This window comes from Mus musculus, chromosome 3 (assembly GCF_000001635.26).
Source record: "Mus musculus strain C57BL/6J chromosome 3, GRCm38.p6 C57BL/6J".
NCBI lineage: Eukaryota > Metazoa > Chordata > Mammalia > Rodentia > Muridae > Mus > Mus musculus.
In genome coordinates, this window is record NC_000069.6 from 146,220,446 (window position 1) to 146,364,624 (window position 144,179).

Here is a 144,179-nt window from a genome sequence, read left to right on the forward strand (position 1 = left end):
CTCCCACGAGAAACTTAAGCAGGCTTTGTTCCCTCTTGTAACACAAAGGTGACCTGTTCTTGGCCTCTGGGGTTGCTTGAACTCTAGAGCAGCTTTGGGGTTCAGGCTTTAGGGTATCAGGTTTGGTCCTGGCTGAGAGCCTGCCTCCCGTAAGTAGTGTGGGGGTAGGGATATGCTTCCCAGCAGACACCTCAAATAGGTATCTTCCATCATAGAGAGAGTCAGAGGAATGAGTTTCAGTCTGGGCATCTTTCTGAGGTATGGCTCCCTGTGTAGGGCCTCTAGATGCTACTGTCCCCTTAGGGGACCTTAGGTAGTCTCTCAGAGCTGGCTGCCCCATAGGCACCAGGTCCCCAACCAAGGCAGAGCGCCTCCATGGACCGCTGGCCTTCTGCCGTGCCGATCCGAGCCTGGCCGGCGGGGGGCGCGCTCCCGTGGGAACTTGCAGAGGCACAGGCCGGGCGGGCTGGCGGGCGGGACCGGGCCGCCCTCCACCTCTCCACCCCCTCGTCCTAGCAAAGTTGCCCGGGACTCCCGGCGCGTCGCCGCGGACGCTGGAGAGCAGGCGCTTGGCTCTGCCTGCTCCGCGTCTTCCGCTGCTGGCTGGCCGGAGCCTGCTCGCCCCGTCGCGCTCCCCCGAGGGCATGCGACAGCGGCGGGACGCTCGGCTCCCGGGCTCGGCGGCGCGGGCGAGCGACAGCGGTGAGTGCGGTGCGCAGCGCGGGATGGGAGGTTCCCGGAGCCTCTGCGGGCCGGGGCTTTTTGGGGGGATTCTTTGGTTTCTAATCCATTTCTCCAAACTCCTGGGGCGGAACTTTCCTCGCGGTGTGTGGCGTACCCTGCGCTTTCCCACTTCGTGTTTTCCCTAGAGCAAAAAGCAATGCAGATGCAAAAGCCGGGCTGCTTCGGCTTCGGCTGGGGACTGACGGGCCGGGAGCAGGGGTGCCAGGCTCCATCGCGACGCGCTTTGCAGGGGCGCTTCTTTCCAAACTCTGGGAAGTTATATGGTGATGGGAAACGGGTTCTCCCCGGGATCCCTGGGAGGTGACATTTCCCACCTTGCAGTTAGTTTCACCGGTGTGGTGGTCTGTCTGTTGGTAAAATCTCGAGGCGAGTGCGTGCGTCTCAAGATTTGGGAAATAGTTACCATGACCAGCTCTGAACGCTATCAGGGTTGTGCGGGATGAGCCAAAGGTCTCCCATCTCCCACATCACGGGCCACAATAGTGCTTTGTTTTGTAGCAGTTTCTTCATTGCCTTCTCTGTGCAAGTTGCAGCTATCAGAAGCTGCTTAGAATTTTCTCAGGCTTGTGATTTAAGGACTGGCTGAATCTTGGAAACAATTTAGTTTTATTAATGGGATCATGGGCAGGGCCCTCCAAAGCACTTAGAGGTTAATTTGTAAATGGGATGATTTTCCCTAAATGTTTCATAATTTGCCCCTGCCATTGCACACTTTTCTCCTGCCCAACTCTTGGTCTTGGAATGTCACATTAGGCTCTTCAGGGCTCCTTCTTGTAATTTGTAAGTCTGAGGACAAAGTGAATGTTAGACCTAGACAGACTCCTTTTTGCAAGTGTGTGAAAGTTGAGTGCATGCCCAGCCTTCACTTAATGCCCCTCGATTGAATTGCTAAAGAGAGTTCTTGGGTTTGCTGTCTACCGATATTTGCTTATCCTGCTGCTAGTGAGGTTTGGGTCCAAAGATTTGAATCCAGTGGACAAGTGATTAGAATTTCCCTTCTTGCTCCCACCAGAAGGAACTCCATCAGAACAGCCTCGATACTGTTTGTTTAAGCAAACTGAGCCATTCTAAAAACCTCTAACCAACAAATACTGCCTGTTAGGTGGGATCTATACCTTGAGAACCTGTGACCCCGGACATCTAACCATGGGACAAAACTTACACCGCTTGTCACGACCACACAGCTAGTGAAATAGACCGCTTAGGAGGTCTTTTCCTATTATACTTTTTATTCTTTAGCATTATTCAAAACCTTGATTCTTCTCTTTGATTTAGAGACAGATACCACTCTTCTATATCTTGCTGAATGCATTCAGCAAGTGCAAGTCTTTGTATCAGACCAGTTCTAATTCGGTCTGGCTGTTCTTTAAGATGTTCAATAAAAGCTTATTTACATGATTCTCATTCATGAGAACATTAAATATGAGATGATTTTTTTTCAGGTAACTTCATCTGAACTGGGGATGTCGCAGTGTTAATTTCTGTCTGTCTGTCTGTCTGTCTGTCTGTCTGTCTCTGAAAGTCCAACACTCATGCCTAAGGGTGGCTGGCTGCTTCCCTAAGCTCTCCATCTTCCTCCTATGGATCAGCATCCATCATACCTAAGTCGTCCTCTGGGCCGGGACAAGGGGTAAAATCATCGTTAGAACTTGCGTGTGACTTGATATAACGCAGATGACGCGTTAGCCACTCGGCTCGGCATCTACATTCGTTCAGATGCTTCCTGGCTTGTGATGATGCCCAGCAAAGGGGTTAAGCTTCTAAATGGCTCAGATGAGGCTCACGCCGTTACTAATGTGGCATACGGGGGAGACCAAGGCTTTCCAGCCAGCCTGGCTTTGTGCTCCAAGGCTCGTTGTTTTACTTCCCTAAGCCTTAATTTGCTCATCTGTAAAACTGAAGATTACACTCAACTCCCAAGATTAAAAGAGAAGACCCGAGGGTCCTTCACATACAGAGAGTACCAAAATGGCGGGTGCCCTTTCCCCCTTCTAAACATTAAGGAGCTGACATTCACATGAACCCAGCCATGCTTGTCCATTGTTCGAGTTAGAGTCTGCAGAGAGTCCAATCCACAGGTGACTTAAGCATACACACTTTCCTCATGCTTGCCTGCCTTCCTGGACAAGAACCTTGGATTATTTCCCTTTTTCTTCACTGCTGGGACCACAGGCTAGACAGGAAGTTATGCAGGGAGATTTATGTTGTCTTACGATTTGAGATCATAGCCCAGTATGGTGATAGGATCAGGAACAGATCTGCTTGCTCACACTGGGGAATCGGGACACAGAGAAGGGGCAAGAAACACGACGATAAACCTCAAGGGTCCTCCCTCAGAAACCCACTTCCTCCAGTGAAGCCTTGTCCCCCACAGCCCCAGTACTTATGGGAGACATTTCATCTCTAACCTACAACAGGCCTGCTCCTATCTGGCTAGTGCTCTCTATAAGCACCAAGCCTTCTCCGTCCTGATGATGTATCATCCTTACTTCTCTTGGGTGAGAGGAGGTAGTGAAGATGGGGGATTATCTCCATAGCCACCTAACAATGCAGTTCTCAAGCTGTGTGTCACAATCCTGTTGGATGGTTGAACGAGCCTTTTACAGGGGTCACCTGAGACCATCTGCATATCAGATATTTACATTGCAATTTATAACAGTAGCAAGATCACAGTTATAAGGTAGCAATGAAAATAACTTTATGATTGGGGGGTCGCCCCAATGTGAGGAACTCTATTAAAGGGTTGCAGCACTAGGAAGGCTGAGAACCTCTGGTCTACAGCATGTGCTTTGTACGAGATGGGCCAGAGGTGTCTGGAATAGGAGAGCTCTGGGTTTTTATGGAAGCCCCATCGTCTCTGTGGGATCTATGATTTTAAATGTATGACTTGTCATTTTTTTAAGATGGCTTGATAATTTATATGGTGGTGGTTATAATTCCTTGTCCATTTACCTTCGTGAGTTAGTGTTAGGTCCTGTTATGTCTTCTTGTACTTGGGGAGGGACCTTGTACTAGGGAATTAAAGAGGCACGGCATCCAGATGTGGACCATCCCAGGCCGACTCACTCAGCCGCTGGATACGTGAGTATCACAATATTCCTGTGGGTGTCTTCAGGACCAAGTGGACATCATTGCCCTCTCTCCCCTGGCCTCTCTTCTGTTCTTTGAGGTCACATTAGACTTCAGGTTGGGAATTGTAAGCAGAGCTTAAGAAACTGCCCTGAATAGGAAGTTAATTGCTGAACCGAGATTACCTAACCACATGCAAGAGGAGGCACAGGGCAAAGTTCCAAGACTCTTTAAAGTGAAGGACCACGGTTCACCTCACCTTTCCTCTCAGTTCATTGTAGATGAACCCCAGGAGATAGCTACCCTCTTAAGGCCAGGAAGAGAATGGGAACAGACGTTTAGAGAGGGTAGACATGAAAACGGGCCCCTGATGCCTTGAGTTTTTAAGGCTCACTCTGCAAAGTGATAGCAGGACCAGAGCCTGGTCCTTGGCGATTTATGTCTTTCAGTCAGAAAGACTCCACAGAACCAGGAGTCATGAGAGTAGTTTTGCCTAAGGGAAAGGTTCCTACATCCTGGGTTGTAGCCACCTCCTCATCACGGTCCTCTTCCTTCTTTATTCCCTGTTCTGGTTTGGCTGTGTAACTCCTGCCCCCTAACTTGTCCTGTTTACCTACCCTCTGTCCCATTCTCACAGGTCTTATCTCCCCTCATCAGACATGACAGGCTGTATGCTACCCACCAGAACAGCCAGCCTTATTCTTCCCTGAGATTGTGAGGCGGGTTCTCTGTTTGCTCATCTGACAGTCTTATGTCCCTATTGTTCCTGAGACGCTAGGCTGGGTTCTTCTAGCCCTGGCTTTGACTCAGCCATTTGCTGACTTGTGGCGTTATAAAGGGATGTCTTGGCCAGTGGCAGGGAAATGGAATATGGATGTCATATAGTCTTGAAGAAGCATGCCGGGTTGCCCAAAGGCCTTCCAAGCAAATGTGTAGTCTTAGTAAAAGAAGTGAAAGTGCTTTATGAGTAAAACTTTAAGGCAATCCCTTGGCTTCGCTTCAAGACTCAAGTCTTGACAGCTAGTGAAAGTGTTGCAGAACAAAACTCCATTCTCAGACTCTTACAACAGAGGGTGCGTGCAGCCATCCTGTCTCATCTCTGGGCTTGTGACCTTGATCACCATTTTATTTTGTGTCTACTGGGTTGTCCCACCTTAAGCCAGCCTGTTTTCATTTCTGAGTTTATTACTGTTTATTGGGAAGGATTCTTGACTCTGTTCATGGGCTCTTCCTCACTGACCGTCCACATTGAGGGTTGTCTTGCACCTCTCAATGGCTTCTGCAGGAGTCATTCATGTCTGTGAGAGTTGCCAGGGGTGATTCATCCTTCCCACCACGCCTCCATGAGTAAGTTGGCATTCTCCTGTGAGGAGGAATGCCCCTTCTCAAGCCTGCACTCACTCACAGTAGGAAACACTCTGGAGACTCCTTTTGTATTCAGTTGAAATCTTACGTTTGTGTTTATCTTGATATTTATATTGAACTCACTGGAAATTCTGTGGTGCTTGGTTTTGCGTTTTTGTCATTTATTGAGCCTTCCTTCCTTCCTTCCTTCCTTCCTCCTTTCCTCCCTCCCTCCCTCCCTCCCTCCCTCCCTCCCTCCCTCCCTTCCTCCCTCCCTCCTTCCCTCCCTTTCTTTTTTTGCCAGTTCACCTTGTACTTTCTCTAAACTAGTATATCCTTTCTTTTAGTAGATGTTATTTTCTTCCTTTAAAACTGTGCATATTTAAGGTTTTGGTGTGACATTTTGTTATACTTATCTCAATACACATACGTACATCATAAAATAATGTCTATAGTTAAGCAAACATACTTTCATCTCATAGAGTTGTATATGCATGTGGGGTTATGTGTGTGTGCACATGTGTGTATTCAACGTGTGTGTGAAAAGCACCTAAAATCTGCCTTCTGGGCAAATTACCCCTACACATTACAATATTCCTGAGAATAGCCTTCAGCCATGCCCAATAGGTGGGAGGCCGTGGGGATGGGGACAGTACAAGGTTGCTGGATGACAAGGGAATGAGCCCAGTGATCCAGTGTGCAATGGGAGAAGAGTTGGAAGACATATGCCAAGCTTATGTGCCCCTTGTTGCCTGGCTTGTGATGGTTTCTCTAACTCTCACACACCTCTATAACACACACACCCCTCAATATTTGGCCGTGTGCTATAAAATGACAGTTGTTATGTAAGACCCAAGAAGAATCTTCCTTTTCCCTTTGTGCGTGTGTGGAGAGCTTCTCTGGCAATTGGAGAGTGGATCGCTGTTATCATGAATGTTTCTTCTTGTTTCCCTAGAGCAACCAGTCTCCCTGTCATGAAGGACCCTTCCCTGACTGACTTCTCTGTGTCCATCTCCCTCCCTGATTCCGTGGCTCTCAACTACAGACCATGCCTGTGTGCTGGCCTGCATGTGTTGTGTGCTGCGTGCATCCTAGTCATTCGGTGTCTCTAAATGTCTTGGAGTTTCTCTGGGAGGAGGTCAGAATTAGCCCTAGCCAAAGCCTACTGTGCTCTTATTACGGGCTTTCCGAGGGAATTTATAGTTTTATAAATGTCTTTGCATGGCCAGGGATGAGAGGAGTCACCCAGTGATCCCAGTGAGTGGCTGATCTCTAGGAGTCCTGGAACCTGCCCACCATACGCCCTCGGCTCTCCACGAGTTCAGATCCCAGCATCGACCAGAGGAAAGCCAAAGAAGGCAGAAAGTTACATTTCCACAGAGAGGCCCCAGGAGTTTTCTGGTTCATTTCTATTTTAATTTATCCTTGTCAGATAACTGAAGTCTCTTGCCTTGTAAAAGTTAATCATTTGTTGTACTGGACAGATGTAAACTCTCTTCCAAGCTTGCTCTGAAATAGGGACAGTAGCTAATTACTACTGTTTTCTGTAATGTGTTTAATTTCATTTTGACATTTCCATTTTGTCAAAAGAGCTTTTCCCTGAGAAACTCTGGACAAATTTTCAAAGAAAAGATGCACTTATATAAAACTAATCTTTTTTTTAATCACAAGCAGATCATATTTCTTCTGGAATCAGTAAAAAGCCCAAGGAAGGCAGTAATATCACTATAGAGAACAATTCTGTGTATTCTATTTCTTATATGAGGAGGAAATTGGCTAAAACAAAAGGCTTTGAAGGTTAGTACAGTGAAGAGAGTCAGAAAGTGGGGAGCCGGCCAGAGTGACTTAGCGCCCCATTTGTAGCCTGTCTCTTGGACCAGCATCTCCCAGTGTGTTCAGAGGGAAAGGGACAGGAACTCACTGAAAGCTCAAAGACAGTGCAATCTGATTAGCAGCTCCAGTGCTGTGACAGAAGGGGTCAGTAAAAGCTTGAATGTTGTGTCCCAATAGCCCTGCAGTAACTGGGAGTGTCAAGGGTTGAAATGCCTCTGATACACCCCACCCATCAAGCACCATCTCTTAGTGACACAGTAGACTGTGGAGCACAGATTTCACAGATAGCTAGAAGCCATGTGGACTGCCTGACTGTAGGAGAGGCCATCAGACTACATAGGTCTAGCCTAGGAAAAACGTCCAAATTCACAATTTCAAATTCACATTTGTTATGGGATGGGCATCACTTTGTACTATCATAAAGTTAAAAAAAAAATTCCTAAATTCACTCACTGTAATTTAGGGACTGTCTGCAGTTAGAGGGCTAAACACCAGGGATTCAGGCAGCCAGCAGCAAAGTCTCTTTCTTCTCGGTAGCCACCCAAAGCTTTATTTTTTTCACTGGTGATAACAAAGTATCAACAAGAATCAACCCAAGAATCAACAGGGCTCTGAACAAAGCAGGAAGGAGAGGAGGAGGCGGCTATTCTGGCCGCCAGCCCCTACCCCACCCAAGAGTCACAGTAAATTGATCCCTTTGTTTTTCCTTCCTCCCTGACACTTTTGGACCCACCCCTCACCTCCACCGCCAGCCTTGGGGACTCTGAATTTTTTAGACTTTGAAGGGAACAGGACTGTGCATCACTGTGACATTCACTTTATCCCCACAACAGCCTGTGCTCCATTTTGTCTCTCTTCACTAACCAAAACGCCGAGCCTCCAGAGGGACTATCTGTATTTAGACCCTGCTGATGATAGCAGCGACCAAGTCAATGGAGTGTGAGAATGTCTTAAACACATTGAATCTCCCAATAGCCTTAGGAAGAAGGATTTCTTATTGTCTCCATTTTGCAGATGGGCAAATAAAGGCACAAAGAAGCCTGGTGGCTTTCTAATTGATAAGCAAGGCTTCTAAGAGGCGGACTGGTTCCATAGGCCATGCTCACTGGTAATGTGAGTAGTGCTATTTGTCAACGAACTTTCCCCCACTTTATATTCTTGTTACATTCATCTAACCTCAGTTGACTGTTATGTAGACACTTATTTCTGGACTCCATTTTCTGTTCCATTGATCTTTATGTCTGTCTTTTGCCAGTACCGTAGTGTAGCTTTGTAATATAGTTTGAAATAAGGAAGTGTGGCTTTTCTAACGTTAATCTTTCCTAAGATCGTTTGAGCATTTAGCAATGTCATGTGAGTTTCAAAGGTTTGGTTTTGTTTCTGAATTGAATCTGCTAATCACTTTGAGTGGTCTGGAGCATTCTAACAAGTTTAAGTGTCTGACTCATGAATATGAGGGTTTGGTTTTTTTTTTTTTTCATCTCTTATCTGTGCCTTCTTTAATTTCTCCCAGTGGCGCTCTATTGTCTTCTGTGAACAAGCTTCTGTGTCCTTGGCTGCGCTTATTTCTTGGTGTTTGGCTCTGTTTTGATGATATTATGGATGTAATTGCTTTCCTAATCTTTGTTGTGATTGTGCGCTGTGAGTGTATGGAAATGAATGCTTTGTGTGGCTGACTTCTGCTTTGCTGCCTGACAAGTGTATTCATTTATCCATTCTGAGACGCACTGCTTCTGTAAAGCTCTCTACACAAAAGATCTTACCGGCTGAGAACCAAGACAGTTTTGCCTCCTCCTTGGAGATCCGTGTGCCGTTTGCCTTTCCGCACCAGTCTTCTTGAGGGTGTGCTTTTGTGCTGTGTTCCGGAAGTGTTGCTTTGATTTGGTCCTTTTGGTACCTTGTGTGCTTTTGAAAAGGATGCCAGTTTTTGAGAAAGAAGAAGGGGCCATGGATAGGTGAGCAGATGTTAGACAGAGCCATTTCTAGGAGGAGCCCACCTCTGATGCTGGGTCAGCAGACAGCTCTTCTCTATCCTGCCCCCTTGCGTTGTAAGGACTACCCAGCACTGACCACCCCATCTCTAATCTACTTCAAATACCAGTGCTTTCTTTCCTTGTACTGGGTGGTGAACTTGCCGTGCCATGGAGAAGAAACAAAAAGCCAAACAAAACAAACAAACAAACAAACAAACACAACCAGTTACAACTCACACCCAAGACACTTGGGGACAGTAGCAGCGACAGGGACCTACAAATGCTCAGCAGGCATCATGAGCTCCCCCAGCAGTAGAAAGAACTGTGAAGGTGGCTTTCCAGAGTCCAGACTCTGACCTTGATGCTCTCTGGCCACATCTAATATGAGTTGAAAACCATGTGGCCCGTGACAGGCATGATGAGCCTTACCTAGATGCAGCTGTGGCTTTCTTGCCAACACAGTTTCTTGTGTTTTGCTTTTGTTGTTTGTTTTGCTTCTAGTGAATTCTAGGTGATAGCTACCACATGTGAGTTCTGAACTGGATCCAGTTCTCGAGCATTCCTATTTTCTGGCTCGGATGCTTACGCTTACCCTATCTCTCCCATTCTCCCATCAGCATCCACTTTGAGGTTTTCTGAGATGTGGACATGGGAGGGAGGATTCACCCTGACTCTCATCCACTACAAGCCTTTCTCCCCCTGGTCCCACTGGAGCATCTAAAAGGCCTTGTAATGACCATGAGTGCTTCGTGAAAATTCCCACTTTTTGAGGTTAGAGAAGCAGCCATGTTTTCCAATACTCGGAGGCCCTCGGCTGCTAGATGCTTTCCATTCCTTTCTACCCTTGCTCACAGACATAGCTCACCTGAGCTCATCTCTCTCTGGTACTACATTACTAAGAGCCACAAGGAGCAGCCATGCCTTCAAGCTCTGGTTCTTTCTAACCCATCATCTGGAGCCTCAAGCAAGGATGTCTCAAGTGTGGTGACCTGAATACAAACAGAAGTTTTATCTTTCGTTCTGTTCAGAGCCATTCAGTACTGTTGCAAGTTCAAGCTTAAGGACATTGCTTATCAAATCTGTTTAAAAGGGGGAGGTGTGGCTAAATGGTAACAAGCTTGCCTAGCCTTTGCAAGGCACTGGGTTCAGTCCACGGCACCAAGAAAGAAACAACAAGAGAAAAGAAAAGAAAGCATTTCTGCTGAAGGTCAGTGAACTTTCAGAGACTCCACCTGCCCTGCATTTTTATTTTGTGACATCAAGTTGCTGTATTTTTAAGTATTTATTCTCAGCTTCTGTATTTGTTTCCTCTTCATGGACAGGAGTTCATGGTTGTATTCGTGTCATGGATGTCTCAGGCCTTTGCCTTTGCTTCTCTGTTCCATGCTGGGCCCAGGTGGGGAAGAAGATAGAGGAACTCATGCCAGCTTTGTGTTTCAGGGCTGGTTATGCAGAGCACAGTTCCCATATGATTCCCATGTGCTCACGTGGTCACCCAGCTACAAGGAGGCTAGGAGATCAAGACAGGTAGGGTCTGGGCTACAACTTTACAACTTTGCAAGAAACAAAAAACAAAACAAACAATAAGATGGCTGTGTTGGTAGAGAGATTGCCTTGCATTCCTTAAGAGCTGAGTTGGATCCCAGAACCTCTGTAAAAAGTGAGAGTCCCAAGAGGTTCCTGATTCTAGATTGTCTGCATGGACATGCAGATGAACATACCATGTTTCACTCACACACACACACACCCACACACCCACACACACACACGAAAGATAAAGCACAATTTGATAGTTGTGCTGCAGAGGCTAAAGCTAAACAATAATTCAGAGACAGGATTCAGAGTAACCTATAGTTAGGGGCAGAGGCATTAGAAATGACGGTTAGCTTAGTGTCCATCGTGCAGAATAGAGGGCTTCTTAGCAATGGAGAATGGGGTCCTGCTAGACCTTTCGAGCAACCTGATGGTCGGGTAGCACGTTGTGTAGTGAGGTTAATAATGAGGAGTTCAAGTGAGAGGCTGAGATCCATTCTTAGAGGAAATCCAGGAAACATATCCAGGAAGGGAACTAAGTTAGACTCCACAAGGTTATGCCAGAGTGCCCAGCAAGGGACGAGTCCAGACCCATAGAATACTGTAGTAGCCGGGACCCTCGTAGACCTGTCTGACTGTGTCTTACATGTGTACCATGTCTCAGTACACCATGTATGACACCCACAAATGTCAGAAGATGGCATCAGATCCCCTGGAACTGGAGTTAGAGATGGTTATGAGCCACCATGCCAGTGTTAACAATCAAGCCCAGGTCCTTTGGAAGTGCAGCCAGTGCTCTTGACCACTGAGCCATCTCTCCAGCCTGTAAAATAATCTTTTCGTGGAAGGAAGTCAAAGGCAAAAGAAGAGAGGGCTAAAAAACCAAGTCCAAGGCTATCTATATCTCAAGGCTGGTGGAAAAACGGAAGGCCAAATGTGGAGGAGAGTGTGGAAAATGCAGGAGAGTCCAGTCACAGGCCAAGCATGGAGGGTTCAAGTAGATGCTATCCACTGTCAGCTTTGGCCATGAAAGGAAGGCTGGAAACAGGAATTGGGAACTCTACAGACCAAATGCATTACAAAATCTGTGCCTATTCCTAAATAGATTTTGTGTTTGTGTTTCTACATGGGAGACAGGATACCAGCTCTGCTTACAGCAACCTTAGACATGGGGTCAGATGTGAATATTCAGTGGAGAATGTTGACAGCCTTGGTGGGGGCGGGGTCATGTTTTTCTCAGCCTGTCTGTCTGTTCTAAGAATGTGGTGCCCAGTCACCATCCACCACAGGACAGTTAGTCTCCATCTCACCGCCTTCCAACCAATGGACACTCAGAACGCAGCTAAAGATTTGTTGGACATCTACTACTCTACACGGTGCTGAGCATTAGGGGCACAAATGATGTCTGTGCCCCAAGACACTCAGGAGCTGATGGTGAAGGCAGACACGTAGGCGGGAAATGCTTACCCTGCATAGTTTTTAAAGAGTTCTTGTGGGTGGGCAGGGGAGTGGGGGTGGGTGGATATGGGGGACTTTTGGTATAGCATTGGAAATGTAAATGAGTTAAATACCTAATAAAAAATGGAAAAAAAAAAGAGTTCTTGACACACTGGTTAAGAGAGTCTAAAGCTAGAAACTAAAAGGAATCAGCAGCACTCTGGGCTGCAGAGGAGGTGCCATTGGAGGATGTGAGCGCGGCTCCAAGAGTCTGCATAAAAATACTGTGCATAGTGACATGACCTTGTAATCCCAGCACTGGCCCAGCACCAGGGCAGCAGACACTTGGGGCTCACAGCCCAGCTTAATTGTCAATCAGAGATCTTTCCTTAAAGGATGTGGATGGTGTATCTAAGTATGACACGGGAGGTTATCGTCAGCCTCCACCTGCACCAATGCACAGGAACGTGGTGGTAACAAAGTAGCAACTGGCAGGGGACTGACTCACCTGCAATTCACAAGAAGTGATAGGGCGTTCTGAGCCAGTAAGGAGCAGCTAACACCCAGGCAAGGTCATCCCATGACAGGGCTGCCGGGTAGAAAGTGAGCCAGCACATCGGCAGCAGGAGCTTCCTTGTCAGGGATGGGGATTTGTTTGGTGTTAAAAGTGCCCTCCCTGGGATCTCTGAAGCCTCAGACAGAACCGTTTGCTGCTGCAGCTGCATTGGTGCGAAGTCTTCCTTTCTATGCAGAGACTGCCGTTGAGCTTGGGTACGATTACCTGGGTGGACGAGCCTTCCAGAAGCCGGAAGGAATCACTGCAGACCACCCGTGACCTGACACTGGGCAACGTGGGATAAACCCCGAAGAACAAGGGACTCCTGAACGTCCTCAGGAGACTACATGAGGGAATGTGGCACACAGTTAGATGACAATAAAAAGTTTGGACCACAAATTTGCCTGTTGCAGACTTTACACTAAGAGGAAATACAACTTCCCTCTCATGGGAAATCATTGGTGTTAAGACTGCTACGTGAAAGTTTTGAAAATATCCTATATAGACAAAAAAACTTTGGTTATGAAATGTATTTCCTTCTGTATGACTGTGTACGCTTTTAATTTTATATTCTCAACTTCTTTGAACAGTGAAGCCACCGAAATGTGAATATATAGTGATCTAAAGATTGTCGTAGGAGTTACATATAAATAATACTAATTTGAAACATTTGACTAGCATTAAAAAGTGAGAGTCAGAGGTCAAAACCTATCTCTGCTAGCTTAATGAATTAGATACAGATTACAGTTTCATAATAAAGTAAACAATTAAAGATTTACATTACATTTGGATAAACAAAGTCAGGGAATTTGTTGATCATATAAAATCCACGTGTTTTTCTCTCTTTACTGTGTTTCTTCTGCTTCCTGTTTAGTCAAGGGCCTTAAGACAGTCCTCAGCCATCAGGAACATCTGGGGAACAATGGCTTTGATTACAGATGTTTATTAAACAAGTCTAAGGGCAGAAGCTGTGGTGTGTACCAAAGGCTGGAAGTCTGCCCACTCCCTAGGGAGAGACGGTGGTAGGTGAACTCCCTGACACATCTCACGCTACCCTCCCCGTCTAAAGGAATCTGCAGGCTATTCTGATTCCAAAACCTGTTTATTCTGCTTAGTCTGGCCTGCAGTTTGCCCTGGATGACACCATCTCTCAGTTAATGATGACTTGGGCATGTCAGCTTCTGAGAAAAAGGGGGCAAGGGGGGATGGAGACAGACAGACAGACAGATACACATACACATGGAGAGAGAGAGAGAGACAGACAGACAGGCAGACAGAGACAGACACAGAGAGAGACAGACAGAGGCAGACAGACAGAGGGAGAGGGAGTACACACAGGTTAAGTCAGAGGACAACCTCCAGTGTCATCCTTAGGATGTTCTCTACAGTTTTGGGAGGACATGGCCTCTCAGCCTGGAGATAACCAGTTAAGCCGGTGAGTCACAGGGATTTTCCTGTCTCCTCCTCCCCAGCTCTGGGATGGCAAGCATATACCACTTCACTGTATATGAGTCTTCCGTGAGTTCTGGGGGTCAAATCTACGTTTGCAAGCACTTGACTGAGTCACTCCCCTTAGCTGCAGTTTCTCATTTGATTGAGGATTTCCCCAATCACACCAGGTCGTCCTCTGTATGGCCACTCCCCTGAGACCTAACGGACTGTGCAGAAAGTGGGCGGAGACTGCTGCTGGTAAGGGGCACAGGTCTGCGCCAGAATAACTTTAGGTGTCCCAGTTGAAGATACAGTCTTAGTAACAGATGAGGGCTCAGGTGACTGGAGAGAAATGATGGGGTGTCTATGATGAAATGAGGAACTAGATCTGCGGCAGCCTTCCCTTTAGCAAGCACCCCTACGGTGAACACACTGGCATTATCTAAGATTATCAGGGTTAGCTACTATACCATTACAGACTCGATCGGCTCATGTGTAAGCTCTGACAAATTACTACTTCCCTGTTTATTTTACCGTGGCAGGGGTCAAGCAGGCGTTCTTGGCTTATTAAGAAGTTATGTAAATATAATGGAGTTGGTAGCCTCTCCCTTGTTTCTAAATTTTTAAAATATTTAGGAGCAACGCGTTTTAGATTTGCAGAAATGTTGAGCGCAGAGCGGGCTTCCTAGTCCATGTTCCCATACAGAGGACACAGTAGCTGCCATTGTTAAATCCTAAGTTCATGCGGGTACACTTGTTATAATTGCTGAACTGACACGGATACGTTATTGCTATTAAAATGATTATTTTATTCATATCTCCTTGGTCTTTAGGATACACATCCTGTTCAGCTGTTGGAGATTTTTCTGCCAGCCTGCTTGCCTTCCTGCCTGCCTGCCTGCCTGCCTGCCTGCCGTCCTTCCTTCCTTCCTTCCTTCCTTCCTTCCTTCCTTCCTTCCTTCCTTCCTTCCTTCCTTCCTCCCTCCTTCCCTCCCTCTCCTTCCCTCCCCCTCCCCCTTCCCTCCCTCTCCCTCCCTCCCTCCCCCTCCCCTTCCCCCTCCCCTCCCTCCCTCTTTCTTTCTTTCTTTCTTTCTTTCTTTCTTTCTTTCTTTCCTTTGCATGGTTAGCTGAGTGACGAGGTTGCTTCAGAAGGTCACGAAGGAGATGGCTATTTCTCACACACAGTTTCAAGAGTTTGACAATCAACAGAGCTTCAGACTGCTGACACTGAATTTAGTCATCTGACTGAACTATTTACCCTGTTTCTCAGCTGAAGAGTCACTGCTTTCTCTGTGTCCCTATTCAGACCGGGTGTCTGTTAGAGGAAGTCAATAGGTAGAGCCTTCAGGCCTGGACACCAAGCTTCCCCTCTTTACAGTAGTTTACCTGGGATTTATTAGGAATGTGTCCACGGGGGACATCTTTCTCTTCATTCCACCTGCTTATCCAGATCTGAGCCCTGGGTATGGATGGTTTACTTCAGGTTGTAAGTCCGCCTTTGCGTTGTGACTTGGATTGGTCCAGCTTGGATGATTGGCTAGCTTTCTCTTTTGAAGTTATGTTTAAAAGAGAACTCTCATTTCTGAGGTCTACACTCAAGGGAGCCTCTGTGGTGGGGTTGCTCTTCGGCCCACCCAGACTCTCTGCTCGTGTGAAGCCACATTCAGGGGCAGCAGACACCATCCTCTCACCTCTCTGCTGGCAGGCTTTGGTGCCAAGTCAAGCCAGAAAAATGAAAGACTCAGACTCAAATTAGAGGGCAGGCATATGGGAGAAGAGAGGAGGAGGGTCAGCTTGGTTAGAAGGTTAGAGTCACGAGGCATGGGTGGCTGTGGGGTCTCTTCCTTAAGTCTGTATTTAACAAACATTTACTGAGACCGTGTGTGTGCGTTGGGCATTCTTCCTGGGTCCAAGGGTGTGTCAAAACAACAGAAAATGCATGCCTTCCTAAATGTACCTTCTCGATGGAGAGAGCAGCCAGGGCCCCCAGCTAGATTGTCAGAAGGTGAGAGATGGTATAAATCAGAGGGTGGGGCAAATGGCTCGAGTGCAGCATCCAGCTGCTCCCGCTTAGAGAGCTGTGAGGGAGGGCTGTCTGATGAAGTGATCTTTGCACGGGAATGAGGTATGGATATGAGCCCCGTGGGCACGTGGGGAAAGAGGCGGCTGCAGAGATGGAGCAGCAAGTGTAGAGGCCTAGAAGGTAATGGCTTATGTGAGCCCCAGGGATTGCAGGTGCATTGAAATCATTCTTGCTGTCCCGATTTGCCATTAATTATTGAATTCACTAAACAAACATGATGCCCTATGTGGGCATTCCTCAGGTAGCAGCCAAACTAAGATTCGCATCCCACCTAGATGAGGTTTCTAATGAGGAGAGGGTTGTTCTATGTTTGTGGGCCACGGAGAGAGAAAATGCAGACAGCAACTCACCCCATCTTCTCTGTACCTCGTTTCCTTCTGGAAGAGGGGTGTGTTCCCAAAAAGCCAGACAACTACTTGTCTCTTAAGAAGTAGCTAGAAATAAAAGACTTGCGTGGTTTTCTGACAGCTTCATTTCCATAATTGTTTCCACATTCCAAGTTGCCTGGTTATCGTTGGTTTTTTTTGTTTTGTTTTGTTTTTTTTTTTACAAGTTGGGGAGAATCTAAATGAGAGCTTTGCCAGTGAAGTTTTCATTTGGATTCCGCATATAGACTTTCCAAACCACCATTTTATGAAGTCTTACATTACTGGAGTTTGAAGTTGTGGTCATTGCTCCAACGTTTGGTGTCTCCTGTGGGTCTGGGTCAGAAATTCTAAATCCTCTAACCCTTTGGTATAAAAACAAACGTAGCTGAGATGTCTTGGAAATAAAAGTTAGCGTTGTCGATGTGACCATATCGCTCCCACGTACTGTAAAAATCAAACACATATTTTTTTAAATGTCTTTTTTTCCCTCCATTCCAAGACTATTTTAAAAGAGGAGGGAACCAAAGGCTGAGACCATGTATGTGTGTGTGTGTGTGTGTGTGTGTGTGTGTATTGGACATTCTTCCAGGGCCCAGGGGTGTGTCAAAACAACAGAAAATGCATGCCTTCCTAAATGTACCTTCTTGATGGAGAGAGCAGCCAGGGCCCCCAGCTAGACTGTCAGAAGGTGAGAAATGGTATAAATCAGAGGGTGAGGCAAATGGCCCGAGTGCAGCATCCGGCTGCTCCCGCTTAGAGAGCTGTGCACATTTTAGAATGTCCGTCTGTGTTTTATACTGTGGGGCAGTCTTTGAACGCGAATTCATCATCTTTTTCAGTAACATAGTCATTACCATAAGGCTTAACTGGGATTTTTAGTTCTGTCTGGTGTTGCTTTTGGCCAAGGGGAGGAAGCCCAGCGCAGTGTGGACTTCTGGGAAAGCTGCCCAAGTAGAGATATCTGCTTCTCAGCCATGTGACCTCCAGCAGGTGATTGTGTTTCCTCTTCCGAAAAATGGCTGTGCATCCTGTTGGGAAGGTGAAGTGTAGCGACCCATGTGAAATGCTTAGTCTAGCGCTCTGCCCAGGGCACACACTTAATATTAGTAATTAAATTAGACCACGGTGCAGGTATTAACTCACTGAGAACATGCAGTTAATAAGTGATGGAGCTCCCTGGCTGAGCTTGGTGGCTGCTGTGTGAAGTGGTAAAGACACCTAACTCAGCCTTTTCAATTAAGGGGGGAGGACACAGCAGGTCACCCGTTCATTTGTCAAATCCACCGCTATCAGGCTGAGCATAATAGACAGATCCTTACTCCGTCAGAGCAGAGCAGACTGGGATGGGAGCTGGACACCAGTTCTCCCATTAACGTGGAAGAAAGTTCTAGGTATCGAATGGGCTCCAGGCTGTCTGTGTGGATGCCGAATCGTGGCCTTCACATTCTCAAGCCATGGCAAGTTGAATTATTCAGAGGTACCTTGCAGAGAGCACTTGAGGAGCAAAATGACTTACTCATATGTTTGGGATCACAGAATCGGGTTGTAAGGTCTGAGAGAGTTCAAGAAATGCTCAGTTGGCCGTTAGTTAGGAACTGACAAGGATTTTTGGTGATTTCCAGCTTAGAGAACATGATAATGCTTGGTTCATCTGCACTGGGAACCACCAGGAAACTTGGAAGCGAGTCTTACGGTGATTGAAAAACTCTCATTGAGCAGAGTTGGTGAAGGTCGGCTGAGACACAGGTTTCCCAGACTTTCCCTATAAACACTAAACTTATATTTCAGATGTACAACTGAAAGCAGAATGAACGCAACATTTGTGAACTCCTGTTTAAGTCTTTAAACATCCCTGGGTAGTAGTGGAGCGTGCTTTAATCCCAGAACCCAGGAGGGAGAGGCAGGCGGGATCTCTGAGTTGGAGGCCTGAGTTCCCCGACAGCCAGCGCTGCATGAAGAAATCCTGGGCATAGATAGATGGATGGGTGGATGGATGGATGAATGGATAGATAGATAAAATAAATAGAAAAAATAGAATTTTAAAAAATGACCCATAACTCCGCCTTTTAAATTAGCTGTTTAGATTTTAGAATTGTGTGTTTATGTTTGTATGCGTGTAATTGTTTACAATTAGAAGAACTGTGAGCTTTTTCTTGTCCTAACACAACTTTATGGCATGACCTTGTGCTTACTGCTTGATGGTTCATGTTGGTGGTTGTTGTTTTGTTTGTTTTGTTTTTGCTTTAATTCCCACTGTGAACTTTGTCTCCACCCCCCCCCCACCCTTTTCTCTCTCTCAGATATAGAATTTTGTGCAGCAAGCAAGTACCTCCTTGGAATAAGATGTGTTAATCATAGTTTTCCTGGGATAGCTCAACTTCTTCAAGACAAAAGAATTTCTTATTCTCATAACAATTATTCCATTAAAAATTCAGGAATCTGCAACTTAGTCTTTATGGGAGTTTCAAAACTTGGGTTTCCTCCTCTGCTTTCCCAGTTACACACACCTCATTTCCAAAGGCAGACAGCTCAACACTTAGGTCTGCTGAGCCTGTGGTTTTTCAGTGGATGGATCCCTGCCTTGGTTGGTTTTTGTTTGTTTGTTTTGTTTTGTTATTTTGTTTTGTTTTTATGAGGGTTCCCTTCCCTTCTGAAGTTAGAATCTTGGCCTTCAACTCCAATGGTTTTTGACGGGATCCTTCGTAGTTTTGACCACACGGAGCACAGACTGCTCTGAGGCGGAACACAGAGCACAGAGACATTGGCACCTGAGAGCCTTACCTTGTCTAGGCTCTCCTACCTTTGGGGTCCAAGAGGTCTTATGCTTAGAAGGCCCAGTGCCAGTCCTGTAAGCCTGGTACCACAGTTTGGTGTCCCCTCTTCACACAAGTCTCAAGCGCTTGCCTTCACTTAGCAAGGGTGTTGGGTTGGATATCTGCACAAACCCTAAACATCAGAGGCATCTGTCGAGGCCTTGTCCCCTATCACCTGTGGGTCAGAGAGTGTCCTGGGAGAGGAACTGAGTTGAAGGGATAAAAGTTCACATTGGTGCCATTTAGAAGAGGAGACCATGAGGAAGAAATGAAGGAGAAGATAAGGGAGGGGGAACTGAGACCAAAGTCTCCATTCCTGCACCGTATGCTTAATAAGTGGTTGTAACCGTAGCCCGAAACGAAATGCCAGTGATGGGATGATCAAGGCTGGAATTGGAGGGGTGGAATCAATCTCTTGGTAAAGGCATTTGGCCACGGATGAGAAATCCAACACCATTATCTTGGCAAGAATACGCCTGGCATACCTGCCTGCTCTTAATGACAGATCAGAACTCATAAATAAGAAATTTGGCCTGGATGCTACCAGCAGAAAACATTCATTAATGATTCCTGCTACACTGTTACTGTCACTGGTGCAGACTGGGAATCGTAAGACAGCACATTTGGTGTACCGGTGCTTCCTGGATCATCTGTCCGTTCTTTCACTAAGCCAGCTATTCAGTTACCTGTAGGGAGCGAGCAGAGCCTCTAGATCCTGGTGTGAGTTAAATAGACATAGTTCCTTCCCGGAACTTTCAGCCTACCTGGGGAAATGATTTGCATGCTGTGAGGTAGGAGGCCAGGAGTGAACTTACTGAAAGGAGTCACCTGGGGGAGGGGTGTCATAGAGGCAGTAGGTGGCTTAGCAAGTGACTTCGTCCAGAGTGATGATGCCAGTCTCCCTGTGTTCCTTTCTAGGAGGCACAGTTCTTGTCCACCATGAATGAGTGTCACTATGACAAGCGCATGGACTTTTTCTACAACAGGAGCAACACAGACACAGCGGACGAGTGGACAGGGACAAAGCTTGTGATCGTCCTGTGCGTGGGGACGTTCTTCTGCCTCTTTATATTTTTTTCTAACTCCCTGGTCATTGCTGCGGTGATCACAAACCGGAAGTTCCACTTTCCCTTCTACTACCTGCTGGCTAACTTAGCTGCTGCGGATTTCTTCGCCGGAATCGCTTACGTGTTCCTGATGTTTAACACTGGCCCGGTGTCGAAAACGTTGACCGTCAACCGCTGGTTCCTCCGCCAGGGGCTCCTAGACACCAGCCTGACTGCCTCCCTGGCCAATTTGCTGGTTATTGCTGTGGAAAGACACATGTCCATCATGAGGATGAGAGTCCACAGCAACTTGACCAAAAAGCGGGTGACGCTGCTCATTCTGCTGGTGTGGGCCATCGCCATCTTCATGGGGGCCGTCCCCACGCTGGGATGGAATTGCCTCTGCAACATCTCGGCCTGCTCTTCTCTGGCTCCCATTTACAGTAGGAGTTACCTCATTTTCTGGACTGTGTCCAACCTCCTGGCCTTCTTCATCATGGTGGCGGTATACGTACGCATCTACATGTATGTTAAAAGGAAAACCAACGTCTTATCTCCACACACCAGTGGCTCCATCAGCCGCCGGAGGGCTCCCATGAAGCTAATGAAGACAGTGATGACCGTCTTAGGTAAGCAGAGCCAAGTGAGCCATGGTTCCCATGTATGCAGCCAATCACATGGCAGACAGCAAATGTCCACTATGTGCCAGGCACTCACTGTGCAGTCAGAAGGCAGCAGTGAAGAGATCAGACATAATCCCCACTCACAGAGCTCACATTCTCATAGTTACGTGCTCTGATGGGAGTGACAATGCAGGCAGGACCTAGAAGATAAGTCTTGTGCTAAGAAATGTATCGAGCAGAAAGATGAGGTGCCACACAGTGTAGCTTGTGATTGCCAAAGGCATGTGATGTCACGCATGGCCTTGGGGAAGGGCTGTAACGTGCTATTGAAGGGACAGCCTGGATCTCCGAGATGTGTCAGCAGACAGAAGATGCAGAGGGAGGGAAGATAAGAGGCCAGTCAGCCATCAGACAGGGAAGCCCACTCAGGTTATGTAGGGCCATGCAACCTTAAGAACTTCGGTGTTTCTGGGTGAGGTGAGAAGCGACTAAAGGGTTTGGACCAGGGATTGACAACATCTGTCTCTACTGCTGCTTTGGGGAGATGCTGAGGCAAGAAAGCATAGGAGCACAAACTGTGTTAAGAGGGCATTCTGGGACTCGGGGAGTTCCCAAGAGCAAGAGTGCAGTTGGAGGAGACGTTAGATCCCCAGTGTGCTTTAAAGATGGGGTTGGAGGGACCTGCCCAGCTCAGGATTATAAACGTAGCACTTGGGTGGCCGCGGCAGGAGGATTATATAGAGTTCAAGTCTAGCTTGGGCAAAGAGTGATGATACCCTTTCTCCAAAAGGTGGCGTGAGCGTGAAGAAATGATAACATTTGCCTTGATAATGCTGAGAGGAGAGGGGAAGGTGGAGAATGTGATTAAAGAAATGACGAAGATGGGAGAGGAGGCGCTACGGGGTGTGTGCGTGTGCTGTGTGTTTGTGTGTGTGTGTGAGTGTGTGTGTGACAGAATGCTGTGTGTATGAATGCTGTGTGTGAGTGTGTGTGTGCTGTGTGTATGAGTGCTGTGTGTATGTGTGTGTGAAAATGTGTGTTTGTGAGTGTGTGTGTGTGAGTATATGCTGTGGGTATGAGTGCTGTGTGTGTGTATGTGTGTGTGAGAGAGTGTGTGTAAATGTGTGTTTGTGAGTGTATGCTGTGGGTATGAGTGCTGTGTGTGTGTGAGAGTGTGCGTGTAAATGTGTGTTTGTGAGTGTATGCTGTGGGTATGAGTGCTGTGTGTGTGTGAGAGTGTGTGTGTAAATGTGTTTGTGAGTGTGTGCATGTGCTGTGAATATGTGTGTGTTTGTGCGTGTGTGCTGTGAGTGTGTGTGTGTGCTGTATGTATGTGTACTATGTTTGTGTGTGTGTGTAAGAGTGTATGTGAGAATATGTGTGTGTGTGAGTGTATGCTGTGTGTATGAGTGCTGTGTGTGTGTGCTGTATGTATGTGTACTATGTTTGTGTGTGTGTGTAAGAGTGTATGTGAGAATGTGTGTGTGTGAGTGTATGCTGTGTGTATGAGTGCTGTGTGTGTGTGAGTGTATGTGTGTGAGAGTGTGTCAATGTGTGTTTGTGAGTGTGTGTATGTGCTGTGAGTGTGTGTGTGTATGCATTTGTGCATGTGTATGTGAGTGTGTGTTGTGTGTGTGTACTCGTGTGCTGTGTGTATGTGTGCTATGTTTGTGTGTGTGTGAGTGTGTATGTGTGGGGGTCAGGAGACTTGGTCAGGTTAAGATCCTTTCAGATGTCTACATGGAGTGCAGATCCTGGACTCAGGGGAAGAAGCTTGAATCGTGAATCCAGGCATTTGTCCTGTGCTTAGAAACCTTTGAGGGATTCTGCAGGGAGAAAATGGTACTGGACTCCAGCAGACCCCAGCCTCTCACTTTACCCCGGAAGTGAACACGAGTGTGATTGGCAGGAGGATCCATGGAGGAGCACAGGTGTAAGGCTTGGCCAGCAGAGGGACCTCAGAAAGGACCTGGGCAATGAAGGCAGCCTGGGAACCCAGAGTCAGCCACCAAGGAGAGGGAAGCAAGGTGGAGGCTCTTTGATCCAAAATACATAGCAACAGAGGATCCAGACTTCCTGTGGTTTGTGTGGAAAAAGAAAAGTATTGCAGATTTCAGAACATTTTGGCCATGTTGGCTACTCAGTGTATGTGGTGTGGATAGAAATTACCATTATGTTTCTAGGACTTGAAGGCAGAAGATACCCAGGAAGATGGTTTAAAACAAGGGTGTTAAATAAGTAAGTATTTATGTAGTGCTCGATATGTGCCCAGCATTGCCCTGAGTCACTTTTATGAGTATTAATCTATTTAATCCTCATGGTAACCTTGGGAGACTGGTGTTTTAATTATCCTGCCTCAGCCAGGTAGAGAAACCAGATTCAGGGCTTAAGCAATGTGCGCCATGTCATTTCCCTGTTGGTGGTCGGCTACGGCCTCAAGAATGTACATACTTGATGCTGCCACCTGTAACAGGCAGTTTTGATTTGTTGGAAGTGTGTGTGTGTTTGTGTGTGTGAATGCATGTGTCAGGTTTCTTCTGTGTGTCTGTGTGAGTGTGCAGGTGTACAGATCTCTGTTTCTCTGTCTCTGTCTGTCTGTCTGTCAGTCTCTCTCTCTCTCTCTCTCTGTGTGTGTGTGTGTGTGTGTGTGTGTGTGTGTGTGTGTCAGAGGCTAGCTTCAGATATTATTCTTCAGACACTGTTTTGTTTTGTGTGACAGTCTCTCGGGGGACTGGTGCTCACCAAGGAGGCTAAATTTCTGACCAGTAGGCTTTGGGAGTCCACCTATTTCTGTCTCCTGAGGACCAGGGTTACAGGTGGGCACCACCATGCTCTGCTTTTTAAATGTATATTCTTTGGCCCAGACTCAGGAACACAAGCTTGCAAGGCAAGTTTTACCAACAAAACGAACTCCCAAGCCCTACTCAAACCTGTTTGTGTGTTTGCCAATATCTTTTCTGACCAGCCCTCTCCTTTAACCACCTCACTCTCCCTTTCGCATGTTACAAGTATATGGAAGGACAAGTGTGAATTTATCATGACTTCCCGGGCACCACACAGGCTATTGACACTTCTGGTAAAGACAGAAGGTTAGCGTGAAGAGGTATGTCAGTGAGGTGAACTCGACTCGTCTCCTGCTCAGTTTGTAAGGCTCATTATTTGCTTGGCTATGAGTTCTGTGGAATTACCTGTCTGCTTGCAAGAACACCGGCACGTTGTCTATACCACACAGCAAGAGGTAGAAAGGGCTTCTGTCCCCAGGGGTCAGGGAGGGTCTACAACCAGCACAGGCTTCATTGTCGTGTGTGAGTTTGCTGGCAATTATGGAAGAGCTTAGAATAAAGGACTTATGTGGTTTCAACAGGTGTGGTGTTGGGTAAGAGAAAAAACAGAATAAACAGGGAAATTGCCAAGCATAGGAGAAGTTATGGGATTTCAGTGTAACAGGTTGGGGAATTGGTTAGTGACAAGGGGACAGTGGATGCTGAGGACCTGGGGAAGTTCCCCTGGTGGTGAGACAGAGGGATTTGGTGGAAGACAGGAAGTGAGGAAGAGGGAAATGAAACTGAAGAGCCAGGTAGTAACAGTTTAAGATTTCTAGCTTCTAATTTCTTTAATGGCAGATTTGGGGTTTCCAGAACTTTTGAAAGTTTTCTTTAAAGTGACCTAGAGCACACAATTTCATCTTTTGAGGGTGGTAAATTTCCTAATCTGATGTTGAATGGACGGCCTTTCAGTTCTTTCCAGGATGTAAGTAGCCAAAGAAAAGGGAAAGGGAAAGGTGTGTGTATGTGTGAATGTGTATGTGTGTGTATGTGTGGTGTGTGTGTACTTGTATATGTGTGTGGTACGTATTTGCATATGTGTGTGGTGTGTGTGTGTGTGGTGTGTATTTGTGTATGTGTGTGGTGTGTATATGTGTGTGGTAATTGGTATATATGTATGAGTATGTGTGTGTGTTTGTGTCTGTGTGTGTTACAGAGAGAAATGCAGAAACAATGAAAGGATGAGTGAATGAGGCTCCAATAGGACAGTAGCCGACACAGAATCCTGGATTAACTGTGCCTAATGTAGAGCTTTTTCCATGAGAGCATCTCATGGCATCCCAGTGAGGAAGCTCTCAGATGCTACTCTTGTAAGAATTCAGTTGTATAGCACAAGTGTCTCCCAAATGATGGATATTAGAAAAACCGTCAGTTCTGGGGTCTACAGTCATAGTCACTGCTTCTCAGGATGTGGAGCTGGGGCCCTTAAAACTGGCATCTCTAATAGTTGTGTGATTTAGGTACTTAAATGAAAAAAAAAAAGATAAACCTTAAGTAAGGAGTACTCATAGAGGATTAAGCCTCAAAGTCTCTAAGAAATGTTTTTGAAATATTAGAAAGTCAGTCTATAAGTATTCATAAACAGTTCTAAGAGGCAAGTGGTGGTGTTGTGTGTGTGTGTGATGTGTATTTGTTTATGTGTGTGGTGTGTATGTTATGGGTGTGTGTGTGTCTGCATGAATTCATGAGCATTGTCTCACTTCCAGAGAGGAAATCGAGGAGGAGGAGGAGGAGGAGGAGGAGGAGGAGGAGGAGGAGGAGGAGGGTCTTAGAAAGTCTGGGGTGTAGTCTGGAAGAAAAGGAAGAAATTGTGTGTGTGAGAGAAGATATCTTAAGTGTGAGAAACTGCAGGATCAAAAGTGATGGTAGAGGGCTGGAGAGATGCTCAGCGGTTAAGAGCACTTGTTCTTGCAGAGGACCAAGGTTCGATACCTGCTTCCCACATCGAGGCTCACAAGGATCCTGAACTCCAGGGGATCAGGTTCCCTCTTCTGAGCTCTACACTCACCAGATACAAACATGGTGTGCATAAATGCATGCATGCCAAACATTCGGCGCACATAACATTGAATAAATAAATCTAAACAGTAATTTGTAACAAGGTGATGGTAGAAATACCCAAAGCTGCTGCAGCACAGCAGGAAGGGCCCAGGACTGCAGATGCTTGCTATCCCGGTGGAGAAAGAGTCCAACAGTGAGCTGGAACGGTTGGCTGTACTCTCAGTCGGATAGGAAAGTGTACAGGTCAGGGTCAGTAGACTGACTGCTTCTTCAGGGTGGCGATGGTGGTGCTGCGAATATTGAATTGCCATGATTGGAAAGTCAGGGCAGCATCCTGTTCATAGCTCAGCAGCCCTGAGGCTGTGATGTACGCGGCTCCCTGCCCATGGAGGAAGTTGCTTACTGGTACTCAGTGAGAAGACAAGGGAGACATACGATCTCTCCTTCCGAAGAGCACCAAGCCCTGCTTGAGGTGTAGTTTTGAAATCCTACTTGTCAACAACCTGATCAGCTGCAATAACCAACATACACACAAAACTGTATTTATTGTCAAACAACATACCACGTGACCTTTGGGCACCGGGACCAGAAACCAGCTGGAATTTCTTCTGTGTTGCAATGTCTTACAAAACAAAACAAAACAAAAGGTGAAAGGCTTTGTGAACCTACGCTTTTAAAGTCTTCCAGGAGACTTCCTGTTCCGTAGGGTGATTCAACGTGTAGGCTGCAGTGCACTAATGTACTCCAAGATAGACAGCTTATACTAAGTAGTACCAAACCCTATACATGCCGGTGAACTTATTGTATAAATTAGATTAGCAACAGGAACTGTTCAGAGCTCATCAACGTCAACATATGGGTCTCTCTCCCCACCTCCATATTTAAAATAGTGCTTAATGGCTTCTCTTTGTCACACCTAGTTGCCAGCATAAGGACTCTTGCCCTTTGGAGTCAGTGCTAACTAATGTAAGGATTCCTCAGCTAGAGCCTCTGTGACAGCCTGACCATGAGTTTGACCCACAAGCTTTATGGTAACTAAAGGAAGAGCGATGTGCTGGACAGCTGTGTCCTGTAACGTTATGAGTTCTTTGCTTCTGGAATGTCCTGCTTCATATTTCCAGACCACAGTTGATTATCAGCCACTGAAGCTCAACAAAGAGGAGGTGGTGTGGCAAGACTGTAATCAGTACATTAAAAAAAAAACAATATCTAATAAAAAAGAAACACCTGCATGTATTGTACTTGATAGGTTTGAGCATCATGTGCTAATCCTCGTGTGTGTGTGTGTGTGTGTGTGTGTGTGTGTGTGTGTGTGTGTGTGTGTGTCTGTGTGTGTCTGTGTCTGTGTTTGTATGTTCTGGAGTCTGAGTCTGATCTGCAATGCGTCTATCCCATGGTTTACGAGCAGGAATATTTGAAAAGCCAGGTCACAAGGTCAAAGAGCTTGCTTTTCTCTCTTTGCCTCTTCTCTGTCTTTCTGCCAAAAAGCACATATGTGTGTATACAAATATATGTGTGTATATGTACATATATATGTGTATGCACACACATATATACATACATACACACACATACACACACACACACAATATAATTGCTTAGGGCTGTTGCAAAGGCCTGTGGTAACTACAACAAGAAGCTAGGTATTTTCTTCTTTCTTCTTCCCATCTCACATGGACTGGTTCGAGACACTCCTTTGGTCTCCTGGGACGTGCTACTTTAGACTTTGACAGAATTAATAAATGAGGAAACTGAGGTTTGGAGAAGTCCAGTGGTTTTTGAAAATCTGGACCTCAAAGAAGAGGAATCTAGGCTTGCTCACATGGTGCTTAGCCTCTAGTGGCTGTGGCCAAGGTGTGCCAGCAGAGTGGGCAGCGGCTAGAAGGAGTGTGCTGTCGGTGTTCTTGGTATAACCAAATACTTGAGGAAGGAAGAGACGGATCTGATTCATGACTTTGAGGGATGCAATCTGTGCTGAGGACAATGTGGTACAGAGTGGACAGAGTGCCCAGAGGCTGTTTCAGCCCAAGTGTCGGGCTGCTTGCCCTAAGGAGCAAGGACACGGACAGAAGACAGGAGGCAGAGCTAGGCTATAAGCCTCAAGGTCTTCCCCAGAGACGTGATTTCCTTCAGCAAGTCTGCACTTCCCAAGGGCTCCAAACCTCCTGAATTAGAGTCACCCGATGAAGCCCAAATGTTTAAACATATGAGCCCATGGAGGCCATGTTATAATCAACAACAAATGGGTACCCAATTTTCCGACATGAGGAAGAGGCTGAAGTCAAAGAGTAATCGGGGAGAGTCCTGCCCTGGGATGGAGGGAGGGGAGCAGCACCTTAGTTCTTCCTGCCATCAGGTCCCTGTGCTGTGAGCACTTCCGCTGCTGTTTCATGTGCTCTCCATAATTCGATGTAGATGCTCCAACAGACAAGCAAAACTGGAAGCAAGGTCACAATGGCTCTGACCCTCTTCTGCGAGCTAACTGATCCATAGTTCTCAAACCACATGCTCGCCAAAGTAGACAGTAAGAGAGAGGACTTGAGGCCGTGTGACCCTGGGCAGTTTAGCTAACCTCTCTGTAACTTGGAATTTCCATCTTCCGAGGAGACAGTACCTTTGCTATGGTAAGGGTTCAAAGACAGAGACACATGCTTATAGAACAACTCAGTCAGCATTGAGTGCATGGTAAGTACTAGGAAATGATTAGCACTTCGTCTTAGAACTTAGTTTCACTTGGGAGGGGTTCATGCTGTATTGAAGCAGATTGTCCTCTTAGCCCCAGAAATGTGCCAAGCACCCTAGAGACAGAGCCTGAGCCTTGCTGTTGGTGCCATGGTAGCGTGAGATTCTAGAGTATAGACAGGCAGTGATGAGGAGGCTGACAGAGTCACCTGAGAGCTGGTGAGTGGCATCCAAAGTCTCTGTCATTGGAGGTCTGGAGCGTCTTCTGTGTTCAACACAAATTGAAAAATCTCTACACTCACCTTGCTGATTTCTGCGAACTACTTTCTTCCTTCAGACCAAATTCTGTCAGTGACTCCTATCTCTGACACATGACGTTAGCATTCATGACTCATTTTTATAACATTTATGACTACACATTTGTGACATGCCATAATGACAGTCAGCCCAATAAGAGTCCTACAACACAGAGCCAGCATCCCATGTGTACAAAATGTTCCTCATGACACATTGTCTCCCTCATCTAGGGTCCCTTGTTTTCAAGGGTTCCTACTGCCATTCGTAGAATCGGGAGATCTCCTGGGTCTGAGAAGAACTGGGACCAGAACCCAAGCCTTTAACATTGTTCATATGCTCCGTCAGTGAAATGTCTTTGCTCCATTGGATATAAAGAAGAGAAGGTAGGGAGGTGAGAAAAAATAAAGGAGAGAGGAAGGGAAGGAGGATGGGTGCAGGCAAGCGTGTGAGTGCAGTGATGCCCATGAATAGACAAACACACATGCACATTCTCACATGTACACACATGCACACATACATGCATGTACACATACACAGTCACACATGCACACACATGCACATTCTCACGTGTACACACATGCACATTCTTACGTGTACACACATGTGCACACACATACAGTCTCACATATATAGACATGCACACATACACACATGTACACATATACATATGTGCACGCACACACACACATAACATGTACATACTTTAAAGCAAAAAGGCCAAAGAAGCAAACCAAGGTTATATGTTTTGTTCCAGCCCTTGTGGTCTCGCTTAGTGCTGATGCTCTGTGACTCAGGAGCCTGCGTGCAGTGTTTGCTAACCGTGTGCCCCAGCAATCAAATACTCAAAGAAGAAAAGCATGCCACAGCATTGTCCTGTGGAATGGCCAGCTTGCTGTCATTCATGACCTTTCCTCCAGTATCAGTGTGCAGGGGCAGGGACTCATATCAGATGGCACACGACAAAACCGATTCAGAGTGCAGCTAGCAAAGCACCAGGGTAGAACTGAGTTTGGGACATTTGTACTTTGTCTTGAGGTCATTGAGTAACTGTTGACCCGGATGCTTCCTGGTGCAATGGGACTCTGTGGGTTGGAGGAGACGTTTGTTCTCAGGCAGGCTGGGGACGAATGAGTGCAAAGACCCCTGAGCAGCTGCCCCAGCGATGTCACTGGGCTTGTCCCCTCCTGTATGTGTTCATTTCCCTATTAGTGTGATTAGACACCTAAAAGGTAACTAAGGAAGGAAGGATTTATCTTGCCCATGGTGGCAGGGGTGGAAGGGTGCTCACCCACATCTCAGAGGACCAGGAGGAGGGAAAGGAGACTGGCACTCGGGCAACTTTGGCCTTTCCTCTTTTGATTCAGTTCATGGGATGGTACTGACAGTATTCAGGAGAGGTCTTGCCTCTTAGGAGATTCTCACCCCTCTGTTGATCCTCCCTGGAAATGCCATATACACCCAAGGGTGACCCTCATTGGTTCCGTAAGCATTCCTTAATATAATAAAGATAGCAATTCAGATTAATCCTCCACACCCCCCTTCTTAGGGAGTGCTAGGCACCAAGAAGGCCACCATGTCTGCCCTGTATCTCTGTGTCCCACTCTCTTCGGTACCTTCTCCTCCACAGCTTTGTCAGGAGTCTGTCTTCTTTTGCTTCTCGCCATGAAGCCGTTTGTCGTCCTGTTCCTTCCTTCTGTTGGCATCTCAGTGTTTCAGATGCCTCTCTTGGCAGTTGGTTCAATGCTCATTCGTTCAAAGCATACCCTCCCTCCAGGCCCATCGCAGCCCAGCCATCTCCGTCTGTTTCTTCCCATACTGCCCCACGAGCACCCCTGTATTAAATACAGCCAGCATTGTAAATCCTCTTTCTTGCCCCTTCTTTGGATTTGCCTCTGACATCTTGTTCTAGAAACCCGAGAAGGCGTCAGCTCTGAGTAACCATTGGGTATTTCCTGTGTGCAAAGGATAGAAGCACGTTTTACATTTTACCTTCTGAGGACAAGGTTCTGGGAAAATGGCACAGAGTTGCAGAACTCTGTAGTCTCCTCTCTGGGGGCTTGATTTCTCTCAATATGGTTACTACTACCCACCACTCAAGAGCCCCGCCCTCTTCAGGCTAATTTAACAGGTAGGGTATTATAATGAACACATGCTGGCCTGAGGTAGAATTTTATCAAACTCACTTTAGCATTATAACATTTGGAAAATTCAATAGGGGACTGCTGTGTTCAGCAGGAAACTGGGCAAGAATGCTGGGCAGAATCAAGAACAAAGGATGTCTTCTGGAGTCACAGCCCATCACAGATTGAGAGACCAAGATGTCTCAAATAAAGGACAGGAGAACCAAGAAGTAATAACTAGGGACATCTCAAGTGAACCCTCTTCCTGCTCCCACCTTTTTTCCTTGATTTCCATACTGTTTCTGTGAGCTCTATAATGTGTCAGAAAAAAATTCCTATGGCTTTAAAGAATCTATAACTTTTAATCATGCCAGCTTAAATTCCACCTTGTAAATCATTGTAAATAAGTATTGTGGTCAGAGCTCAGGGCTTCCTGGTTCCTTCTTGCTACAGCAGGTCCCAACCTCATATCTTGAAGCAAGTTACCTGTCTCGGAGGCCAAGTAACATGGATGCACAGGAGTCTAGTAATAGGGCTTGCCAAATAATTGTGGGCCTTTTATCTTTTTCCCCTGTAACTTTTCTCAAAAAGAAGAAGAGTTCAGTATGCATCTTCATATTCTAAACATTTATCGACCGCCTCTGAAGACCCGGCCTCTCCCCCAAGGACACTCTGTGTGTGCCTTGTGCTAATGTTTTATGGTTGTCAGGGGAGGACGGAGGCTTATGACTCAACAGTGTGTCATATGAGAGGTCACGTTAAGTCAGAGCTATTCTGTGGGGCTATCCCATGCCTGACTCACAGGAACCCCAAATGATGAGTTTATCTGAGGAAACGTGATGCTGGCCCAGAAAACATAACTAAAAAAGATGAACCAAAGGGCCAAGCAAAAGGCCCCAAGCAGAAGAATACTGCAGACATGGATGGCTCCTGACAGAAGTGGGATATAAGTCAGTTCGCACTGGGAGAAGACAGGCGTATAGATACGCACTCGGCTAAGAAGCCACGCCAGGGCTGTGGGTGGGAAGGGAGCTGGGCAGACTGTTTACAGAATAATGTTCTAAACAGTAGTGGTGTTCTGTCTGTAAGGCGTCCTGCAGCCAGAGCACAGAAGGTCTTGCATCCTCAGCTGATGTGTTACTTGCCCATGTGCAGCAGAGATCAGGCAGGTAGTGGGAGCTGGGCCTGAGTGGGGTGTGATGATGTAGAGAGGGCATCTCCTGCGGCTCTCCTGGCAGACCATATGCTATGCAGTGACACGCAGATCCCCTTCTCTGCTTCCATCTCACCATAGGAGCTCTGCACTAATAATAGATACGTGCTACTACTATGTATGGCTTTACATCGTTTCTGGGGATTTGAACTCAGGTCCTCATGCTAAATGCAGCAAATTCTTTACCCATCGAGCCTCTTTCAGCCCCGACTGTTTTACTCCTAATACCAACTCGGTGCAAAGCAAACAACAAACAGACAGAACACAGAACTTTATTTAAATGAGTACCACACTGCACAGATCTTGTACAGCCCTGGAGAGAACACGTCGCTGCCTCCAATTTGAGAATGAAGACACAGTTTGAAAGAGGTGGAAAGCTGGGCGGTGGTGGCACATGCCTTTATTCCCAGCACTTGGGAGGCAGAGGCAGGCAGATTTCTGAGTTCAAGGCCAGCCAGGTCTACAAAGTGAGTTCCAGGACAGCCAGGGCTATACAGAGAAACCCTATCTCGAAAAACAAAAACAAAAACAAAAACAAAACAAGAAAGAGGTGGAAAACTGTCCTAGGTCACAAGCCAAAAGGGCCAAGAAGCATCCGTTTGAAGTCCACCCCCTCTGTCCCGATCTGTGCCCCGTCAGATTGTGCAAGCCCAGTGCCTACCTTCTGGGCCTAGAGTGTGCCTGACGAGCCAGTGGACGCTCTTTTGAGGTTCTTCTGCACGAGTCCTTTCCTCAGCCCCAGGCCCAATGCTGTGGGGTCTGGCTTGTGTCACTGGAGACCTGTCATGCTAATGCCATGACAGAATGGCTTTCCTTTCTGCTTCTCAGTCAGGATTCATCTCTGTCTCCGTGGAAGGACTTAACGTCTAGAACAGGATCTGACCTTTCTCACTGACCATAAGGCACGAAAGGAAATATTTTTGTTAGAGTTGTGCCTGGAGGTTGAAGGATCTCCAGGGCTCTGTGTCCTGGATCACGCGGTCCCCTCCTCAGGACAGCTTGTCCTGTGGACAGGGGTTACATCAGGGGAAGAGGAAGCCCAGAGGATGTTCTAGAAAGCATGAAGCCATTTCTTTTCTTTCCCTGCTTCCTTAGTTCACTCCCATGCCACACTGCCCCCTTATGAAGAACAAGTCAAGATAGAAACTGAAGATATTAAGGAAACCACAAGAGTGCTTTACGGCAAATGTTAAACCCTTTAAAGCATTGGTCCTAGTGACCAGCCCTTGGTGGCCTGGCCATGAGACTGATCTCTGAACCTTAGGTAGACAGGGCTAACCCTACCAGGAGCCAGGAGACTTAGAGCTCATTCAGTGTTCTTGCTGTGTGTGCTGGCTAGTGTTTAATCTCCTTGATTTTGTAGTCCTTTCTTTTCTCAGGGTGATATCTTTTTCCTTGTCTTCAAGCCGGAACACTGACAGCAAGACAGTGGTGCGGTGGGGCTGGGAACTCCCCATGTGATCCTGACAGCTCAGAGGAGTTCCTGGGATTCCCTTCCCACATTCCTGGCATTTCCAAGCTGGAATCACCAAGGAGTCAGGGCAGATCCTTCCTGTTTTGTTCTCAGCTTGCCTCCTGGGTCCAAGACAAGGCTAAGGAAAAGTTCTGATCAGCTCCCCTTATGACTGAGTTTGCCTTTAAGAGCCCCACACATGAGCCTTGGACCAAAGTTCAGAACTTTGTGTCCAGCTGGAGCAGTTCCTCCCTTGCAGGGTCAGGGTCTCCCTCCGCAGGAGAGAAATGCCTTGGGCTCCTTGTTCCTAGGGCTTCCTACAGTGTAGCCTGGTGTCCTTGCAAAATCTGAGCTTCAGAGCCACTGTGCTGGGTTTGTTTGTGAGGGTAAGCAGGCTGTTCTTCTGGGATTGTGAGACTGCTTACATCTGCCTGCCTGCTTCCCTCCCTTCCTTACTGAATTCCTTCTTCTTCCCTTTCTTCCTTCCTCCCTCCCTTCCTCCTTTCCTTTCTTTCTCCCCCTCCCTCCCTCCCTCCCTCCTTCCCTTCCTTCTTTCCTTCTTTCATTCCTTCCTCCCTCCCTCCCTCCCTCCCTCCTTCCCTCCCTCCCTCCCTTCCTTCTTCCCTCCCTCCCTCCCTCCCTCCCTCCCTCCCTCTTCCCCTCCCTTCCTTCTTTCCTTCCTAGGTTTGTGTATGTGTGTGTGTGTGTGTGTGTGTATTCATGTTTGTGTGGTTTTACGTGTACACTTGTGTACATCTCTATGGAGGTCAAAGATCAACCTCAGGTGTCATTTCTCAGAAGCCATCCATCTTGGTGGGGCTTTTGTGTTTTGAGATCAAGTCTCTGACTTTTCCCAGGGATTCACTGATCAGGCAAGGCTCTAGCTGTCTCTGTCCACCCAGGGCTTTCATGCCAGGGTAGGTGGATTTTTATGTGGGTTCTGGGAATTGAACTCAGGTCCCTGTGCTTACATGGAAAGCACTTTTCTGAAATGAGTCATCTTCCCAGTCCCCAAGGAGTGCTTTCTGCTGAGACTCGGCTGAATAGTGCGGGTTTGAGGTGACCCCAGCCCTGAGCTGCAACTCTTTGGGTCTGGACATTGCTCAGAAGATGATGATATCTTTTTGGTAGAATGGACTGATGGACTGATGGACTGATGGACTGATGGACTGATGGCTGATGGGCTGATGGCTGATGGCTGATGGGCTGATGGGCTGATGGGCTGATGGCTGATGGCTGATGGCTGATGGGCTGATGGCTGATGGGCTGATGGACTGATGGCTGATGGACTGATGGCTGATGGACTGATGGCTGATGGGCTGATGGGCTGATGGGCTGATGGGCTGATGGGCTGATGGGCTGATGGGCTGATGGACTGATGGACTGATGGCTGATGGACTGTCAGAGAACAGGGAGGGTCTAAGACAATCAGTGTTCATTTGTGGAGTACTGCCTGCGCCTTTGCCCGTGTGCATTGACTCGAAAGGGAAAGAAATATCTCTGTGCTTTAAGGCCGATCATGGGATCACACAGAGGCTCCTAGGTCTCTCAGTTTGTCCCCAGAACAGTGCCAGAAACCAACCATCGGGTTCTAAACTTCTGTCATGAAATCAGCAAGCTTTGGGTTGCAGCAAGGATAGTCTTAAGTGCTTAAGTTGAGGTTTTATGGCATTACTGCAGATTCAGACATGGGAGACAAGAGAGGAGGGTTCACTGCCGCCTGAGAGAGCCCCCTAGGCTGCCTTGGTGAGAACTGAGAGATGACAGAGAAGGGAGGGGTGCCGAACTGAGAGCTTCTTTAAGATATGGCTCTGTGGATCCCACAAACGCCTCAGAATGGACTCCGGAGGCATGGAGACTTGTACCAGCTTCAAAAAGCTCAGAGTTTTAGGACAAACAGCTGTGTTAGATGATGCAGAGACCGAACTAACAAGGTCTAGAGGTTCAGAGAACATGGAGGAACCAGGGTACTTGAGCAAAGATGGCCTCTGAAACGATGTAACAACAATGAATGGGAAAAAAAAAGAGGCCACAAATCTGAAGGCAAACAAAGAGAGTTTGGAAGGCAGAAAGGGAGGAAGGCAGTGATCATCTTATCATCTCAAAAAAGTAGAAGCTTTAAGTGAGAGTCTCATCAGTATATTGTGGAATGAATACAAATGAGAAACTTAATAGGCCAGGGTCTAATAGCTGTAGTAACAACACCAGGGGAGTAGGCTACACTTGAGTATTGTGTGAGAGAGACCTCGTTCTTGTACAGTCCTTGAGAGCATATCGAATATTCTAGATCTCCTGAATATAGCAGTTTGGGGAAGAGTAGACCATGACACCCTTTCATGAAGAAAAGTTGGATGCTAAGATCATAACATATATTTACTTCTCATAGTTGATAAAAGTCCACCAGTGTCTCTGGGCTCGATTGAGTTTCCTGGAGAGTTCCCTGACCATTTTCTCAAGATGGGTGCGTAGACACGGAGGGGAAACTGACTTCCTGGGCAGCTAGGGCATCTAACATGGAAGACCAGGAAAGGTCAGGAGGTAATAGCAAGGCCTGCACTCATTTGGTGGTGGTGGTGGTGGGAGTTCATCAAAAAGAGGCTGTGCACACCCAGGTGGACACTGTTGGCTCCCCCTGCTGTGGCTGTGTGTAAGCTCTGGAAAGGCTACGCTTGGGAGTAGACTGTGTTTGATCCAGTGAAGGTGAGGTGGCTGACTGGGCAGACATCTCAAGGCTTAGGCTGCTGTTCAAAGCGATGCAGGGAAGTCTACAGAGAGCACAGCATGAAACTGTAGCCCAGAGATGGTATGGCAGGAGAGTGTGGGCCCTCGAATGTGCTTCAGAAAGCAGAGGACAGCAATGCTGCTTCCTATGTGGCACTGGCTTAGGTGCACTCAGGGGTCAACGGTCAGGGTCAGGAAGAGTGGCTCCTTCCTCTAGAGAGCCAGTGAGTCCCAGAAAGGGGTCAGGACAGTCCCAGCCCCAGAGATCTTGGGGTAATAGTCAACTTGCTGTGAAAAACTTGATTAGTGATGCTGGCTGGCTTAGGCCGATGCCCAACTGAGGCCTGTGGGTCATCAGGTCTCTCCTGATCAATAGGTGACTTACTTCCTGTGCATGCTGGTGGGCTCTGATGGGTTTGGGTTTGGAGAGTTATTCAAGATAGACAATTCCCTGTAGAAATGTCGCTTTAGGAGGTAGTGTGGCCTTTGTCTCAAGAGGCATTTTTAGCTTATGCATGAGTTCTGTGTCATTTCCTGCATGCACACACACACACACACACACACACACACACACACACACACACAAAATGTATACATAGGCACCCACACATGTGTGAAAGCACACTAACAAAATAGTGGTTTAGAAACAGAGAAAGCGAAGTCCCCTCCTCCCTAGAGATCCATTCTTGTAGAACCCCAAGGAATACCCTCCAGCCCTGATCTCTAGAAGAATAAACTACAAGGCACCCACACACAATTTTCCAAATAGCTGATTGAAGTGGCTTTCACTTTAAAATATATTGCTTTCGCCTGTTATTAATTTTTTATAATATTTTGTCATTGTCTCACTCTTTTAGTTATTAGGAATAAATGGCTGTGTTAGGCTGAAATTAGCCAGTGTGAATTTGTACCCAGTCTCTTCTGCACCAACACAAACAACCCTTGTGCAGGTGATGAGTGCAGTTTAATGGTGTGGTCTGGAGGAGAAAGCAGCATTACTCAAGCTGTAAGTCCCGGGGGACTCCTCGATGACGTCATCCACTGACCCGCAACCCATACATCCTGTATTACTGCACTCCTGAGGCTGTGTGAAGGGAGACAGCCTGCAAACATCTGAGAGAATGGAGAAAGTCATAAAAGCAGAGATAACTTTGTAAACCAGAGGCAAGAAAGGCCTTCCAAAATTAACCCAGTGGCAGACTTTACTAGCTTTAAATGGCATGTCACCACATCCTGGATGTTTGAATTGGGAGAGGGAGCAACCACCACAGCATTAAAAAAAAAAAAAAAAGTCCGGTTGTGCAGTTCTGTGCGCTTCCGTGACCCTCGGTGGGGACTGGAGTGGTTGAGGAAATGCAAATGAGGCTGGGCATTTGTAATCTTTACTAAGAGAGCGTGACCCCGGTGGCAGGGGCATCTTTAAGACACCTTAGCTAATTCTTAGGACACTTTGGGGAGTCTCCTTGGCAATGTTAGAGACCTCCTATAATTTCTGTTTTATTAGCATTTTTAGTGGCACATAATAAGGTTCTGCTGTGACATTTTTGTACTCCCATGATGTATTTCAATCATATCCAGCCTACTTCACCACCATCATTGTCTGTGTCCCATGGACGCACATGTCTTTGGAATTTTATTGAACTGTTAATACCAGAGTAAAATGAACTGCCGAGCTGGAACTCACGGTGCCATTTAGACACAGGCTCCCTGGCTTTAGTGGGAGTAACTCTTTGGGGTGTGGTGTGTGAACTGGCTGAGCGTGTTCTCCAGTGCCTGCATTTATATACATTCCGTATGCAACAATAGCGCTGTGGTAACAACAATTTCAGACGCTCCCAGGCCTTTCACAGGTTGGTGAACTCAATACTCCCTAGGTTTCCTCTAATAAAGCGTGTTGTGTCAGGGCCTATGTTCTTCTTGTTTTAGTCTTCATGGTTGAGGAGAGGTTTTTGTAAACTGGTTTCTCACTTGGGGTGCCTACCAGCGTACTGGCAGCATTTATTTTAAATGATTGATTGCTCCTGGTACTAATGGCCAAACACCCTTTGCAATATAAGAAACATATATTTTCACTGTCATTGTTTGTTAATTTGTAAAGATTATTGCCCTCTGGCCTGTCACCTCCTGCTTTGCCAGCATAGCTCGTAGCCTCATCCCTCCATCCCTCCTGTCTTTGGCAGATTTGTGCTTCAGGGTGTGGTCATTTGCTCTCTGGATAGTATATGTAGTTGTTAGCATGCATGCTGCTGTGACCACATACCTGAGAAGAAGCAACGAGGAGGAAGGATGTATTTTGCATCATAGTGTGAAAGGACGCGGGCAGTCATCGCTCATGGCCTATAGCAGGCGCCAGGGGCAGCTGGCTACAATGTTTCAGCATTTGGATAGCAGAGAACTGAATGGCAAGTGGGGCCAAGCCATGAAACCTCCTGGTCTGCTCTCACTTATCCCACTCCTTCTGGCAAGGCTTCATCGTCTGAGCTTTCTCACCCTCCGAAAACTATACTGGCTACGTTCAAAATCAAGAGCCTAGGGCAGAAAGCCTGCACTTCCCAGGAAGAAATTTAGCTTTTATAACATTTCCCTCATAAAATCATAAAACGAAGAATGTGTTCTCGGGAGTAAATGAGAGGTAACAGTGCCAATAAGAAGTTTAAACAGCACACACAATGGCCATTTGTCCTTTAGTGACCTCAGAATGTTTCCTATCAATTTGGTTAAGTCACTCAGTAACCCTGAGTCCTGGATGGGACAAGTTCTTAGTAGCTTCTAAATAAAGGCTATAGAAGTGACAGAACTAAAAAAAAAAAAAGTGACAGAACTAGTTAATATAAATATATTAATACTCAGAACTTAAGTTTCATAACTAAATTGCATTGGCTCCAGGATTTATTTAGCATCTTCATAAAACCAATTTGCTTATTGTTGAAATGTATGTACATATTACAGAGTCTATGGCTTGCAAAGTAGAAATCCCCCCTGCCTCTCGCACACATTTCCATGTGTGTGTATCCGCGTGCGCCGTGTGTGTGTGTGTGTGTGTGTGTGTGTGTGTGTGTGTGTGTGAGATCTCCTCAATGACTCTAATATTACATTATATCCTACATAGAATCATTGATATTTAGTGAGCTTTTTTTCTAATATTCCATCATGAAAATAATGCTCACGTCACACTAAACATCTTCAAGCTAGTGTTGATAGGCTATGTAATTTGAAAATTTGTAGATTGAGGAAATACTTGTTCTAAAACCTTGTTAGATGCCCTCCAGCAGTCCGTAACCTTTTCTCCATCAACACCAGGTGTTTATACTTTGTAGACCTTTAAATGAAAGAAAAAAACAACAACAACAAAACAAAACAAAACAAAACAACTCTGTTTTGATACAAGATGTTTGAAAGAGCTCACACTGACCAAGGGACTGAGAGTCAGTGTCCACTCCCCCGTACTCATTCAAATGATGTTTGCAGATAATGGCAATCACTGGCCTCCTTAGAACCAAGGAGGAGTCCCTGCTTTCATGAGCTTGGATAGCAGCATGGGTGACCACAAACAAGTGCTCTAGAACACGCTATATGAACAAATAGAAAAACGGACAGATAGATGGGCAGTAGGGCTGGCGAGGACCGGATCCTGGAAGGTTTCCCTTCTACCTGACTAGAAGCCCAACTTCACAGAGGCTGAGCACGCTGGTTACCTGAGAAAGCAAATGTGTCTAGGTAGAGCTGACATCAGCAAGAGTAAAAGCCTGAGAGAGGAGCCAGCTGGGAAAGCTCCAGAGACAGCTCCAAAGCCGCCCTGACTTGCTTTGCCAGAAATGGAACAACATTGGGCAACTTCCTTTTTGTTTGGCGTGACCTTGTGAACTGTTCAAGTCTCTTTAGAAGGCGCTGCCGGAAGAGTGGACTTGTCTGCCGTTGACGCCCACCAGTGAATCCCTGCCACTTTCCCTCACTCTGTATAACTCCTGTCCCCAACAAAAGACCAGGGACTGTGAAGTTTAAAGAAGGATTTAAAAAAAAAAAAAAGCTCAGTGCACCTTCACCACTCCACCATAGAAAACGCTCATGGCGGCAGGCTCCTTCTCATGCTCCGTTGCCTTGTACAGTACTGCGTTAGAACACCACTGAAGGTAGGACGTCACTTTTGAAACGTAACTCAGATTTTGGAAGGAGGCTCTAGAAAAAAAACCTTCAACTTGCTAGCCCTGTGTCTAAGGGCAGTCCTGCCCCTACCAAGAGATTCTGGTGCAGGCTAATCAACAGGAGCCTCTGTGTGGGGGAAAGACGGGTGGGGGTGGGGCAGAAAGGACATGCGCAGTTTCAACACGAGGATGGTGCATTCACCACACATCAGAGCTTCTGCAGCCCCAGACTCAGGACTCAACCCTGCCACCCACCCAGACGCTCGTTTACCTATGACCAGGTCATCGAAGGTTGTTTCTCTGCAGCGCCTGGACCCCATCACGCAAGCTGCCTTGTCTTAGGAAAGGATGTGATTGCCTGGGAGGAAGCTCTAGGAGTCTTAAGTATTGCTTATTGGGTGGACTTTGCTCCCCGCACCAATTCTGCTGTGTCTCAGCGTGTAAAGAAACTTTATCTTTCATTGCTGTCCTCCAATGCAAGAAGACGCAGACAAGAAAACCCTCCTTGTGACTGCCAAATGTGATAGTAAGCCTGGGATTCAAACACAGGACTAACGACTATTATCCTCTAGCCCTAAAAAGAATTCCCAATTCTACCCTCATCTAACTGCACAGAGAAAAAGAACTTGCTCGTTCACGGGTACCTTGACAGATGATTATTTTTAAAGAGGACAATTTGGAGAGTGTGATGCGTAGCCTAGCCAGGGAGGTTTATCATTTGCTCCTGTACCACTTATTTTATCAGAGTGAAAAGTAATCTATTAAGTGTGTTTCTCTTCAAGCATCTCTTTAAAAGGGAAAAGAAGTGTCCGAAACATGCCACCTGCAAGCTCATTTGATTCATTAAAACCACTTGCATAACTCTACAGCATTGGGGGTTCTTACTTTCTGGGAACGTTTGGACTTTGGTTGATGGAGGGAGTTCTTTTGCCTGAGACTCTGCACTTACAGCACCCGGTGGATCTTGAGGGAACGCTATTTCAGCTTTGGTATCTCTAAGTGTAGGGTCCCGTTTACGCATTAACTATCCTGATTGGAGAAACAGGAATGGACTCACGTACACTTAAGTGAAAAGGAGATGAGCAGTCTCACAAATGCTGGGGTGTGGGGATGACATGCTAGGGGCAGCTTGGGGTAAGGCTGGAATGCCCCGGGGCATGCTGGGAAGTTCCTCCTGTCTACTTCCCATCTGAGTTTCTCTCCTGCCCCTGCTTCTGCTGTGTGAAGCATGGAAGCTCGCAGCAACGGCATGCCTGTATCAAAATGCTCCTCTTTCTTCCGTTTACATGTTACATGTTTAACTAACTCAGTTTATCCAGCCTACAGTTAGAGTTCTGAGCCCTATCCCTTAGTAATTTAGACTGGTCTGTCTGTCCAGCTGGGACCTAGGAAAGGAATTCTAGATGGTCCAGCATAGTCAGGGTCGGGCACTTCAAAGAAACCAATTTGATCAGCAAGAGAATGAGGTTTGCCATGATCTTCATTCATGTAATCATGTGAGGATGCTTGGATGGAAGGGTGTGTGTGTGTGTGTGTGTGTGTGTGTGTGTGTGTGTGTGTGATCTCTTCTTTTGAGAAAGGGTTACTCCAACCTAGGCAGCCAGACTCACGCCACCATCTTCTTGCTTCCATCTCTCCAGAGTTGACATTGTAGCCGATAACTTTGGCTCTAATAGGGCTGTTGTTGCTTTATGGTGTTTTGATTAAGTTAATGAGCAAACCAAACACTGTGTGTCTTAAGAAATTACTGGTTATCTTCAAGGATCTCTTAGGTAAATATTTCATGATTATGCTTATATTTTAAGTGGCATTTAAAATATAGTTCACAAAAATTGGGAAGGAGGCTTCAGGAATTCAGTTATGGTCTGTGCTCTAAAGAAGAAAAACGTGAAACCAGTGATATGTCATTTGCAAGGCAGAGCATTGCCAAAGGCAGGGCAGCTGCTCAGAACTGAGGGCCTGGCTGCCATTCAGATAAGAAACCAGGGAGGCCTTACATTTGTCACAGATGTGGGGATAGAGGTGTGGCAGGGAGCCATCTCTGACTAAAGATCTAAGTGAAAACCAGCCAGTGTTTTCTGGAAACAAGGTCTCTGTTTCCATATTTTGCATAAGTTATGGTGCCCCAACAAGAAAGTCAATGTTTAGTTACTTCACAAACCCTTAGTACACTGTCAATTCCTTTGGATATAGTTTTTCTTCAACCACATTATTGTTTTAATGAAATATCTGCTTTGTTTTGAAGAGTACACAGAACTAAACCCTCTCTCCCCTGTCTGAGGATGCAACTTCCCTGTCATTAGTAAATTGTTCAGAAAAAAAAAAAAAACTTATAAAATGAAACTTCTTCCATCCTGAGCGTACTTACAGATCTAAGAAATCTCTCTCTCTCTCTCTCTCTCTCTCTCTCCCTCTCTCTCTCTCTCGTACTCCCTCCCTCCACATCTCACTATCTGTCTGGCTCTCATTCTCTCCGTCTCTCTTGTTTTTGTTTGTTGGTTGAGACAAGGTTTCTTTGTGTAGCCCTGTCTGTCCGGAACTTGCTTTGTAGACCAGACTGGCCTCAAACTCACAGAGATCCCACTGTGCCCCTGGAGTCCGGGGACTACAGATATTTGCCCCCACGCCCAGCTTTCCCCTTGACTTTCTTGCCAGCTGGTCCTTCTGTGTAGGAATAGGTCCTTCCTGTAAGTTAGTGGTGAGCTTGCTCAGAATGACACTCCCAGGTCATCCCCTATTCGAGTTCAGTTTGATTAGAATCTTCAATGGAGGCACATAGTGCTCTGTAACAAGTCCTGGCTGATGCTGATGGTTCTAGGTCCAGCCTGTGTTTAAGGGTCTTATTCTTTCCTGAAAAACCCTGCAGATGACATTCCATCCCACAAGTGCCTATAGACACGTCACCATTGTTAAACGCTTCTAATGACACTCAGTCCTCACTCGGTGCCAGGGACTCTTGAAGCACCCGTACAGCTGTTTCTCGTTTAGTATGTATCTCCTTTGAAGTATGGATTATCATTACCCACCCTCCAGGCAGAGAACTTAACTGATTTGCTGAAGGTCGAATGTTCTAGGTCACATGGTCAATATTGGGAAGAGCTGAGACTTAAATGCAAACACTCCATGAGGTAGAGAGTTGTCATTATTTACTAATTCCACAGATATTTATTAAGCATGCTATATGAGACTACTCCAAACCAGGCAGGTCTTTTTCACTAAGGACCTAGTCTATGGTACAGAAAACCGAGAAGGCAAATCAATGTGAATTTTACCATCAGTGTGGCACTTTGGGAGCAGTCGGAAGAGGTTCCCTGCTTTGAGAATCATGTGAGCTTTCCTGAGCTGATGCCTACTTTCTCAGGGGCCTCAGCTTACTTATTCTGTAAAATGGAAGCGTGACCACACCTACCTTAAAAGATACATGTGAGCACTAAATGGTGTGAGGGGCACAGGGCTGTGGATCTGTACAGATTGCTGAAGGTGGAAGGATCGATCATCTTGGCATTGCAGGCTAACAGAAGACAGGAGAAGGTCACCTGGGAACGTTTAGTCAGAGCAGCGAGAAAGCTGACTCGTCAGCCAGGTGAGGTCATAGAACCCGCCTGCCCTTCTGGCAGTGGTCTTTGGATTTTACCCGGAGCACTATTAGGCTACAGGGTAGCTTGTTCAGACTTGTCTTGTGTAAAACTGCCTGGCCACATAGGGGAATGAATTGAAGTGGGTAAGACCGGAGGCAGGAGGCCATCTGCGAGACGATTAAGTTAATACACTAGACTTGATATGGATCTGAGGGCTGTAACCACCCTCAGAGAGCCGGGTAGATCAGGGAGTGTCGAAAGATGCGGCATCTTCAGTTCTCGGTAATTTTCCTCATACAAGGTGCAGCGGGACACCTGTTAGACATTTGGGCAACTGGGCAGACAGGAGGGCTGGTCACTGTAGCCTGGGACATTTGGCCTCACGTGAGTACAGGTTGTAGACACTGTTTCCAGGAAGGGAAGATAGATGGTGAAGGATTAGGACAAGAGGGTGATGACACCAGATAAGCTGTGGATGCAGGTGTCAGTCCAGGGCCAGGACAGCTTCCTTAGGGTTCGTGTTGAGATGCTAATGACAAGACTATTGTCACTGGGCTGTTCCCTAGCCTTCTCTGCTTGTTCCCTAGTCCCCAAGGCCCAGCTTGCTCCCAGGCTATTGGTCCAATATTCTTCCTGCCCCGTAGCAAACCAAGAACTTATTCTCCAAAATTGTAATTTTTCAGGTAGCTTTCAGATCATAATCCTATTTTGTCAGTAGATACAGTCCTCCCATGCTAGGAAGCTATCCATTTGCATATGTGTGCATGCATTTTTAAATGTTTTATTAGCACAGACTAATTACATATAATGACAGGTGTCATTATGATATTTTCATATGCGCATATAATGTGTCTTGATCATATCAAAGTAGATATTTTACAAGTAGGTGTCATAGGACTGAATTATTTATGTATGTTCTAAACATTCCCCAGTCAAATAATTTTTAAATTTTTATGTGTATGGTGTTTTGTATGCATATGTATCTGCTCATCACTTTTAAGCCTAGTGCCCATGGAGGGCAGAAGAGGGTGTTGACCACCAGGAACTGGAGCTGCAGAGAGAGAGGGAAGCTGCCTTGTCAATCTTAAGAATCAAACCTGGGTCTTTTGGAAGAGCAGCCAGTGCTCTTAACCACTGAGCCATCTCTCATTATATCATTTTAATTCTGGCTCCAAATTCCATTCTTTATCTCCGTTTTCACAAACAAGAGCACTGTTTCTACACAAAGGTAGGAACCATTTCCCGTTTGGTTTTCACGTTGATCCAGATGACACGTGACACAGAAGGAAGTTAAGGCAGCTACCAATCTGCATAGACTCTGCCAGCCTCCATGCACGTCTCTTTACCAGTCATGCCCAGCGCTCTTCCTCAGAGGAGCTAAGGACTCCATCTCATCTGAGACCGAGGCATAGCATTAAGCACTTTAATTGCGTAAGTGTGCATCATTTGCCAGAAGCAAAACAACCCTGAAGAAGGCTCATGAAATACCTTTGTCCTGGCAAGAGTAATTAGAACCGCTGAGTAAACAGGCTGATTCAGCGCACAGTGCTCTTCAGGAAAGAGGCTGAGGCTCCTGGTCAGTCCATTGGTCCATGGGTCCATCAGTTGGAGGAAGGGCTTCACTTATCTGCCCTCTCAGCTGTCAGTGGCTCCTGCCTGGCTCTTCTCTTCCAGGGTTGAAAACTGCTGTTCCCTTAGTATTCAAAGGTCGTCTTACACTTGGGCAAGTGTCTACAAGTATCAATAAGACTATTTATTCAGTCGCTTGATCGTTGACTCATGAATAAATATTGATCCAGTGCCCACTTTGCTATGATACTGTGTGAAAAAAACTGGAAATCTAAAAGTCAATTTGCTCCTTACAGTCTCAGTTCTTGATATATGCCTGGTCTAACTGAGAAAATAGACATGAAAAGGAAAAGACAAAAGTAATAACAGCAAACCCAGATGCCTACAGCATTTTGGAGTTAATACACAAGGTTCCAAATGGATAGGTTTGGGCAGAACTTTTTTTCTGGCTTTGTTCTATTTCCTAGCTTTAAGTGAGCAAGTTTATTTTTAAGAAGTCACTCCCCTTCAGGCAGGGGAGATGGCTACGTGGGTAAATGCTGTCTGGTTAGTGAGGGCCTGGGTTTGAATCCCAGAGACTCATAGAAGCCAGGCATGTGTTACAGCCATCTGTTAGGCACAGCACTTGTACGGGAGATGCAAGGAAGGAGCAGGAGACACTCTCGGGTGCTCACAGGCTGCATACGATGTGGTAAGAAAATAACAAATGAGACCCTGTCTCAAACAAAATGGACTAATGGAAGACTAATGCCTCAATGCCTGAGGCTGTCCTCTGAGAGGAACCTCTACATACGTCTGCATTCACACATACACACATGTGCACACATGCACACATTCACACACACATGTGTACACATGCACACACAGAGACACCCATGCATACACAGAAACATACATGCACACACACACTGATACACCTGCAAACACATACACACTTACATATACACACACATGCACACACATGTACACACACTGACACATACACACACATACACACATGCACACATAAACATATGCTTATGCATACACACACATGCCCACAGAAATGCACATGCAATCACACACACATGCACACAAACACACACTCCACGACCACTCTGGGATTTCTCAGCAGTTACTTTCTGTAACTTTGATAGCTCTGGTTTCTTAGTATTTCTCAAGCCTTTCCCAGATCCACATTCTGTTCTGGACATCTTTAAAGCCGACCATAGCCTCTATAGCAAGTTTGACTTCACACAAGAAGTCCGCTAGCCCCTATCACCCCTGAAGTAGGCAGGTGTCCATGTTAGTCCCATGTAACATGTTAGATGGCTGGTATACAGGTTGGTTAATAGATTAAACATGGTTGGCACAGGGGAGTGGTGGAGCTGGGATTTGAACCCAGCACTCTGGCTGTGGAGGCACAGCTGTCAGAGTGTGATGCTGCCTTGCCCCTCTGCCAACTGCTCCAAGGACCAGCCTATCACACCACAGTAGCCTTTCCTGGAAGAGTAAGAAGCATCCATCTTTGCCATCCAGGAGGCGCTGACTCAGCCGTGTGCGAAGGGGAGAGCTCTTTCTCTCCGTCCTCTCCTGTGAGCCCATATCTGCTGTTATACAGATGGGAAATCAGGCTTCCCGGAGAGTCTTACTGGAGTTTACCCAACTAGCAAAATGTCTCTATCAGTTAAATTAGTAAATTAGTCATTGTGCACATAGCAAACAGGTGTTTCGAGCGATCAGAGATTATCCTGAAGATGCTTGGTGTGTGCGTATGGTGTAAGTTTAGCCAGCCAGGACAGGGACAATTTATGAAAATTCCTCCCTTGCAATAATTTCATCTTTGTTTTCCATTCACAGGCCTCTCGAGTGTTATCTTCTCTGTTGTTTTCCATTTGACATCTCCACTCTGACTTCCTTTCCTGTTTGCCTATCCTGTTCTTTTGACATGTGTCCATTGTTACCTTATAAGTTATCCCCATCTAGAGAGAAGCCAGAAGAGGCCAGGCACTGTTTGGATCGCATGACTTCCCAACGTTTACTGTAGGGATTTAGAGCTCATGGTGGTCATTTTGGGGGAAGAGACAAGAGGCATCCTGCTTGCTGTCTGTTCTGAGGTTGGGAAGGGGCTTGTCCGTGGATGGCTATAGAAACTAGAGTATCCTGTTGGAAACTGTGAAGGCTCTGCAGCGCAGCACAGCGGGCTTCGGCAATTCTCGCAAGAAAGCTTGTGCTGTGCTTTCCAGAATAGAAGATGAGAAACTAAGCCCAGCCCAATTTTCATTAGAAACCGTCTCCATGGGAACTCTATGCCAAGTGGGAATCTACGTGACAGCGGAAAGCCACTCCCCTTTGTGTGCGCTCAATCTAGCCAGGCACAGGGAGATGATCTGCTGCCATCTAGCTTGATATGTGGTATATAGAGTGATATGGGATGGGGACACTCGACACAACCCAGGATGGCAAAAGCTATGGTGACAAAGGAACGAATGAAGCTTTAAAGGACATGGAGGGAAGAAGCTGGAAGTGGGTGACTCACAGCTATGATGCCAGTATTGAGAGGCTAAAGTCAAAGGTCACTGAATTTCAGGCTAGTCTTGGCTACAGAGCTACAGAGTGAGACTCTGTCTAAAAAAAAAAAAAAAAAAAACCAAACTAAGCAAATTGGAAAAAAATAAAAAGCAAAAACGAGGAGGGACCCAGTTACAGTTCAGGGGAGAGAGTGTGAAGGAGGAATGGGGTCAAAGTTCAATGTCCACCTTCCCTTTGGCTTGCTTGTTCGTCTCTCCCTCTCCCTCTCCTTCCTCTCATGAGTGTGTATGTATGTGTGTCTGTCTGTCTGTGTGTCTGTGTGTGTGTCTGTGTGTGTGTGTGTGTGTGTGTGTGTGTGTGTGTGTGTGTCTGTGCGTGCACGCAGGTATACATGCATTTATGTCCATGAATGTGAAGGCAGGGCATCAACTTCAGGTACATTTAGCCTTAGGCTTCATTTAAAACCTTGCCTTCTTGAGACAGGTGAACTAGAGAGGCAAAGCCCCACTTTCATATTTACTTTCCAAGTTGGGTAATGACTATTAGTCAGTTGATCGACCAACCCATAAGCAAAATATTGTAGAGAGCAACAGAAGGCACCCAGTCAGAATAATATTGAAGAGACTGACCAGGGTGGACACTGTTTTCTCTGAATGAAAGAGTGCCCTCTCCAATGGATAGGGTGGGGAGAGAGGGAGAGAGAGAAAGCGCTTGTGTCTTTCTTCTTTACTTGAATCCTGAGCTATTAATGCTAATATTGGCTCCTTTTAAGAGTTTGATAAGGGTTTGTATTTATAAGATAACTCCAAAGTCTTCAGACAGCCATGTTATCCCAAGGATTGAATCTACATAATGGAATTGAGAAGAGCTAGGGTTGAGGAACGTACCTAAGACTCTACCAGTGTGAGTTACACTTCCAGTCCAAGTGGCCAGTTTTAAACTTACAAGTTACCTTGTTAGACGACATTGCTATCCCACATAGGATATAAGCAGTATTTCTAATGGAAAATGAATAAAAATGAATAAATACATGCACATGAGAGGAAAGGGCCACACAGGGCAGTAGAACTAGAGGGGAGGGGAGGAACACAGATTAGGACAAGCCTATGCTCTGCCTCTAGCGTGGTGCACAATCAGGGACAAGACCAGTCGGGTATCACTGCCGTGTTCTTGGGATGGAACAGAGAGCTCTTACTTGCATTGCTTTGTCCGTTACAAAGTAAATTTGAACTCAAAGTCTCTAGAAGGCAAAGACGGTGTCACATTACAGTTCCTTGAAACAGATTCGGGTAAAGACTAATTCTAATTGGCTTTGGGGAAAGTCAGATATGATCGGAAATAACAAGAAGGTATTCAATAGAATTTGAATGGTCCTTTGAACTATATTGCTCTTGGCAAGTAAAAACTATAGACGCTTGTCATTTGGACTCTTAGCAACAGAAAACATTAAAAACACAAAGACAGCAAGATGAGTTACTGGGGAAGCTGGTGGTTTAAGATTTAACAGACAGTGGCATGTTTGTGTTTGTGTGTCCCATGCCTACATGGTCTGCTTTCACTAAGTGGCTTGGAATAGAGAAGAGGGTGACTATATTTTTCCTGTACCTTAGCGCCAGTGTCTAGATCAAACTCTAGGGCTGAGCTAGGAGGGAGAGCTGGTTTGGTTTGGTTTTGATTTTAAGTAGTAATAATGACGATGAAGTATTTTTCCATTTATCCTGAGAGTCTCTAATGGTAGGTACATTAGCCCTCATTCCATACTCTGACCATAAAGCAATGACTTGGTTTTCCTTGGTGTCCTTAACAATCAGTGGCTATGGTGGAAAATGGTGTGCAAACAGAAAATGCTTCCCTAAAGTCTTTCAGTGTGGCTTATTGCTAACACTATCCTTCAGTGCTCCATCGGCTTAGTTTGACCATGTAATTGCAGTTCTTAGCAAATGTAGTTGCTTCCAGCCTTATAGTACCTCAGAGCTTCAGAGGGAATGGAAAGGATAGCAAGGCTGTTAGAGGTATAGGAACCACTGGGTGTGTACAGGTTGTGTTAGTTACTTCTGCTGCTGTGCTAGAATACCATGACCAAAGACATTGAAAGAGGAAGTTTAATTGGGTTTATAATTTCATGGATCATGATAGGAGAGGCAAGACAGAACACAGAGAGACAAGAGATCAAATCTTCAACCATGTGCAGAAAACAGAGCAAAAGGAAAGTTGAGTCAGGCTTAAATGCCCAAAGCCTATCCCAGTGACAGTTCCCTCAAAAAAGCTCCATGTCCCTTAAGTTCCTTAATCTCCTAATCACCACTGACTGAGAATCCAACAGTCAAATACATGGCCATACGTGGGGCATTTCATATCAAACCACAGCAGAGATGATGGCCTCCTGTACCTGTAACAAGAGGTGGCACCCACACTGCAAGGTAAGGGATGCTTGCTGTTGTAATACAGTAGTCAGTAGGATCCAGGTACAAGTACGTGTGAGATGCTTCTACTTAGATACACACACACACACACACACACACACACACACACACACACACACACACACACACACACAGAGCTACAGTCCCAGATAGCCTTTTACTTTTGTCTTTTTAATTTTATATTTTAGGACAAATAGTGAGGATTATAAGCCTATGCTAAAAAGACTGGCCCTCCCACACACACACACTGGGTACATCCTGTGTTTGACCTTGTGAATTATATTACAACAAATACAAACAAATGAGAATGAGTCTTATGACAGTAGACACCATGCCTTATATAATTGATCTGTATTGATCCTGTGTCAAGGGTTGCAGCATGATTTTACCACTCAGTGACTCATACCCTGGCTTTGCATTTTCCCATTTAGAGAACAAACCATAGACACAGCGGAGAGGCAGCTGGGACCTTCTGGCACCTCAGCCTGTGGGGTCCGTCTGGCTTGGTTTGTTACTATTGCAATGCCCTCCTATTCTACAACTCCTTGGGCAGTGTGATGCACATATAAGTGTAAGTAGAAATCTAGCGTATGACATTGTGCTTATCCCCAGAATTGAAACAGAAATAGTTTTAGGGGAGGTATATGATTTAAAGCAAAGATGTGCTTGTGGCAAAAATGAACACACCAGTGAAAAATACATAGGGAAGAAGTTAAGGCTATGTGGATCATGCCAACTAGAGATTATACCGTCTGCTAGGAATTTTACATGGCTGCTTTGAGAACATCTCTAAGTAAACAAATACATAATCATGAATACATAATTGATGAATCTGCTCATTTAATGAATTAATCAATTCATTTAAGGATAATATGTTCATAGCGTGCATAATACTGTACGGTCTATTTTTATTTAAGTAATAAATTATGAGCATATGTCATATCCATATTGATATTCTTCTTGACAGCCTATGTCACTGTTTGGGTAAAATCATAATTTATTCAGTCAACCTTCACTGATAAGATACACTTTTTAAAATTTAGTCTTATTTTTTAGAGTATTATTAACTTATCCTTTGAGAATTTCATACATCCATGCAGTATAGTTCGATCCTACTCAGTCCAAATCCAATCTCCCACTGTGACCTATTTTAAACCTCTGATTGGGTTGGGGGACTTGTTAGCTGAATTATGTGAAGTTCATTGATCTCCAAAGTTTAAAAAAAAAAAAAAAAACTAAAAGGAAAAAACGAGTGCTTAAAAATCATCCAACAAAAACCTCAACGAGGAAAAAAGGAATCTGAGAAATTTAGAGTGGTCACAGAATGGGTCTGGCATCAAGAGTAACTCATTTTCTAGGTGAAAATCCTTTAAAAACATTTTATTAGAAATGGCAAATCTTAGCTTGGAAAAAATGAGTTAGTCGATGCTCATCAGGGTATCTGTGAGGTCACACCTATTGATTAAGCTATAGCCATTGGAAAGTCCTAAGCTATGTAATATATACACATACATACATATAAATACACACACAAAAAAATGTTCATTAAGCTCTGGAGGAGTAACATGACCTACTATTGCAATGCCCTCCTATTCTACAACTCCAGAGGTCATCACTAGTAATACATTCCTGTGCGTGACAGTTCCTTGGGCAGTGTGATGCACATATAAGTGTATGCACGAAGCCCCATATACACTCATCATATGGGCATCATATTAAGCAAGGTTACTCTTTCAAGGTGTGTACAGTATTATTTCAGTAAATGCCATGAAGAGCAATCCAGGAAGAAGTGTTCTTCCATGGTCTCTGCTTCAGTTCCTGTCTCCAGGGTCCCTCCTTGAGTTTCTACCCTGACATTTCCCTTTAGGAGGACTGCAAGCTGTAAGATAAAACAAACCCTTTCCTCCCCATGTTGCTTTCGGTCATGGGTTTTATCACAGCAACAGAAAGATAACTAAGACAACACCCTTGTAGCGTTTCGTGAGCAATCCTCAGTGCTGCCTATATAACCTGCTGCTTCCTTGTCTTCACCCAACAATTTATGCAGTGTTCAGAGCTTAGCCAGTGTCCAGTGTCAGTTAGGTGAATATTGAAGGAACATCTGGTAGCATTCTGATGCCTGTCTAAATGCTGGCCTTGACAGGATTTATGTGATAATCATCCCAAACTATACCCAAAACTTCCTTCATCAAAAACTATGAAGACTCGTCATTTTGATCTTTCCCTTGATGAACTAGAATATGGCTGAAGGTAAAATGCAGAAGGTAAAATTCACAGTTATTGAGTATGAGAGCCAGAAGGAGCCTTCTGTCCAATCCCAGCAATGCACAGGTGGAGACATAACAGAGAAATAGCGTCATAAATTAAAAACCATAGCGGACAGGACCTGAGCTCCAGGCAACAGCTGGGACTTATTTACTCTTAAAATAACAAGTATTTTTACACCATCTATTTGGCTGGGAGGCCCTAAGGTAAGCTCTGGGCATCCTAGGCTGAGTAATGTATCACAGGGATCTCTTCTCGCTGTTAATCCAGTGGGGTTTCCAGGTATGAGGAGGAGCAGGGCAGAGTGTAAGGAGTTGTACACGTGAAGGTTTATGCTCATGAACAGTTTAACCATCTCCTCTGAGGTCACCCTGAAATCCAGTCATCTTGCTATTAGTGCTATGAGGTCGGGCATTTAAGAGGTGACTGGGCTGTGGACAGAGAATGAATGTCATGACCCCAGGTATGGGTTAATGGTGTTGACAGTAAAATTGTGACAAGGTCAGACTCTCTTGGCCCAGTTTCATGAATGCTTGCTTGATCCTCTGCTGTGTGATGACTTAGCATGAAGCTATCACCGAATGCAAGCACTGCACTTGGTTTTCCCAGCATATAAACTAAATAAAGCTCTATTGTTTATGATTGACCCGCCGTGTGGCATGCTGTTATAGCGGCAGGAAGTGGTTGAAAATAACTCATGTGTACATGTGTGTGCACACTCGAACACACTATAGAAGCCAAAGCACACTACCAGTTCTGCCTATAAATTATCTAAGAAGTACAGCAGGAGAAGGGAGCAGCTTTTTCCGGGCAGTCAGAACCAACATTTTGGAAGTGCCTCCTGTGTCAGGCACTCTCCATAGATCATCATACTAAATTCTCACAAGACTCCTGTGGTGCCTTATCATCTGCTCATTCTATAGCCTATATTCTATAGGCTGGGGAGAGCTAGTTTGCCCTTAGTCGTAGACAGGATTTCAACTCAAGAGCCTACCAGATCTCAAGGTTTCTCTCTCTCTCTCTCTCTCTCTCTCTCTCTCTCTCTCTCTCTCTGTGTGTGTGTGTGTGTGTGTGTGTGTGTGTGTGTGTGTGTGTGATGAGAATGGTAAGGATGTTTCTCTCAAAGAAAATAATTATTTGATTCTTAGAGACTGTTAGAAGCAAGATGCACATGTCTGTGCTCCGAGGCAAGCAGCATCCTGAGTGATTCACCACAGTGACTGAGGGTGTGAGGTACCTCTGTGATAGTGCTTAGTTCCCCAGTTTCCAGTCTCTGTAAGGGAGTGTGGTTTTCATCCTCTCCCACCGGGACCAATTTCTTCCTGTTTCGTTCCTCTGAGCTCTCAATGTTATCTAGGTGGACAAACTTCCCATGTTATTTGAAAATGTGAACCCATCAAAGACACCCCTTGTATGTGTCCCCCAGGACACCATTCTGTGCTAAGAGTAGTCCGTGCCATAAAATACTTCTTGCCTACAGCTGAAAAGGTAAGGGGCCAAAGATGGCTTCTTGTTCCTAAAGAGGTACTCCGGTGTCTATCAGTGTTTACATTATACCAGACAGCTGGCTCTCTGCCCCATGCTCCCAGCTGACCTTCCTCAGATGGTAGGAGACCTTTGAGAGAACTGAGATTCTGAGGTGTTGGGGGTCCACACACAAGCTGTTGAAAGCGGGATCTTGAGGCAGACACAGTGTTTGCTAACAAAGTTTATAATTTCCAGCTCTTGCCCCAAGTTAAAGACTAGAATTAGGCGCCAGCTGTGGCTCCAGCTGCCGAGCCTGTTTCAGGCTGTGTTTTTAAGTGCTTGGCACCAAGAGACCCAACTTTCTGAAGCCGGCCACAAATTTAAAACAAGTGTCTAGAAACTACTTGTTAGAATCAGGAGTCTTGACAGTGGAAACAGTTGTGTCAATCGAGTCTTTCTGGGCAGTGTCGTGTGTCCCCATCCCTACCCCCCCACACACACCCCGCACCCCCCCCCACCCCCACTCAGCATCTGTATGAAGCAGTTCAGATTTGCTAAAGTATACATATCACTCCTTTCAGACATGGGGAAATCTTTTTCTTGGTTATCAGACTTTTTAAGACTTTTAAAATGCTGTCAGTAAATGAATTTGAATTTGAAGACAAACGACGTCTGGAAGCATCATTTCTAAATCATGGGTCAAATCCTTCCATATCGTGAGAACACTTCCCCCTAAATATTCTGTTAGTGTATGCCATATGCATTATAAAGCTTCAACTCAAAACACCTATTTACTTTGCATTTTTGCTTCGCTTTGATTTTATTTTGTAAACACGAAGACTGCTTCGCCAGAATTCGGGTCACCACCTGATTTTTATGTGAGGCTGTAATTTTCTATTTTAGTGACTCAGACAGCCCTGTGGCTTCCTGGGTTGGTATTATTGCTTTTCACTCTGTGGCTTTTTCTCCTGGGCTAAAAACAAAGAATGACAGAGTGAACAGATTGAAACTACATCCTCCCTCTTGATGAAATTAGTAGTCCATGTGCCACAGCGAGACTAGGCTGCGTGGCTGGTTTTGTCATTACGAGTGTTTTGTGAGCTACTCTCTTGTCAAAATTTTTTTTTTAATTGCGTGTGTAACATTTTAAACAGATGAAAATATGGATACATGTCTAAGAGGCAGGGAAGAGAAGCATGTGAGTCCTGGAGATTAGGTTTTGTGCAACTGGAGGCTCTAACCATGTGAACATCCTGTTTTAGTTTGCTTATCTCTTGTGGTGAACACCATCAGCAAGCTCGGCTTGGGAAGGGAGTGATTTATTCTGTCCTCCGTGCTGCAGCCCATCATCACGGGACATAGGCAGAAACCAAAGCAAAGACTGGGGACACTAATGGCTGGCTTGCCCTCCATGGCTTGCTCAGCTACCTTCTTATACAACCTAGGAAGCCCCTGCCCAAAGATGGCACTACCCACTGTGGTCTGAGCCCTTCTGCACCAACTGGCAATTTTAAAAAATGCCTCCCGGACATAGCCACAGGCCTTTCTGATCTGGCAGTTCTTCACGTGAGGTTCCCTCTTCCTAGACAACTCAACGACCCTGTCAAGTTGACAATTGCAGCCAATTTGACAGTCACCCTCCCCCTCCACCCGCAGGAATGCTAAACCATCTTAAATACATGACTGAGGGCAATTTGCCTGCTTGGAGCATTGTTGTCCCTTGATGTGACCTCTAATGTGTGTGTGTGATGTGTCTTTAATTGGATGCTTCTGATAACCTTAAACTGAAGCCATCAAATTCTCATCTCAGTGGTTGGTGTGAATATTCTCCTGTGTGATTAAAAACTGACTTTGATAGCTCCTCGTTTTTTGTTTTTAAGTATGGCAATCAAGCTAGTTTATTTGATTATGAGAAGAAAGTTCATTCATCGTCTTACTAGATTATTAGTGAGACTCGAAATGGGTACCAAAAGAGCATCAAACGCCATTAAGAAATCACCGTGTGTGATTAGGACAACTGACCTGTCACTTGGCAACGAAGGCAATTCGGCTTCTCATTCAAATGTCTTCATGAGGACAGTCACCTCTGGTGTCTGCTGTGGTAGGCACTTACTTAGTAGATATTTATTGACAGAATAGCATATATGGCTCCAGTTGCAGCCTAGAGCTGATGGCTCCCAAGTCAACATTTTTATGCATTGCTCTCAGAGTTGCTCTACATGTAAAAAGCCATGCACACTCTTAAGTGCCTATAACGGAACAACTGTTTTTCTCACCCACCCCCAGAGAGAGCCCTCCTCAGTTTCCTCTGCTTGGCAATCCCAGACATACAGTTCCCAGCTATTCCTGATTCTTACTCTACCCTCAGTGCCTAGATCCAAGAAAGCAACATGTCTTCAAGATCTGTCTCTCCCTCTCGCCCTCAAACACATCTCCTGCCATCCATTCAAACCTTTTCAGACCCTGGTCAGTTTTTCAGCTGGACTTATGCCAGTCTTCAGAGGCATTGGCCAGGCTGGTGGCTCTCATGGCTTACCATGCTAAAGCACCCCCGGGGGAACTGGTTAAACTGGGAGATACCTAGCTCACATCCCGTTTTCATTTGGTAGCAACGGACATGGTAAGTGGAGTCCCCTCCTGAGGCAGCCCTGATGCAGTTGGGAGCAGATTTACAGTCTAACCTCTTTCTATCTACTGAGACAGTAGATAAAGCTTGGCTATGGAATGGAAGACTTATAAGAGCTGATAGTATCAAAAAGTTACCGTGTACAGCAGTAGTTTGCAGAATGTGGTTGGTGGGCCCACCAAGGGTCAAGCTGTGTGTAGGTGAGTTGGGGTTTTCTTGTCACTACAACCAGCTACCAGACAGAAGCAACATAGCAGGGGCTTTAGAGAGGATTCTAGTCCATCACAATGAGAAAGGTAGTGCATCAGATGTTGCTTAGTCCGTTTTGGTGAGAAGTTGGGGCAGAAAAGAAACGGGAGGGGTGGTGGTGGGGAATATGAAGGAGACAGGCATATCCTCCAAGTACCCGTCTCCCATGTGACCTACTCCCTCCAATGAGGCCTCGCCTTCCAAAGATTCCACAGCCTGGCAAAACAGCGCCACCAGCTGGGCGAACAAGCGTTCAAAAGCCTGACACCCCCGGGGAACAGATTGAAACTGTGTGATAAAAATGAGAGCAGATTTGCTGTGTGTGGCTTAACCAACACTCCCCCATCCCGTGCTTTCTTTAGTCAGACAAAAAGAAAACGAAAAAAAAAAAAAAAAGACTGAAAATCCCGATGAGAAAGGGCCTTTGGGAAAGGTACTCTTCCACCTTTAAAAAGTGATTTGAAAATTACTAATATATAGAAGTAGATTTTCGAGTTTAGTTTTAAAGTGGGATCTGCTATAAGAAATGCCGTAGCTTCCAAATCCCAGCCATGTGCGCGCGCGTGTGCGCACACGCGCACATACACACGTATGACTGAAGCACATTTTGTGAAACAAATATAATTTGACTGTGCTTTATACATGCCGATGCTTTCTGCTCAGTTCATTTTTCTTCTCAGGGCCGGTTGTGAACTACTAAATTGATTTCACGATCCATCGAGCTGCTACAGAGACAGAGAAACCTTTGCCCCAGTCTTCCTTATTGGCGCTCCTTTATGAACCGTACAAAGGAATGTTTTCTTAATCCTCTCAAGAAGGGCACATAATTCACGCCATTTCAGATGCTTGGGAGAGACGTTAATCCATCATCCAGAGTGGATGTCTGAGGGCATCCTAGCTCCTTTCTCTGGGTGAAGTTGTTGAAGGAGGCACCTGGAGGCTGAGCTGCATAAGCCACACTCCTGAGTACTACAGAGGAGCTGGTCTAGATTCCAGTTCTCGGCTCCATCTGACTCCCTCACTGGCTTACCTGATTTAAAACCATCCTGGGGCGATCGGGAGTCCCCGGGTGCCTCGAGCTCTTTCTGACCCCTCTGCACAGTCATTCCTGACCTTCAGTACCCAGCTCCACAGACTGCTTCTTCCCCAGAGCTCTTCTCTGAGAGCTGCTGGGGTCTTGGGCCTGGTTTCCATTCCTGCCAAGTCCTGAGAGGCAGGAGAGTACACTGTCAGCAGTGGCAGGTGATGGCAGCTAGCTAGCATACTGCCCAGCCATGTGGCTCGTCATAGCCTCCAGTCAGGTTCATCTGACTTATCTCCTCCGCTGCTTCATGCTAAGAATAACAAAAATGTCTAAGGTAAAGCTTGCTTGCTTACGGGGGTTATGAAAGGCCTGGAGATAAGGGCTGTACATTAAAAAGAATCACTTTAAATAATGCACAAGGCTAAGAGCCTGTGCAGGGGAGTAGGGCCTTCCATCCAGGCCTCAAGCTCAAGTGCTCTAAATATCAAAGTTCATCACCTAGGAGACTAAGACAGCAATTCTGTATGGCTGGGCTTTAAATGGGAGTCATCTAAAGCTCTAAGCACTCTGCATGGCCAAGAGCTCTGGGCAGCGGGCAGGGGAGGGGGAGTGGTAATATGGACTGAAGCAGGTAATACACACTCAGGCATGTGGATGTTGCACTAGGAGGTACTGGAGGAACTGAAAGAAAGGACTGGTCACTGTGTGTGATGGAAAGAAAACCAAGCTAAGCTTGGAAAGAAAACTAGACTTCAGATTAGCGGAGTAGGGAAGGCAAAGCAAAACAAAGAGCGATGGTGCCCAGGGGAGGACCGTGTGTGTCTTGCCTGTAGATGCATTTTGAGGCTAGAGTTTGTACACTGATTTATACATGTGAACATGAGCACTTTTTTCCCCCAAATCTGTGATAAAGAATTTGATCACTAGAGATATGTTTGTCTCATTTTAAAAGGTCCTGCCTGTTTCTCCCTTTTAAATATGGAGTCAGTGATTTTTGTCATCCGGATCAGGTTGCTTGAATGATTTGGGGGTCAGTTTAGAGATGGTTTACAAAGTGGACTGTACCTTATTCTCACCCAGGGAATCTATGAGTCCTACACACTTCCAGAGATGGTATTAGGTTCACTGGGGGATCAGAAGGTAAATTATTAAAATTTTCTCTTATTGGAATGGGGGATTGCTCAGTGGGTAACATATTTGCTTTGTACGCATAAGAACCTGAATTTGATCATCAGAACCCATGTAAAAAAGAACCTGAATGTAGTGGTGTTTGAACGCAGTCTCAGTGGTGGGTTGATAGTGGTGCGTGAACATAATCTCAGTGGTGGGGAGATAACAGGGCACATCCCTGGCACTTGCTGATGAGTGTCAAGCTCACGAGAGATTATCTCAAAAAACAAGGTGGACAACATGTAAATATAGCATCCAAGTTTGTCTAAGCACACACATGTGAATGTGCACTCCCACACATGTACCCGAACACACGCGCACACACACACACACACACACATGCACACAAATTCCCTTGTAATTCAGATGCCTAGCTAACATGGGAAGCTAATAATTTACCTTGATCAGTTTTTAGGCGAGGAACTGCGTATGTCCTGAAAACAAGTCAAATTTGTCTATTTTATAATGAGTTGAATCTCATAGTTACACAGAATTTGACAATTCTCTAAGTGAAAAAAATTATTTAGCACATCTATTTTTAACATTAAAATCTCCCTGTAAGCATCCTAGAATGATGTAGACAAAGGACATACGTGGCCCAGGAAGACTGGACCTGCACATACAGACTTCTCCTAAATCCCTCTATTTACTTGAAGTCTCACATCCAAATCTCAGCTCTTTGTCCGCCTCCACGTGACCTCCTAGAGCACCCCAGGACACATCCATGCTAATCTCTTCTGTGTTATCAGCATGCATGTTTTAGAGGACAGTTGACCCATCCTGTCTTCTCCTAATCTCCAAGAAATGCATTCCTAATTTTGTCCATTTGTCCCCATATAGGTGCCAGTGGACTGATGCCTACTGGTTAATGCTGATTCTATTATTAGATGCAAACTTGATCTTATCATGGCTTCTTGGAACCCTGGTAGTTCCTAGTAATAAGTGTGTGTTGAGACAGAACACACACACACACCATTCCTTTAAGTTTTTTTTTTTTCCCTAGAATTTATAAAAGATTGGTAGGGGCTCACTGAACTGGGCCTCCCAGGATTTCTTTCCTTTCCTGACCCACACTCACTTGAGACAGAGTCACATGTGCCCCAATTTGCCTTTAAAAGACAATGTAACTAATCTTGAACTTAAACTTCTGGCTTTCCTGCATCTGCTTCTCCAAGTGCTCTGCCACTTGGCTTATTTAGTGGGAGCAGTGGGTAGAACCCATGGCTTCGTGCATGCTAGGTAAGCAACTCTACCAGCCATATCTCAGCCCCTTTCCTCCCATTTTTAAGGATTAATATGGTTGCCCACACATATCCACTACTCCCCACATTCTTTAAGAATTTTCCACTGTTACAGATTTCCAGGGCCTAAACTATTCCTGACATGTCATTTAAAATATTTTGAGAGCGTGGCATCATACCTTTTGGATGACACACAGTAGGACCCTCTAGGAAATGAACTGTTAGATCATGCCCAACAGTACCTGCTCTGTGTGAAGCACATGGATGAGAACCTGGCCTTCAGGGTGTGGGAATCTTATGTTATCCCAGTTAGTGTGTAGGGTGTGAGAGACATGGCGTGCAATACCTATTCTGTAGGTAATCAGCCCCCAGCCCCTCACCCCCTGCCGAGCTTAGGTTGTTCTTTTGTTTTTCCTTGTTCTCTGGAAACAATACAAACAGAAGATCAACATAATGATGTCTCCTTTACTCTATGACTAGCTTCACTTCTTCTCTTCGTCCATCTGGTCTACCTTCACCTTCTATTTTTCTCCTCTCCCTTCCCTACCAGACAGTCTCCCTGTTGCACATCAGGAAGTGACTTGGATGCAGCTCCACAGTCGTATATGACATAACAGAACCTGAGGATGGAGGAACAGCACTTCTTTCCCTTCCCTTTGCAGGAAAACACATTCTGATCCACCGCCAGGTGACCGCCTAGCGCAGAGACGGTGCAAGGCTCCCTGGTTTGAAATCCTGGCCTTGCCAGTTACCAGCTAGGTGGTGCCTTACAGCACACCACCTGGCAGTGGGACTCAGGGCTAAAATGAAAATTGCATCAGTGCCTATTTTCAAGAAATACACTGAAAAATTAAGTGATTAGTTCATATAAAAATAATAAAACAATACTGACATATAATTGGGGTTCAATGAAAAGTGTCACATTACTACCAAATAAACTGTTTGAAAAAAAGAGAAAGTGAAATGTGTGTGTGTGAGTGTGAATGAGCAAGTTATGACAAATGAGGCACCAACTTAAAGGTTTATTTGTAGTATTGATGTCACCTGATGACTAATACAAACCAATGTGCTGAGTGAAGAATAGAGCTTTCAAAGCTTAAATACACACACACTCACACACAACACACACACTCACACAGGCATACACACACATACAGACAAACACATGTACACACACTCACTCATATACACTCGCACATACATCACACGGATGGGCACACACATGCTCATACACACTCACACAAACACACATACACTCACACACACACAACACACATACACACACACAACACACACACACACTTACATGTCCTATCTGAAAACTTCCTTCTTTTCTTATTGATGTCTTTTTACTTTCCTTCAGTTCCATTGCCCCCTCTCGTTAGCTTGTAAGTTCCATGTCTATGGAATGTTACTGTGTGCTTAACAATGTCTAAATCAGGTGCTGTTTTATTCTTCCCTCCCATTATTTTCCTTTCTTTCCATTCCGTTTCCTTTTTCCCCAAGGACACTGGAACATTCCCACTGGGGTTTTTTTTTTTTTTCACTCAGGCAATTTTATACAGGAAAGACTTTTCACATCAATGTTGGCAGCCTCAGCTTTTGATGTCTGGCTTGTTTAGCTCTTGTGTCTTGATAACATTGCAACCCTCTTGAAGAAACAGCAACAAAAATAAAATTTATTATGGAAAATATAGACCATTGGAACTGGATTGAGCCTCAAAGAGATTCAAACCAGTGCTTTTCAAAGACTTCCGCTAAGCTCAGCAATAAGAAATATGCCCTAGGGTGTGGAGAGATGGCTAAGAGGGCATGTTGCTCCTCCAGAGGACCTGAGTTCAGATCCCAGCAGTTACCACAGGTAGCTCACTACCACCTATGACTCCAGCTCCAGGTCTCTGGATGCCTCCATTGGCACTCACAGTCCTGCACACACACACACACACACACACACACACACACTTCATTAAAATAGGTCTTTTAACAGATGGGGATCTGCTGCTCCATTGCCAATGTACCCATATGTGATCTATAAAGTTAAATAAAAATTAAATAAATTGGCCTGTGTAATAAACAGAGCCAGTCCATCCTATTTTACCTCTATAAAAAATTACCCAAGCCGAATAACTGATTGCACACTCACCAAACTCACTGAGTTGTGCCACAGTGTAAAATTCCAGATGTGCCATGAAGCCCCTGATGTACAGTGGAGGAAGCCCTGTCCCTATGCTGTGGCTTGGATCCCTAAGAGTTGTACAATGAGTGCACGAGGACTCCATACACTCTCTGAAGTTCACATCTAGTTCTTTACCCACATGTTAGGCAGACCAGAAAAACAAGCAAGTGTAACGGGGAAAGCAATAGGCTTTGGGGATGTGTAATTATAAATTAGAAAACTAACCTCTATTGTTGTCTCTTACATGTCCAGCTGTGGTCCAAGCAAAGCCCCAGCTCAGAGGCTAAAACACAGCATTTCAGACAGTTTCTCAGCATCTCTGATCCTCGCATACAACCACGTTTATGTGAACAACAAGAAGAAAACTGCCCAGAGAGAGTTCTAACCGATGAGAGTAACTAGTTGTTGACACTGTTTCATAGACTTGGTGCGTTCCGTTTCCCATGTTAGCTGACATGACATGACATGACATGACATGACATGAGCCTGACACTGTCTGGCTCAGGCTCAAGCATATTGCAAGCTTCAGATAAATGTTTGTTGACTTGTAACATTGCAGTGACATCACAAGACCACTGAAAAAGAGCCACATCATGATAAGGAGATGGATCCCATCACGGCAAAGAATATCCTCTGTGGAGGAATAGTGTCCATCCAAAATTAGATGTCTCCCAAAACCTATCTATCATGGGCAAAGTACATATCTTCTCTGCTGCCAGTCTCATAGCATGATCCTATGAGTTAGTCAAGAAAAACATCTCTCCCACCAGGTCTGGCTCATAGTTACCATATAAAAGGTAGCTGCTGACTGTTGCCTCAGGCTATGTTAACCAGGCAGCATAACACTGAATATGTTTGAACACAACTGAACTAAGAGGTAAGGTCAGTGCCATCCAGTTACATCCAGTGGATGGTGTTCATGTTCCACCACACTCTACAAAGCACATTTCTGTCTGTCACACTACGAGAGAATTGTTTCTTACAAAACCAATGGAGATCGCAGCAAGTGATTAAGTAAACAGTCAGTGAACATGTCACAGAGAACAGTGTGCGTTTGTGATGGATGGAACTTTGGACTTCATTCAAGTCTAAAGATAATGCTGTAGGGGCCATGGCTGCCTGCCCCTGACAATGCCCATTGTAAGTGTTATTTGGTGGTGGTGGTGGTGGGGTGACTTGTGGGAGCTGTGTGTGGGGTGCATTAGTCATTGCTAGAATTTTCAAGGAAGTGTTTAGAAAGTCTGAAGTCAGGGACAGCAGAATGGGGAAGAATAAGAGTTCTGGAGCCCTGCACAAGCTAGGAATGGAGTTGCAGTTTTCTGTTTGTTGAATGTGAAGAACTACAGCAGCCTTCTAAAGTGGTTCACTGCTGGGGCTCACGTACTTAGAACACCGTAGAAATACTTCATAAAGGTTAGCTTTTATCAATAATGAGACCTGGAGGAGCACATCACCCTGGATGGCCAAAGGGGGTCCCACCCACTCACCTCTAACCAGCTACGGAAGGATGTAAGTTCCCTGTGGCCTGTGACAAAACACAAAAGAAGGGGACAGAAACCCCAGTCAGCATATAGAGGTCTGAGCAGCCCTTACTTCTGCCTTTCTTCCTGCAGGCGCCTTCGTGGTGTGCTGGACCCCGGGTCTGGTGGTTCTGCTGCTGGACGGCCTGAACTGCAAGCAGTGTAACGTGCAACACGTGAAGCGCTGGTTCCTGCTGCTCGCACTGCTCAACTCCGTCATGAACCCCATCATCTACTCGTACAAGGACGAGGACATGTACAACACCATGCGGAAGATGATCTGCTGTGCCCTGCAGGACAGCAATACCGAGAGGCGCCCCTCCCGCAACCCCTCCACCATCCACAGCAGGAGCGAGACGGGCAGCCAGTACCTGGAGGACAGCATCAGCCAGGGCCCGGTGTGCAATAAAAACGGCTCCTAAGCCACGGACGCCTCCGCCCTCTTCCCCTGGGGAAAGAGCTGTTAAGCGTCCTCACCTGTCTCACAAAGCACGTGGACAGGGTTGTTTGAGGGCTCCATGCATCACTTCTGGGGCTTTTAAGTTTTCATGGTCAAGGAAAATAGATTTACGGCGTTTAGTAAAAGCGCACAGGAAAGGGAGAGATGAGCAGTGGGTTCCGGCTTGTCTGTGATCCGCTCCCAACATCCTCCAGCTCTTGCGAGAGCCATGCTGGGCTCTGTCACCATCTTGCCACCATTGTCTGTGTGTTTTCAATGATGGTGTTGAAAGTCCTAGGTCAAAAGAAAGTAGTAAATAATGGTACCTGAGCCCCCCATTGTGTGGCTACTAGATTCTGTAGTTGTTTCCGCATGGGTTTAAAATGTTCAGAAAAATATTTTAGCAGTGAACTTTGATTTCCTCAGAGAAGCCATGGCCAGGAGCTAGGTGGGCAACTGTATAGTAGAGTAAGTGATGATATTGACCGGTAGGTTGAACTTCTTCCAAATAGCGTCAAATATGAGCACGATTAGATCTTCAGTCTTGGTTATCAGGATACCGCTGAGGGGCTTGCTGGATCCCAAGTGCAAAGTAATTGCACATCGAGTATTTTAACCAAAGCTGCCAGCGTATTCTATCTTGTGGACTGCATTTTGATCTTGTATTTTTCTCCTTCAAAGACCTCTGAAAGGTAGATCAGTTAAAAACAAAAATAGTGTTCATACACATAGGCTACTGACCAGTGTTTTCGGTGTAAGACGTTTAGAGTGTATTCTGACAAAGTAAGAATAACTTCAAGGCAGGCACTATGGTATTTATGTAGCTTGCAAACGTTTACATGTTCTCTCTCTCTCTCTCTCTCTCTCTCTCTCTCTCTCTCTCTCCCCTCTGCTGTTGTGATGTAACATTTATGTGCACAAACTACTTGTAATAAAATATTTTAAGAAGCTATGCTTTGAGATATAATGGCCTAAAATATAGAGCGTTATGATTTGAAGTCTTAGATTTTTACATGCTTGATGCAGTAGGTAGGTGTACGCAAAGCTTATGTGAAAGCTACCTATAAAATAATAATTTGCGAGGACCTGTTATCCCTTGATGAGGGCCATTATTGCTCTGTATATTATCTAAGCAAAAATACAGCATGTGGTAACTGTGACTCACACTTGTATTGTAGAAGAAAAAAAAATCAAATTTGCCATGAAGCATGCACTCAGTGTTTTATGTGAGCATTCTGAATCTACAGCTGGCCAAAGGGTGGAGAATGGAAATTGAATTCCAGTCCCTGAATAGCTACTAAGGGATCTTTAAAGGTTTTATTTTGAGGCAAGAACCATTTTTAGTGCCCTGCATCCGAGTGTCCTATTCGGAATGGTGTCTGGAGGGGATCCAAAATGTGGAAACACAGGGTAGAAATAGATAGCTTTTGTGTTTATGCTCACTTACATCTCGAGAGCGGCACAAGAATAGGGAATTCCTGTATATTTGGAAATGATGATTGGAGGGGTTACAGAGTTCATGGAGACTGCTCAGAAAATCCAGCCTTTAGTGTGTGAGGGGAATAAATGCAAAGGAAGAGTGTTCCCCCGGCAGTTCTAAGATCCTGAGTCTACAAGCCTTGCCTGCCTTCCTTGCATTGTTCTTACTGAACGTCTCACCCATACCTAACCAGGTCCATGTTTGAATCTAGGCACAGGTCGAACAAGACCCCATCTCTTTAAGTGTGAAGCACTGCCTGTGCAGTTCTGATCAGTCTGTGTTGAGAGAAATTAGTCTGGTATCAAAAGTGATATCTTGGAAAGAAAAAAAATTTTTTCGAAAACAAGCTATTGAAATTTCATGGTGAAAAACAATTTTGCTGCAACTGAGTGGTAGGTGAGGGGCCTGTTTGTGACTTTGAGGAGCCCCAAGTCTGAATACTATAACAGAGCTACCCCTGGTTGCATTTGTACAAGCCGAACTAAGTTCCAATATCTCTATATGCCTCCAACTGTGTGAAGTTCCTTGTGAAAACCAGTATATTGATGCTTTTTTACAAATGCTAAAAGTCACAATGGGTCGGTGGGTCAGTTCTGATGCCCTGCCTTCCTGGGCCCTCTGAGAATATGCCCACCTCATGTTAAGATGGTCTGGGACCAAGGCCCCAGTATATGTGACAACTGTGATGCTGTTCACCTGCAGCCATCGGTCCATGCAGGCCAGAGCATTCTCTGAGCTCTGTTTTTTATGAGCCTTGGCAAGGCATTTGTCTTATGCTTGTTAACTCGCTAGTCCTCTGATCACTCCAGTGACGGGCATAAGACTATGGGTGCTCCTTTCCTCACTGTGGAACAAGCAGACTGAAGGTAAACTCCAAGAAGACACCCATGAAGGTGACTTACTGACAAACTCGAGACTCATTAAAATCTGGGATAAAAATAGCCTCAGCATTACCCTATAACACGAAGCATCTCACTGTGTCCCGAAGAGAATTAAAAACACACACAGCAGAGCCGACTTCTGGGGAGCTAACCATAGAATCTCATTCCCTTTGTGGATCACTAAACATGGTGTTAAATTGGAAGTCCCCAAAGCTCCTTCCAGTTTTAAATATTGTCTTTCAGGCATAGAAGCTGGGGTTGGGATTGCTAGAAGAGAAGGATTTTTATTTTTTATTTTTTTTTTAAATCCAGATGTTTTATTCTGTAAAGCACATATGCACATACTTCAAACACAGAAAGTCAATGAGGGAGGGACGCCATCGCAGATCAGCTAGTGACCATCATGCAGCAAGGGACAGGAGATGGATCTGCTGCCCTCGAGTCCCACAGTGCCTGCAGGAGGGTCAAAACACAGGAGGCTGGGTTCCTATCCACTGCCAGGAACACAGCAGAAATACCAGGTTCCAAATGATGAGAACTTACACTTAGAATCAAAACTGATTCAAGTCATACCATACGGTGAGAGACAAAAGGAAAGAGATCAATATGATCTGAAACAAGCATTTCCCAGGAAGTCACTGACTTATGACTACACACCGCATCTGAGGGCAAGCCAGTGCTGCTGGGGTCAGAGGTCTCTAGTAGCCCACTCTGACATTCCACTTCTGAGGTATACCAGCAAGGAACAGCTGAGGACCAGGCCCAGATGTGTCTGCAGTCCCCTAAACTTCAGCCCACAACTCCCTTCCCCAGCCATCCTCCATCTGTCTACCTGCTATGGTGAATATTTGAGTTTTAAAGTATGTATCTGGCCTCAGGATGGGTCACATCCCAAGCATTTTGGGGACTTCCTCTACCTAGGTCTTGTGATGTTCCTCCTTCCCACCCTCTACAGATCCTAGCCACTGCCTGTCATTAACACAAGGATGACTACGAGGAACACAGACCAGCGAACGCGATTCTTGGAAGAGAAGGACTTTTAAAGGAAGAGGAAGTGCACCTCTGTGTGCTGCTCTCCCAAACACATCACACAATTTGCCCATAATTTAATATCAGTTTCCACGGAGATACAAGTATTAGTAGGTGTGATGTTGCTAGGGGTTTATTTTCTCCCTGCTGCTATATTTTATTCGTTTTCTCCCACTGTATCTTAGAGTGCACTCTTTCTCAGATAATCAGATGACAGGTTATCGATTACAGATGTGAGGGGCTTGAGTGGTTTATTGCCTGTAACATCTGGGATGAGGTTTATAGTGCAAATAGTACCACACGCAACATTGACTTGTGTGCTGAGGTTTCAGCACATCAATAAAAGTGTGGGTCATACTATGTAACACAGTTACTGTGGGTGACAATCAGTGAACCAAGTTGGCCATTCACTAGTCCAACCTAGTTTTGAATCTTGCAGTTCATGGTTGTTTTGAGAAGAGTTGCAGTTTTATGCAGTAACCCATAATATTTTTCTGTACCAGCAATCTCAGATTTGTACAATCTAATTAGCACATGATGCACCTGTCTTCTGTTGTTGAAATTAGAGCTCATGCATTATACAATAAGGCATAGCGAATCAAACAGGAAGAGCTGGGTACTGTATCCCATGCTGCATCTTTGTGAACATTAGGAAAGAATGAAGTCACTTTCCTACTTTTTATGTGTTGTCTTAGTTAGGGTTTTACTGCTGTGAACAGACACCGTGACCACAGCAAGTCTTATAAAAAAACAACATTTAATTGGGGCTGGCTTACAGGTTCAGAGGTTCAGTCCATTACCTCAGGGTGGGAGCATGGCAGCATCCAGGCAGGCATGGCACAGGCAGAGCTGAGAGTTCTACATCTTCATCTAAAAGCTGCTAGTGGAAGACTGACTTCCAGGCAACTGGGGTGAGAGTCTTAAGCCCACACCCACAGTGACACACCTACTGCAACCAGGTCACACCTATTCCAACAAGGCCACACCTCCAAATGGTGCCACTCCCTGGTCCAAGAATATACAAACCATCACATGTATGCACACATTTGTTTGTGTTTGTACATGTTCATGTGTATGGTATGCATGTACATGTTTGTCCATGTGTGAAGAAGACCAGATGTCAAGATGACGACAGCCAAAGTGTCACTCATCTGGTTGCTGTCCGGCTTGTTTTTGAGACAGAGCCTCTCCATAACCTATCAATACCTGATTAGCAACATTTCCAGTTACAAAATCAGCATACAAACCAAGTATCTTTCAAATATACTAATAACGAACTTGTTCAGATGGAAACTAGGAAAAAATATTCTATTCAAGGTATATGATAAAAAATTAATTTGTTATAGTAAGAAATGTAAAAGATACTAAACAAAAAGACCTTCTATGATTCCTGGATCAGCAGAATTAATGTATGAACTCGACTATCTCACCAAAATAGTTTACAGATTTGATGCGATGCCCACCAAAATTCAGATGACATTCTTTGTGGTCATAGTTGGCATATGACCATGGACAATACATATTGACATCAGCCATCCCTCATGTCTCTAGGATCTTGCTATAAGAGTGAATGGCAAAGGTAGGTATAAAATTCAGACATTGTAAGTCATTAGAAGTAAGACTTATTGTCCCTGTGGTTGTGAAAGAGAGAACAGGTCAAACCTCTTACAGAAAGCAGCAGTATTTGATCCCGTGAGCAGAGGGTGGAGTTTGTCATTGTTTTGAGGGAGGGTGACACTAAAGGTTCTTCATTTGATAGGAAGAAGGGAGTGATGAGTGCACCTGGGAGGAAGTTGCCATGGAGATGACCTCAGTGTAACACCTGAGGGAACTGAAAACCACGTGATTCAGTGAGTGTTCAAAAGAAGTTGCGACTCAATTAAGTGTGCTATTAACAACAACAACAACAACAAAGTTGGTTTCTTAATAACTCTGTATAACTTCAGACTCCAAAGAGCCAGTGTTTAATAACAATATGTTATCCTAATGAAGAAGGCTTTTAACTCTTAGAGCAATCCAGTTTCTGAGAATTTATGCTAAAGAAATGATTCCAAACCAAGAAAGGGCTTTGTACGCAAAGGTGATTAGAAAAGCACAATTGATGGCGAGTAGGAACTTCCAAACTCTGCACGTATTCAAAGGTGTGATGTGATGCACCACAGCCCAGGCCACAATTGTGGCTCCTTCATATGCTAGCCAGGGACTGTTGACAAATCACTCTGTGCCTTAGCTTCTCTATCCTTAAAGGATAATAATTCTATCTCATTCATCAGGTTTTATGGAGCTCAAAGGAATAGTAGCTAAAATATGTAGAAGAGGACTGGGCACTGGGTCTGCATCATTACTTATTAATGGAATGCTGCCTAGCAATTTAAAATTACAGGCATGAATAATCTAATATCCAAATCATGTATATTATAGACTTTTCTGACAGACAATATTGTACAAAGAGACATGTCTTAAGAATGACGTAAGGGCTTGGGTCAGAGCTACTATGAAAGTAAAATTACCTTTTGCAGAAACAGGACACCAGAAACACCCCATGTTGGGTGAATAGAATTCAGTTTTAGTTGTGACATTAGTTGGTTTTTTTTTTTTAATAGACAAAACCAGGTGGAGTTTCCAACAAAACAGCCAGGTAAACAAATCTAGATAGGAGATTTCAGTCTCAGAGATATTCCTGCATGAGGAACTTTGAAGCCCGAGCTGAGAATTCACTCAGCTAGTGAGTGAATACAGACACAGTGACAGGCTGGAAAATCGGACCCTGAGGATTCTCAGTGTCTGAAAGACAGAGAAACAAGAAGTCAATCAAGGAGACAGAAGGCAAAGCCCGTGCTGAAGGAAAAGATCCAGAAATCCACAGAGAGCGAATAACTGTGTCAAAGACTCTGAGGTAAGGCTTGAAGTTTCGCTGTTAATTTGGCCTTAGAAGTTATGAGGGCGTTGACACCGGAGTTTCAGTGGCATGGTGGGGATGAGAGCCAGCTTGAAATGGGTTCAAAGGAAAATGGGAGGTGAGGTTTGGAAGCAGTGAGGACGGCTATTTTTGAGGCAGTTCTTGTTTTGTTTTGTTTTTCCTGAAATGGGACCACAGAGAGAGAGAAAGAGAGAGAGAGAGAGAGAGAGAGAGAGAGAGAGTAGCAGTTGGTGAGGCATGTGAGGTCAGCAAGGGATTTGATGCTGGAAAGAATGACTGATAACTCAGGGCACCAATGACAACAATATCCTTAAGGAATGGGAAGATTCACGAAGGGTCTGGTCACACAGGGACATCCCACTCAGTAAGACGAGGGAAGGCAAGGTTTGCGCTCACGGAATGGGAAGACATAATGAAGAGATGCGCTCACGTGTTTCCTCCTGTGTTATGGGTCAATGAGTATTTGGGGCTATTAGCAGAGAATATACCAACCAAGCCTGAATGAGTTAGGGGTCAAGCAAAGGAAAAAAAAAAACATGGCCCAAGCCATATAATGCATACTCTATGAAAGAAAATAGCAAAGATAAAACACAGTACGCTCCTGTCCTTCAAGAGACAATGCCTGCTATGAACTACTGATCCAGAGGAGACCTTGATGGGGAAGGAGGCAGGGCAGCCAAAACTCTGAGCTCTGCTGAGAGTCCAGCTCCAGTGTGCATCCTGCCTCCCACCAGGATTCCACCTACAGAGCCAGGGGAGGCCACAGAGGACAAAGTGCAGAGGGAAACTATCATGAAAGGCTTTATAATCTCCCCTCCTCCACACACCAGATACCCGGCAACACTGAGGCTCCAGAGAGAACATCTCCCACTTGCCTGACCCCTAGAACCTAGGAGACCCTGAGGGGTCTGAGAACATCACTCTTCAACTCAGGGCAGCTAAGCCAGAAATCCACTCTCTTCGTCTTTTTTAAGTTCTTGTTCTCACTGTTTGAGTCCCGCTCTTGCATATACATCCCAGGATGGTTTTGCTTCTGTTTGTATATTGTTCAGTGGAGTCTTAGGAATAGTGTGTCTGCTTTGCACCTAATTTTCCATGCTTCACTACACTCTCAGTCACACATCAAACTTTCTCTTCTATTCCTTATTTTTTCTCTTTCTTTCTTCTTTAGTCTCTTCTCTTTTTACTTCTTAATTATAATCTTCCATAGCTTTAACAATCTCTAAAATCTGTGGATCATAACAATATCCTAATTTTCCCTTCTCAGCTACTTCATCCGCCACAGTCTGAGTAAACTCTATCTCATCTTTGGTTGTTTATCCTTCAGAAATCTACACAAGTCCAAGGGGTCACTGCTACTACCTGCCTACTATGACATTTACATAGCAGTTGTGTCGAGCAGCTGTTGTTGCTCCCAGTTAATATTGTACTTAGGGAGCAATATAAAACTTACACCAGACGCCTGAACTCCTGGACTTAGGAGCTATAATCCGAACTATACATTGAAGTCTACCTTTACTCAATTCCCACACGAACATTTCAAATACTTCAAATGAAGGAAATAGTTGATAAAAAAAATAAGTAAACCAAGGATATAAATAAGCCCAGATGTATAAACCCTAATTCAGTATCATAAGAAACACATACAAACAAACAAAACTTAAGACATGATAACTCCTCTATAAATTAATAACCCTTCTGTAAAGACGCCAAATGAGAGTATGTTAGATTAAATCCCAGACATAGATGTCAGACTCATGACTCAAAGCATGTTCAAAGACACAACCAGTAGACTAAAATAAAAAAGATGACAGATTGTTTGAAAGGCGAGTTCAACGGAGGTAGAACTACTGAGGAAAACCCAATCTGAAGTGCTGGGAATTTAAAACAAAACCACAGTAAGTCAAGGAAAAAAACTCTTTGGAAAGTCTAAGCCATACTGTGACTCAAGGAGAGTACAGAATATCTGAGCTTAAAGACATGGTGAAGGAACAAGCAAGAAATATAAAATAATGAAGGTCCCTGGTGCTAATGTCGAGATGTTCGTGATTCATCTGGAGATAATTGACATAAAAGAAGGAGATGAATCTCATTTTAAAGGCATAGAAAACACTTTCAAACGAATCATAGTATAATATTTCCTAGACTTGGGAAAAGGGATAACAATCTATATTCAAGAAATATTTAGAACAACAAACATAAAAAACTCCCCTTATTATATTTAATATATAACCTCCATTATATTATAATTAAAATACTAAATATCCTAGACAAAGATCTATCGAAAGTGGTAAGAGAGAAACGCCAGGTTACATACAAAGCCAGGCCTATCAGAGAAACAGCTGATTTGTCATCTGAAACTTTAATAGGCAGGGGATTCCTGGGAAGATGTATTTCAAGTTTTAAAAGAAACTGCCGGGGACAGGCGGAAGCACAGAGCCGTTGAAGCAGCACCCTTTGCGGGCCGCAGACAGCCGGCCACCGTCCGGACCAGAGGACAGGTGTCTGCCTGGCTTGGGAGGCGGCCTCAGCCTCAGGAGCAGCGGTCGCCATCTTGGTTCCGGGACTCCGCGGAACTTAGGAATTTAGTCTGCACAGGTGAGAGTCTGCACCACAGAAGCTGACAGCTTCTGGGAACTGCCAAAGCAACACAGCTTCTGAGAAAGGTCCTGTTTTGGGCCTTCTTCTTCGGCCAGGAGAAGGTCCAAACACAAGATATCTGCGCACCTTCCCTGTAAGAGAGCTTGCCAGCAGAGAGTGCTCTGAGCACTGAAACTCAGAGGAGAGAATCTGTCTCCCAGGTCTGCTGATAGACGGTAACAGAATCACCAGAAGAACAATCTCTAAACAGAGTCAACTATAACTACTAACTCCAGAGATTACCAGATGGTGAAAGGTAAACGTAGGAATCTTACTAACAGGAACCAAGACCACTCACCATCATCAGAACCCAGCACTCCCACTTCGCTCAGTCCAGGGCACCCCAACACACCCGAAAACCTAGACCTAGATTTAAAAGCATATCTCATGATGATGGTAGAGGACATCAAGAAGGACTTTAATAAATCACTTAAAGAAATACAGGAGAACACTGCTAAAGAGTTACAAGTCCTTAAAGAAAAACAGGAAAACACAATCAAACAGGTAGAAGTCCTTACAGAAAAAGAGGAAAAAACATACAAACAGGTGATGGAAATGAACAAAACCATACTAGACCTAAAAAGAGAAGTAGACACAATAAAGAAAACTCAAAGTGAGGCAACACTGGAGATTGAAACCCTAGGAAAGAAATCTGGAACCATAGATTTGAGCATCAGCAACAGAATACAAGAGATGGAAGAGAGAATCTCAGGTGCAGAAGATTCCATAGAGAACATCGGCACAACAATCAAAGAAAATGGAAAATGCAAAAAGATCCTAACTCAAAATATCCAGGAAATCCAGGACACAATGAGAAGACCAAACCTATGGATAATAGGAGTGGATGAGAATGAAGATTTTCAACTCAAAGGACCAGCAAACATCTTCAACAAAATTATTGAAGAAAACTTCCCAAATCTAAAGAAAGAGATGCCTATGAACATACAAGAAGCCTACAAAACTCCAAATAGATTGGACCAGAAAAGAAATTCCTCCCGACACATAATAATCAGAACAACAAATGCACTAAATAAAGATAGAATAGTAAAAGCAGTAAGGGAAAAAGGTCAAGTAACATATAAAGGCAAGCCTATCAGAATTACACCAGATTTTTCACCAGAGACTATGAAAACCAGAAGAGCCTGGACAGATGTTATACAGACACTAAGAGAACACAAATTCCAGCCCAGGCTACTATACCCAGCCAAACTCTCAATTACCATAGATGGAGAAACCAAAGTATTCCACGACAAAACCAAAACCAAATTCACACATTATCTCTCCACGAATCCAGCCCTTCAAAGGATAATAACAGAAAAAAAACCAATACAAGAACAGGAACAACGCCCTAGCAAAAACAAGAAGGTAATCCCTCAACAAACCTAAAAGAAGACAGCCACAAGAACAGAATGCCAACTTTAACAACAAAAATAACAGGAAGCAACAATTACTTTTCCTTAATATCTCTTAACATCAATGGTCTCAACTCCCCAATAAAAAGACATAGACTAACAAACTGGCTACACAAACAAGACCCAACATTTTGCTGCTTACAGGAAACACATCTCAGAGAAAAAGGTAGACACTGCCTCAGAATGAATGGCTGGAAAACAATTTTCCAAGCAAATGGTATGAAGAAACAAGCTGGAGTAGCCATCCTAATATCTGATAAGATTGACTTCCAACCCAAAGTCATCAAAAAAGACAAGGAGGGGCACTTCATACTCATCAAAGGTAAAATCCTCCAAGAGGAACTCTCAATTCTGAATATCTATGCTCCAAATACAAGGGCAGCCACATTCATTAAAGAAACTTTAGTAAAGCTCAAAGCACACATTGCACCTCACACAATAATAGTGGGAGACTTCAACACACCACTTTCACCAATGGACAGATCATGGAAACAGAATCTAAACAGGGACACACTGAAACTAACAGAAGTGATGAAACAATGGATCTGACAGATATCTACAGAACATTTTACCCTAAAACAAAGGGATATACCTTCTTCTCAGCACCTCATGGTACCTTCTCCAAAATTGACCACATAATAGGTCACAAAACAGGCCTCAACAGATTCAAAAATATTGAAATTGTCCCATGTATCTTATCAGATCACCATGCACTAAGGCTGATCTTCAATAACAAAATAAATAACAGAAAGCCAACATTCACGTGGAAACTGAACAACACTCTTCTCAATGATACCTTGGTCAAGGAAGGAATAAAGAACGAAATTAAAGACTTTTTAGAGTTTAATGAAAATGAAGCCACAACGTACCCAAACCTTTGGGACACAATGAAAGCATTTCTAAGAGGGAAACTCATAGCTCTGAGTGCCTCCAAGAAGAAACGGGAGAGAGCACATACTAGCAGCTTGACAACACACCTAAAAGGTCTAGAAGAAAAGGAAGCAAATTCACCCAAGAGGAGTAGAAGGCAGGAAATAATCAAACTCAGGGGTGAAATCAACCAAGTGGAAACAAGAAGAACTATTCAAAGAATTAACCAAACGAAGAGTTGGTTCTTTGAGAAAATCAACAAGATAGATAAACCCTTAGCTAGACTCACTAGAGAGCACAGGGACAAAATCCTAATTAACAAAATCAGAACTGAAAGGGGAGACATAACAACAGATCATGAAGAAATCCAAAACACCATCAGATCCTTCTACAAAAGGCTATACTCAACAAAACTGGAAAACCTGGACGAAATGAACAAATTTGTGGACAGATACCAGGTACCAAAGTTGAATCAGGATCAAGTTGACCTCCTAAACAGTCCCATATCCCCTAAAGAAATAGAAGCAGTTATTAATAGTCTCCCAGCCAAAAAAAGCCCAGGACCAGACGGGTTTAGTGCAGAGTTCTATCAGACCTTCAAAGAAGATCTAATTCCAGTTCTGCACAAACTTTCTCACAAGATAGAAGTAGAAGGTACTCTACCCAACTCATTTTATGAAGCCACTATTACTCTGATACCTAAACCACAGAAAGATCCAACAAAGATAGAGAACTTCAGACCAATTTCTCTTATGAATATCGATGCAAAAATCCTCAATAAAATTCTCGCTAACCGAATCCAAGAACACATTAAAGCAATCATCCATCCTGACCAAGTAGGTTTTATTCCAGGGATGCAGGGATGGTTTAATATACGAAAATCTATCAATGTAATCCATTATATAAACAAACTCAAAGACAAAAACCACATGATCATCTCGTTAGATGCAGAAAAAGCATTTGACAAGATCCAACACCCATTCATGATAAAAGTTCTGGAAAGATCAGGAATTCAAGGCCCATACCTAAACATGATAAAAGCAATCTACAGCAAACCAGTAGCCAACATCAAAGTAAATGGAGAGAAGCTGGAAGCAATCCCACTAAAATCAGGGACTAGACAAGGCTGCCCACTTTCTCCCTACCTTTTCAACATAGTACTTGAAGTATTAGCCAGAGCAATTCGACAACAAAAGGAGATCAAGGGAATACAAATTGGAAAAGAGGAAGTCAAAATATCACTTTTTGCAGATGATATGATAGTATATATAAGTGACCCTAAAAATTCCACCAGAGAACTCCTAAACCTGATAAACAGCTTCGGTGAAGTAGCTGGATATAAAATTAACTCAAACAAGTCAATGGCCTTTCTCTACACAAAGAATAAACAGGCTAAGAAAGAAATTAGGGAAACAACACCCTTCTCAATAGTCACAAATAATATAAAATATCTCGGCGTGACTCTAACTAAGGAAGTGAAAGATCTGTATGATAAAAACTTCAAGTCTCTGAAGAAAGAAATTAAAGAAGATCTCAGAAGATGGAAAGATCTCCCATGCTCATGGATTGGCAGGATCAACATTGTAAAAATGGCTATCTTGCCAAAAGCAATCTACAGATTCAATGCAATCCCCATCAAAATTCCAACTCAATTCTTCAACGAATTAGAAGGAGCAATTTGAAAATTCATCTGGAATAACAAAAAACCTAGGATAGCAAAAACTCTTCTCAAGGATAAAAGAACCTCTGGTGGAATCACCATGCCTGACCTAAAGCTTTACTACAGAGCAATTGTGATAAAAACTGCATGGTACTGGTATAGAGACAGACAAGTAGACCAATGGAATAGAATTGAAGACCCAGAAATTAACCCACACACCTATGGTCACTTGATCTTCGACAAGGGAGCTAAAACCATCCAGTGGAAGAAAGACAGCATTTTCAACAATTGGTGCTGGCACAACTGGTTCTTATCATGTAGAAGAATGCGAATCGATCCATACTTATCTCCTTGTACTAAGGTCAAATCTAAGTGGATCAAGGAACTTCACATAAAACCAGAGACACTGAAACTTATAGAGGAGAAAGTGGGGAAAAGCCTTGAAGATATGGGCACAGGGGGAAAATTCCTGAACAGAACAGCAATGGCTTGTGCTGTAAGATCAAGAATTGACAAATGGGACCTAATGAAACTCCAAAGTTTCTGCAAGGCAAAAGACACCGTCAATAAGACAAAAAGACCACCAACAGATTGGGAAAGGATCTTTACCTATCCTAAATCAGATAGGGGACTAATATCCAACATATATAAAGAACTCAAGAAGGTGGACTTCAGAAAATCAAATAACCCCATTAAAAAATGGGGCTCAGAATTGAACAAAGAATTCTCACCTGAGGAATACTGAATGGCAGAGAAGCACCTGAAAAAATGTTCAACATCCTTAATCATCAGGGAAATGCAAATCAAAACAACCCTGAGATTCCACCTCACACCAGTCAGAATGGCTAAGATCAAAAATTCAGGTGACAGCAGATGCTGGCGAGGATGTGGAGAAAGAGGAACACTCCTCCATTGTTGGTGGGATTGCAGGCTTGTATAACCACTCTGGAAATCAGTCTGGCGGTTCCTCAGAAAATTGGACATAGTACTACCGGAGGATCCCGCAATACCTCTCCTGGGCATATATCCAGAAGATGCCCCAACTGGTAAGAAGGACACATGCTCCACTATGTTCATAGCAGCCTTATTTATAATAGCCAGAAGCTGGAAAGAACCCAGATGCCCCTCAACAGAGGAATGGATACAGAAAATGTGGTACATCTACACAATGGAGTACTACTCAGCTATTAAAAAGAATGAATTTATGAAATTCCTAGCCAAATGGATGGACTTGGAGGGCATCATCCTGAGTGAGGTAACACATTCACAAAGGAACTCACACAATATGTACTCACTGATAAGTGGATATTAGCCCAAAACCTAGGATACCCAAGATATAAGATACAATTTCCTAAACACATGAAACTCAAGAAAAATGAAGACTGAAGTGTGGACACTATGCCCCTCCTTAGAAGTGGGAACAAAACACCCTTGGAAGGAGTTACAGAGACAAAGTTTGGAGCTGAGATGAAAGGATGGACCATGTAGAGACTGCCATACCCAGGGATCCACCCCATAATCAGCATCCAAATGCTGACACCATTGCATACACTAGCAAGATTTTATCGAGAGGACCCAGATGTAGCTGTCTCTTGTGAGACTATGCCGGGGCCTAGCAAACACAGAAGTGGATGCTCACAGTCAGCTAATGGATGGATCACAGGGCTCCCAATGGAGGAGCTAGAGAAAGTACCCAAGGAGCTAAAGGGATCTGCAACCCTATAGGTGGAACAACATTATGAACTAACCAGTACCCCGGAGCTCTTGACTCTAGCTGCATATGTATCAAAAGATGGCCTAGTCGGCCATCACTGGAAAGAGAGGCCCATTGGACACACAAACTTTATATGCCCCAGTACAGGGGAACACCAGGGCCAAAAAGGGGGAGTGGGTGGGTAGGGGAGTGGGGGTGGGTGGGTATGGGGGACTTTTGGTATAGCATTGGAAATGTAAATGAGCTAAATACCTAATAAAAAATGGAAGAGGAAAAAAAAAAAAAAGAAACTGCCAGCCCAGACTACTATACACAGCAAAACTATTTCTCATAAGTGAAGGAAAAATAAAAACCTTTCATGACAAAAAATAGATTAAAGAAATTTATGACCACTAAGCTAACTCTACAGAAGATATTTGAAGTAGTTTAGACTGGAGGGAAGAATTTATGCACAAGACTACAGGAAAGAATAAACTTTTAGAGTAACAGGTAAGGAAGAAAGAAAGAAGAAAAATTCAAAAACTACAAAATCAACAAATTGGCAGGATAAATGCATGTCTTACAGTAGTAACAATATTAATAAAGTAATAACATATACAATTAATAATAGAAACAATATTAATGTTCTCAATTCCCCCAATGAAAAGGCATAGGCTAGTAGATTGGATTAAAAAAAAATAGGAGCTACCTGTTTGTTGCCTCCTAGAAATGATCATGATCACAAAAGGAAGACGCTACTCAAGGGTGAAAGAATGGAAAATGGCGTTCTGAGAAAATAAATCTGGGAAACAAGTATCACTGTTCTCATCGCTGACAAAGTCGACTTCAAAGTGAAACTAGTGAGAAAAGATAAGGGCTGCTTTATACTGATTAAGGGAACAATTCATCAAGAAGACATTATGATTGTAAACACACCAAAGCACAGGCATACCCAATTACACAAAGCAAGCACTGCTAAGTGCAAAGCAAAGTCAGAGCCTCAGCACAGTGGAGGGGGAGAATTCTCTATCCCTCTTTCACAAATTAACAGGTCACCTCAACAAAAAATAACCAGAGAAAACTCTGAGTGAAATGGCATCATAGACCACAGGTATCTACAATATATCCCATAAAGACACTGACTGTGAGAAGTCATATTTTTCCACACAGCTTGTGGGACTTTCTCTAAAATATACCATTTATTAGGGTACAAAGCAAGTCTTAACAAATATGAGAAAATTGAAAATAATTCCTTGTGGTATATCTGACCACAGTAGACTAAGTCTGCAAATCAAGAGGGAAAAAAAACAAAAAACACTAGAGATACACAGGCTCATAGAGATTAAATAGCACAGTACTGAGAAACAAAGGGGCCCTTGAAATAATCAAGAAGGAAATAAAAATATGATACAATGAAAGCAGTCCTAAGAGGGGAGCTTACAGTTCTAAGTGCCTGCATTAATAAATCAGAAAGCTATTAGATAGATAACTTAAAGCTCTAGAAAACTAAGAACAAGCCAAACCCCAAATCAGTAGAGAAAAGGAAATCAGCAGAGCTCAAATGAGTAAAATGAAAACAGAAGCCACAAATACAACCAACGAAGGGAAGAGTTGGTACTTCAAGAAAATAAACAGGAAAAACTCTTAGCTGAAACCAAGCATGGATGAAGAAAACATAATGGAAACTCAGTACTTTGTAAACTAATTAAAGATACTTTTGAAGGAGTTTAATAGAAGTGTCTTGCAGGGTGCTCCTAGAAGACATGCTTATTAAATAAAAATCGCTATGTAGGCATAGGGTATCTCCAAACTGAATTATTGATCACAGAGGCCCTAGAGACCCCCAAACAGTGCCAGCTGTCACTGTTGCTCTTGGTTGTTCTAACTAGATAGTGAGGCCCTATTGTTAAAGACACGTGGTGTAGAACTTACAGTGATCAATCTGGAGCCAGCCACCAACTTCCTCCCTGCTGGCTAGCTTTCATAGAGCCAGAAGGCACTGTGCAGGTCACTAAAGGAGAAAAGACAACAATGTAGCAACTCTGTACAATACAATGTTGTCCTGGAGAAAAGAGAATAATGTACAATTCTGTACAATACAATGTTGACCTGCCAAGCAAGATGTGCCTACTGGGGCAACAATGGCGGGAACCTTACAAGGATAACCAGCTACTTTCTCTTTGGATTTGAGGCCTGTTCCCCAGGAGAGAATTCATGCCTGGTATAGTGGACCTGGCCAAAAGTCCATGGTTAAGGAGGTCATAGGCCTTAGGGTCCTACTTGTTTCTTGTTAAAAGATCACGTTATCCAACTATCTTCTAAATATTTATGTTTATAACCATAGATAGTACTGCTCTCAATGGTAGTCAGAGAAGCTTATTCTCACAGTTAGAAGTGATTAATATAGACTCATAACTGGTCAAAAATATTGATAACCAGTGACTATTAAGTAATTAGCCATAAAAGGGACACATATTTCAATCTCCCACCTCCATAAGGTATCAAGGAACATCACAGAGAGAATGTAGCCATCCAGCGGCCCAGGACAAACTGGGTTATCTGAAAAGGGGAGCTGGAAATGAAAAAGGAACTGAGTGCGAGAGAAGGTGGATGAAGTCAAGACAAAAGTTTCTGATCAAGGCTCAAAGTTTAATATTCAGCACTGTATTTATGTAGGAAGAGCCCACAGACCCCATGCTTTGTTTCAGATGGATTATGCTGCAAAGCATGCTCAGCGAGGGGCTGGGGGCTGGAGGTAGGGGGTGGGGTGGGGTGGGGGCAAGGGGATGGGGGTGGGGGGTGTCAATTCTTCAAAGCTCCTGTAGGAAATTGCAAGTGCACTGACACCAGACAACTCTAGCTAGGTTGTAAAGCCATCATGGGCTCGTTTAGCCTACTCAAGGCTGGGGGAAGGGCACAAGAGAAGAATCTGACTATGAGGAGGCATGCTGGAAAATGCTGTTTCTGGACACGATGAAGCCATTGCACCCACAAACTCACATCAGCAGTAATTATCTGCACAAGGCTTGGACAAGATCAGGTCAGTCAAAACCCCAGCATGGACAGAGGATGGACTCACCAGTACCTAAGGGGCTATTGGTAGTTGATGGCTACTGGCAGGGGGAAGCCATTTTTCTTTAGAGATGTAGCCACTGGTAGATAGCACAAACTCCAGAGGATGCAGCCACATCCATAAGCAAACAGAGAAAGGCATGGGGGTAAAGGGCTAGGTAGCGATTCCAGTCCAATCTACTATGAACCTTGTAGGCAGATATTTAGGATATGATCACACGGGAAGACGATAAATTTCATCCCAGAGTGTCATCGTGGCATATTCAACATTGAATTGTGTTACTGGGCGTTATCTAGACTCCACTGATGTGACTCTCTGAGACTTGCATAGATTCTCTTGGAATCTATGGGTACATTCAAAGTGACTTGTCATATGCAGCCCAGATCGGAAACCATAAATGAAAAGTGCAGTATTGTAGTGGAGCTATTCCTCAGAACGTGCCCACTGAGCATCATGGAACAAGGTAAAGTGAGCCACAATCACAGCAAGAAGATAAGCAAATGTCATGGTGATTTCTGAGTCTACAGAAATGGCAATGACACTGTAGCTGCTTCTAGACAGACACTGAGCATTCCCAGACACTCAAGACTCTAGTTACAGGTCCTTCCTGTGGTTTGGGGGGGGGGGGCGATTGGTGGTTAATAAGTCATCACTTAGCGTGGAGCAACACCGCTGAATTACCCAAGTTCCTTCAAATAATTCCTCCCCCAAAGCTCCTGCAAGCCACACCCACTCATTAGCTTACCAAGCTGGACTTGGATGACATCATTTCTTTAGCCAATTGGCATCTGGTCTAAGGGGACTAGATTTTTCTTTATATATCCCTAGGAAAAGTCATGCTGGAAACCCAGCTTGAGAATTCAGTGTGCATCGAATTACGTAAGTGTGGCAATAGATTTGACTACTGTAACTCAGTGGACAGGAGCCACGTGGGGGCAGGGAGCTGGTGCCTCTCCATTACCCACTGTGTGCAGAGAATTGCACCCAGTGTTTTATATGCTCAGTCTTGAAAAAGCCTCGAAGGTAAGGATAGCAACCTCTAGTGTGAATAAGCCGAGACTCAGAAAGATAATGGGAGGGGCTGACGGCTTGGGGGCACTGAAGTCAGGATTCGAACCCAGAGCATGTTTTCCTAATGTTTTGTTCAAGATTCTGTGGGAGATGTGCAAGTTGAACTCTGTGTTTTTGTTTGTTTGTTTGTTTGTTTGTTTTATTCTGGAGATGTAAAAAAGGCTTCTCAGATGGAGGAAGGAAAAGAAAAAAACCACAGAAACAATAGCAGACATGATAACAGACATGATAGATGCTAGGGACATAGACATGATAGATGGTAGGGACATGACTCAGTCAGCAAAGGACTTGCCTTGCAAGTGTGAGGACTAAAGTTTGACCACCACCGTAAGCCACTTAATAAACCCATCATGGTGGAACAGGGTTGTAATCCAAGCAATGGCTGGGGTGGAAATCAGAGATAGGCAAATCTCACATAGCTCACGTAGCCAAACTACTCAGCAAAGTTTCAGGCCAACCGGCGCTCTCCTCTTATAAAAAATAAAATTGCCTTCTAATCTTAATTCACATACATACATACATACATACATACATACATACATACATACATGTGAATGTACATAGACAGAGACAGACACAGAGAGAGGGAGAGGGAAAGTGAAAAGGATGGAGGGAGGAAAGGAGGGGAAGAGAGACAGAGAGAGAGAAAAAGGGAGGGAGGGAGGGAGGGAGGGAGGGAGGGAGGGAGGGAGGGAGAGAAAATAATGTGTGTAGGGAATTGGTAAGGAAGCTTGCCACAGCCAGATGGGCTAAGCCAGATGAAACAATTAGCAAGGATCCAAACAACAAATGAGTGAGGAGAGAGGGCGTCCAGACCACTCCGCAGTTGACGGTGTACTTCTGCCTAAGGAAGCTGCGTTGCAAAACTGCTAAATGAATGTTCCCTTCATTGTTTGCGCGATTCGTTATTTTGGAAAAATGACTGTTTGGCTCTACAGAGATAAAAGATGGCCTCTAAGCGCAAGCTCATTATCATCTGTCACTATGGCCGGGGAGTCTTATGTGTCCGCAGAATCTCCAGATCTATATTTCTCCAGCCTTAATCCTGGGATCGATAGCCCAACCCAGCACTGCTGGTAATAAATAGCTAGCACTAAATGATAAAGTAGGCCACTGTCTTTCATATTATTTGGCTTTCAAGCCAATCAATTTTACAGCTGTCTGTCTGGGTGCATAGGGGAGAAAAACTTCTAAAGATAGCCAAGAGTCATATGAAAAACTACAGCAGGCTGATAAAATAAGTCTTTATTTCTCCCACTTCCTCATAGAGACAAGATCCATGTCAGAATGCTGAGCATGCCGAGGATGCAGTCACACGCATGCGTGGTCTTTTTGGTTGGCCTGCAGAGTCGAGTCGCTCTGTTATCTGCTTTCTTGGCCAGTGGTCCAGCCTCTTACACACATCCACGTGATGGACTCGGGAACCCCTTTACCTATTGTACCAGTTACTCTCCCATCCTTGTCATCAAACTCCATGACCAGGGCAACCGAGAGAAGGAAGAATTTATTTGGGCGGATTGTTCAGATGGATAAAAAGTCCAGTGTGGCGGGAAAGTGGTACAGCAAGCGTCAGGCCTGGTGGCAGAAAGCAGGAAGCAGAGAGAAAACTAGAAGTGAAGCTTTTTACAAATCTCATAGCCAGCTCTCAGTGATACATTTTCTCCAGCAAGGCTGAACCAACTACAATTCCCCAAGCAACATTGCCAAGTGTGGACCAAGTGCTCAAATGGCTGAGACCAGGGGGACAATTTTCATTCAAAGCACATCCTTTACCTTCTCAGCTGGTAAGAGAAAGTGATAGAAAGCAAATAAATACCTAATAAAAAATAGATGGAAAAAAAGGAAAAAAAAGGAAAAAAAAGAAAGAAAGCAAAGTAGCCTTTCTCTTCAGGGGTACTGTTCAGCAGAATGCTCCCCTCCCCCTCCCCCTCCCCTCCCCCTCCTCTCCTTTTCTCTCTTCTCCTCTCCCTCCCCCTCCCCCCACTCTCCTCATCTCCTTTTCTCTCCTCTCCTCACCCCTCCCCCTCCCCCTACTCTCCTCATCTCCTTTTCTCTCCTCTCCCCTCCTTTCCCTCTCCCTAGTTTATGGTCTAAAGAAAACAAAGAACATATTGTTGGTGGAAATCATTCACTTTGACTTTCCGTGTTACACAAAAAGTACAGGTGGCTTTATTTAAAAATATGAACCTATATTCCTCAGAGAGATGGCTCCTCCATTAAGAGTAGACTGTTCTTCCTCAGGACCAGGTTCAATTCCCAGCATCCACATGGTGGTTAACAATCACTGGTGGTTCAAGTCCTAGGGGATCAAACAACCCTTTTCTGGTCTCCTCAGGTACTGCACAAGATATGCACAGATGCACATGCAGGCAAAACACCCATAGACATAAAATATAAATAAAATGTCAAAAAAATTAAGGGAGATATGGCTCAGAGGTTGAGAGCTTATAGATGCTCTGCATCAGTTTCCTGCACCCACATCGGGTGCCTCAAATGGCCTACAAGTCCAACTCTGAGGGATTGAATCCCTCTTCTGTCCTCTGAGGGGACCCACACATATGTGCAAACACACACAACCACAGAAATAAAAATAAAACAACTCTTTTTAATGTATGCAACCAACTAGATATATAAATGGGGCTTTTAAGTATAATTTTTGTGTTTGTCTGAGCAGTTTTATCAAAGAAAGTAGCTGAAGTCACTCACAGATGCAGCCTACACTGCTCAGTTATCTATTGGGCAAATCTAGAACATTTGCCACAGGACAGACACTTTGCTGGTCCCCAGAAAGACACTGGCGAGAAGAAAACAAAGATCAGACTCAAGAAGAGCTGGGGGCTGGGGGCTGGGGGCTGGGGGCTGGGGGCTGGTTACTGCACCAGGAAGTACTCATAGGAGCGGGGGAGGGAGGGGGTGGCTGCACACCTCTTCTCCGTCCTGTCCAAACCACGGGACAATTCTCTCTTCATACTCACGACAATCAAAAAGTGCCTTAAGAATTGCCTTTGCTATGCCGGGGCCTAGCAAACACAGAAGTGGATGCTCACAGTCAGCTAATGGATGGATCATAGGGCTCCCAATGGAGGAGCTAGAGAAAGTAGCCAAGGAGCTAAAGGGATCTGCAACCCTATAGGCGGAACAACATTATGAACTAACCAGTACCCCGGAGCTCTTGACTCTAGCTGCATATATATCAAAAGATGGCCTAGTCGGCCATCACTGGAAAGAGAGGCCCATTGGACTTGCAAACTTTATATGCCCCAGTACAGGGGAACACCAGGGCCAAAAAGGGGGAGTGGGTGGGCAGGGGAGTGGGGGTGGGTGGATATGGGGGACTTTTGGTATAGCATTGGAAATGTAAATGAGCTAAATACCTAATAAAAAATGGAAAAAAAAAAAAGAATTGCCTTTGCATAGATTGCAGGGTCTGATATTAAATTCATTACTGTTATTGAAGTAGCTAAGAATCGATCGCTGCAAGCGTATTTGCATATGATGTGGCGATATGCAGATTATGTAAATAAGTTACAGTATACTTCAAAAATTATTACTATCCCAAGGCATACCTTTTGATCTTTTTAACTGATTGGGTTTTTTTTTTAGCTTATTTAATTTATTTGATACTGCTATAGACAGAAAATGTAAAGACGATAGTAGCCACAGAGAGATTGCTGGGCTGACAGGAAAATGACAGCTGTTGCTAGTGCTGTTACAAAGCACTCAGGCATGACAAAACTTCATTCCACAGTGCTGGATACAGACCGCAGAGGTCCCTGGCTCCCAGGGCACTGTGTTCTCTTGGCTGTCTTTTCCAAGTCTCCTTTACTGGCTTTCTTCTCTCCGTGACATCTGAATGTTGGTAGGCTTTTCCTCTGGCCCATTCTTCTCTTCTTATTCACACTCTGTGGCCATCTCAACCAGTCACATGACTTCAAGTATCTTCTACATGTTGGTAACTCTAATTGTATACTTAGAGCCAAGTCCTTTCCTTCTGAAACTTCACCCCATAGGGAAATTCCACTCTGATATTTAGAAAACATTTCCTCTCACCCCAAACCTGTTCAGTTTATCCCCCTGCTTCAGGCAGGGATCACACGAACCTCCACAGTGCTCACATCAAACACTGTAGTGTCTGCCTCAGCTTTTCTTCTTCTTACACCCTACCTCGGAAGCACCAACAAATCACTTCTCTTATTTCTCTGGTAGAAGGAGCATCTGACCCGTTTTTGCCACATCCCTGGCTACTCCCCACTCTGAGCTTTTCTCATCTTTGACTTTGCCTGGATTCCTACACAACCTCTGATTAGCCTCCCACATCTACCCTCTCCTCCTTACACCCAGGGCAGCTCTTTAGGATCCAGTCATAGCACTCTCTACTTTGAGCCATGACCTCTGCATCAGCTTTCCCCTCCAAGTTCAGTTCCTGCCCTGTGTGAGTTCAGTCCTGACTTCCTTTGGTGGTGAACAGCAGTATGGAAGTGTAAGCTGAATAAACCCTTTCCTCCCCAGCTTGTTTCTTGGTCATGATGTTTTGTGCAGGAATACAAACCCAGACTAAGACACAAATAAGCCTCAAATCCAAGGATAAATGATCTTGTAAGACACAGAAGACACACTGAGAAAAGGTGGCATGGAGACAGGGACAGAGAGGCCAGTGATGTGGCAACAAGCTAAGGTAGAAGGAGGGGTGCTAGCATCCTGCAGGGGAGCCCCACCCTTCCTGTACAACCCCAGAAGAGGCAGGCTCTCAGTAGCCCTTGATTTCAGATTCTGATAGGATTCTACCTCCTAAAGGTTGTGTGATCTCCTCAAACAGCAAGTCTAGCTGGGATCACATATTCCCACACAGCTTATGAGGAGTAGCCCGTATGCAAGCACAACAATGTTCAAGGAACCCAGCCTGTTACATATTAGGACTTTGTGTGAAGAGATCTGTATTTAGCATCTCGCATGCCTGGAATATTTAAGATAATTTCAGCTAATAGTGTGAGTAGCAAATTTAAAATTCTAACTTGTGTGTATGGTCTGTTTTTAAATGACAATTCTATTGCACATGGACAGCTAGTGAAATTCTCTCAAACTTAAGCCGTATTTGTGAGCTTGATTTATGGGTGTTCTGTGATTTGATACTCCAGGAGGTTATAATAAGAAGGTTGTATTAGTTTAATCAAAACATTGAAGTGATTTTTTTTTAGAAAGAAAACACATTGATTTATGAATGCAATTTAAAATATGTAAAGGTGTCATATTAGCTAAGATTAAATGTAGGTAAGAAAGACATGCTATCCAAAGGCCTTTTGCATAGTTTAAAAAAAAAAAACTACAAGAGGCTGTATTAGTCGCCTTTCTGTTGCTGCAGTAAAACACCATTTCTCAGGCAACTTATAGAAGAAAGAGCTATTGATCTTAGGTTGCAGAGAAATGATGCGTCACTGTGGCAGGGAAACATGGCAGCAGGCAGCGGGGGGCATGGCGGGAAGAGGAGGAAGCGGAGGGCTCACCTTTCCAAACACAAACAGAAAACAGTGTGAGCAGCTTGAGGCTGTATGATTTCAAAGCCTGACCCAGTGACACACTTCCTCACAAGGCCACACTCCGTAAACCTGCCCCAAAAGCACCACCAACTACCAACCAAGTGTTCGAATGTCTGAGCTTATGGGGAAAACATCTCATCCAAACGACCACGCAGGCCACTTGCAATGTACAAGAAAAGAAAATGATAGAAACTCTGGAAAACGTTAGGTTTCTTAATCTGTAACTTTAATAGATCGAATATTAATCTTTAAAAGCATTGTTAAGCTCTAAATAGTTTTTTACGGCCCTCAGAAAAACCATCTAAGGGTACCAAAGAGCATACTTTGAACAGAAGCAACATAAAAACAAAGCAAGCTTTCCATGCCTTCCATCCTGAAGGATCAGGGCCAGCGGAGATGGTCAGCGGATATAAATCGGTGTGAGAGTGTGAGGTCCAGCTGTGCTGTAGCAGAAGCTTGGGAGCCTCACCGGTGAATGCCTGTATCCTGCGGGAAAGCATCCTTCCCCATGTGGGAGAGGTGGAGTGCAAAGGCCTACAGTGGCTAAGCCATTGATGATGGGCACTCTATCAAACTTGGCTCCCTTCCTCTTTGTCTTTCCTCCCCAACCCGTGGTGGGGTGAGGGTGGGTGAATGCGACCATCAGACTAGCACCTGGGTGCCTACTTCTTTTGTTCGATTTGATAAATAAACCCCTTCCCCACAGGACACATGGCTCGAAGGGCTCCCCGTGTTGCTCCTTAGGATGCTAGGCCTGGCTTACCATTGTCTGCTTAACTGATTTCCTTATGTTTAGCATCCGGACCACAGATTTCCACTTGTTACCAAGTGTGCCATCTGGTTAGGACTTCCTCCCTTGAATGTGGACAGATCTGTAACTATTTTATATATAACAGTGTGAGAACAGCCGCATGCCCTTTCTGGATTATGCGTGCACGATGATAATATTAATTTTGCTAGGAGACACGCTCTTTGCTGACTGTGATAAAGACGCAGGCTGCTGTGCTGAGACCATGGGTGGAAACGAAGCAGACTGGATGTTAATTAATCGTTCTCCCTCAACAGCCTGCGGAGGACTCTCCAGCGCTGTGAAAACTAGCCAACCATGGGGAAGCTTGATTCAAGTTCAAGGCCGATTCCCCTGCATCCCGCAACCAAAGCCTACGGTGACTTCTTCAGTAAGATCTTTAGCATCCAGTTCTGGTGGGCAACCAACAGTTTGCTTCATTTTTTTTTAAACTCTGCTTATGAATGAGATTGCCTTATGATGGTCCTGCTTTGTATTGTTTATTTGATGTTAGAATCAATGTTACACTAACTTTATGACAAGTAGGCAGAAATTAGGATTAGCATGAAACTATGCTAAATAGATTTTCCGTGAAAACACCAATATTTAGAAGATAGAGTATTCCAAGGTGAGCTGCTAGACCCAGCTAGCCTTTTTCAAAGAAAAGATGGAGAGAAATCTATTCCTTGATACAAACTCCTCGTTGCTTTGTCAAGCATGTAAATGGCTCGAGACAGTTCAGTGGGGACTTCTCAAGGAGAATTTCTCTTTGAACAGAGCCAACGAATAAGGAATTCTATAGTTTCCCCTAGAGAGCACCCTCTGCAGCTTGGCACACCCTGGGACACTGTATTTGGCTCTATCCAAAGCACAGAAGCCAAGAGGACTGTCTAGCAGGTTTGGGGATGTCAAAGGCTTGAGTCAGTTCCCAAAAGTGCAGGAACCAGGAATAGATGAGTGTTTTCTCTGCATAGCCAGATGTGCTCAAAAGAGCTGGCAATCGGTCGGTCATGTTAGATTAATCCAAATACAGTGAAGAAGTTGAAGAAGTGAAGAGCATTCATTTCAGGAGAGACTGGGTATGCACAGCGCTTCCCTTGGCCCTAAGGCAGACAACTTCCAGACCGCAGTCAGTCCCTTCATTCAGATCAAAAGAAACCAGGCCTTGTGGGGGAGGAAAAACAGGTTCTCCGAAGTTCAGATGAAAGAGGTCTGAGAAAGAATCGGTTTCAAATCCCTGGCTGGTCCAGTGATTGAGAGGCCCTGATACCAACACCAATTAAGTAAGCAGCGGCGGGAGGGGCTGGGGAATGTGCCCGTGACTAAGGATTGTCTTTCAGCAACAGTGCACCCTTTTATTCTCTGTTCTGTTTTGCCAGCTGTTGCCTGTTGGGATCTGCATGTTGGGTTGCTAGAGGCAGTCCGGAAGGCTGGGGGGATCCCTGTCGTTGGCAGCTGTGGGCTTCTATCTGTTCACTCTGGTGTCTTCCCAAACTGGCATCTTTGTGGAAGGAGTGTGGTCCCTGCAATAATGCTTGTCGTTTTTTCTCTCAGCACCTGTGCCACCAGTGACTACTTTGCAGAAACTGAGTGTTGGTCTCTCTAACCACAGAGACCCCAGCACTAACCAAATCTCACCCTCTTTTCAGGGGTCAGAGTTCAAGTAAGTATGTCCAGCTTTTTGACATTGTAAGAGGACAGTTGTCACCTACAAAATTCATGCTAGAGAATCATGAAATCAAGTTTCAAAAAAAATGCCTTTAAAATCACAAACACACACACACACACACACACACACACACACACAGACGTTCAAAGTTAAGTTTCTGATTTGGGGTTGGGCTGCATTCCTATCTATCCAGAGGTGCATGTCTCTTATGGACTGTTAGGTGGGCAGGAAAATTTCAGGTAGTAAGAATTCTAACCTCCTTTCTTGTATGTCCTTAGCCCTGGGGTGGTATCTGCTTCCTCAAATCACCGCTGATATTAGCTCAGCATTCTCTCCTGATCGCTTCAGTTGGCTAGCTAGCAGTTTTACACGTGGCTAACAATTCTTTATATTCAATTCTTTCTCAGATAACTGGAGTGCTTTCTGATTCCTGGTTGAACTCTGGCAGGAGAAGGGTGATAGAAAGGATGGGAGAGGAAAAGGTTGGCTGCCATTCCTCGGGGCCCCTGAGTGAGAGGGGAGGTGGAACACAGCCTTACTCTGTCAACTCACAGCCAGGCTTTGTATCAGACCAGACATCCAAGTGGCTCACTTGAGTCTGAGTTTGTATCTAAAATTGAATACAGGTACTTCGGTTGCCCAATAACCATAACATACTATAAATATGATCAAGTCAAGAATCTTGCCTTTGTTTTCACCCAGTGCATGAAAGACTAAAGGCACAGCAGGTTACAACTCTGAATTAGCTTCTTGTTCACCATCCATAATCCTCCGCGTCTATCAGACTGCTTCTAATCGGAGCTGGACTGAACTGTCCTGGGAAATACACAATGCCACGCTTGGTTCAGAGTTTGCTTCTTCCCTTTATTTATGACTCAAGCTTTCTGATTTCTCTCTCTTTTTTTGGTGGGATTTTGTAAGTTATATATTTCAGTTCATCTCAGTGTGCTGTTATCCGTTCACTGATGTAAAGGATTTCACACGTTTCCATCTTTTTGAGCTTTTGATTTTTCTTTCTCTTTCTCGGCGTTTTGAGGCAGGCTTTCAAGCTAACCTTGAACTTGCTATGTAGACAAGACTGGTCTGGAACTCCTGATCTTCCCGCTCTCCCCTCCCAAGTGCTAGGATTACAGGTGTGTACCAACATATCTATTTAAAAAAAAAAACTTCTTTATGAAACATAATATGGAAGCATCAACATGAACATAAGAACAGCATCCTCATAAGGGTTTAGCTTAGTGAATTCTACACCAGTGCACACCGATGTATCTACACATTAGGATTGAAGCACAGCGATTTCAATTTTTTTTATTCAGTAGAAATGCAATTAATAGAAGTCAAACCATATTAGTGTGTATCATCCATTGGCACTTAGCACCTTCCTGGTGACGTGCAGCCATTTCCTCTGAGTAGGGTCTAGACGTGTGCATGAATGCGTGTGCATCAGCTCATAGAAGCTCTCCGCCCCCAAGCCCCCAGCAGCACTGAGCCGCTTTCTATCTCTATAGACTTGGAAGTGATGTTTCAAATATTCTCAATATCTGAGAGGTTCAGTTATACATATATAGTAATCTTTGCGTGTGCATGATGTGTGTGCATGCTTACGTGTGAGAATGTAGGTACAGGTCATAGCAGTCTCTGGTATCTCTGGTGTCAGTCCTGGCCTTCCATCTTGTTGGAGTCAGGGTGTCTTACTGTCACCTGTATACACGAGGCTGGCTCACATTCAAGCTTCCTTGGAATCTTCACCTCCCACCTCACCGCAGGTGATTACGGTCACGTGTTACCATATCCAGCTTACCCTGGGTTCCCGGGGTTCGAATTTAGGACCTCACATTTGCCCAGCAAGCATTTTCCCTACTGAGCTACCTTCCCCAGCACCTTGACTTGTGTTTCTTAACGGGTCTCTAAGTTAGTTGTTCTGTGATCTTATGCTACTGATTCTTTGAAACTTCATTTGAGGATCGCTTTATGTCCTGAGTTGCTACGAGCGCTCGCAAGTCTGATGTGCAATTTTGAAAAGAGCATATGTTCTGTGACGGTGGAGTGCAGCATTCCATGCAAGAGTTTCATCTCAGACTTTTAAGTCATATTTATCAAAGTCTTTATAAACGTCACTGGGGCTTTTGGGCTGCTTGATCTATCAATTACTATGAAAGATGATAAATCACACACTCTGATCACAGATTCATCAATGCTCCTTGAAGCACTGCTGAGTTCTGCTTTTGTGATAGACTTTTTCAGATAACACAGAGAGATGCTAATCAAAGCGGAGGCGGGTCAGGTGCACCGAGCTATGGAAAGACTCACAGCCCGTCCGGTCTCCTCTGCCGCATTAGCCAGGCTAATGTCTTTCCAGAACACGGGAGCCTGGCTTTTACTCCCCTGTACTGCTCTTTCTCTTTCCCAGCATGCTAGAAACACGTAGGTCTAAAATCAAAAGGGTGAGCTAACAGATGTGACATCGCACACCTCCTGTAACCGGAAACCCCAGCATAGACGGCAGGGAGGGGGACAAGTGGATTGCAGGTACCCAATGGCCAGCCAGTCCAGCAGACATGCCAAGCTCCAGGTTCAGAAAAACAAAAACAAACAAACAAAAATAACCTTGTCTCAAAATAAAATGTAAAGGGGCTAAAGCATTCTGTGGTTACGAATGGATGCTGCTCTTGGTTTGGTTCCCAGTACCTGAGTCTGGTGCCTTATGACTGCTGGTAACTCCAGCTACAGGGGACACAACACCTTCTTCCGGACTCTGTGGGCCCCAGCAAGTGTACATGCACCACATAGACACACACATACACATAACTTAACAATAACAACAACAACAACAACAACAATAATAACAGGGATAGAGGAAGGCATCCCCATAGCCTTTACATACACGCACGCGCGCGCACACACTCTAGTGCGCACACATACACACAAATACACAATGGGCAAAGAAGATACTGAATACGAATCCCCCAGTTCCTTAGAATCCCAGAGTGGAGCTACATGTATCTCTTTATAACCAGGTGTACTGGGTAGTTTTGTGTCAACTTGACACAAGCTGGAGTTATCACAGAGAAAGGAGCTTCAGTTGGGGAAATGCCTCCATGAGATCCAGCTGTAAGGCATTTTCTCAATTAGCGATCAAGAGGGAAAGGCCCCTTGTGGGTGGGACCATCTCTGGGCTGGTAGTCTTGGTTCTATAAGAGAGCAGGCTGGGCAAGCCAGTAAAGAACATCCCTCCATGGCCTCTGCATCAGCTCCTGCTTCCTGACCTGCTTGAGTTCCAGTCCTGACTTCCTTGGTGATGAACAGCAATGTGGAAATGTAAGCTGAATAAACCCTTTCCTCCCCAACTGCTTCTTTGTCATGATGTTTGTGCAGGGATAGAAACCCTAACTAAGACACCAGGGGAGTATTGGATGAAGGGTAGAAGGAACACCATGGGCGTCTCTCATCCATGGGGTCTTCAGGTTACGATCCCTCTTCACTGGGCACTGAAGGACGAATTTTGACTCACTCCACTTGGAAGAGAAAACCCCTGTCATCCCAGAGTAAGTGGTGAGCCAGCGCTCTGGGCTTAGCATCTCTAGTCATCACCCACTACGTCTAATGCAATGGGGGAATTTTGAAGTAGGTTTGTTTTAACCTGGTAGAAGAGTTTTGTCTTGTCCATAAAACCAACTTGCTGATTTGCTTAGAAGAAAAAAAAAAGTGGCAAGATGCCTTTTGTTCTGCTTGGATTCATTCGCCTTGGTAGGCTCCAGCGACTTTACATCATTCTTCTATCAAGAAGGGCAGAAGAATGCCAAGTCTTGAGAGAAACAAAGCTTATTCTTTGGAATGAAGCAATGCCGTTGGAGGTGGACCAGCTTCATTTTCCACGAAGAAACACGTGCTCGTCCAGTGAGAGGGCCTGGGTTTGCTCAGCTCAGCTTGCATGCTCATCATTATTGCTTCTTGGAAACAAGCAGTCCAGCTGGCAGCTGTCTGTCCCACTGGAAGGCCCTGGGGGTGGTTGACTCTCCTCCCGAGACCATGTGGTTCATTATTTCAGAAGGAACCTGGAACTACCCTTGTCTGCCAACTCGCTGGAGATGCGACCTAAGAAGGGTCTCTTCTCTCGGGCTTCTCCTGACTCCCCCAGAAAGCTGTTAGGAGTTTGCTACCAAAATACCCTAGAGAAAAACAGATGCTGCATCTAGGCCCTGAGCCTGGGGGTCAGAGGTCACAAGGTTTGCCGAGCTGGTGGACATTGTCTCCAGGACTGGTGACCCACCTGAGATGCAAGGACTGTCAGCCATCTATTGTTTATGGTGTGCTGCTCAACACATTAATATCCTTAAAGAGGAGCCCTCTAGCATTCAGTCAATCCAGATAATACGTTTGTTATTTAGGTTACATGCCAGGAATGTGCTGTGTTTTACAAACCCTTGTTAGAAATTCACATCTTTATAACTTAATTAGTGGGGGGCTGATATGATCTGGATACAAAATGCCCCAACAGGTCCATGTGTTTGAACACCTGGTCTCCAGCTAGGGCGGCAAGGTTGTGGAATATTCTGGAGCTAGAGCCAAGCTGGAGGAAGTGGATGTCTAGGTCAGGATGACCCTGAGAGTTACAACCCAGTCCTGGCTCCTGTCTTGTGTCCTGTTCTGCAGACCTGTGAAAAGCTGGGCCATCCCAGGTGGGTGTTCCTGCTACCATGGAGGAGGGAGCCGCATGCCTTCGAGCCATCCCTGCTGGGGTGGAGTGATCTCCTTACTCCCAGAGCCAAAATAAACTTCTCTTCCTTCACACTTTGTCTGTCTGATAGTTTGTCATCACAAACAGGAAAAGTAAGTAGCCTGGCGCCAAGACGTAAACGCAATAGAGTAAGGAGCAACGCTGCTGGCACGAAACACAGTTAAACCAGTCAACATTAAAGAACAAAAACACTAAACTTGTAGGTCGTTTTTATCTACCTCTAGGAGCATAAAGCGTTCAACTCCTCGGCAGAACATCCTCGTGGCAGGGACGAACGTGACAAACATCAGCTGCAGGCAGAGCGTCTTTAAGCACCTCCTTATTTCACATGATCTTCAGAAAAGTCACTGAAGTGTAGCAAACCTTCTAAGCAGTGAGGAACAGCTCTAATTAGCATTAGGCTCTGCCATAAACACCACTCTTTCAAATATCAATCAGCCATGACTTAGTTTTGCCCAGGCCTAGAATTAATCCTTTTTTTCATAGCATAACACATGTCTTACTACTTGGGAACCTGATCCAGATTTCAGTATAGTAAGGAGCATCCCACCAGCATAAGGCCCATGAATGTGATGGCTGACTACAAGGGGCTGTGGCCAGAGAGTGGGAATGAACCCTTGCTGGTAGGAGCACCCCATAAGCTACAAAACATTTCAATTAAGCTCAATCTCCAGATCGAAAACTAATCTATAAGTTTCACCCCATACATTTTTGCCCAAATATCACAAGGCCAAACAGTAAATTTTCAAATTTGAGTAATAACGATTTTTTTCTCATGTAGCAGGGAATCTCTTTGTTGGAATACTGCTCCAGAGACAATGGTCTCAGAGGTAAATTCTTGAAGTTCTGAGGACGTGACTCTGGGGAAAGGAAATAGCAAAATGGATAAGATACCCCCTGCTGTGACCCATTTGCTCCAAAAGTACTATGGTTCAAGTCCTACAGAATACAGGTCCGGCTCTCAAGGCAGTGCCAGGCACTGTCTCAACTCAGAGGCACACCCCACATCCCTCTGTGCCCATATCTGGAATGCCTACCCACCCACCCTCAGGACAGAGGAGCCTACCTATGTTCTAGAAACCAACGAAAGTTTTATTCCCCCATCGCAGGGATCCTCGCCTGGTTTCTCAGCCTTCTTTTGGAGCTCCCATTTATCAGACTCCTGATTGCTATTGGGACTAACAGTCTGGGCTAGATGAAGATGCCTCTTCCCCGTTAGTGTCCTCAGCAACCACGACAGAGCTTAGTGCATGGTGTGTGCTCAATAAACATGTGCTCAACTAGAACCGCACAGGCTGACACAGGTTACTTGACATCCTAGGCTGACCTCAAACTAGCTATGCCGTAGCTATGTAGCCCTGAGCTTCCGATTCTCTTGCCTGCATGGCCAGAATGCCGGAAGGTGTGCGTCATCACATTCGTTTATTTATTTTTTTAAGATAATGGGGTAAAACCCGGGGCTTCCTTAGTACTAGGTGTATTAGTTACTTTTGTTGCCATGACCAAAAGTTACTTACTGAAGGAAGAGTTTATTTTGGTGTACAGTTCCAAATGAGTTCATAATGACGGGGTCGGGGGCAGCGGAGGTGGCCAGAGCAAAAAGCAGAGAGATCGCCTCTTCAAGCACTTGCAGAAAGCGCAATACCGGATCCACATCCGCAGAGTTCCATAATCTCTCCAAACAGAGCCACCAACCGAAGATCGAGTACACAAATGCATAAGCCTAGGGGGGGCGTCTCTCATTCAGATCCAACATGGCCATTTGATATGCACAATGGGAAAGTCACCTTCATTTTTCTCAGTCTTAACACGATTGAAAAGTCCAAAGCCCAAAGTCTCCTCCCAGAGCCAAGGCAATCTTAAAAAAACAAAAAAACAAAAACAAAAACGGTTTGCATTCTTCCACATACAATGCCACATAATTGCATTACCATTACAGAAAGGAGGAACGGGGACACAGTGAGGAAATACTGGACCAAAGCAAGACCAAAACCACACAGGGCACACTCCACCAAATAAGCTCTGTCTGGGGTCTGGGGCTTCAGTAGCAGAGGGCTTAGATACTGCCGTCTCACCGACTTCGGTGCCCACAACATTCGTCTCCCTATACGCAGCTCGCATCCGTCTCCCTATACGCAGCTCGCCTTGGCAGCTGCCTCATGGCTCTGGCAACTGAACATCTTAGAGTCTGAAACCTGCTGACTGCAGTGAAGGAATGAGTTCAGAGCCAGAATCTCCAGCCAGGTCGACCCTAGAATGAAAGACACATGTGACCCCAAAGCTGGTTCTCGGCTCCCAGTCTGGCCACAGCACTGGGCCTCCAGGGAGGGATTTAAACGGTCCTCTCGGTCCTCTCGTTGTCTTCTGCGCATGTCTTAGGGCCTCAGGGTAGACCCCCTTCTGGAAGGCCCTCCAATTTGCCCTTCAGAATTAGGCTCCCTGATGGGAGCCATATAAATATGTATAAAGCGTGGCGTCTTTAAATATTATACAGGAGGAGAGAACGACCAGGTTCAAATGATAATATTTTAAGACGCCACAGGGAGCCTGCGCTGCGGCTGGATTAGTCATTCTTTGTTGTGATTAAAGAAGCCCGTGTGGGTTTTTCCTCTTCCTCAGAGACAGGCCGTGGGTTCTCTCTCCCCACTAAAGCACTGAAGGAGTTTTCGGATCCCTCAGTGCGCTGCGAACACACTTACAGCGCATTCTCTAAATGACAGGCAGGCTTAAGCACACTAATGAGCCCCCTGATTGCTGCAGCCCTTGAGAAATTAATTAACGACAATGGAACATGCCCTTGCCTTCCCTGCTGTTCTCTGTGAGCTTAGAGCCCTGGAGCTAGCTGCGCTTTGATCCTCACCCAGCCCAGAGCCACCCCGCGTGTCCTCAGCCAAGGTGACAGTTTTTCCAGAGCCTGTTTTGGACTGCTTTTTCCTAGAGAAAAGTCGGTCCCTGAATAATTAAGTGACTGCACCTTCCCATGGCCTGTAATATTTGTTTTAACTCTAAATTATTCACTTTTCTGTGCAAGGTTCTAGGGTGTCTCTATTTTTCGTCTTAATAATACATATGAAACATAAGCGTTAACTGACCTTTCCGTTATGCTAATAGCCAGCTCTGACTTATTGCTTACTATATAAGGAACTGTTGGACCCATGCACATCACACACACGGGTGTGTCTGTCTCACTGTTGGAGCTGCACGCACGCACGCGCGCACACACACACACACACACACGAGTTATTCACTTGTACTCAAAATAACCCAATTAGGCCAGTTTCATAATGGGTAGGTTGAACGTTCAGAGGTGTTGATGAATTCACCCAAGACCGCACAGCTGGAACGTGGCAGAGGCAGACTGAACACAAAGGGATCATCTCTGAATCCACCCCTAACAACTAGTCACACCTACAGACTCCCGAAGTGTGTGTGTGCGTGTGTGTGTGTGTGTGTGTGTGTGTGTGTGTCACACACACACACACACACACAGTCTTCTAAAATCCAAATGTGATGGTTTTCTTTTGACTTGATTTTTACCATATATAACTGTGGTATAAATGAAAACTGCTTTGTTCGTACATAGAAAATTATAATAGACAATCAAGTTAATATACTAAGCATTTGACTTTCCATTGTCTGTACACACACATGCAAAGCACCTGGAATGATTATATTAACAGTTTTTCACTATTAGTGTGAGCAACTGTAGTTTTCTAGAATCATCTGTTGGACATCATTGCGAGTTTGCCCCTTTCAGCAAACGCCATTCTTCGTCTTCGCCACCGCTGTCCTCTCTGCTTTAATAGATTTGATTTTTAAAGATTCTACATGCATACCGTGCTGTGCAGCATGCTTTGTTCCAGTCTGTTCTTCTTTACTTAGCATAAAGTGTTACAGGGTCATCTGTGTTGTGTCAAGTGTCCAAATGGGTGACTCCTTTTGTAAAGCTGAGTCTATCGATCACATCTGTCCATCTGTCATCTGTCACCTAGCTATCTATCTCTATTTACTTAGCCATCTATCTTAGTTTTCTCCTCTCTGAGACAGGACCGTTCAGGAAGGAGAGGTCCTTTTGGCTCACAGTGGTGTGGAGCCATGACACCTGAAGTTCCTACGGACTTGGTGATGGGAGCGTATGGTACACTTTGTTGTCACATTGGTGGGTCAAGAAGTGTAGAGAGCACAGACCAGAGCCATAAGTGGGATCAACTTCAAGACCTACCCCTAGACACGCCCTTCTTTCAGGCAGGCCACCGTTTCGAAGGTTTCACAATCCCCAGACAGCACCCAGACGGCTGAGGAGTAAATCTACAAATGCACAATGCCAAATGATGGCATTGCCTATGCCATGGTTGTCCTATGACTTCATCCACTGGTGGAGTCTGAAGGGTTTCTGAGCCTTGGCTAGTGCTGACAGCATTACAGTGAACGGGGGAATGCTCTAAACGGCTGTCTTGAGATATGTTCCCTTTGTCTTGATGGAGATGCTTTTGGGGAAAGTTCTGCCTGCAGGAACATCCTTCAGTGACCTTTGTGTCCCTCCTGGGGGCTGGCTGAGACAGTCAACACACAAAGCTACTGCTTGAACATGGATAAATACCACAGCCACTTTGCAGCGTGCTGACATTTCACACCAACAGGACAGGATCGGAGTGCTCTGCCAGCCATTTTGTGTGGCGTTTCTCTTCTCTTTGGGGCAGCACTGTAGGCGATCCTTTGCAAGAGACATAGTGCCAGGGGTATGTCATCATGACCAGAAAGGTTGGTGTGGTCATGGCCATGGTTAAGATGAGGACTCTGAGCTTCAAAGATCACTGATGTAGTTGATCAAAGCAGTGTGGTTTCTTTGCCCTTCATATTTCTATTTACTCATTTGCATATTTGGTCTGGCTCTGTTCTAAGCTGCAACTGTGTCTGTTAGGGCCACACTGCATCCATGTGATTCTGCTGGGTGGGACATAGGATGGCCCTTTTGATTGTCCTTTCTGATCTCAGAGATAAGGCTCACCCTGCTCCAGCAAGATCTAGAGAGTTGGTGAATCCAGTGCTGGGCAGCACAATCATGTATTTCAGCTATCTATTGTGGACTTGGGTTTCGATGTTACTCTCCAGGCTGTGCAGTTTCTCCTAAAATGCAAGACATGTAAATCCCTAGCACTCTCAAAGGTTAGAGCAAGCAGATGTATGGTTTCCCAAAGCCTGCTGCAGAGACTCAAATGAGAAATAATAATAATAATAATAGTAATAAATCAAACAAAACAAGGAATATCAAACAAAAACGTTTGCTTCCTGAACACTGCATAATTCAGCAATTGCAATAATTCATGATTAGTTTAGTTTCCCTTTATCTGCATTGAACAGTGAGATCTTCATGATACAGAAGAAGCTGCCATTGGTCCTTAGCTGGAGGTTTGTATATGAGATGGACCTTATTTCTATGTTGATATATATAATAACTTAGGTAACTACGAATATAAATCTTCTGGGCAAGGCCTGTGAACAGGTACAGTCATTAAAAGCTATGGTAATGCTGAACTTAGGTACTGGGACAACTGATCTTGTCACACTGGTGTGGAAGGGGAGGGCAGACATGCTCCAAGGAATTCTGTCCCCCTGCCATTCCACATGAAGTCACAAGTCAGTGTTCATGCTAGACAATCCTTGCTGGGTTTCCTAGACAATGGGTAAGTCCCTGGCCATGGACTGTTCTCTTTTCTTGTATTACCTTTTTCTACCGATGTGGCTGCTTCTTGGGTGTCTATCTCTTCTTGAAGGAAACTTGTACTTGGGGTTTTCTGGTCAGATTTCTGCCCAAGAGGAAGTGGCTTCTTTCTGGACTGCTACACTGCTATCGACACAGAACTCTCACATGGAATGGACACAGAACTCTCACATGGACGGACATTAGGAATTGGTCACCTATTGGTCCTAATCCCTTCCAGGAGCCTGCAAAGGATCCCATACAAAAGGCTGATTGCACTAGACTGGGCAGGCAAAGAGCAGGGTGCATGCTAGACCTCCAAAGTTCAGCTTTCACTCGGGACACGGGGCAGCATGCCTGTTGCCCTGACACCCCTGCTGCTCCAACCCTCCTCTTGCAACAGAAATGACCTCGTGTCGCACGGAGCCCAGAATTTACTAGTGACACACCACCTGTACCATTTGTAATTTTTGCATATCTCTTGAAAACCTGTGGGGAACTCTGCACCTGGGCATGGTGCCAGAAAGGTAGAAGATACTGAATAAATGCTCATTGAATACATAGATTTCCACATAACTGTCTGAGGTAATAGTGGACGTATTTATACCTTGTCAAATAAATGCAGAAAAATCCCCTATGGTGCTAAACATGATTTTAGTGTAGAGAAACTCAGCATGATATCAAGAAAACATGTGTGCACATGTGCACATGCACAGACTGAGACTTGCAGGCACGCCACAGAAACATGGAAGAACAAAAGACAGCAGTTGTTGGCAAGGATGCCGGGCAAAGGGCTTCATTTCTCGGGAGAATATACCGTAGTTCAGGCAGCCACTGTGAAGAACAGTATGGCGGTTCCTCAAAACGCTAACAATACAGTTTGTACGATCCGACTGTACAGTTCCAAAAGGACCAGTTTACTGTGAAGACACTTCTGGGCTCATGATTACAGAGGCATCATTCACAGTGCCCATCAGTGGATAGAGAGTGTGTGGCAGAGCCGTGCAGTGGGGTTTTACTTGGCTACAGGAGATTGAGAAATTACACACTATTCAGGAATATGGATGGATCATGGCATTAAGTGAAGTAAACCTGTCCCTTAAATACAGGCTTTACATGTTTGCTGACACATATGGGGGGGAGGGGAGGAGGGGGAGGAGGAGGGTAAGGAAGAGGAGGAGAAGGAGGAGGGTGGAGAGGAGGGTGAGGAAGAGGAGGAGGGTGAGGAAGAGGAGGGTAAGGAAGAGGAGGAGAAGGAGGGTGGAGAGGAGGGGAAGGGAGAGGAGGGGGAGGAGGAGGGTGGAGAGGAGGGGGAGGAAGAGGAGGAGGGTGAGGAAGAAGAGGGTGGGGAAGAGGAGGAGGGTGAAGAGGAGGAGGGTAAAGAAGAGGAGGAGGGTGAGAAGGAGGGTAAGGAGGAGGGTGAGGAGGAAGGTGAGGAAAAGGAGGAGGAGAGGGCAAAATAAAAGGGAGCTAAGAGTGTGGAGAGCTGGGTGGAGAAGAGCTATCCTATACAAGCCTAATGACCTGAATTAGGTCTCTAGAACCCATGTATAGATGGAAGGAAAGAACCCAGTCCACAAAGCCGTCCTTTGTCTTCCACATGGATGTATAGCAGACACAACCACACTTAACACACACATCAATGCACACACACACACACACACACACACACAAATGCATTGCAATAGTAATAAAGTTAATTTTAAAAAATAAAACAAAGAGGGACTGCTTGGGATATAGGGAGGAAAGGAAAGGGGTAACAAGAAGGTAATGGGGGAGCTAAATGTGGTCAGAGTACATTATCTGCAAGTATGTGACTATCATCATAAAACCTGTTACTTTGTACCATTTAATACACTAACAAAAATAATAATCTCAACTATTCACAATAGTTAAATGATTAAAAAAAAAAAGTCAGGGTCCTGAGAGGATTCTACAGAATTCCATCTGTCTGCCCATCATGTGACGAGCCAATTAAATTAAGAGATAAGGTGTTAGAACGAATACTTATCCTCCCCGTTTACCTTGCCGGGGAGCTGACTTGGGAGAGGTTTGCATGAGTTGCTGATGGGTGTTCAGACTGGTGGGTGAAGTTCTGGGATGGTGGAGAGATGAATCACATCTGGCTAGTTAGTGGTCTTGAGACGACGTCTGGGGGAGGGGGAGGGGACGAGGGTCTCAAATGCTAGCTCAGCTTGGCCTTGAACTCACTATGCAAAGGGCGGGAAGCTTCTGCAATAGGGAGGGACTTCCTAGAAGGTGAATTGCTCCAGAAAAACAAACAAACCCCAAAGCAGCCAGAAGCATTCTGTTGCTGCTCTGAATGGGACTGGCGTCTCCTCACCCCCTCTCCTCCCAGCCACTGCCTGGGAAGGAATCCTTCAACACCTGGTGGACAAACCTGAGCCTTCCCTGTACAGAGCTCCGAGCTTGCTTCACAGCAGGGCAGATGCCCCCTCATCCACTAGGGATTCAAAGGGGTTGGTTTTAGACCAGCAAGATAGCCCGGGGAGTAAAGACATCTGCCATGCAAGTCTAACATTCTGGGTTTGACCCTGTGGCCAGCTCCAGTAGGCTGTCTCCTGACCTGTACACAGACTCCACGGCATACGCAGGTACATAGTATTTGTTCTCACTTAAGGCTATACTTTCTTTCTTTGAAAATAAAAGGAGCATTCAGGATGCAAGCTTTGGTGGTCAGGCAGCATCCTCCATGGTCTGGAAGCCGACGGATGAGAAGGCGCCACACTTCAGGCAGAGTAGCATCCCTGATGGAGATAAGGATGGGTGTTCCTCCCTTAGACAAGGAGCCTTTGTGGGAACATTTGGTGGGACCCAGATGCAAACCCCAGGCATCTGCTCGGAGAAGAAGCAACAGGGTGCCCTGTGATAAAGCCAGCAGGGATCTTGCTGTACAGTCGGGGAGGGCTAATGGGCTGTGTGCGGCTACCAGCCAGGGAGTGTGTAGCACGCTCCTTACAATACAGAACATCCATCTGTGGAGGGAGTTTGACAGCCAGGCTCTGTGCCCGCCCGTGTGCCTGTGCCACTTCAGAGACCTTGAGCCCGCCATTGTTCATTTGTGAGCTCCCTGTGTGTGATTCTGGGAGGGCAGGTCTCAGTGCTCCGCTGTGCTCCCCTCCCCTCCTCCCTCCCACTGCACCAGCACCCTCCTCCCTTCCTGCTTCCACCGCTCAGCTGTGGCAAGCATTTGGTCATATCTTTCTCAGAAAGCATCGTCTAAGCAACCGACTTGGTCACCTGGATAAAAGTCACGTGAGAGAGTCGGGTAGGAGCCGGCTAAACATGGAGGAAGGAGGCCCGGATTCCGCTTCCTGCTGCCATCTTAAGCTGCTCTGAGTTTTTACCGTTAGCAGCAGTTTATTTTGTTGGACTTTTTTTTTTCTCATGGGGCAGTATTAACAACTGCATGGCTCTTGCTCTGTGTGCTCCCTGACCCCTGCCTATGGAAGACATGGCTAATCAGTCACTGTGCTGTAGAACCTTAGACTTGGCCTTACCGCCTTAGTATAGAGCTCTGGAAGATGGATGCTCAGTGATTTGAAAGCACTCGAGATGAAGTGGATTTCCCACACTACCTTAAAGCAATACATCACCTGGGAACGAGAGAGAGGTCAGTACCAAGAACAGGCGGTAGGTAGGTAGGTAGATAGATAGATAGATAGATAGATAGATAGATAGATAGATAGATAGATAGATAAATGATAGGAAGGCAGACAGGCATATAGATAGGTTTGTTTTTAGTCAGTCAGCTAGAGATTGTTCAGTGGTTAAGAGGTAAGAGAGAGTATTGCTGTTTTTACAAAGGACCCAGAATTTATTCCTAGCACCGAGCTGGCATCTCCATAAATCCAGTTCCAAGTAGATCAGATGCCTTCTTCTGCAGTCCTAGGCACTGCATGCCTGTGATATATATAAACATTCAGGAAAAACATACGTAAATACAAGATGAAACTTTTTAATTTTAAAGTTTCCAAATGTGGTAGCACGTGCCTAAAATAGCAATCAGTACTTGGAAAGCTAAGGCAGGAGGATTTCTGTGAGTTTGAGGCCAACCTCGGCTACATAGTAAGAAGACTCTTGTCTTTAAAAAAGTATTAATAACCCAGGCCCAGAAAGACAAACAACACAGGGCTTTCTTTCCCATGTATATTCAGCTTCAAAGCTGTATGTCTGTGCGTTTGCTTTGGAGTGTCTTTAGGGGTCAGGAAACTAAAATGGGCCTTGAAAGGTGGAAGGGGAAGAGACCTGTAGGAGAAAGAGGATAATAGAATGCATGGGAGGAGTTTGAGAGTAGAAAGATTTTAAAGGAATGAGGTGGGAGGGGAGAGGAGGGGATGGGGGTAAGTTACCCAAATCTGAGGGTTATGAAAGGCTTTACAGAATCCAGTACCACACAAGCTAATTTAAAATACAGACTTTCAGGGGACTTTGAGTGGAGAGACTTTGCCCGGGTGGACATAGTGTCCAGGAGCTGTGGATTAGTAAATGAAAATCCCAGGGCTGTTCATGGGGTCCTGCCATGTGAGTTGTAGGTCGGGGAGGCCCTGACACTCTAACCCATGTGGCACACATTCACAGATACACGTAAATTAAGATCAAGCAAATTCTCTCCCCTTGTGCTTCCTAGGAGGGCAGGGATCCCCTCTAGAAGAACAGGGTGTCTGCACAGTTGTGATTTCGCTGGCCTGGTAGCCTGGTGTAGGTCACTTTAAGTAGAGTCTGGTCCTTCTGCGTCTCAGCCCACAGCTTCCTCCACTTGCTGACTGCACTGTCTGGCTTGGCAAGGAAGAAGAGGAAACCCACACGTTGCTATTTAAATCACAAGCAATTAATGGTTTTCAATAATGTTTGTGGTAAAAATAAATAAATAAATAAATAAATAAATAAATAAATAAATAAATAAATAAATAAATAAATAAATAAATGAAGAAATAAATGGTCCCCCTCGTCGAACGTGTAAAAGCAAATCCCCAGACTCACTCAAACAGTGGGTGATTGGACAAGGAGCCCGGTCGCCATTTTTGTTTTATTATAAATTCACCACTCACCACTGGGATACTTGAAGAGTCACCTCGCCAGTTGTAAACCTTGTTTCTCCTTGCCTGTACAATGGACATCAGGAAGAGTGCACTGACCTTGCTAGATAGATCAGTCACTGCTGAAGAGTTTCCATTCAAGAGGACAGCTGTCACCAAGATCTGCATAATACTCGAGAGATGAGCTGTCATTCCCAGAGCTCTGGTAACATTCAACAAACACCGGGAGGTGTGAAACCCGTGCCCCCTCCCTCTCCCGGCGCCCCCCCCCCCCCCCACCGCTCAGATGAAATGAAATACATGCGTCCTTCCCCCACCCCCCACTCCCTGCTCAGATAGGTAAAGCCATGAGGCTCAGATAAAGTCTAGGAGGAGTTTCTATTCTGATGGGGCTGCTGGAAAAACAACCCTATAGGGACCACTGTTGGGTGAAAGATGACTCCAGATCAGCAGGAGACCCGAGGGGACCCTCTCACCCCTCTCTATTTCAGATGTCTAGAGAGGGACAGGCACTGCATGCATGCTTAATGAGTATTAACTGGGAGCAGCTGAAAGCATTAAGGACCAGCGTGTAACAGATTAGCTCACAGGGAGTAACCCAAACACATCTCCTTGGGGTTACATTTATCAGGGCACCTCGCTGGGTGTTCTCGCCGTCAGGAACCGCTTTGTAACCACATGCCCACTGCACCAAGGCCTCTGCCTTAGGAAGCGGCGCTGTGTTTGTTCACCCAGCGGAGCTTCCAAGGACATGAATTAAACATTTGTTCCTCCCAGCTCTGGCAGTTTGCCGCATTCTTGCGGAGGAAAGTCTAAAATGGCTTTGTTCTTTTTGCTGCAATCAAGGAGGGACCTGGAAGCAGAAGATACGGTAAGGCGAAGATCTTTAATTTGGCCACTAGGTGGCAAAAGAGTTCTACTGAAGATACTGCAGGCAGCCCAAGGCACTCTTAGGGAAATCCTAGACAGGTTTTCAGAGCAGGACAGGTTCTGTGAGAAAAGATCTCAGGGAAATGAAGGAGCTAAACTGATGCGAACAGCCTCTAGCACTCTGATCAAGACTACAAATCAGGATCCCAACTTCTAGAACAATCTTGTTCAACAAGCCACTCCGTTTCCCCCTCTTTAGGTATGCTCGTCTTGTATTCTCGGCGAAAATACAATAAGGAGGTGAACGTGGCATTTCAAATTAAAATTTAAACGTGCAGTTGCCAGTCTCGCGGTAGACACCTCTGAGATGACCCAAAGGCTTCGGACTCATAATTCTAACCCTCTTATGTCCTCGATCCCACCCCTTACGTCCTTACCCCGGCTGACCAGCAAATGTGCAGGTCAAATGCAGATGGAGACTCTAGCCAGCAGACCCGAATCCAAGCCCATTTGCCAGGTTCCCAAACCTTGATGTCTAGGCTTTCTAAACAAAAAGAGGAGGAACGACTCCATCATCAAATTCCCACCCAAAGACCATAGACATTCATCAGAAAGTGGACTTACTATCATTTTTATTTTAAAAATATTTATGATTGTGATGGATTGAATGAGATGTTCCCCCAAAGTCTCCAGTATTTGAATACTTGGACACCAGTTTGCAGTACTGTTAGGGGCAGCTTGGGAGTTACGGCCTTGCTGGAGAGCAAATGTGGACTTTGAGAGCTTAAAGCCTTGGCCAGTTTGAGTTGGCGTTCTCTGCTTCTTGCTTGCAGTTTGAAGAAGTGAGCTCTCAGCTTCCTGCTACGGCTCCGCCCATCGCGGCTCCGCCCATCGCGGCTCTGCCCCTCTGCCATCATAGACCTTTACCCGTCTGGTACTGTAGCCCAAGTATAACCTTCCTTCTATAACCTGTCTTGGCCACGTTGTTAAGCAGTAGAAAAGTAACTAAGACGCGGTCTTTTAAATTTTCATATACCCTATCATGTTTCAAAAAGGTCTTACAAAACAACTAAGCCACCCACACGTCTCAGAGACCAAGAAGTGCTTGAATGATGATAGCCCTTTCAACAAAAACTATTAAAAATATTTACTGGGTGCCACCTTAGTTAGTTTGTGTGAGTTATTTTACCTAATATCCTGTCAACAGAAATCATATTTGTCTAGCTCAACTGGCTCTTTTTTCTTGCCAACTATGAATTCATATTTTTGACAAATGAGAAATTTACACTAGTGGATCTACCCTGATGTGACCTTTTTCTTTTCCTGCCACTTTTGAGCTGTGTGAGGACACTGGGTGCTTGTGTGGCCTTGGTGATGCCCACATTTCTTAAAGCTTGTAGCTAGCTGTATTGTTATTTCAAACCATCTTAGGGAGATAGGTAATGCTGGAAGCACTTGGTTCTTCTTTTCCAAAGACCATTCTCTTGTTAAAGGGATCAGAGAAGAATCGATACCATTATAAATAAAGAATTGTGTTCCCAGGAGGAAGGAGCAGCTCTTCCTTATTCAATTATAATTAATAAATGAGGAGTTAAGGGAAAATCCACAAAAATCAGATACTGTGATTTTAAAAGACTCTTGTAGGTGACTCTGGATAAGTAAAATGAAGGCAAGGTCCCGCACATTGTGATTGTTCCTGTTCAGTATCCCATATTGTCCACATCCTTAATAAGGAGCAAAAAGATCACATTTCCCAGTCTCCCTGGCAAGTGGTTCTCACATGATTAACTTCTGGCCAATGGAATATCAACACCTGGTGGGTTAATTTCCAGGAAAGCTTTTAAAAACAGAATATAGACGTAGCCTTTTCCCTCCCTCTTTTTTCTTTGCTTCCCATCTAGAAGACAGATTTTATGGCCGCTATTATCGTGGATGCATGTGAAACATGAAGCAGCTGTAGGTATGGAAACCACGTGCTGACATGCAGACAGAGAGAGAAAAGGTCCTGATCACCCCGCAGAACTCCCAAGCCGGAACCAGTCTCACTGCCTCCAAACTATGCAAGCATTACACAGCACTCCACGTCAGGAGTTGGCAGCCAATAGAAACTTGAATGGACACAGGAGTATGAAAACCTGTGAGATAGAGAAAATGGTGAGAAACAGAGCTCTCTGTCTTTAAGTATATAATTTTTGTGCATAAAAAACTTTGGAGGTAAGAGTGTACACACACACATTGTTTTAATTATGGCTGAGGGATATTGGGCCACACAACAGAACAAGTGACATCAACCGAGCCAACAGTAGCTTGGTCTCAAAGCATAATCTGCCCCAAGCTTCGCAGGTCCCCTCTTCCTGGGTCATTCAGAAATCGGATTGTCTTGTTGAGGGAAGCTTTAGCAGAAACAAGTTATGGGGAACATGTTTCTTGGTAAAATAACAAAAGCACCATCTCCTTTTCTGTGCAGTTTTCTTAAAATCTCTTATGCACACGTCATCTTCTGTAGGGTAGGGAGCCACATTATACAAAAGCCTTACCATGTATTTAGGCATCCTGTCAAAGCAATAGGCAGTTCAAGCCATTCTGGACTGGGAGGACACTCAGTTGATACTTTTAGCTCTCTGAGGAGACTATAAATTCACATTGGTTAAGATTTTAAGGTTAGGGGTCTAGGATCCCCATAGAAGCCAATCTGCCTGCTGTTCTTTTCCGCTTTGATATGCAGAGTAAGAAAGGGGTTGCCAGGCAAAAAGGTGAATTAGAAGTTATTTTGTAAATGCTGTAGCGTTAGTTCATGCGTTCATCTGTCATGTCCATACATCTGTCCATCCGTCCACCAGCAGTAGGGAATGACACTCTGTGTCCGGTGCAAAGCTCACTGGTAAATAGGACAGTCCTTGGCAGAAAGAGGACTCACATGAAGATGTTCTCATACAGAGCCAGTGCGACCTCATTTTATTTCCCAACCCAAGGTGGGGAAAACCCAACGGGATTACCAATATGAAAAAGTAGGAAGTAAAACTCAAGTCTTAGGAAATATTGATTTTCCCTGGGTATTGACATGTTAGCCTTTGCATTGCCCCCTTCAGTGTTCATTGGAATACTTTATGTCACAAGAAGCTAGAACCTGAATGCTAAGTCATTCCATCTCCTGGCTTAGAGAGGTGGGCTGTTCAGAATACCGGTTTAGGGCAGTTCAAGATACCAGCTTAGCATATATCTGCTATATTTGCGTGTCGCCTCTACTCATGGTTGAAACTGGTTTGTTACTGCTGCAGTGTTGCAGGAAGTGACTTTTGAGAGATGGCTCACCGAGAGGCACAGCCTTTACAGAAGGACCATCATCGTGTCAGGAGTGGGCAGTTCCAGCCCTCTGTGTTATGGTTGCTCTCTGCCCATGTGATACCTCCTAGCCACACACAGCCCAGCAGGCAGGCTCTCACCAGGTGTGACCCCCTGCACCTTGCATTTCCCAGGCCCCAGAACTGTAAGAAAAGAACTCTGGCTTCTTTGTTGATTGCTTAATTTGCGCCGTTCTATTATAATGGCTGAAAATCAGACACTAAAAGCATCTCTATGTTGGTGGCCTCCCTTCATGTGACAGACCCTGGTATCACATTTGCACGACAGCACACAAAGCTCTTTCCTCGACTTCCTCAACAAGGCCCGCTAACTCGAGCCAAAGAGCTTGGCCATCCTTACTGTAGAGGCGAGCAAAGGAGCACTGTCCGTCCCACTCAGAGCACGCAGGATGGAGCTGAACATTGGTCGACACTCATTTGGTTTCCAGTATGTCCCCGTTTGTTATGGTTTGAATCTACAATGTCTCCTTTGGCTAATGTGTTGGGACACTTGGCCCTGGGCTGGTGACATGGTTATGAAACCTGTAGGAGGTAGAACCTCACGGGAGAAAATGGGTCTCTTGAGGGAGGGCGGTCAGCCTTGAGGTTTTACAGCCCAGCCCTATTTCCTGTCTGTTCTCTGCATCCTGACAGTGGACTCAACGTGATCAGCTTTCTCGCATGCCTGCTCTAACGGGGAGCGGAACTGAAGCAAAACCGAGAAGCCTGGGTCTCTGGAACCCATAGATGCAAGCAGGTAGGGTTAAAGAGTAAAGGAAACTAAAAGTTGGCTGACAAGTGGATGTACCCCAGAAGGGCTCCGTGGATAAATGCAGTGGCTGAAGAAAGGCTAAGCCATGTGTTTCAGGCTGCTCTCTATTGCCTTGATAAACACGGAGACCAAAGTCAGCCTGGAGAGTAAAGAATTCCTTCCAGCTCCCAGCTTACAACGAGCATCCTGAGGGGAAGGCAGAGCAGAAGTCTGGAGGCAGAGGCTGATCCAGAGGCTAGGGAGGAACGATGCTTATGGCTTGCTCCTTGTGGCTTGTTCAACCTGCTTTCTTATAGAAAAGGACCCCCTTTCTAGAAATGCCACCACCCACAGTGGGCTAGGGCAATCAGGAAAGTTCCCCAGAAGGCTTGCATACAAGGCCAGTCTTTTTTTTTTTCCCCAAGAGACAGGGTTTCTCTGTGTAGTCTTGGCTGTCCTCGAACTCGGAAATCCACCTGCCTCTGCCTCCCAAGTGCTTGGATTAAAGGTGTGCATCACCACTGCCCTGGAACAGGTCAGTCTTATAAAGGCATTTTCTCAGTTGAGGTTCCCAATTCTAAAATGACCCTAGCTGTATCACGTTGATGAAAACCCAGCCAGCACACCATATCTCCCTGTCCTTGTCAAGCTCACGTTTCCTTGCTGCTGCTGAGCCCCAGACCCAGGGACAGGATGCCCCAGACCCAGGGACAGGATGCTCCTTCCACTCTGGGCTGCTGAAATTAAATTCTAGGGATTAGAGTCATCAAGGAATATTTCTCCACAGATGCCCCATGGTTGCTGTTGGAACCTGCCGGGACAGACATTTGCGTCAAAGGTTTTAGGGTGGGAAGGTAGTCCTTGATCGTGTGAGTGAGACTGGTATAATCACAAGCGCAAAGGGGAAGAAGGAATGTCAGAGAGAGATTAGAAACATTGCTGACCACGAAGATGGGAGTGGGTCATAAGCTAAGAGATCCAGTTGGCTTTGAGGAACTACAGAAGACAGGGAGAAATAGCCTCTCCCATGCAGCCTCCAGCACGTTGGCTTTTGCAAACACCTATTTTGAACCCCTGGTTCCCTTTTCTGGCTGGCTAGGTTTCTGTTAACTTGACACAAGCTAGGGTCATTTTAGACTTTCAACTGATAAAATGTCTTTATAAGACTGACCTGTAAGCAAGCCTTTGGGGGCACTTTCTTGATTAACCTAGCCCACTGTGGGCGGTGGCATCTCTAGATAAGGGGCCCAGGTTCTGGTGCTTGGCCACTCAGGAGAGCACAGAGGCCTCTTGTGGTACTAACAGGAAATGAGTTCTAGGTGTTAAAAGCAGGTCCACATAGGCAAGGGTGAGCTGACCAGGCAGATGCACTCAGTCTGTGTGTGGACACAGCCCAGCTGCCCTGTAAGCTAGGTCCGTGCTTCTTCGTGTACTCAGAGTCCTTTTAAGTACACAAGAGACTCCTGCTTGTAGGCACCCCCAACACACACACACTCACACACACACACTCACTCACACACACAGTCACACACACACACAGACAGACAGACACACACACACATACACACACTCACACACACACACTCACTCAAACACACACTTACACACACACACACACATACACACACTCACACACACTCACTCACACACACACTTACACACACTCACTCACACACACACACACACACTCACTCAGACACACACACACACACACTCACACATACACACACACACAGACACACTCACTCACACACACACTCACACACACACTCACACACACACTCACACACACACTCACACACACACTCACACACACACACACACACACACACACACACACACACACACACACCCTCTGCTGCCCGTGCTAGGGCAGCCCAGGGCTAAGGTGCTGATGGCCAGGCTCTTGGATTCAGGCCACTCCGAGGCCTGGCTCATATACTGCTTCTGTCCTCCTCTACCAAAGTGTTTTTTCCTCGCTCTAGTTTTAAATGACTGGCTGATGAAATTCTCTGTGGCTTCCCTGGGAGGCTTGGTTCATTACGTCCATTAGTGCTTCCCCCATTTCTCCCCAGCAGGAGATTTTCAAAAGCATTAGTTCAAATGGCAGCCGCCTGCCCTCCAGCCAAGCGTTGACATTCCCCCTTGCTGTGCTGGATCCCTACGCCTCCCTTGGCAGTGAAGACGTCCCAGTTGGCCTTCCTACTGGGGGGGGGGGGGGACTTGTTTCTGGTTAAGAGAACCTGTGTGCCCTTGGGCCTTACAAGACTGGTATTCCTCTGCAGAGGTTGTTCCCTGATCACTAAGATAATCACGTTCAGAGCCTATGGAGAAAGTGAAAAATACCCAGAGTGAGCCAGGCCTGCTTTCCCCGTCAGCTCAGGAGGCCTCCTTGTTTTACCCTAGCCGATTTTGATCACAGAGCCCCCATGGGGACCACCCGTCTTCCATTAGAGACCTCACTGGGGGATCCTGTGTTACAGAGACTGGGGACCTGGCTAGAGCTTCAGGCACGAACTTCCCTGCTGTGGGCACAGTCAAATAAGGATGGGAGGACATATATCTGGTCTTTTGTGAGAGCATTTTGCTCTCCAAGTAGCTGGATGAAAAATCAGACTCTGTTTCATTGTTAAGCATCCAGAACGAATTATTAACTGAGTGTAAAAGCAGCACTAGGTGGGACTAGGAAGAGGGACAATTTGAGGCTCAGAATATTAAAAATGAACATTCCAAATAATGGGACTAGCTCAATAATTCTAACTATGAAAGGCATTTGGTACAACTGGTTATTGTTGTTTTATTGTTTGCTTTACACAGGGACTCACGTCTTTCAGACAGGCCTTGAGCTTGTTATGAAGCTGAAGATGACTGGTGCCAACCTCACAGCCGCCTCCCCTAGCCACTGAGTGCAGGGTAGCCTATGCTAACCTCACAGCCGCCTCCCCTAGCCACTGACTATACAGTGTGTGAGCTTTCTGCAGGTTGCTGAGTTAACAAAGGTCAATATAAGTTATTGACTTTGAAAAAAATAAAAGTTTTCAGATAAAAATCCACTTTAGCTGGGCGTGGTGGCGCACACCTTTTATCCCAGCACTTGGGAGGTAGAGGCAGGTGGATTTCTGAGTTCAAGGCCAGCCTGGTCTACAAAGTGGGTTCCAGGACAGCCAGGACTACACAGAGAAATCCTGTCTCAAAAACCAAAAAAAAAAAAATAAATAAAATAAAATAAAATAAATTCCACTTTATCCCACAGTGTCAGTGAACACAAGATCAGGGCCATGAGGGCCTTGGAGAGCATTTGGTGATCCCAGGGTGTTCCAGAAAGTTCCAGTCAGTGTCACTCTTAGACAGAGGACAGAGCAAAGTGGGAGAGACACACACTGAAGAGCTGAAGAGGTGCTGGCTACACTTCCTGACAGAGGGCAAGCTGGCACTCAGGCCTCCACACTGGTCATTTTGTTGCTGTTATTTCTTTGGCAGAGGTTATAGGAGGGGCCTGAAGTATTACCATGGACAGCCCAGAATACGCTGTGTGGAAGGACAGCCACCACTCACTATGTCCCAGCTTCAGGCCAAGGACACTGCGGAAACTTCCATATTAGCACTCGCAGTTCTTAAAGCCAGAGTTCTGCTCAGCAGGACTTAGCTGTATCAGAGCCTAATGGCGGTTCCACGTGCTACTTTGGAACAATTACTGAATATTTCTGTTGGTCAACTAGAACAACATACTCGGGATAATTAACTTACACAAAAAGGTAGTTTGGCACACATGCTGTTGACTCCAGTACCTGATCAACTGCCCCCGTTGTTTCATGCCTGAGGTGAGATAGCTCATTGTGCTGGGAGCTTGTGAGGGAACATTCTCGAACCATAGGCAGGAAGTGAAGAGAAAGGAAAAAGGCAGGATGGGTAAATCGTAGTGTCCCTTGGGGTGCCACCTAGGCACTTTCTATTAAGTCCAGTCTCTTGAAAGAGCTTGTCTTAGAGTTTTATTGCTGTGAACAGATACCATGACCATGGCAACTCTTATCACGCACACTAAAAACAAACCATCTGCAGGAATGGATTTCTTTTCTGCATAAAGGTTTAGTAGTAGCTGCTAGTTAATATAGTGGCCACATGTGAGTTAATACAAGTAAAAATCTAACAGCACCTGGTACTCAGCACCTATGGTTTCTTTTTAGACTAAAATTACTACGGCCATGATGCATAGTACATTGGCTTACAGTTCCTTCCTGCCGTCATCCTGTAGCCTGGAGATACCTAGACAAATGTTGTGTTTTGCTTCTTTCCGTAAGGCCCTCTCCCCTGGATACACACAACACAGCTTCCCATTATCACCATGCTCACCAGAGTGAGCCTGTGTTACAATCAGTGAGGTTGTTTAGCGGCACCATTATCACCCAAATCCCATGGTTTGCATCCGGGCTCACTCATTTTGTTTTGATTTTACACACATGGAGCTCACACTTACCGAAATCTTCCTGGAGTGTGTATGCATTGGGACATAGTGTTGCAATTGTAAACTACCACATCTGGCTTCTAGACTTGTGCACGTGTGCGTGCGTGCGTGCATGTGTGTGTGTGTGTATGTGTGTGTACACATATGTACATGTGTCTACCTGTATGTATGTATGTGTCTATTTATGTATGTGAATGTATGACTCTATATGTTGTATATGTGTGTGTGTGTGTGTGTGTGTGTGTGTGTGTGTGTGTGTGTGTGTGTGATTCTGGACATGTGCATGCATATGGAGACTAGAAGTTAACACAAGTGTCTTTGTCAATCACGGTCTATCTTATTTTTGAGTCAAGGTCTCTCACTGAGCCTGGAGCTCATCGAGTCAGCTGTGCTGGCCTTTGAGCTCCTGGGCTCTGCCTGACATAGCCACCCAGCACTGGTTACAGGCACACACCACTATAACCAGCTACCCAGCCTTTATACGGGGGCTGAGGATCTGACCTTTGCCAACTGAGCCATTCCCCAGCCTCTGGGTTTCACTCCAATGTAAGTTCTATGGCTAGATTATTTTCAATTGTTTTTAAGCATGCACACATACATGTACACACACACACACACACACACACACACACCTAAAACACATCTTAAACTACAAAGAAGCTATCTAGCCCTAGAAACAGTCATCCGCTGAGTCTCTCACTCCCCAGCAGAAATCCTGGGGAACCTGAGATGTTCCCATGCCTCGGTATCTAGGAACGAATGGACGTCAGCGCAGTTGTGTTGCCTCCTGGGCGTCTTGGATCCCTTCACACTGAAAATGAGTGCCTTTCCAGAGGACACAGTGTGGCTGTACAAGGCAGGGTCAGCTGGCTGATGGTGGGGCAGACCTGAAGGGCTGTGATGACATTCTGACCCTGGTCCTAGCCCATCTACCCACATGCCTGTCATCTCCTCCCCTCCCTCCCCCCCTTGCTAATAGACTCAGTAGCCAGCAGGGAGGCTCACCCATCATTGCAGTCTTGGCAAGAAGCCTTTTGAGTGTCCAAAAACAGCTTTTAATTAATTTATTTTTTTTTAAACAGAGAAACACAATCGTTTCAGTGAAAAGCTTTCTACTAATTAAATAGGAAATGGGGCAATTTATTATTTATTATTATTTAGTGTTGGCGATTAAGTCCACTTAATCTATCTGCTGGCCAAGCCTGGTGCTCACACCCAGCACACTGAAAGAACAGTCAGGAGCTTGGAGCCCCTACGAGCACTGCCAGGAAGCTCTGCTCAGACTGCAGGGGAGGGAGTAGCAGCAGCCGTGTATTATTTATGTTCCCCTTTCAAAACAAACCCATCAAAGGAACAAAGCCTGTCTTCCGCTGGCTGCAGTGCACCCCAGCATACGGCTGTCACTCCCGACCCCTCAGCTGCGGACTGGAGTGGCTGTCCAGGTTGTGTGAGGGGACTGCCTGCAGCCATCTGCTGAGTGTCAGCTATTTCTTTCTGAGCTGAATTCTAACTGTAGAACAGGCTGTGGAGGGAGAGAGGGAGGGAGAGCAGGGAGAGGCAGGCAGAGAAAATGTGGCTCTCCCGACTGTCACTGTTTCTTACATGTCAACTTTGAGCCTGTTCTCTGGGAGAAGTGTGAGAACGGGGAAATCTGGGATGAAGAGAGGGGCAAGGAGCTGGGAAGAAAGTGAAGTCCTGCATGTACATTCCTGGTCACTGGTGATTGTTTGACAGTGCTGCACCGCATGCACGCTGAGCACACTCTCACACACACACACACACACACACACACACACACACACACCAAATACACATGAAAACTGTGTCAATGAAGGCACCCTTGGGGTCGTATGAAAGGTGTGTTTTCAGGAGTAATTGGGATTGCCAAGTGAATGCTTATTAAATGTGACACCCTCTTTTGCTTGGAAGTCATGAATGACAGATGTTTAGAATCTACTTGGGCCTTGTGGCATTAAGGTGGCCCTGGCTGTGGATTCAGCTTTGCCTCGTGCCTCTGTCATCTGTAGGAGGCACTCGTCAGCCTCACAGTATTGGACTAGAGGCTGTACCGCTCACTCGTGCATTCCTGTGTGAGCATGCACACACTCAGTTCCCGGAAGTAATTAAAAGTACTCGCAATGTAGAACGTATAAGGTCACGTGCTGTATGTTGTTGACACAAAATTGAATGGACCATGTCTAGGCACACTGATACCAGAAAGTGTCCAGCTACTCACTCATATGAGCATATTTTAATAGGCTAAGTAGGTCTTGGTTTTTTTTTTAAATCTTATTATAAGGTTATTTGCTGACTATTGTTGACTTCTAGTTCAAGCTACGGTCTTTAAATTCTAACTTAATTTAACTTAATGTAATTCAAATAAGTTCTCTAGATTAAATTTGTGCTCGGGACCACATTGTTCTGTGTGTACTCACAGTAGTAAGCATTGTAGACTCTATTTCATTTTTTGCTGACTCTATTATGTAATTCTGTCCATTTGTTCATGGTTTCATTGTAGTACAATTTAATGAGTGTATTTCAAGTGTCTTTTCTTTGACCTAGTCCTGGATAGTAAACTCCCCTTATGCTGATAGTCTGATAATGAAAGCATGTCACATGTGAGTCGCATGTGCAAGAAGAAACTTGAAACGTAATTGTCTTTAGAGATCATGGAACCTTCTGCACGTCCTTGTCCTCCTCAACCCTACGCTAAGAGTCATGGTTGCATCTCAGCACCCTCACCCTCACCCCCACCCTGTGTTAAACTGACTGTCAAGTTGACAGGAGCTAGAACCAGCAATGACACTAGGCTCTGAGTATGTGAGAGGTTTTTCTAGCTTAGGTTAGGCTAATTAAAATGGGGAGACTTACCATAAATGTAGACAGCACCACTCTGTGGTCTGGGTCTCAGATTAAACGGCAGCCTCATTTATTTGTCTCTGAGTGTGGCTGCTGCTGACTTACAACACCGCCATGATGGACCGTAGCCCCAAACTGTACCCCCAAACCGTGAGCCGAGTTACTTATCTATCGCTGAGATGGAACACTGGACAAAAGCAACTAAAAGGAGGAAAGCTTTATCATCTCACATCAATGAACTGAACCTAGGGACTGCTCACGGGCTCACGGGAGAGCTGTTTCCATGGTGAGTCTAAGTCTCATCCACTCGGCAAGGTTAACCATCGCAGCTTCCTTGTTAAGACCCTGTCAGGTGGTTTATCACAGCATCTAGAGAAGTAGCTAATGACCTCTGTTTGTTTCTTCTCATGGGGACTCTGGGGTCACAGGGACATCACTGAAACTGTAAACACACTTCTGACTGTGAAAACCCAGCTGTTTCTTCTTGGACCCAGCATGCCATTAGCCTAAAGCCTCTTAATTTCTCAGCAAAGGTAGACCAGATGGCAATGGTATTTCTCTAAGAATTTCTCCCACACATATAAACAGACAGCAAAAACAAGAGGAATATATATTCAAATACACACACACACACACACACACACACACACACACACACACACACATGAACACTTTGATTTTCCTACTGTTATTTTATTTTATTTTACTTTATTTTATTTTTTGAGTAAAATGTACCTAATGGCCCCTGAGCTTTGCACTCACTGATAAGAAACCACAGACCCTGCCTCGTCCATATCTCCCTGTGCGCCATGTGAAAACAGTCTAGAGCCCCAGGATCTTATTATGGGACACCTTGGGAATGTCCTAGTGATGAGGATATAAGTCAAATATGCCCTGTTCCTGTGCTCTGTTTGGTAAAGATCATAGAGTCATCTTTCTCCCCTCTAGTGGGCGAAGTCTGAATATATAAACCAGAAACCAGGAAGGAAGGAAGAAAATGACCTATCTCCAAATGTTCACCCGACACTGAGTCCGGGTTCATTTCCAGAGGCAGCCAGTCTCATTAGGAACCATGTTTTCTGGCCGCTGTGAGGCAGTTTCCACAGGGACTCATTTTGGTAAGGGCCTCATGGGAAGAACCAGGTTTGCTCCTTGGAGTTGGGAAACACAGCAGCAGTCAGGAAACTTCCTCTGCTGAGGCCAGGACATTTTCGGCTTTACAGGTTGAGTCAGAACTGAGCCAGTGAACGACTTTATTTTTTTCTCATTCGGCAATTTACATTTAGAAAGGAAAAAGGGTTATTAGCTCTCAAGCTGTATGAAATATGAGACTGGATTTCAGCCTGCAGGCAGACTTTCGAAGTCTCTGCACAGCGTCCCCGTAGACAGCCATTAGGGCTTTGCTTAAAAACCTGAAGTGGTCAGAAGCTGTCTTTCAAAGTCACCAGCTCCATCTAAGCGCACCTTAAATTGCTAGAAAGTACTTTTATGTTGGCTTGGAATTTGCCTACTTCATCTTACTACCAAGGCATTCTTTAAGTGCTGATTAAACTTCTAGAAATGTCTGTTGGTGGAAACAGTTTTCTATGACCTGTCTCCCTGCCCACTGGTCATATAGTAAACTTTTCTCGATGTGAAAGAGCCATTATGAAAATAATGTATTGTATCCTGCTGCAGTGCAGAGAAACCTCTGAGAGCCGCTGGGGTTTGTAGAACCATTTGCCTTCTTCCTAAATGTTCCCAGACTGCAACGCCCCATGAACTCTTGCTTCTTTTCTCAGTTTCTCTGCCTGATCCCTTATTATAAGGATGCCATCCGTGTCTTTCTCGCTGTTGTCTGCGTGCCTACTGAAACAGTTCGCCTCCCTTTCCTAATTAAATGCCTCTCATCTTCCCCGGACTTTAAACCAGCTCACTATGAGAGCACACACACACACACACACACACACATACACACACACACACACACACCCGGGGCCTGGAACTTGTGGTGTTTGAATTGAGCAGTTTCATTAGTAAAGTATTTAAGCTGCTTGGACTCTCTCTCTCTCTCTCTCTCTCTCTCTCTCTCTCTCTCTCTCTCTCTCCTTCCCTCCCTCCCTCTCTCCCTCCTGTCTCCCACTTCTTTTGTTGCTAGCTCATTCTCTCTATTTCTCCCTCTCTGTATTTCTATATCTTAGTTCTTAGGAAAGTTTTGGAGTAGGTGTGAGAAGCCATCCCTTACCATTTGTGGGTTTGTTGTTTTTATTCCCTGCCAAGGCCCTCCACTCTGTCTTTCAACATTACATGGCTTTGGGTGCCAGTCCCGTGATTCACATACATGAGGAATTTGGGAGACTGGAATGAAAGGCTTGAGGGTAAAGCTAGATGATTTGCTCCAGCATATTTCAATTACCAGTGGAAGTTTTGTATGTGTTTCTTTAATTAACACTAACTAAGATTAGGACTATTAAATAATATGGTTTCGAAACGAAAAGAAATCAACCCTTAGGGATACTATTTGATATAAATAAAGACAGGCAATTTCCAGTATGCTGTTTTCACATAATCCACTCAACCTTGACTCTCATCCAGCACAGATCTTGGGGACTTATGCAAATGTGAACAGGCTGCACCATGCCTGCTGCCTGAGTGAGTTCAGGAGCTGGAGGGTTGCTGTGTCAAATGGTCTCTGTTTGTAGTTCTGGATGCTGCGAGGTAATAGTGAGCTTTAGTTAATTACACCTCGCATCACCCCCAGGAGGTAGGTAATGATTATAGGCGGACTTGGCTGAAGGAACTCAGAATGTCTTAATAATCACTTAATAGAATCTTATCATGAGAAGCAAATTGCATTAAATGGGCGAATGAAGTTGACTGTGAGAAACGAAGCCAGGAAATAAAATGCTATGGGGGGTTTTATATGGGGAAAATCCAATTAACACCCTTTTAAAAGAGTTGGCCTCATGGCTTTTCCATATCCCGCACTGTGTCTAGCAGAGGGCTACACCCCAAATAAAGACCTCTCTCATTATGAAGGGACTTGTAGGTAAAAATGAAGAATGTGAAGGAAATGCTGGATAGGGGAAGAGGGAAGAAGATCTACAAGTCATTGGACCTTAAAATTCCACTTGGAAACAAAGAACAATGTAACTTCATCATGAAGCCATTTGCACCCTCTTTGCAATGAAACACTGCTTTCTCATTTGATTCTTAAGGCAAAGAGCTATCTTGAGTTAAAAAAAAAAAAAAAACACAAGACATACACTGTGTGTGTTTGACTGTGTCTATCTGGGAAATCCTAGTACTAAAAGAGCCAAGCCTGGGTGATAAAACAGCAAAGTGGCAACTAGATTGGTGGAAAAAGCTCAGGTGAGCACATGGCCCACAGAGGTGCAAGCCAGAGAGAGGTGATACAATGTGTCCAGAGACAATGGCACACAATGGAAGACTGTAACATTGTAGTTACAAAGTGGGATACATAGTAACAGTAGGACAAGGCGAGGTACATTCATTACTTCTGTTGTTGTGAGCAAGTATCTGTCAGAAGCAGCCTCAGGGAGGAAGGGTTGGTGCTGGCTCACAGTTTTGGGGATTCTCAGTCCATCACAGTGGATAAAGCATAGTGACTGTAGTAGCTTGGTCCCTGACAGAGGGTGAAGTGCCCTGTGGCTGGCCATAGCACAGAGCTGGGTGGAAGTGGAGAGTCTAATGAAAACCAGAGTGGTTATCACCTTTCAGGTCCACCCCTATTGACCAACTTCCTACAAATTCCATAGTGTCAAAGGTTCTGGAAATAGCTACAGTAGCTGAGTTCAAGCATGTGAGCGGGTAGGGGACATTTGAGACTCCATAATAACTGAGGGGCTGCTCCTTCCTTAAATAAACTGGTTCTGAGGAATATGCTCAGTGCCACAGCTTTGCTTTAAATCTCCTTGATTATTTACCTTCATTACAAAAATAACTTGTCAATAAAATAAACATGATACACCAAAGTCAACCAGAACTGAAGTCAATGTATCTCAATGAATGTCTATGTGGTTAGAACAGCCATTCTGAAGCTGGGGCACTTCACCCTGGATTTTACATTTTCTCCGTGGGATACGCTTTTATGTATTCTATCCACTACCAAAAATGAGAAGCCCACGAAGTCCACCACAGAATAAAAAACTAGGATTCGCCTCCATCCCTTATGTCCATCATTCAATTCCTTTAAAGGTGGGGCTGGAGGGCAAGGCAACAGAAAGGCTGAGGCAAAGTGCAAACTCTGATGTAGACGCCCCACATGGACCAACAAATGGGAGGGGAGTGTAGGGAGGCCAGGATCCAGTAGAGGGCAGATGTGAGTCAGATTCCAGAAACAGCACATCTCTGTGGACCTAAGACTCAAACTCCAATTCAAGGTAACAGTATAAACTGCACTCTGAAGCGATCCTTAGGTTGAATCATACACACCTAATCATATGTGGCTGAAGTGCACCTCACTATGCATGTTTGTGTGCACACATACGTAATTATTCACCAAACTGCTCCAAGGCAAGCTCCTGACAGGTGAGTGTAAAACGAGAGAGCTGCTTTCACAGTGTACATTCTGAGATGGGGTTTCTTTTCTACCAGACACGCGCTCTAATGAAACAACCGTCACTTACTTGTTATTTTTAAAAAATAAAATCTGAAGTGGGTGGAGTAAAAAAAAATCATACCACTAGTAAAAGAGACATCAGGGCTTTGGGCCTTGCGGGAGGAAGCTTCCAGAAGGCTGAGGCAGCCCACTTGACTGTATGTGAGAAGATGTAGACATCTGGCTTCCTCCCACTCTTTTTTCATTGGATCTCATATCTCTGTAAATCATCAGAAAGCTTTCTGTGGCTTTTTTTTCCCCAGTATTTCCACTATAACACTTCCACCTCTTACAGTGTCCTACATCACACAACATCAACAGTTGATTTCCCAGACCCAGAAGGACCCCTGGTCATTAGCAGAGTGGTCTTTGACAATGTTCCTCCCAACAGCGGGGATGGGCAGCCTTCAGGGGATTCGTGCTAGACTCGTCCTAATTAAGTGCCGAATGCTCTGATTCCTTTGCCCGTAGTTTCTTGTCCTCTGGGGTGAGTAATGATGGGACACAAGTGTGTGCAACAGGCAGTCGGGGGTCACAGTACTGGCACGCAATATGGTGGCAGCAGATCACTGGGTGGACAATGCCAGGAATGCAGGACTTGGCGAAAGCAGTTTCCAGGCCTGAGTGGATTAGAACCTAACTGACTTCCAACTGCTTCTCGGGAACGCTTGGGTACAATGCAGTCACTCTTCCAGAATGTGTGCTCTCTCTCTGAGCAGCACAGCCTCCTGCTGGCTCCCTGGGCAATTTTGACTTTTTTCTTACACTTATTGATTTGCAGAGGTGTAAAAGCCAGACAATTGTGGGAGGCAGCCCTCTTCTACCACGAAGGCTCCAGGGCTGTGTATCTGCCTCACCAGTCCCAGCTGAGGAATTTGAACAATGTTATTTAACAACTTAAAAGGTGAAACAACGTAAATACAATAAATCGAAGGAAGGAAAGCTTTAAAAAAAAAAAGCAACTGCAGATGTAAGCAGGAATTTTTAAAGCATAGAAATCTGAAAATGTAAGATTTCAAAATGGTTGCGGGGTTGTTACCATAGCAACGCCAGTCTGAGCCACAGCATGTTTCCAAATGTCTTTCTCTGTGGGGAGATGTTCGAGGGCAGATTTCAAATTTTTTAATTAAGGAAAAGAATAAAGAATCAAGTTTAATGGGTTAAGAGCCATGCTAGAATGCCAATAACCCTCCCTCCAAGGCCTGAGAAGTCTGGTGAGGAGCGCTTTCTGGGACATGACAATTTCCCAGAACCGCAGCGTGGGGTCGCTGTGGTTCCACCGCTGCCTACGCCTCCGTCTGGCGCCTCAGAGAAAGGGCTTCCCTGCTCCTCCTTTGAGCCGCCCTAACAGTCCTGTCTTTAAACCGCATTTATGACTATTCTGTGCCGAGACTGTGAAAACCTCTTGGGACAGAGTCACAGTGAACAGCAGCCGGTGACGTTCACAGTCTAGAAAGAGAGATAAGTAAATAAATAGAAACATTAAGCTTGTGGTTAGATGTGGATGAAAAGGGAAGGGTGCCATTAGTGATGGAGTCTGCGTTTATACAAGGTGCGGGAAGATCTTCATTATGAATTATTAGGCTGAGACCCGCGGCTGAGCCTAAGGGGTGGAGGGATTGAGCACCAGGCAGAAAAGAAGGCTGTGCGTGTCAGGGCTCATGGAGAAAAAGAAACCTTAGGCTCTGGTCAGATCTCTTTATTTTTAGCTAGAGAGAAGCATGGGATGAGGGGTGGGGCTATTCAATTTGCACAGTTTGTGCTTCACACTACAGAACTGTTCCCCATTTCCTTTGTGAATTGTTTATTATTTGTGGCTTTTGGTGTGTGTAAACATTTTGAAAAGCCTACTTAGTATTATAACAATTTAATACTTTTTATATGGCTGCTGTCACAACACAGATTTAGGCCATGGAGTCTAGCAGCACAGCCACTGCGGGTGAAACAATTTAAAAGTTCGAGGGAAGCAAAGCATTTGGTGTTATGAGAGCAGAGATTTGGGGAGTAGCCTTCTTTGTGGCATTTCCAATTTCTGTTGTCATTACTCTTACATGGCTGCTGCACCAGCAGTCTCTCAGATCCGGAGGCAGGGTAGCCTCACCCGTCTTAATAACATTGATTGGCACAGCAACACAGGAGAGTGTTGGATAAGTGAAAAGGGAATGGGAGAAGGAGGGGGGATGGCTGGCAGGTGGGTGGGGGTAGGGCTAGTTTGATGGATGGATGCTTAGATGGATGGAGGGAGGGAGGGATTATTGAATGGATAAATGGATGGATGGATGGATGGACGGATGGATGGATGGTTGTTTGCATAGAGGGAGGGATGGGTTGGGATGATGGAATGAGGGAATGGTTGAATGGATGGATTGGAGGGAGGGAGGGATGGCTGGCTGAAGTGACAGGCAGAGAAGGTAAGGAGTGTGAAAGTGCCAACTATGTGGCACAGAACACTGGTGACAGATCTTCATCATTCTTCCTTGTACATGTCAAATACTGACGAAGTACCTGCTGTGTGTGAGTCACAGTCACAGTCACAGACAGGGGCGTACAACAGTGAGTAAAACCGTATTGCCCTCATGATGTTTACTGTCAGTGATGGAAACAGATACGAACTGCAACTGATCCCAATTTTAGGAAGTATTATGTATATAAAATGAGGTGTGGATTTAGTGTCGTCAGGGTCGAGAGAGTGTAAGTACTGCAGGTTGGATGAAAAGGTGTCCTGGATGTTGGTGTAAGAATGAAAGGACAAAGGACAAACTTGATCCTGATTCGATCCCAAGGCCAGGGCCAAGAAACAAAATCCCACCAATCCCTGCCTGGGCTTTCCACAGAAACCCACCAATCATTAAACACTAAAACCCACCAGTCCCTGGACAGGAAAACCCACCAATCCTGAGCTCACCCAAGCTCAGGAATTGAAATCTCACCAATCCTCATTCTGGAAACCTTCACCCAGGAAAGCTCCACCCCCACCCCAAATCCTATATATAAATCCTGTGCTCTGCCTAGTTCCCTGCTGTTTCTCTCCCAAGCAGAGGCAGTCTCCCTCCTGGGTTTTTCCCTCCCGACAATCTCTTGTGTGAGGTTTGTTGTACAGCGTGGCTTTATGCTTTATGGTATTCCTTTATGGTGTCTCCGAACTGCTAGGATACCTCTCAGAGCAGAACTTGGATAAGGGAATCCTTCGCCTGCAACTGAAGGAGAGCTGGGACACTTCTATAGGGAAGCCTTTCTGTTCGGAGCCAGGGCACTTAGAGTTGGGAACCAAGAATACCACCAAGTGGCAGGGGGCAACAACCCTCACATAAGAGAGTTGTTGGGAGGGAGAACCCCAGGAGGGAGGCAACCTCTGCTTGGGAGAGAAGCAGCAGACTGCAGTAGACAGGGGTTGTACAGGATTGCTTAGGGGCAGGGCTTTCCAGGGTGGGGAGTGGCAAGAGTTCTAGTTTGACGCTTGGGCCTTTTACTGTATAGGGCAGGAGCTGGGGCTGGCCATTAGGACAGTTAATGTCTGTAAGTGGAACCTGGTGGGTCATGGTCTTCGGGGGAGGGGCCTGGCCACTTATGTGCCTCAAGGGACTTACTGAGATGCAGTCGAAATGTCAGGACTATGCAGAGTGTCATGAAGTTGACTGTGGAGTTTCATCTCCGGAATGGGAGCTTCTCCCGAGGGATGGCAGAGATCCTTCCACTGAGAGCAGGGTGGCACTGTTCCTGATCACACCGTGTTACTGAAAGAGAGAAAGAACACAGGGCTTTCTTGCTCCACACCCTCCCTACAAGCACGGACATCTCCACCATCTCGTCATCCAGACAGCCCAGCTCCTCCTCCGAGCGCCCCAGGCTTCCATGGATCAGTAGTACATCTTGGATGTAGATCCCACCACATTCCCCAAACCTTCCTTCCCAGCAGCCGTCTCAGCTTCCAGTTAGTCTTGAGCTTGCGGCCACTCCTCCCCTCTCCTGCTGCAGGATTTCTCCAACCACACATCACAGTCCATTAGTGAGCGGGTCAGGCCATCAATACAGTGGACGTGAGAAGCCTTTTACAACAGGGCAGACTAGACTGGAAGCTGTTGGATCACACTGTGTGTACGTCTTCAGCGTGAAGGGTGATAGTGGCAGCCCTGTTATGTGAACCTTCTCTCACCCTGGAGACAAGCTCCCTTACCATGGTACATCTGTGGCAATGCTGAACGTTCCTAGAATTGAGAAGATCTCTGTTAAGCTCAGATTTTCTCTGAAGCCCAAGAAGGTGTAAATCACTGACACTATTTGAAATGTAGTTTTGTTCTAAGCATAAATTTATTTCTCAAATAGGAATATTGCCTGGTATCACATCAAAATGGTCCCAATTATTCTTCCAGTTTAAGTACGCACAGATCTTCCCATAGCTAGCAAAAAAATCGGGGAGGGGAGGGGGGCTTGATGGCAACACTCTGAGGAATATGACCCATGAGGCAAACATACAAGGCAAAGAAAGTCATGAAGTATTTGTGCCAGAGAACCACCTAGAACCTCCCAGAGCTCAGAGCTTTTTGACGTACTTCCAGCTATGCCACACTATTAGGAGTCTGTAAACTCTGCTTCTGACACAGATTCAACTAGGATCCAGTGAGGTCCTACTTTGCATGATGTAGGGTTTATCGTTTGTGTTGGGGACATCGTGGGTGGGGGGTGATTCTCCTGAGGAGGCATCAAAGAAATATTTTTTTCTCAGAAATAAGAAGGTTGCAGACTGGCCAAGAAAGATTCTGGTGGATCCATCTTGGTGAAGTAAGCAAGATCACTCTGATTACCTACAGCAGCATGGGCTGATGGTGAGCGGCTGGACCACACAGCTCCAAGCCCTGCCTAGCTCCCGCTGTCTATGGCTCCAAGTCTAAAGCAGAACTCAGACAAAGCCGGGTGCAGCTCTCCCTAGTGTTAAAGCATAGTGGGTGGCCATAGGCTCCAGGGATGGAAGGAAGGAGCAGATGAAAGCCAACTTCAGAAGTTCTGTGTCCATGAGAGCTGCCCCACCCTAGCACATACCGGGAATGCTTGGCCAATGCTGATCAAACGTGGGAAGAATGGTCTATCTCACTTCAGCATGGCACAAAGGACAGCTTAGTGGTATCTTGTTGCAAGATGAACCCAGGATTCTAGGGACTACACCATGCCCCAAATGCTCATCTCTCGAGAAAAACTGGCGACGCTGTGGAAATTTGGGGAGAGTCGTGTAACCCAAGGTTTATCATTTACTAGGTAACGCCTGCTTTTCCCCCAGGGGCAAAGGGAGACGATGCCTGTTTGTTTATTTAAGGTGTTCTGTTTTGTTTTGAGACAGGATCTCGTGTAGCCCAGGCTGGCTTCAAACTTTCTATGTAGCTGAGAATGACCTTGAACCTCTGACCCTCCTGCCTCCAACCCCTCACTGGAAGGTACTGGGTATCCCGTGACAAACGCGCCTGCTTTCTGCCACAGAGCAGCTGAGTCATCATCATCAAGCCCTTAGCAAGTCAACAGCTGGGGATGGATTATGGAGAGCCACACATCTAGAGAAAAAGAATGAGCCCAGCCCTCCCTAGACCAACAAAAGCATTTCGGTAGCCGTGTGGCTGAGCCAGCGGGGCAAGGGATCACTGGTTGTTACAAAGTGGTTGCTTTTCTTATCAAATCCAAAGCCCTCCTGCAGGTAGGAAGGTCTGTGGGTGCTGACCTGGTGGTCCAATGTTTACCAGGCATGAAGGAGGTTCCTGGAGTTGATGCCCAGCACTGGAAAAAACAGGTAAGGAAGAATGGAGGTGAAGCTGGCAAGTGTGACACGCCCCTCTCCCGAGAGAGAGAGCAGGGTGAGAGCCTGAAGGGAGGGACATCTTTATACTACCAATGACAGCTGTCAGGCAGCACCAACGGAGAAGCTGGTGAAGCTGGTTCAGTCTAACAATTATCTGTCTCTCTATCAGATTGCTAGATACTTGATCAGTTCAAGACAGACCAGCATGGATTTTCAAAAGCTGTGACTCCTGCCTTACAGCCACTCACAAAAGGAAGTGACCTCATGGGCTGCCCGCGGGTGCCGCCACCCACAGAATGAACAGCACTTGCTGTGGGTCACAGCCGGGACTGAAGTCCAGGAAAGTTGCTAGACCCTGGGCTCCTTTAGTGACTTGCTGTGATAAAACCATTCTGACAAAGCAACTTAAAGGAGAGGGGTTCAGGCCAGCTGCCCAGGCTATAGTCCACCATGGCAGGAAGTTCCGGCTGCAGGAGCCTGAGAGACCTGCTCACATCACATCCAGTCACAAGAGAGCGACGAATGCGCCAGTCTTAGTGCTGAGCTCATTTCGTCCACTTAGGCAGTCCCATGCCAGTCACAACTAAAGTGCATCTTCCCACACTGCTTAAAGAATCAAGACATTGCCCCAAGCACATGCTCAGAGCCCCTGATCATCACACAGACCAAGCCAACCCTTCTTGAATTCTGTCATCCACTGCTAGCCTATGATATGGCCTTTCCAAGGTTCTTAAATCTTTCTGTAGGAGGGTCAGAGAACAGTGTGGTTCAAATGCTGGATCTTACATCCCTGAGCTTGGTCGTACGTTCAACATCCCTGGATTTCCCCACAAAAGAGTTGACCTTGAAATGACCCACTCTGTGCCATCTCCTCGAGTCTGCATCAGTCCAGATATAGACCGGTCACTGTCAGAGCTAGTCTCAGCACAGGAAGCAACCTGACTCATCTTCCACAGGATAATTCCAGCCCATGGCCTGTGGGTCACATGGAGCCCAGAAGAGCTATCAATACAGTCCAACCCAAAGTCATAAAGTGACTTAAAGTATTACAAATTTGGGGGCAATATTTTAGGTTTTTTTTTTTTTTTGTTATTTTTGGGTTTTGTTTTTATTCAATTCTGATTCTTAAGCATGAATGGTCACAATGTCAAAATGTGAACGAGCAAACCACCATTTTGAATCCCCAGTAGACAGATTCTTGGCAGAGAAGGAGGCAATCCGGCCCCTCTGTCTCATGCATGGACATTGTCTATTTCCCCTTTAATGCCTAGAATTGACTCTGTAAATATTCTAAGAATAAAACCAATATGACTAAGCAGAATCTGGGCCTGTATGACCGTAGCTTTGGCCACAACTGTAATCAACTTACAAGTATTTATTATTCTTATTCAGTAAAGTTATAACATTCTTATTTTGAAACCTAAACTGGCTGAATAAAATCTCAGGCTGTTGCTGGGCATAGTGGCACACACCTTTAATCCCAGCACAGCCCCAGGAGGAATCGATCACTCTCCTTATCCTTGATATTGGCAATACTCTAAAATAAGAAAAGGGCTCCCTTCTGGTGTTTCTGCTTGAGCTAGGCTGCTTGTGGGTCCACCCAGGGCAATCTCTCTCTCTCTCTCTCTCTCTCTCTCTCTCTCTCTCTCTCTCTCTCTCTCTCTCTCCTGGTGCTGTGGATGAAAATCAGGGTCTTGTACATAATACGTAAGTGTTATATCACCTAGATACACTACACACCCAGGTGTCCCAGGGGCTTATCCCCTAAGGGACCCAATTACTGTTTGTTTTAACCAGTTGCTTGGTTCTTTGTGCAGACTACAAAATAGAATCACCTAGAGAGCTATTAAGGTCTGATGTCAGCACAGGACTTCCTGTATGTTGATCTGTTGATCTTCCATAGAGCTTTTTTGTTTTGTTTTTGTTTTTTTATGCTTCTGTTGTTTTTTTGCATTGTTGGGGCTGGGACCCAGGGCTTCTCACATGCTAGGTAAAGTGCTGTATTCTAGACCATGGTAGATATTTTTCAGAGTTATTCAAATTATCCAGATGTGTAGACAAACCTGGACTCAGTTTTTATATTCCCATCCTTATGGCTACCCACTAGCAGATGATGTTTCTGCACCCCAGGCTCCTGGGCTGTAAAATGGTGATAATAATACAATTTCTCCATGATTTACAATAATACATATTTTATTATCACACAGCAACAAAGCCTGGAATGCAGTGGGTGCTCAAAATGGCTGCCACCATTGTTATTGATATGTTAGACCTGCGTGTGAAGTATCCACTGGACAGATTTGGATGGGAGTGGGGGGTGGGGAACTGGGGAGGCCTGAAACAGCTTTTGCATGAATCTTGTAAACCTTCCAATGATGTCTCTGAGCATGAGTTGCAAAGCTGAAGGCATCAAAAGGATGACTAATCCATTGGAGCTTCCTCTTGGCGTAAGCCACTTTGTGCATTGTAATAATGCCCCAGTAATTGCAATGTGCCTGCTGACACCTGCTGGAACCACAGGGAACTGCACTTCCCTTCTAGGCCCTCAATCCGCCTCTCTGGGGTAGGGTTTCCTGTTTCTAAAGGTCTCGGGATGTTGATAGTCCGGGCTGCATCCCTCTAATGGCTTAGTGGTGAAGCACAAACTTAGGTGTCACCTCTTGCTGTCTCTCCCTTTATACCTAGCTTTTCATGGGTCCGAGGCTGGACTCTTTTGGAGGAAGCATTTTCTGCTCTGTAGTTGTCCTCTTTGGGGTCAGCTAATATGACCCCAAAACGCAGTGTCCGGATCCTTCGGCCTGAGGTTTACCAAGCCTGATGGGGGATCGGGGCTGTGTTGTTCCTTGGCCCTTGCCAGCCTCAGCTGAAGGTCTGATGGTTCTAGGTGCACTTAGTCTCTAGAATCATTCACTGGTCGATCTTCCCTTCACACGGAGGCCTTTCCCTTATGCTGGCTGCTTTAAACTGGAGCCACATCACAAATGGCCTGTATCCCCTGGTAATCCCTCTGGCCCTCCAACAGAAGCCTCCGGGCCTGGGCGCCATTCCTAGATCATTGTTCCTACCCCTTGCCTCTGTGTGGGTAGACTGGAAGGAAACACTTTATGCTGAGCTCATCTGGTATTATCTTAGCCTCAGAAACCTTAGCTGAAATGGAGACTGAAATGGAAGATCATGAAAAAAAAATGTGCTCTGCACAGTAACAATGGTTGTCCCTGGGCCTATTCGCAGCGTGTCCCAGCAGAACCCCGGGTAGCCCTGGGTAACATTACAGGGAGCAACCCTGTCCCAAGGAGTTGTCTTGGCCCCTGCTTCTGTGATCCTCTCTATTAACACCATACACTTGAATCTTCTGCAGCCTTCTTTGCTTAAATTCATTAATCTCTCAGTTAGGGCTTTCCAAGTGTCTGCTTCAAGTTGACCTTTTCGACTGGGAACTCGGTTATAGGCCCACGGGAGCCCTCTGGTGTAAGGACGGTTCCCATATCATCCTCAGAGTGCCCTGTCTTTGCCCTGGCCTCTTACCCTGATTCACATCGTGTGTTAGTTTCCACTGCCAACGTAAGAAGCAACCATAATGCTGGTAGGTTCAGAACTCAGACTTACTATTCACGGCATGACGTTCTCAGTCAAACATGGGTCTCGTGGATCTAAACTTTAGGTGGCAACAGACCTGGTGTCTTTTCCAGTGACTTCATGACTGGCTCAGGTTCCTAGCCTTTTCTAGCTGGGACAGTCACCTTCTCTCTATGCTCAAAGCCAGCAATGTCACCTGTGCTCTTCTGCTGGGGTCGCGTTCTCCCTCCTGGTCTTTGAGCATAAGGAGGTTTTGACTACTTTTCACCCCTTCCCCTGGGTAGTCAGGGTTATCTTCCTGCTCAGCGTCCTAAAATTCTGTCTGTAAAATCGTCTAACTGATTTCAGAGCTTAGGATGATGTCTCTGGGGGCCACAGCCCCTCTACCCCACGCTCCGGTATCCATGCGTGCTAATGCTGTGGGTAGCAAACTTCACTGAAGCGAGGAAAGCTGCTGCTTCCACTGCCATAAGTCATTATAACCTAGATAGATTCCCCGGCATCACCCTGTGTCCACAACACCATGGCAAAGGTTCCTTGAGAGAAAGGTTCACTTTAAGTAACACCCCCAATACTGCCAACCACTCCACACACACCCCAACAACAGACATCTCTCTTTCCTCTCTACCCTCCACCCCCTCCTCTGGGAACTTCCAATTCTTCTCACCGATTTTTCAAAATAGCTAATTTTCTCTAGCACCCACTTCCAGACTCAGCTCCCTGGAAAGGGTTCGGCTGAAGAGGCGGTCTCTCAGTCAGAGAGATATATCCTTCTTAGAGAGGGCTGTTCATTGTTAAGTCCCAATATTTTCTGCATTATAGTCAAATTGTAACACACCAACTTACCACAGGCTTGATCCACCTCTAGGTTAGTGCCATGTGTATGCACTAGCTGCTCATTAGACACGCATGCAAGAAGCATATCTCTGGAATGTACTGGAAGGTTTTGCTGATACCTTTCCTTCTCCCAAGTTGAGAAAGAGAGAGAGAGAGAGAGAGAGAGAGAGAGAGAGAGAGAGAGAGAGAGAGAGAGAGAGACTTAAGCTACAGTGAATGATGCTAAAGATGTGGAGCTTTTAAAGCCTGGTAAGATGTCGCCAATCACAACATTACTTGCTACTTTCTGAGTGATGTAATTAACAGTGTAAAATCTGCCACACTTATAAATGCAGATTATCCAATTTCCCCTCACCGATGTCCATTTTCTCTTATTCAGAAGGGATATTGTCCTTTCTTTACAAACTAGAGTAGACTGCGCTCCTCGAAGTCAACTGAGAATTGGCTTTCAGGGAGCTGACTGGGGTAATAGAGAAAACCTACCATGGGTATGTTGGAGTAGACCATCAGTGCTGTGCAGGAATGGTGTAAGGCCATGAATCAGAGTTAACGTCAGCACCAAGCAAGCTTCCAAGCTGTGAAGCAGTGGATTGATAGCAGTATCTCCACTCTGCTGCCGAGTTAAATCGTGCCTGGTCTCTGGAGTGATGCTCATTAGACAAGAGCTGCGAAGAGCAGCAGCCCACAAGGAGTTCCAGAGGAGGCAGGGATCTGGTCAATCCTGGCTCAGTCTGCTTTACATTCTATTTCATTTGGTTGGCAATTGGAACTCCTTTCCTACAAATATTTTTTGACCACAAGTTGAAGCTTTTCCTTCAGCCCTTTTGTACTAAGTCACCTGGGCCAACGCCCTGCTAGCCTGGACACCACAGAGGTGGCCCTATAGTGCTGTCACTTAAGGGCAAAGCCATCTGTTAGGGTCTCCAGACTTTCATCCCTGTTTGAGACTTCCTCTGGATTCTCAACATGTAGGTCATGGGACCTCCCTGGAGCTTTGCCCAAGTCTTCTCAGCAAATACTGCCTTGGAGACCTTGACACTGTGACGATTCTCTGCAGATGTTGGCTGGGTGCCACTTCTGACCAACCTCAGGATCAGGTAATTGTGGCTACAAACACACGACCTGTAAAAGGAAGAGGAGGGGCCTCTAGTCCTTACACTTTTCTCCTTTCCCCCTAGGGTTTCTGGTGAGAGAGGTCTCTCTCCAGGCAGTGGTCAGTAGACTGTGGGAGTTCTGTTATCATTAGGACTGAGCCAGTTCAACCCACTGCCTCTACTCCCTAAGGGCAACTTAAGCATCCACCTGGAGAATTGTAATGCGTGCCGTCATTTCCTGCAGTCGGGACAAACAACTGCTAGGAGACCAGCGTCATTTGGGATGTGAGGTTGGATTCCAGAAGGAACAAGAAGATATCTCCTTGTGACTCGGGCATGGCCCAAGGTGTCTCAAAGATGTCACCACATAAACAGTCTCAAGGAGGTTTAGTATGAAATGAGAGAAAAGACAAGATGCCACGCAAAGCACATCCGTGACCTAAGCATGTACCGTCACCATCCAAGACAAGACAATGTGGCCAGCCCCACTGCTGCTGGTGCTTTGGCTTAAAGATAGACACAAGCCTCTGTCACAAAGCCTCGTTGTTATCCTAAAGCTCAAGCTCATAGAGGCCTGTGGGACAAATTCAACATTGGCTCCCACTCTTCCTGGCACAGACTAAGTCTTTAACTGTTTCCTTGTCACCTAGAATGAGAGGGCTCTATACATGTCCTATCCAAGACTTCAGCCAGCACTGCCCCCCCCCCCCAACCATTGGCTCGGTTGGCTTTTTCTTTTTCTTTTCTTTCTTTTTTTTTTTTCTGAGACAGGGTTTCTCTGTATAGCCCTGGTTGTCCTGGAACTCACTCTGTAGACCAGGCTGGCCTCGAACTCAGAAATCTGCCTGCCTCTGCCTCCCAAGTGCTGGGATTAAAGGTGTGTGCCACCACCGCCAGGCTTGGTTGGCTTTTAAGAACAAGAACCCCAGCTTACTCGAGCCCCGGGCTTCCTGGCCAGCGGAGTTGCCTGACACCCGCAAGGGCCCACACAGGATTCTCCACGGGATCCTAAGACCTCTGGTGAGTGGAACACAGCGCCGGCCCCAATCCAATCACGCGGAACCTGAGACTGCGGTACATAGGGAAGCAGACTGCCCGGGCCTGACCCAGGACAAAAGCCCCTTCTGCTCCACTCGAGCCCCAGACTTCCTGGCCAGCGGAGTTGCCTGACACCCGCAAGGGCCCACACAGGATTCCCCACGGGATCCTAAGACCTCTGGTGAGTGGAACACAGCGCCGGCCCCAATCCAATCGCTCGGAACCTGAGACTGCAGTACATAGGGAAGCAGACTACCCGGACCTGACCCGGGGCAAAAGCCCCTTCCGCTCCACTCGAGCCCCGGGCTTCCTTGCCAGCAGAGTCGCCTGACACCCGCAAGGGTCCACACGGGATTCCCCACGGGATCCTAAGACCTCTAGTGAGTGGAACACAACTTCTGCCAGGAGTCCGGTTCGAACACCAGATATCTGGGTACCTTCCCTGCAAGAAGAGAGCTTTCCTGCAGAGAATACTCTACCAACTGAAACCAAGGAGAGTGCTACCCTCCCAGGTCTGCTTATAGAGGCTAACAGAGTCACCTGAAGTACAATCTCTTAACAGAGACAACTATAACAGCCAGCTTCAGAGATTACCAGATGGCGAAAGGCAAACGTAAGAATCCTACTAACAGAAATCAAGACCACTCACCATCATCAGAACGCAGCACTCCCACCCCACCTAGTCCTGGGCACCCCAACACAACCGAAAATCTAGACCCAGATTTAAAAACATTTTTCATGATGATGATAGAGGACATCAAGAAGGACTTTCATAAGTCACTTAAAGAATTACAGGAGAGCACTGCTAAAGAGTTACAGGCCCTTAAAGAAAAGCAGGAAAACACAGCCAAACAGGTAGAAGTCCTTAAAGAAAAACAGGAAAACACATCCAAACAGGTAATGGAAATGAACAAAACCATACTAGAACTAAAAAGGGAAGTAGACACAGTAAAGAAAACCCAAAGCGAGGCAACGCTGGAGATAGAAACCCTAGGAACCATAGTTGCGAGCATCAGCAACAGAATACAAGAAATGGAAGAGAGACTCTCAGGTGCAGAAGATTCCATAGAGAACATCGACACAACAGTCAAAGAAAATACAAAATGCAAAAGGATCCTAACTCAAAACATCCAGGAAATCCAAGACACAATGAGAAGACCAAACCTACGGATAATAGGAATTGATGAGAATGAAGATTTTCAACTTAAAGGGCCTGCTAATATCTTCAACAAAATAATTGAAGAAAACTTCCCAAACATAAAGAAAGAGATGCCCATGATCATACAAGAAACCTACAGAACGCCAAATAGACTGGACCAGAAAAGAAATTCCTCCTGACACATAATAATCAGAACAACAAATGCACTAAATAAAGAGAGAATATTAAAAGCAGTAAGGGAGAAAGGTCAAGTAACATATAAAGGAAGGCCTATCAGAATTACACCAGACTTTTCACCAGAGACTATGAAAGCCAGAAGAGCCTGGACAGATGTTATACAGACACTAAGAGAACACAAATGCCAGCCCAGGCTACTATACCCGGCCAAACTCTCAATTACCATAGATGGAGAAACCAAAGTATTCCACGACAAAACCAAATTCACACAATATCTTTCCACGAATCCAGCCCTTCAAAGGGTAATAAAAGAAAAGAAGCAATACAAGGACGGAAATTACGTCCTAGAACAAACAAGAAAGTAATCCCTCAACAAACCAAAAAGAAGACAGCCACAAGAACAGAATGCCAACTCTAACAACAAAAATAAAAGGAAGCAACAATTACTTTTCCTTAATATCTCTTAATATTAATGGACTCAATTCCCCAATAAAAAGACATAGACTAACAGACTGGCTACACAAACAGGACCCAACATTCTGCTGCTTACAGGAAACCCATCTCAGGGAAAAAGACAGACAGTACCTCAGAGTGAAAGGCTGGAAAACAATTTTCCAAGCAAATGGTCTGAAGAAACAAGCTGGAGTAGCCATTCTAATATCGGATAAAATCGACTTCCAACCCAAAGTTATCAAAAAAGACAAGGAGGGACACTTCATACACATCAAAGGTAAAATCCTCCAAGAGGAACTCTCAATTCTGAATATCTACGCTCCAAATGCAAGGGCAGCCACATTCATTAAAGACATTTTAGTAAAGCTCAAAGCACACATTGCACCTCACACAATAATAGTGGGAGACTTCAACACACCACTTTCATCAAGGGACAGATCGTGGAAACAGAAACTAAACAGGGACACAGTGAAACTAACAGAAGTTATGAAACAACTGGACCTAACAGATATCTACAGAACATTTTATCCTAAAACAAAAGGATATACCTTCTTCTCAGCACCTCATGGGACCTTCTCCAAAATTGACCATATAATTGGTCACAAAACAGGCCTCAACAGATACAAAAATATTGAAATTGTCCCATGTATCCTATCAGACCACCATGGCCTAAGACTGATCTTCAATAACAACATAAATAATGGAAAGCCAACATTCACGTGGAAACTGAACAACACTCTTCTCAATGATACCTTGGTCAAGGAAGGAATAAAGAAAGAAATTAAAGACTTTTTAGAGTTTAATGAAAATGAAGCCACAACGTACCCAAACCTTTGGGACACAATGAAAGCATTTCTAAGAGGGAAACTCATAGCTCTGAGTGCCTCCAAGAAGAAACGGGAGAGAGCACATACTAGCAGCTTGACAACACATCTAAAAGCTCTAGAAAAAAAGGAAGCAAATTCACCCAAGAGGAGTAGACGGCAGGAAATAATCAAACTCAGGGGTGAAATCAACCAAGTGGAAACAAGAAGAACTATTCAAAGAATTAACCAAACGAGGAGTTGGTTCTTTGAGAAAATCAACAAGATAGATAAACCCTTAGCTAGACTTACTAAAGGGCACAGGGACAAAATCCTAATTAACAAAATCAGAAATGAAAAGGGAGACATAACAACAGATCCTGAAGAAATCCAAAACACCATCAGATCCTTCTACAAAAGGTTATACTCAACAAAACTGGAAAACCTGGACGAAATGGACAAATTTCTGGACAGATACCAGGTACCAAAGTTGAGTCAGGATCAAGTTGACCATCTAAACAGTCCCATATCACCTAAAGAAATAGAAGCAGTTATAAATAGTCTCCCAGCCAAAAAAAGCCCAGGACCAGACGGGTTTAGTGCAGAGTTCTATCAGACCTTCAAAGAAGATCTAATTCCAGTTCTGCACAAACTATTTCACAAAATAGAAGTAGAAGGTACTCTACCCAACTCATTTTATGAAGCCACTATTACTCTGATACCTAAACCACAGAAAGATTCAACAAAGATAGAGAACTTCAGACCAATTTCTCTTATGAATATCGATGCAAAAATCCTCAATAAAATTCTTGCTAACCGAATCCAAGAACATATTAAAGCAATCATCCATCCTGACCAAGTAGGTTTTATTCCAGGGATGCAGGGATGGTTTACTATACGAAAATCCATCAATGTAATCCATTATATAAACAAACTCAAAGACAAAAACCACATGATCTTCTCGTTAGATGCAGAAAAAGCATTTGACAAGATCCAACACCCATTCATGATAAAAGTTTTGGAAAGATCAGGAATTCAAGGCCCATACCTAAACATGATAAAAGCAATCTACAGCAAACCAGTAGCCAACATCAAAGTAAATGGAGAGAAGCTGGAAGCAATCCCACTAAAATCAGGGACTAGACAAGGCTGCCCACTTTCTCCCTACCTTTTCAACATAGTACTTGAAGTATTAGCCAGAGCAATTCGACAACAAAAGGAGATCAAGGGGATACAAATTGGAAAAGAGGAAGTCAAAATATCACTTTTTGCAGATGATATGATAGTATATATAAGTGACCCTAAAAATTCTACCAGAGAACTCCTAAACCTGATAAGCAGCTTCGGTGAAGTAGCTGGATATAAAATAAACTCAAACAAGTCAATGGCCTTTCTCTATACAAAGAATAAACAGGCTGAGAAAGAAATTAGGGAAACAACACCCTTCTCAATAGTCACAAATAGTATAAAATATCTTGGCATAACTCTAACTAAGGAGGTGAAAGATCTGTATGATAAAAACTTCAAATCTCTGAAGAAAGAAATTAAAGAAGATCTCAGAAGATGGAAAGATCTCCCATGCTCATGGATTGGCAGGATCAACATTGTAAAAATGGCTATCTTGCCAAAAGCAATCTACAGATTCGATGCAATCCCCATCAAAATTCCAACTCAATTCTTCAACGAATTAGAAGAAGCAATTTGCAAATTCATCTGGAATAACAAAAAACCTAGGATAGCAAAAAGTCTTCTCAAGGATAAAAGAACCTCTGGTGGAATCACCATGCCTGAACTAAAGCTTTACTACAGAGCAATTGTGATAAAAACTGCATGGTACTGGTATAGAAACAGACAAGTAGACCAATGGAATAGAATTGAAGACCCAGAAATGAACCCACACACCTATGGTTACTTGATCTTCGACAAGGGTGCTAAAACCATCCAGTGGAAGAAAGACAGCATTTTCAACAATTGGTGCTGGCACAACTGGTTGTTATCCTGTAGAAGAATGCGAATCGATCCATACTTATCTCCTTGTACTAAGGTCAAATCTAAGTGGATCAAAGAACTTCACATAAAACCAGAGACACTCAAACTTATAGAGGAGAAAGTGGGGAAAAACCTTGAAGATATGGGCACAGGGGAAAAAATTCCTGAACAGAACAGCAATGGCATGTGCTGTAAGATCGAGAATTGACAAATGGGACCTAATGAAACTCCAAAGTTTCTGCAAGGCAAAAGACACCATCAATAAGACAAAAAGACCACCAACAGATTGGGAAAGGATCTTTACCTATCCTAAATCAGATAGGGGGCTAATATCCAACATATATAAAGAACTCAAGAAGGTGGACTTCAGAAAATCGAACAACCCCATTAAAAAATGGGGCTCAGAACTGAACAAAGAATTCTCACCTGAGGAATACCGAATGGCAGAGAAGCACCTGAAAAAAATGTTCAACATCCTTAATCATCAGGGAAATGCAAATCAAAACAACCCTGAGATTCCACCTCACACCAGTCAGAATGGCTAAGATCAAAAATTCAGGTGACAGCAGATGCTGGCGTGGATGTGGAGAAAGAGGAACACTCCTCCATTGTTGGTGGGATTGCAGGCTTGTACAACCACTCTGGAAATCAGTCTGGCGGTTCCTCAGAAAATTGGACATAGTACTACCAGAGGATCCCGCAATACCTCTCCTGGGCATTTATCCAGAAGATGCCCCAACTGGTAAGAAGGAAACATGCTCCACTATGTTCATAGCAGCCTTATTTATAATAGCCAGAAGCTGGAAAGAATCCAGATGCCCCTCAACAGAGGAATGGATACAGAAAATGTGGTACATCTACACAATGGAGTACTACTCAGCTATTAAAAAGAATGAATTTATGAAATTCCTAGCCAAATGGATGGACCTGGAGGGCATCATCCTGAGTGAGGTAACACATTCACAAAGGAACTCACACAATATGTACTCACTGATAAGTGGATATTAGCCCCAAACCTAGAATTCCCAAGATATAAGGTACAATTTGCTAAACACATGAACCTCAAGAAGAATGAAGACTGAAGTGTGGACACTATGCCCCTCCTTAGAATTGGGAACAAAACACCCATGGAAGGAGTTACAGAGACAAAGTTTGGAGCTGAGATGAAAGGATGGACCATGTAGAGACTGCCATATCCAGGGATCCACCCCATAATCAGCATCCAAACGCTGACACCATTGCATACCCTAGCAAGTTTTTATTGAAAGGACCCAGATGTAGCTATCTCTTGTGAGACTATGCCGGGGCCTAGCAAACACAGAAGTGGATGCTCACAGTCAGCTAATGGATGGATCACAGGGCTCCCAATGGAGGAGCTAGAGAAAGAACCCAAGGAGCTAAAGGGATCTGCAACCCTATAGGTGGAACAACATTATGAACTAACCAGTACCCCGGAGCTCTTGACTCTAGCTGCATATGTATCAAAAGATGGCCTAATCGGCCATCACTGGAAAGAGAGGCCAATTGGACACGTAAACTTTGTATGCCCCAGTACAGGGGAACGCCAGGGCCAAAAAGGGGGAGTGGGTGGGTAGGGGAGTGGGGGTGGGTGGGTATGGGAGACTTTTGGCATAGCATTGGAAATGTAAATGAGCTAAATACCTAATAAAAAATGGAAAAAAAAAAAGAAAAACAACTCATTTAGTATGGAAAAAAAAAAAAAAAGAACCCCAGCTTACTTTAATGTGAGTTAGTGTTTCAGAACCCCAACCTGGGTACTCAGGAGTTGATAAGAACCTAGACTGGCCACTGTATCCCTGGACTCACACATACAGAACACATTGGTGCCCAGGTAAACAGGGAACTTATTGTGTGGTCTAGGTTCCTTCAAATTTGCACGAGTTCTGCCTTTGACTCCAGAGTGCTGGGATTATAGGTGTGGGCCACCATTCCCCAGCCCAGGCACAGCTATAGTCATCCGAACGGGGGTGGGGGGTGGGGGGTGGGGGGTGGGAGGGAATCTCAGGAAAATGCATCCATAAGACCCAGATGTAAGGCATTTTATTAATTAGTGATTGATGTCTGAGGCCCAGCACATTGTAGATGGTGCCTCCCCTGGGCTGGTGGTCCTGGATTCAATAAGAAAGCAGACTGAGTGAGGCACAATGAGCAAGTGGGTAAGCAGCACCCCTCCATGGCCTCTGCATCAGCTCCTGCCTCCAGGTTCCTGCCCTGTTTGAGTTCCTGTCTTTTTTGTTTGTTTTTTCCAATGATGGCTGCAATGTGGAATATAAGCTGAATAAACCCTTTCCTCATCAACTTGCTTTTGGTCATGGTGTTCTATCACAGCAGTGGAAACCTTAACAAGACATATCAAAAGTCTTTTCTTACATAGAAAGACGTTAGTGTCCAGGGGGACAATGGATCATAGGATATATGGATAGAATTAGGTAGCATTAGGTCTGTGCCACATTACCTGCGGGATGCTCTCAGAGTAACAACTCTGACAGCAGCAATAATGATTTCTGAAATAGTGAAGTAGGTTTTTCATGGGTTATGTATTAGCTCTACTCTCTGCTTTTATATGTAGCAGTTCTGTGTCCAAAGAGAACAGCATCTTCAATGTTCACAACCAGCTACTGAAGTGGCATCTTGACTTGTTCTGGCTGTTTGATCCTTGGTCTCAGAGTTAGTGCCTGCAAATGGCTCAGGGGAGTGATGCACCCCATCCCTTGTATGTCAATAGCATCTTGTATCTTTTAATGTGAAAGTCATTTTGCTGGGTATGAATTCTTACATTTGCTTTCTTGGAGGATCTTAAATATGTCATTTAAACTTGTTACACATGTCTAGTTGTCTGAAAACAACATCCTTTCCCGTCCTTCATAAGGCACATCAGGATACTGTTGCTTGTGTTTATCTACTCTGCAATTCTTCCTGGTCCAGACTTCATATTCTTTATTCTTCACTGAGTTTTATTTGGTCATTTCATTTCTATTTTCTACTACTTTTAACTTGTTCTCTTATGTCTTCCATTACTTCATTAGTGTCTTTAAGCTTCTTTTTAATGACCCCATAGCTTTGACTTTGTTTGTTTGTTTAGGTTTTTCGAGACAGGGTTCCTCTGTATAGCCCTGGCTGTCCTGGAACTCACTGTATAGACCAGGCTGTCTTCGAACTCAGAAATTCGCCTACCTCTGCCTCCCAAGTACTGGGATTAAATGCTGAATATGGTGGCTCACAATTGTAATCCTAACACGTTGGATATGGAAACAGAAGGGCCAGGAACTCAGAGCCATCCTCAGCTATATAGAGAATTTGAGACAAGCAATGAATAAATAAAAGAGATACCATGTTTCATTTTAGTAGTATTTGTCTGTAGAGTAACTTGGTGTGTGGTTGACACTATGTTTCATTTTAATGGTATTTGTCTGTAGAATAACTTTGTGTGTAGTTTGATCTCAGTCTCTTTGTGTTGATCACTTTTACTTGAAATCATTTCAGGGTAGCTTATATCACATCCGTGATGATTTTCAGAATCAAAATAAAGTCAGCTCTAAAAGTACCTGTAGTCAGGAGGTCGTAACGAAATGCTCTCACACAAG

The 144,179-nt window shown here is 45.1% G+C and overlaps 1 protein-coding gene and 1 long non-coding RNA gene across 2 annotated transcripts; both read left to right on the forward strand.

Moving 5' to 3' along the window:
- Positions 1–515: 515 nt before the first annotated feature.
- On the forward strand, positions 516–65,769 carry Lpar3 (lysophosphatidic acid receptor 3). The gene is made up of 3 exons (NM_022983.4): positions 516–702; positions 20,103–20,859; positions 64,220–65,769. The coding sequence occupies exons 2-3, from the start codon at positions 20,124–20,126 to the stop codon at positions 64,546–64,548; spliced, it is 1,065 nt and encodes a 354-aa protein (NP_075359.1). The 5' UTR covers positions 516–702; positions 20,103–20,123; the 3' UTR covers positions 64,549–65,769.
- Positions 65,770–125,988: 60,219 nt separating this feature from the next.
- Gm40167 lies at positions 125,989–130,769 on the forward strand. The gene is made up of 2 exons (XR_867699.1): positions 125,989–129,439; positions 129,618–130,769. It is a non-coding gene; the product is annotated as a predicted gene, 40167 (long non-coding RNA).
- Positions 130,770–144,179: the final 13,410 nt, after the last annotated feature.

Excerpts from the sequence above, each read along its gene's own strand:
- Lpar3 (NM_022983.4), top strand. The coding sequence starts at position 20,124 with ATGAATGAGTGTCACTATGACAAGCGCATGGACTTTTTCTACAACAGG. Across the intron at positions 20,860-64,219 it reads GACAGTGATGACCGTCTTAG|GCGCCTTCGTGGTGTGCTGG; the intron begins GTAAGCAGAGCC and ends TTCTTCCTGCAG.